This window comes from Tinamus guttatus, unplaced genomic scaffold, assembly GCF_059628265.1.
Source record: "Tinamus guttatus ecotype Peru unplaced genomic scaffold, ASM5962826v1 Tinamus_guttatus_pri_ptg000150l, whole genome shotgun sequence".
Taxonomy (NCBI): Eukaryota; Metazoa; Chordata; class Aves; order Tinamiformes; family Tinamidae; genus Tinamus; species Tinamus guttatus.
In genome coordinates, this window is record NW_028288684.1 from 10,498,151 (window position 1) to 10,642,329 (window position 144,179).

At 41.9% G+C, this 144,179-nt stretch overlaps 2 protein-coding genes and 1 non-coding gene across 4 annotated transcripts; 1 reads left to right on the forward strand and 2 right to left on the reverse strand.

The window, feature by feature from the left end:
- The first annotated feature begins 22,354 nt into the window (after positions 1–22,354).
- On the forward strand, positions 22,355–57,792 carry RDX (radixin). Of its 2 annotated transcripts, none has more exons than XM_088522256.1 (13): positions 22,355–22,422; positions 30,762–30,845; positions 34,931–35,026; positions 36,940–37,214; positions 38,348–38,431; positions 38,921–39,067; positions 40,535–40,631; positions 41,284–41,447; positions 42,065–42,195; positions 45,603–45,763; positions 46,561–46,653; positions 47,488–47,730; positions 57,563–57,792. In XM_088522256.1, exons 1-13 carry the CDS (start codon positions 22,411–22,413, stop codon positions 57,608–57,610), a joined length of 1,635 nt encoding a protein of 544 aa, XP_088378382.1. In that variant the 5' UTR covers positions 22,355–22,410; the 3' UTR covers positions 57,611–57,792. The 2 variants fall into 2 exon arrangements, with proteins under 2 accessions (XP_088378382.1, XP_010221655.1); XM_010223353.2 differs by lacking the exon at positions 57,563–57,792 and adding an exon at positions 48,684–49,026.
- Positions 57,793–70,095: 12,303 nt separating this feature from the next.
- Positions 70,096–88,211, reverse strand: ZC3H12C (zinc finger CCCH-type containing 12C). The gene is made up of 5 exons (XM_010223356.2): positions 87,328–88,211; positions 76,486–76,625; positions 73,420–73,654; positions 72,532–72,638; positions 70,096–71,739 (listed from the first exon to the last, which is right to left on the reverse strand). Exons 1-5 carry the CDS (start codon positions 88,020–88,022, stop codon positions 70,343–70,345), a joined length of 2,574 nt encoding a protein of 857 aa, XP_010221658.2. The 5' UTR covers positions 88,023–88,211; the 3' UTR covers positions 70,096–70,342.
- A 45,735-nt stretch (positions 88,212–133,946) lies between these two features.
- Positions 133,947–134,018, reverse strand: TRNAE-CUC (transfer RNA glutamic acid (anticodon CUC)). The gene has a single exon. It is a non-coding gene; the product is annotated as a tRNA-Glu (tRNA).
- Between the last annotated feature and the right edge of the window lie 10,161 nt (positions 134,019–144,179).

Genomic DNA, 144,179 nt, shown 5'->3' on the forward strand with positions numbered 1-144,179 from the left:
TCCTTCCTGTGATAAGTTGGGAACTGTGGTATACAGCTTAATGTGGAATTTTTAAAACAAAGCACGGCTTCCCATCATAGAATTATAGGCACATATCCATAGAAAAAATGTTTCCTTTAATAGGAGACTTTAAAGTAAATGCAACTGGACAAGTCAGTGAAAGAGAAATCCACTGCAAACTATTAAATACCAAAGCCCCATGTCTAACTCATGCCTGGAGTCCTAGATCTGCAAGTTCCTGGAAGGTGGGAAGGTATCTGGGAAATGTTTGCTTGCTCCATTTGTACATTTTTTTTTTCCAAACAAAAAAATTAGCTTGAGGGACCTTTGGTTTAACACAAAATGGGCATTTATTTAGTCTAACTCCTTGTTAATTTGCATGCAGATAATAACACCCTGAAGTGGCAGCAGTGGGGCTCTTGCTGGAGGACTTGAGAACTTTGAGGACCAAAACCCCAACATCTAAAAACATCTAATTTGGGCTGGAGGCATCTTTTTCACTGCTATCAGTGTCACAGCTCTCCATCAAGACATTAATTAGAGGCTCTGATAAAACCAGGAAGCCATTTTCAGACTGCAGAAGAGTCACGTTGGTAATGAACGAAAGCCCCATGCTCGTTCACGTTGCCTATTTGTGCCCCCTACTTTTATCTAGATAATGCTGGGATGAATTATCAATAATACATTTTTGTTCTCATTGCAGGTGTCTCTCATAAAACTATATGCATCAAAGAGTATGAAAAATCTCCACGTTAAGCAAGGAGGTTGATTGCCACAGATGCTGCAAGTCTCACCATCCTGTCAATATAGGCAAGCAGTGAGTGCTGTGTGAGGCTCTGTAGGCTGTTCTTCAGTGACCTCTGAAAAATACAGCCTCCCACAGCCCTCTAGGAAGGAATGCATTTATTTTTAATGATAGTCTATTAGTTTGTAATGAGAAGCAGCTCAGTGACAGATGAGAAAGAATTTCATGTAAGATGCCCAGAGAGAGTTCCATGTACAGAGGTAGTTAAGACTTTGGGCTTTTAAGGAGGTTTCTGTGTCCCCAGGAGGCACAGCAAGTTAGGGCATTATTTGGCTCACAGCACTGGAAAGACCACAAATAGTAGTAGTAAAATTTTTCACTTGTTTTTCAAATCCACAAGTAGAAAATGGAGAGATTTCTACTGACTACATAGAAGAAGAGTGGGTATGAGAGGAACTCTTGAGAAACCGAAGTAATAAAATGTATATGTCAAAAATGTTTACTAAAAATAGCGTAAAACAAGTTTTGTTGCTATTGTTCAAAGTCGTAATTTGTATGACTGAAAATAAAGATGCAAATCAGTGTAGAAAGCAACACAAAGATTCTGCTTCCTAGATGTACAGAAGCCCTTTTAAATTAAATATATCCATAGCTATGGGTTAGAATATGCATGTAGAAAGGACAAAGGTTTGATGTTGCCAATATTTATGCATGTGAATGATCTATCTAATATGTTAGAATATAAAAGCAATTACAAAACCAGCCATAGACTTATCAGTAAATACCTGTATATTTGGGACTGGATGTGAGTGCAGCTTATAATACGTTTATCAATTACGTGTTTGCTACAACAATGTAACTGGAATTAGAAACAATGATCTTTCTCTCCCAGACCCTAGGAACATGAATATCATATCTGGAATATGAATAGTAGTGCTGACTTTGGTAACTTTTAAAGTATTTTAATCAAGGCCTTCCTCCTCTGTTTAAAATTAGGCGTTCAGCTGAGAATCTAAAATGTAAAAATAAACGAGAACTTCTCCCTGTGTTTGCAGAGAAACCAGAACGTAACAACACAAAAAGGGAGTAAAGAGATTTCCAAACTACTACTGAAATCTCACCCTTTTAATGCCAGTCCCATGACTTTCTGGGAACGGACTTTTGAAAGGCTGAGTTTGGCTGTTCTGTGCTTGGCTCATTTGGGCCCTGCCCAAGTCCCTTTGGCTCCTGGCAGCACTTCACACAGCTGCGGTGCAGCCTCTGCTCCTTGGTGCTCGCAGGCTGCGCCGCGCGGGGAAGAGCCTTTCAGCGCAGGGAAGGAGTGAAGAGACCCGAGGCGCCGGGCACCGGCCCCGGCGGAGGCTGCTGGGGGCGAGGGAGAGGACAAGTTTCTGTGGGGGTTTAGTACGTCTGACCAGGCACCGTGACGGGTGCTGAAGCTCTTCTCCATTTTAAATTGCACTGGTTTCACCAGCAATAATTTATCTGCTGGAAACTCAGTTGCTTAGAGAGAACTCGTGATATTTCTAGTTCTCCCTCACTTACATGAGGTGCTCTGTTCTGTGATCGTCTCCTGCAGCAGGTCGCATCCGCAGCAGACGTTTTTGTGCCTGTCCAGCAGCCTCAGCACTAAAGCAGCAGTGAAACAGGGCTGCTCCCAGTGTGTTGCACCGGCTTTGCCAGGCAGCCCTGATTTCAGGGGAGAACACTGTGCTGCTCTATACGTAGCACATAGTAGGTTTCCCTGGCACTGCCTATAGGGCTCGTTGCCAAACTCCTGGCACAGCAGTGAAGTTAGGGAGCCCCAGCAGCACCGTTGTGGTTGCAAACAGCTGAGGTTGCGGTCTGGTCTATTACTTTTTTTATACGCTTCTGTTTTTTTGCACAGAGCACTGCTGACAGAATCATGCAACGTTCAATCCTAAAACAGGCCCAATTTGCTGCTTTAAACTGGCCCAGCTGTGGGGAGAGGGACGGCAGCTGCCACGTTGCACAAAGCCAGCGCCTGGCTGGTCGTCGCCCTGCAGGGGCCTTGTACAAGCAAATTCACTTATAGCTCCGGTGTTTATGTCTTGTACAATTAAGCCTGATAGTTCTTTCAGTAACCCCCTTAAAAACAAACGTCTCTTAAAGATTTTTTGTGAAGTGCTGGTCTCTCTGACTTGACTACAAGCTGAGATTTCATCATTGGTGTTTGTTGCAGGTGAAAGAAACCTGAACTATTCAGTTATATGTTGGAGAAGTAAATGCTTTTTCAGAAATTACTGTTTTGGGGGACAAAAGGGGCAATTCCTGAGCCAGCGCTATCACAGCCATCTCAGACCAGCATGTCTAAAAGGGGGTTTTGCCATTTGTTACCTGAGACATCCAGTTAATTAGATGGAATTTATTTTAGTTATGTTTCCTTTCATTAGGAATATATATTTTCACTAGGCATATTTTATTAGAAATTTTTATTATGAATGCATATTTAGTTGTTTGTTGGTTTGTTTCCATGCTATGTTAGTAGCTTGGAGAATGTTTTTGAAAAAAAAGTGGCTGTGTGCTTGTTTGCACTTTTTTTCAAAAGAGTAATCCCACCGCATGTAAAATCAAGATGTTATCACATAACAACTGAAGCAAAACGGTCACATTTTTACGTCTGTATTATTACAAAAACAATCAAACATTACCAGAGCAAAAATACATTCCAGCAAGAGAGGACAGAATGCCTCGCTTTCCTTTTAGTGGATTTTATTCTGACGGCAGCAAAGCAGAAGTTGGCGGCTGTGACCCACCTCGTTGAGCACAGAGCGCTGCCCGTGTCCGCCTCTGCCTGTCCCTCATGCAAATGTGGCCTCCTCGGCCACGTCCGGCAGCTGCAGAGCTGCTGGGGCAGCCCCGGGGCTGCCTCCTCCGCGTGCCCGGAGCAGGGACCTGCTCTGGAGCTCGGCCTGAGGTGGCCAAGCAGGTCTCTGTGTGCATGGAGCATCCGTCCAAAGGCCACTGAGATCCACACGCCTGCAGAGCACACATGACACCCAAATTATCCACCAACCCTCTCCACAGTATCCGTGTTTCAAGTGCATCTTCTCCCTAAAAGCAGAAATTTCTGGAGGAAATCCTGTGTTCTCAGTCTTTTGCTAGAGCTTTGACCTCTTGCGCAGAGAAATATAATAGTCCCATCTTAACTTAGGGTAAAAAATACTTTTTGCTTGATTTGATGAATTGTTTGCCCTTCTCATCCATTTTATCCCACAGATTTGTTGGTGTCTTTGTCCTCTGTAAAGGAAGAAGCAGAAAAATGCCAGTTCAGTGGTTTAGATTTCACAGAATCTGGAATAACAGACTGACTGTAGGGCCAGTTCTGCAAACCAAAATGCCAAGAGCAGTTCTTTGAGTAGCTGACTCAGAAGTTCAGGTCTGCTCGTGAGACTCATAGGTCTTGTGACGCTTTCACCTCACTCCTGTTTAGATACAAATCAGGAGATCCAGGACTGGTGAAGAAAGATATTAACAATTAAAAATCTCTGCCAGAGGTCTTGTAATGACATCTGCTTATGCTAAGATCTTGAAGAAGGTCTGAACCTTTTTATATAAAGTTGTTCTGAAGGCTCTTGTCTTGATGAAGGAATTTCAGCAGCCGTTCTCAGCTCTGCAGCTGCTCTAGTGGCAGAAGTTCTAGCAGAGACTGAAGTAGAGAGATTGTACCACCTAAAACCCTCCCTGAACAGAAATAAAAAAAAGAAAAGAAAAAAAGAGAAAAAAAGTTAGTTTATGTCCATGTGGCAAAATGGAGAGCTGAATACTGAATGGGTGTGCACTCAATGCAGGAAATAGTGTGGCTCCTGGTATTTTTTGTCCCCATATCTAGATTAAAAGCAGCGTGCGAGCTTTGGACATGTCTTTTTTTTTCTTGTAAAAACATCTTAAAAATACAGCCTTCCTTGCTGCATTTTACAGTCTCTATTCTATGTGCAGCACAGACAAGCTCTGTCATTACAAGCAAAATACTACTCATGAAAAAGACACTAAAGCAAAAATGTGTTTGTAGTAGTAGACTAGACTGCTTTGAGCAGTAAGCAAGCTACTTTAAAAACTGAATTCTGTTCTTCTCTAAGCAGCTGAATAGTAGGACTTTGGCCATCATATTTTATGTATGTGGGAGGATGAATACTACAAACAGCCTTTGTAAGTACAGACATCCACAAAGAATGGTAGCACTTTTGTGGATCTTAACAGTTACTCATTACATTAGTTAATTAGAAGTGTTAATAACTAAGCAGAGCCATAGTCGTAGATCTAAACCAACATTTTCAAGGTCTGTTTCATTTCAAAACCAGGTTTTCTGAGCCCTAACAGCTGTGAAAAAAAAAAAACCCTCATTGAAAACTTGAATCTTCTCTCTGCATAAATTTGCCCAAAGTCTAAGCTGTCTTGAAGAACTGCCTTTTTACAGAAACAAAGGATTTTCTGAACAGTTGTTTAACTTGTATTTCTTACATTCCCCTAAAGTGAACTACAAGACTTGCTCTTTCAGGAGGAGAGGGAGTTTGGAGCAATTATGTGCTCTTCACTAGTCTATTTGAAACTTTGCTTTACAGAATTAAACCTTAGAGATTATTTTCCATTTTTCCACAAGGCATATAGAGTTTGATCACAGACATGCTCTCTCTGTGGGCTAAACCTACTTATATTTCTAAAAAAAGGTTGAACTCACTGGCATGTGTAACTTGCTGTGCTGCATCACATTCGTTTAGCCCAGTTGCGTATTCCAAACTGTTGTCAAATCCCAGTGCTTCTCAGAAGATGCAGAAACAAAATAAATGCCAAAATATTTTAGACGGAATTGGGGTGATGGAGAATTCTTCCTGTTTTCTAACTTATTACAACAATAAGTTCTACAACAGTAGTTTCAAGCTATTTTTTCCTCCCAGTACCTCTCAAATAAATAGCAGGACTATCCAGAAATACAGTAAGTTCAGTACAAAATAATGTATTCCTTTTCTGAATCTTACTATGTGTTTTGGCTTCAGTGGCATCCCGGAGCAGTGAGTTTCACACTGTATTTTGTTGTTTGCTTAAAAGACAGCTCTCACTTTTGAATATACTGCTTACCTCATGTTGTATACAGTCTGCCTCCTCTTGTACTACAAGACTAAGGGAGTTCAAAGCTCCCAAACCACATTCTCTGTTTTTTAATCTTGCAAGAGTTTCGCTCGATCTTGACCCGGAATTTCTGAAGTAGTAAAGTACCCCCAAAACTTGGTGATTTCAAAATCAAATCAAATCAAAATCAAACTGAGTGATTTCAAAGTGTCACAATGCCATTTTTTTGAGCTAGTTGCCCCCAGTTACTTACTGCTCTTTTCTGCTAACAGTCCTGCTGGCTGTTCTTTTTGTTAGTCACTTGTTAAGTGGTTTTGTGCTTTCATTGAGAGCATCACAATGTATAAAAATACAAATAATCCTTATTGCCAAGAGAAGAATTTTTACAGAGCTTTATATTCTCTTTCTAGGATCTTGGCTCCCCTGGGCTTAAATGATGGGTTTAGCTTAGGGTGACCACTAGCTTCAAGCACATTTATGTCTTATTTGTTTGCCCAGGCTTTTCACACATTACTGTGATTTCATCGTTGCTCCAACTTTACGACATCCTTTTTCTTAGTGGTTTCTTTCTTGTGGTGAGTGTGAAATATAACAGCCTAAGTTACTAAAAGGATGTTTTTCAAGCCTGCTCATTTCTGTTCATCTCCTTCTGTTCACCTCCTGTCCTCCTAACCCGATGGAAACAGAAAACTTCCCCCTTCTTGACTTTCCATCCCCCTGCTGGGCTCAGGAGAGGGCTACTTTTTTTCTGCTAAGCCTGACTTGCCTGTTTGAATCTCTTCCTATTTATTCCAAGTCTTAGGCAAACATTTCCCATTCATTCCAGTTCTTAGGCAAACATTTCCTATCCAATGAGATGCCTTTTTTTCATGCTCTGTCATGCTCACTGTCTCCACATGCCTCCTGCCTCTGCAGTATTTCAGACTGCAATGATCAGTTACCGACTATTTCAGCTGCAGTTGTGTGATTTGTACACATACAACTATCAAACATTTTGTGGTTTGAAGCCACATATTGTACTGCCTGTGGACAGCACAGCCTTTTTTTTTTTTGAAATAGTATTTTTAACATATAATGGGCAAGATGTAATTCATTTTTCCTTTCTTTAGCTTGTGTAAACCTCATTTGCTGTTGTGCTCCATGTACATCAACACTAAGGAAGTTCCCCAAATATTTGCAGAATGATAGTTGAAATGAAGTGTGTGAGATTCAGCTGAACTTATGAAGAAAACTATATTTACATAATAGGAAATGATAATACAGAAGCAAGAAAGAGCAGCCCTTCAAGCTGCCAAACCTCTACCTCCATGCAAAGCCTCAGTAGTCCTGGTTGGTTCCATGCAGAAGTGATGATCAGCAGGGTAACCTCCTCATTGGTCTTTTCAGTCGGAGCAAGTAGGAAGGGAAGAAACATAAAAAAAAAAAAGTGCTTGTTAAAAAGAAACACAGAATGACTAAATCAAAGGTCTTAGCAGGATTAGCGCTTCATCTCTTCTTGAACTGTTGAACGTCTGAGCTATAGCACACACGTGCAGCAAAGGCAGATGTTCCAACTTCCCCAATATTCATCAGCTCAAGAACATAAGAAAAAAATAACATTCAGATAGAAAAAAAACCAACCAAGCCTGATGATTTCTGTTTAGTCCCTGCATAGCATTTATTGTCAAATATCTGACTTTATATTATCTACAGATGCTGCTAAAAGAACAGTAATTTAGGTTATAGAAAAAAAAAGCTCATTCTTTAACACGGTAAAGGGCTTAGATTGGACTTCTGCCTTCATAGCAGACCTCAGATTTATAAATATTTTTAGCTTAGCTTTTGTCATCAGACTAGCTTCTGTGAGTCTGCCTGATAATTTTTAGCCTATTAGCCAACTTCAGCCAAGTGCAACAAGATTAGGAGCTTTGGCAAAAAATAATATCCTACGGTTTCACATATATAGCCAGCCAGAAAGAAGAAAAGGACCAGTGAGGTGCCCCTAGCTGTGAGGCAGGGCTGTGCAGCCACAGGACAGAGCTACAGCTGCACCAGCTCTGTTGGGTGAGTTGGTTTCTGAGGATACTCCATTTCATAGAATCATAGAATCCTTAAGGTTGGAAGGGACCTCTAAAGATCATCTAGTTCAACCCTCTTGCACACGCAGGGTGACCTAGAGCATGTGGCACAGGATTGTGTCTAAGCGGGTTTGGAAGATCTCCAGAGAAGGAGATTCTTTTTCCTTAAGTTCCTGTGGAACTTTTGGTGTTTCAGTTTGTGGCTGTTTCCTCTAGTCCTATAGGTGGCCACCACTGAAAAGAGGCTGCCCCATCCTCCTCACTGCCTCCATTGAGGTACTCATAGACACTGATTAGATCCCCTCTCAGCCTTCTCTTCTCCAGGCTGAACAGGCCCAGCTCCCTCAGCCTCTCCTCATAGGGCAGATGTTCCAGGCCCCTGATCATCCTTGTGGCCCTGCGCTGGACTCTCTCCAGCAGCTCCACATCCCTCTTGTACTGTGGAGCCCAGAACTGGACACAATACTCTAGATGCGGCCTCACCAGGGCTGAGTAGAGGGGCAGGATCACCTCCCTCGACCTGCTGGAGACGCCCTTCTTAACGCAGGATCCCATTGGCCTTCTTGGCCACGAGGGCACACTGCTGCCTCATGGTCAACTTGTTGTCCACCATGACACCCAGGTCCTTCTCTGCAGAGCTGCTCTCCAGAAGGTCGGTCCCCAGCCTGTACTGGTGTCTGGGGTTATTCCTCCCCAGGTGCAGGACCTTGCACTTGGCCTTGTTGAATTGCATGAGGTTTTTCACTGCCCGGTTGTCCAGTCTGTCCAGGTCCCTCTGGATGGCAGCGCAGCCCTCTGGGGTATCAGCTACTCCTCCCAGTTTTGTATCATCAGCAAACTTGCTGAGGGAGCACTCCGTGCCTTCATCCAGGTCATTGATGAATAAATTGAACAGGACTGGACCAAGGACTGACCCCGGGGGGACACCGCTAGCTACAGGCCTCCAACTAGACTCTGCACCGCTGATCACCACTCTCTGAGCTCTGCCACCCAGCCAGTTGTTAATCCACCTCAGCATCCACTCATCAAACCACCATCTAATTGCATCAGGCAATTCTAATCAGACCATCTAATTTCATGGAGACACTTGCAATTCCAATGTCAGCAGCATGTGAATTGCCACGTCTGCCCTGTGCCAGCTCGTCACCTCTGAACTTCATTAATGACATGTAGTAGGAAGTCATTTACAACTAAATAAAATTAATTTCCTAATTCAGCTTAATCATATTTAATTGTTTTGGTTCTCTTGCAGTATCCTAAGCCACCTTGTTCCTCAACTCTCAGCATTCCTCAGGGATGGTCAAAGGCTGAATTTTAAAAATTGTAAGGCAAATAAATACCTCTAAACCTTTCAGACCGTCTTTGCACATGGTAAAATTAAAAAGGAGCAGTTAAAAAAATATACTTTAGATATCAGCAAACCAAAGTTTTCACAATTAGCCTGACATTCTTGCCTTCCTTGCTGTGTTTCTCTCTGCTGAACTTTAACCAGCAGTGATCTGTTCTGGTAACATTACATTGCATCATACTAACTGGTGCATAAGCACATGCTCTCTTAAGGTTAAATTATCTTCTAGACTCAAAATTGGATTCTTTGTAGGTCTGGCAGTGGTAAAGCCTTAAGACTAATCTAGCTTCTGCAAAAAAAGTGTCTTGGTTTCTTCCTTTCCATTTTTGTGAGAAAAGAAATCCATCGGGATATTCCCTTCTGCAGTAGAGCTGCAACTAGTTTTAATGTCAGTCTTTTGCTCGTAGCAGCTGAGCCTCTTTGTTCTTAAATTCTTTCAGAAGCCGGGTGTCTTGCTGACCCACTGCTTTTTACTATGTACTAGCAGATTAACTCTGAAGTCTGTCATTAACTTCAATGGAGGCATAAAATTTACAATAACAGATGAATTGGATTAAATCTCTGCTTCCTTATATAAAGTTCATGCTCAGACATTTATTTCAGCAAAGCTTCATGATTAAGGATCATGGTTTAGCTGAGAACCGCTTGGACAAAACTTGACAAAAATGCCTTTTTCTAATAGAATGTTTTCTTAATTAAAGTGAAATGGTGAGATTGCGGTGGAGTATTCCCGGTAGAGTTCAAAGGGACAGTTCCTTCGGTTCTGTGGGCATTTTTCCCTTTGGGGAATGCTACTGGCATGCTAGCAAATTGTACAGTCTAGCTCAACTTTTCACTCTTTTTATTTAATATGTGTAAACATTCCAGGTGCCAGTTTTAAAGAGAGGAGCCTTAGCCACTCTACCTGAAAGTGTTGGGGTGGGAAGACACATGGTGTGTTTGATGTTCTGGCACTCCGATTCTGGTAGAACACGGAGATGACACGATATTGTAAGAATATATTTTGGCTGAAAAGATGCAACACTCCTGTCACAATCCCACTTACTTCTGCTTGTTAATAAGGAAGCAATTATTGGAATAAAATTAGGAGGAGTCTGGACCTAAAAATACTTCAGTGAAATGTTTCACTGACTGATTGCCAATAAAAATCCTGTATGTTTTAGTATGATTTTATTCACAAACTTCTATGGCTATATCTCAGAACAGTTTATTCTAATACACGGACCTGAAGAGAAAACCATTTGCTTTGGCAAGAGTTGTATATATTTTTCAATCTTTGAAATACTTGCCATCAATATTTTGTAAGTATATATTTTTTCAGCCATAGAATTAGTTTCATCAAAAAAGTAATCAGTAATTTTCATATTGATTTTCACTTTTTCTCCTATTTTATTTCATTATAAAATTTTCTAGAAATGAATTCACTTTAATTTTCAGTGCCATGGAGGTGACCTAGCTGCAGCCATACTATAGTTAAACTGCCCCTGGAACAGCAACAATGCTGTCACTATGGAACAATTTGCACTTGTCACAATAATTATAACTATGAATGAGATAAAACTCTGAAGTGGCCAGAAGCAGGAACTGCAGCTAAGTGTCAGCTGTTAAATGACAGCAACCTCCATAGCAGCTAAGGCATGTCTGGGTGAGAGGACACGAGAGCAGCGACATGAGCACATCTGGACACAGGAAATCAGGCAGCTGCCCCAACCCTAATTTGTTAATGTGCCTTTTGTGCAATTATCAACAGCTATAAAAACAAAGCATAAAATGCTAACGACAGAGGAAATAATGGATGGAATGTAAAGATTCGGTGATCCGTAATTTGTGTGTAGAAATTAAATTATTAGTAAATTATTACCACGGAGATGTAGTATTGAGATTTGTTTACAGTAAGATCCAGATTTGGCACTTTATTAAATAAACACTCCTCAACTAATTTTCCTGCTTCCAGTCTTGAGCAGAAAATGTATCCAAATTTGACCCTAAGACAGAGTGACACAACTCTGGAACAGCTCTTGTAGCAGCAGAAGCTAAATACCTAGAAGAATAAAGTCATGCCACTGGAAGACAGCAGTCATATGGGAGAGAACGATCGGTGGCAAAACCTTAGATATACCCCATGTCTCCGACTTCTACCCCTTCCACCTGGTCCAAGCCAGTATAATGTTTCTGCTTCTGGTAGGGACAAGGAAACCACAATTTTCCTTAATTCTGACTTCAAACATGGCTTCACTTGACCATAAAACAAAACTTTGCTGCAAGAAGCCTTGATGATTTTCAGCTTTGAAGATGGCTGCTGGCCAGACATGTTTCGACTCACTAACCCTCTTTAGCTACGTAAAACCAAAGTAAAACTGCCTGACACCCGGCCAGCTGCCAACACTGCTGTTTAGTAGTAGATTATTCAGACTGCTGTTTTTCAGACTTTCTGATCACATTTTGAGCTTCCCATTTATCCTTTCCTCTTTAAATTTCTTCCTCAAGAGCAGGGAGAATCCTTTTCCCTGCAGCTTTTTGCAGGTCGAGGCTGTTGTCCCTGGTTGCCCTGCTCATGCAGGGGGATATCCTGAGGAAACCTCAGACTGGACTGCTAACTTTCTGGGATCCGAGGCAAACGGAATGAAGGTTTGTGAAAGTGCTCTTAGTTGAACTGTAGAACATCAAAGAGCTTCACACATCTATGATATTTCAAAAAGAAAAAGAATCATCCTTCCCAGAGTTGTAACACATTTTGCCTTTTTGAACTTGCCCAGGGCTGAGACCAGTAACTGGAACTTGGAATGGTTGCTGTTGCTACCAGAATCCTGATATTTTAACTGAAATCTGGTGTTTTATTGATGCCTGAAAATACTTTTTGGAAATACATTCAGAAATATGTTTAAAATTAAACCAATTTAACAACCAACATAAAAACCAACTTTACTTAAAACATGTATTGTAATTTCAGGAAATACTTGAAATATTTACTGATTGGATTCATGTAATGACCACAAGATTCTTTCGTTTCCATTTGTTTCTAGCAGAGTCTTTTAAAGACAATCTAACATCCTTGTTGGAAACAGAAATAAGATTAATGTCCATTAAGGTAACATATTTTATGATTATTTTTCAAATACCAACAAGAGAATAAACAAATCAAGTTTATACCATGCAATTACTAATAGCCTAAAGTTATTCTGCAATAACTTTAGATGATATAAGAGCTGCTTCTGCAAGTTAACAAATGTATAAAGTATATTAATAAATGGGCATGTGTATATTGAGTCACATGCATAAATATTCCCAGGAAGAGTGGCAACGTTCTAGGCTTGCAAAGACTAAGTCCATGTGTAACTTTCATGTTAGTGGCAGAGTATGGACAGGACTACACTTCCACCTTGGCAGACGGCATAAATCTCAACTAAATTACAGGATGAAGGAGTGCTACAATTTAACAAATCAAAAAAAAAAGGGGGGGGGAGTGAAAGGAAGAATTGCCCCAAGTGATTTTTTTTCCATTTTTTCAGTTCTGCTTTCCAAAATGCCTTTCTATTAAATGCCCCTGGGATTGCACTTGAATATATTTAGCTTTAATAAAAGCAGACTATAACACACAACTACTTCTTCACTTAGCAATGCTTTATGTCTTTGATAAAAAAAAGCGATGCATTGGCCTTAAGTGTTTGCTATTAGACATGATTCTAGGGTTCATTTCGCAAATAAGGTAAAGAAGGTTCTAAATCTGTTTTTTTAATGAAGACCTGTATTTTGGCATTCCTAATGGTGGACAAACATTTATATCTTTCAATTACAGCATTCTTATCATTGGTTTTATAACCTACCTCTTAAAGAATGGTGCAATTCAAGATGATATGCATACCTGAAAGCTTTCTTTATCAGCTGTAGTTCCTTCTGTAGTTTCAGTTTCATGGCTAATCTCTGACTGCACCTTTGTTTTTATTGCCCGTTTTATCAGACAAACTGCAATCTTGCACCTTGTTAAGGAAGCAAAGTGAGAAGAAAAACATATTATACTGTTGACAAAGTAGATAAGACTATTATTTACCTTCACTTTTTTTATGAGGAATAGTATTCTTCATGTAACAGGGTAAGAGATAAAGCATATCCTGAGATGACTGGACTTAACAAATGAGAAGGAACTTTCTTCCACTTGCTGCCAATACTTGTAAAGAAACCTAGGGCAACAATCCTGTACCAGAGCTTGTTTGCAGCTATTTTAGAAGCAAGTCTCTAATTCAGTCAACTAAGGTAAAATCTGTGCTCTGCAATGAATCATAGACAGGGGGTTGTCGAATTCGAAGTTCTTCCCTTCACATCTTAATGGGTCTCGTTATCTTTGGAAACATGTTTCTTCATTCCCCTTCGTTCTTGCTTAGCCCACAGGGAAAAGTCTGCAGAAGGGGAAGGATATTTTTCATGCTGGTGGTGGCAGCTCAGTGAAACTGTATCCTCAGAAGCTGTAGGATGCTTTAGAAGTTTAATGTACTACAAAATATTCTGCTTTAAACAGGGATGATCTCAAAGGTAAGCAATGACAGCAGAGACATGGAAAAATTAACCACTTGTTAACTCATTCACTGCAACAAAATGGCATAAACAAAGCTGTAAAGGAAATTCTAGCCTGCAGAAGGAAAGTGAATGTACCTTAACAGACTGAGAGGTTCATGTTCTGTGGTAATAACTGTCAGAAAAATAGCCATTTGAAATATGCAATAAAATGCATAAAATCAGCACAGATTAAACTCATTAGATGCCTCTAGAAGAAACAATTCAACTCAGATTATATAGTTTGATTGATTTCGGTCATAGATTGCCTTATGCAATGCATCTAGTTAATGGGAATATTCTATTTTGTTCAGACAACTTTTTAAAAGATTTAATCTCTGAGACTCCCCTATTCCCTAGGAGTTTATCTTCCTCACGCTTTGCCTGGCAGCGTTTCTTGTCTTCCCCCCTCTCTCCACCCCCGATTCCTCCTAAAACCCTGACTCTTTTGGAAGCAGCTTCAATTGGAAATTTCCTCTCGCTTCTCCCCCAAGACCTCTCCTTCTTTATCGTGCGGCGGGAAGCAAGGGGTATTGATAAAGGGGGCTGGGGCTGCCCCGGCCTCCTCCTTTAGGGCAATCCAACGGAATCTGTATGTGTAAATACGCGTATCTGTACATGTAAACACGCACACGAGAGGCACCCCCGACCGCGCCGCCATCCCGCGCCCCGCCCCGCCACCGAGCCCGCGCTCCGGGCAGCGGCTTCGCATCGCCCCTCTGCGCATGCGCCGCCCCTCTGCGCATGCGCCGGGCGGGCGCCGAGCCGCCTCCGCCGCGGAGGGGGGGCGAAGCCGAACGGCGGCCGCGGCCGCCATATTGCGGAGCTGTCAGCGCCTGTCGCGTTCCGCGCCTCGTCCCGCCAGCAGCAGCGGCGGCCCCGCAGCGCCGCCCGGCCCGGCCCGGCGCGGCTCGGCCCGCTGCGAGGGGCAGCTGCGCGGCGCCGGGGCGGGGGGACCGCCCTGGCCGTCGCGGAGCGCCCCGCGGCCAGCCCGCCCACCCCGGCGTCCCGGCCCCCTGCCCGCGCGGCGCCGCCGAGCGCCCAGCCCGTGGCGGAGCCGCAGGTGAGGGCGGCGCGGCGGAGGCGGGAGGGAGCGGGGCCGCGGCGCGGGGGTCTGCGCCCCCCGCGTCCCCTGGCGGGCGGCCCGCGGGTTCGGGCAGCGGGGGCGGCCCGCGGGGGGCGGCGGGGCTGGGCCCGAGCGCGGCCGTCGCGTTGTTGCCGCGCGCGGGAGCGCGTGGCGGCTGCCGAGGGGGCCCTCCCGGGCGCGCTGCGGAGCCTCGGCTGCTGCCCCGGGGTCTCCGCGAACGGGCAGCGCCGGGGCGGGCGGCCTCAGCGGCCCTGGTGCCGTTTTTGCGCGTGTCCCGTGGGCTTCTCTGCTAGTCACAGCGCTCGCGGGCAGCCTGGGCTCCGCGAGCTTCGTGGGCTCGTTTGTTCCTCGTAGTTTCTTGTTTTCAGCACATAAAAACGTCCGTCGGGACTCTGTGCCAATACAACCGATTATATCAGTTATAAAGTTCTCTGGAGTGTCTCTTCCAGGCTGTGTAATGTCCTAGAGGGGCACTGCACGTTCCCCGTTCTGGCACGTACTTTGTGAAGAAGCACTTGCTTCGCTAAGTTACAGGAGTGGCAGTTCAGAGTTTTACCTCTTTTCTGAGTGGGTTGTGTCAGGCCTCAGCCGGGTCTTTATACCTTCTTGCATCTAGTATCTCTAGTAGAGATACTTGTTGTCCTGCTTCTCACAAGCATTTGGGGGACACACCAGCTCCTTCCATATCTCAAAGGCCATGGAAGTGTCACTGCTGCCATCGGCTCTGGTGCAGAGCGTCGGTTCAGGGCTGCTGAGCAGTGTGTGTTAGAAGGGCAGGCTCTGATATACAGCCGTGTTAAATTGCTGTGATGAGCTGATTGTGTCCCTCGTAAGGATGAGGGAACACTAGAAGAAGTTTATTAGATTATAAGGCTTTATGGATTTATTGCTTTTAGTGTGAGAAGCCGTGAGAAAAATAAACTCTAAGGCAGCGTAGTATTCTCAGATAAGCAAATGGCAGTAGCAGGACAATGACATGTTTTCAAGTTCAGTGCCATAGTGACACAGCTCATCTGTCGGGTTGGGAGACTGGAGAGCAAAAGTTGAACTTTCTAAAAGACAAACATGGGAATGGGAGTGACCTCTCAGGAGCTGTCCAGAGAACTATCCTTGAGTGCCATCCATGAGGACCTTTGTGCTATAAGTGGCCGTAGCAGGGCACAGGGACTTTGTAGTCAGTGGCTGCTTCTGATCTGCAATAGAGAAAATTGCAGAGCTTGGGAGTATTTAGAGCTGCCGATAAAGCTGGTTCATGAGAAATTAGGCAGCGACATAAAGAGAGTAAGATTATGGGTCCACTGGCAAGATGTGGGGTTAATGGGATAAGAAATCTAGCTGTTATGACAACAAAAGGCATTTTCTGGTAAATAATGCCGAAAATAACTTGCTTGCTTTATCTGAATATCTATATAGATATTTTTCTCTTCAACCATCTTCATTTGTTACTCATAGTTGAAGCAAGAGAGGGGAGTTGGAGGCCTCCCTCCTTTGTATAGGATGTGTTAAATACATCAAAGCTGTAATACCACTTTGTATTGCATTAGAAGTGTGTGGGAATACAGGAAAGGGAGGATTTTCAAGTCTGCAAATGTAAACAAAGTTTTATACAAACTTCTGAAGAAAGTCCCGATTGTTGAAAGATACTGCTGTATTAAAACAGCACTGACTGTATCCTGCATGCCTTGTGAGCTTACTCTGAAGTAAATGACCTGGATAGACCTTTGTAAACTGTTTCAACACTGAAAGGCTGCATCCTCAAGGTAACTTTACCAGGAGACTAATTCTTAATCATGCTTCAAATTCAGAAGCTTTCTTCCTTTAATCTTTAGACATTTATTAAAGTGTGCGAAGTGAAAGCTTCAAGTCATGTAATAAAAGAAAAAAATATCTCGTTGGCCCCAAAAGAAGCTTAATAATCTTCACACCAGAACATTTTGATTAAGGAGCTGTAACTAATGTATTTGGAGACTAATATGAGTGGCAAGTTCATTCATACTTTTCCTTTATTTTAAGAATTTATCTCTTAAGACTTAACCAAAATCCTGGATATATCCCATTTCAGAATTAGGCATTAATTTTATGACATAACCAGATTATTCATAAAAAAAAATCCAACTGTTATTTAGAGGAAAATTTTGTTTTGATTGAAATGGAATACTTGCATCAGGTATCTTAATTTCCATTTTTACTTGTATAGCAAATGCACATGGAAAGATTGGACATTTTGCCACTGTATAACAGTTCAAAATCCTACAACTGTTTCAAATTGTACAATTGTAGGTATTTTTAAAGCTAAACTTTGAAGTTAAAATGAAAAGATCAACTAAATCTAATAAAAATAAATTTAATATTAAAATTTAGCTAGTTAAAAACAGATATTCTATATAATTATCACATGAATATTCTTTGGCTAGTCTGTACTGGCTTTCATTTAACTACCGTGCAGCAGATGCCAAGTTTTCATTTGTACTTCTGAAGGCTTGAGGACTCCAGATTAGACTTGGCGCTTCATACTCTTTGGCAAATATTTAGCTACTGAAATACATCTAATGCATTATAATTGTATTGGATATGCTGTAATTATTTTCAGGCAATCCCTTCTCAAACACTTTTTGGTGGAGAGTTGGGGAAGTGGTAGCTTTGAGAAGATAAAGTTATAGAACTGAAAGAAGATGGGTATGTAAAAGTCTATATAAGAGATCCAGTGCCGGTCATCTCACCGGTTATTATTGGTTTATTATAGAACATTTTTCCCTCTTTTCAATGAGATAGATTGGTTTAGTTTCTCCCATGAGTTGTGTTTGTCTTGGGCATTTGTGCAGACCTTCCCTTGTCTGCCTGAGAGATAGATGCAGACCTGAAGGTTGTAGCACGTGAACTTCTCCACTGGACTTGAAAAAATGTGTTGTTAGGAGCTGATAAGGGCAGTGGAAAAGGTGATTGCCCTGCAGGTGCTCAAAGGCTGCTTTGGAGTTGAGACATTTTTGCACAAAGCTGAGATCTGTTATTCGGGTACTGTGAACCTGCAAGTTTCCTGTTGCCATCTCCCCAAAACCTAAAACTCTTAGGTATTGCAGAAATTGGAATGGCTTATAATCTGAGAGGAGGAGGGGAAGTATATTTTTTTTAGATAACTTGCTATAAATAAGTGGATGAGAGGGTTACACTGCCATACCCAAAGCCCTGTCATTCCCACCATGTGTGTGGAGGGAAAGAGATGATGAGCTTCCTTTTTATAGAGCTTAGTAGTTGCCCTGTTGAGGAGATGGCTTCTTGAGGAGCTCTAAGCTGTCCATGGGGATCCTGCTTTGAGGCCAGGCAGCCGTCCTGCTCAGGCCTTCTATCCCTGATCCCTGACTTGTCTGACTTCAGGCCCGTGTCTGTGTATGAGTGTTTCTTTTGAAAACAGCTGCTCTTATAAATTATTTCACAGAATTTTGTCATCGAGCATATTATGTGCCATCATTTCACAAAGAAAAGCTTTCTTTGTCATCTTTCAACAATTGATTTATTTGTTGGCTTCTATGGCATAACTAGAAACACTGATGGTAATGATTTCAAAACCTCTCTGACTTGTAGTGAAATCAATTAAATCATAATTCTGCATTGTAAGAGAATTTTTGTAGTTCTGACTGACTTTTTTGTTTGCATGTCACGTGGAGCCAGGTCACGTTTTGGCTGTTTGGCTCAGAGCCTGAACCACTAATATACCCTGAAAAGGTCCGAGCACTGGAGTGATGTAGCCCTAGGAACTCTGTTAAATCCTGACTTGGATGAGGCACCTTTAGGAGCAGAAATGCCAAAGCGATGAGGCTTCCTGTACAATAAGTCACAAGCTGTTTTCAGAAGCGGGAAGTGATACCAGGATAGTTCCTGAACATGGCTGGCTACTTTTTTCTTCATTTGCAGTGTAATTTGACATTGGTGTTAAGATAAAAACAAGTATATGTAATTGTTTCAGACTCTGACATTTGAAATGCTTGCATCCACTAAATATAAATACACTGGAAATGCATAAGAGGCAGGGATGAACTCCCACTCCAGTAATAATAGTGGAGATGCACAGTGTTTTGCCTGGCGGTCATCTTTGTTTCTTTTGGCCAAATATTTTCCTGGTATTTGTTTTATTTGAATGTTATCTGGTGCCAATAATTGAGAGATAGGTGTTGTTTTTCTATTCAGTGCTTATTTTATTTCCAATTTTGCATAGGCTTGAGTTCTGCAAAGTTCTTAATTTTGTATGGATTATAATATGTGGTTGCAGTGTTCTTATGTGAATATCCTGCTCTGAAATTGCATAACACTGACTGTGAAAACATGGAGATGCAGACAGTTGTGCTATGCCTAGGCTGTTATTTCCATCTATTTTTTGTAAGTTCTACATTGGTTTCTGAATTAATTTTTAGTTTGATTCTTCTCATCCAGCACAAGGTCTTTATGGTCTTAGAGAAATGATTTGCAGCATAGATTTATGAAACTTCTTATTTTTTTAAGAGATGAAGTGACTGTTGTTTTTTTAATTAACTTTTATTGAAAGATATTGCAGCAAACATTTCAAAAAAAAAAAAAAACTGAGCTATAATGTGATTGACAGACTTATGTTTGTTTGCTGTTACAATTAGCCATATTTCTAAGAACTATGGCTCTGGCAATGATGTTATTTATTTGTATTGGGTTTTGCGCAACAAGATTCTTATTTTAGCTAGTGCTTTGTCATATAAATGATAAATATACATTTGGCAAACTCGGTTAAATTATGTGTCTACTGGCTATGATTTGATTACATTTGATGACAGTGTAGTCACATTTCTGATTAAAAAATACTGCCTTGAAATTTTAAAATACATTTTCAAATAAATAATCTAGGATTGGTTGGTTGTAGCCTGGCAGAATATTTGGGTAAAACCAGAAGCAAAATTCAGGACACATTTGTGGAAGGTTCTACAATTATAAAATGTAGGAGGGCCCGACAGTTGTCTTGGAAATTGATAGATGTGCTCCGCTTTGGAAAGGCTTCAGAGAGCAAGTCACTGCTAACATGGATCTCTTCTTTGCTGCTCTGTGTCTCCGGGAGACCCGACTTAACTACTATTAGGAGTCGTAACTTTCTTTTTTGTCTCTCTGTTTTGCATAGTTCACACTGAATTTTCCTCCATGGTATTATATTTGCATGTGATTATAATGGAATATATATATTAAGCAAATTGATCTATGTGTCAATTACTTGTGATCATTATAATAAATTGAGGAAACTTAAAGTTGGAACAGTAGCATGAAAAGATACTGCTTCACTGTCACTGCAACTTCTCTATAAATCTTTTTGCTCCTGTTTTGAAGAATGATTTTTAGACTTACTAAAGTTTTCAGAGAATTTCCAGTGAGAAATACTCACTTTGCCATTGAAAAGAAGGATTTACTTGAACTACCTCTTCCTTTCTGTGTGCCTGTACTGTTGTTATATTTGTATGGAAAATGGTTGTGCTACTTATTCCTTTCACGCTGTCGAGTTAGCACGCTTATAAAATGGTGGATGAGAATCTAATTTAACTTTTGCATTGTTAATTAACTCGAGCCCTAACTAGGGCTCCATCTAGGGCTTCCATCTGCCTTTAGTTTTACTAGCAGTGAGACTCTACTGGCAAAAAGGTGAACACAGGGATTGCTACAGATCAGAATTCTACTTACTGATGGCAAAAATTAGAGCCAAGGTGGTTTTGCTTTCTATTGGTCTCTAGAAATTTTCTGAGGAGTGCATTAGAGAAAGCAGGGAGAAGAGCAAGGCAGCTCTTCTGTAAAGTGAAAATACACTGTTAAATTCTATCAAAAGATCCAGAAGAACTTACATAAAAAACTACCTCTTATCTTTTTTCTCTTGAAACATTTCTTGGTGAATTTGTAATATTTTGAAAATAAGTTGCAGAAAAGCATAGAATTTTGTATTTTTCAATAATATATTGAACTATGCCTTAGAATAGCATCCTTGCTGATGCTTTCCAATGCTTGAGAATGTCTTCTGTATCTAAAAACTGTTTCAAAACTTAATTGTCGTTATGTTAATTTTTGAATATACGTTGAGGATATCGTGTTACATTTTTCGTCTGTTTTTCTTAAATAAGATTTGTTCTGTATCTATATCACAACACTAGATCTTTCCTTATGTAGTTTTTAGTCTTTTTTTTTAACCCACCAGTAACATTGATATTTTAAAATTCCTTTTTCATCCATAGCCTATTTTCTCCAGTGTCTATTTTCAAATGTAGCTCTGCAGGTCACTGACAAGACCAAAAAAAAAAAAAAACTATGCACTGTGAATGGCTGTGCAGGTCTTCCTGATATTTAGTATATTTTTATTGCCCAGAACTAAAGAGAAAATAACTTCTTCGAACACATATAACTGTGTACTTGAATCTTTAAGAATGAAAAATCACGTACTTATACATAAGTTTGAGTTTTTATAAATTACTCCAATATTGCTTTTATTTCTTAAACTTTTTCCTTCAGCATTTCTGAAAACCTTCTATCCAAAATGGCTATGGAATTACAATGTTGGAATCTCAAACTATGTTGACTTTTTCTCTTTTTTTTTCCTAGTGTAACTTTTTCTGGTCAGTATTATTTTTGCAGATAATGCCACTTTTGGTACTCTTTGCAAACTAGCAAAAGGTCCAAGTCATAAAAATCATTACTTTAAAAATGGCCAAGAAAGTGAATAGCTGCATTTTTCTTTCTCAGGCTGTATTGCACAGAGAAAGGATGCTGTCTGCCAACAAAACTGCAAACAGAGGTTTTTATACCTTGAAAATAATTATTTTGAGCTTGCAGAATAGAATAGTAAACATTTCTGTTACCAGGCAGCTAAAGGTTGTAGCCTTTTGTTTAAAAAGAAGGGGGGAGGGGGACAAATAGTTCTATTTATTAAGCAAAGCAAATTTTCTTTCTTTTTTTTTTTTTTTTTTTTTACTCTAATGGTGTACTTGGATTTTTCTTCCCTTCAGAGAAAAAAAATAGTACATTGTACATTCTTTAAGTTAACTGGATGCTTTAATAGGCATGAAATACAATTTAGATTTTAAAGATCATGTTACTCCTTCATTTTCATGATACTTAAATTTGGAGTGGAATTGACAGATTAAACTGCAGTTTTGTATTTCCTTATACAAATTTGCCAAATTTTCTCAAGTAACGTAACAGTGAAAGTTTTTAAAGGAATGTGTAGCATTTGGGGGACTTGTCTCTATTCTAACATTACTATAATAGTATTCTAATAAAACGAGAGGGAACAGAACTTTCTAGATATCTGTAGCTTCTGGTACTGAATTACTTTGTTGCTTTATATTGATGTTATCTACTCAGGGGTATTTTGTACATGTAGAACACTTGCTTATCTGCTTTGGAATTTGTACTTTATGCTGTCATGTACATGAACTCTGTTGTGAATAATTTTAAAACAACCCTTTTATATTTCTTTTTAACAGAAGGGGACAAACAGTTTGTAGAAGGCTTTATTTAACAAGAGATTGTAAAGAAAACGACAAAAATGCCGAAACCAGTAAGTAGCTATTTTCTTACCTAGAATTTAACAGGCTTTTTACCCTTTGGAGGTGATTGGCTCTAATGTTTTTTGACTCTCCCATTAGTAGATTTCATGAGACCTGCTCAAATGCATGTATCTGGAGCTCAAGGCGTTTAGTACCATGCGTGAAGAAAAGGTCAAGAAATACTGGCACAGCAGGGAGTTGTGTGCAGTGCAGGTAGGGGTGGCCGGTACTCACCATAATGCTCACCGTTTGGCTGTCAGGAAGAGTGGCTTTTCAAGAATTGTTGATTTTGAGATGAGATGATATACAGTGGTTAATGGGGACATACTTTGAGCCTGACTCAACGTCTGGTAGAGTCAATGGAAGGATTTGCTGTAGGATTTGGCAGGGAAAGGCAGCATACATGTAATGAGTACATACAGGGCTAATTTAGGTGGTAGTTTAACCATGTTAAAAGATATAATCTAGAGGGCAGGAAGGAAACAAGCATTTTTGTCATCTCCCATTCGCTTCTAGTCTGAGATAAGGGTTAATGTGTTTTCTATCTGACTTCTGTTTCAATATTTGTTTTATAATTTCTTTAAGGAAGTTATTATTCTGCCACTTGATTTTTCTGCCATTGGTGTAAAACAAAGAACTCGATTTCATTTACCACATGTTCAGTGAATTTTTGGTAGTTTTTTCCTCTTAAATGCCATGAATGAAGGATTTGAAAGGGGGGAACTTAGTTGAAGATGATTTTTACAGAGTTGATGTGATTTATGGAGTAGCTGTCAAGGTTTTGTTGTTTACTGATTTTGCAGCTCAGTAACATATTGCCCTCTTCCTAATCATAAACGTGTATGTGTACACATAGCTTGTATAGTGTGGGCTTGCAAACATATAAGATTTTTGTTATTAATCAAAAATTACCTATGTAAATAGGCAGTATTCCATGCCTATATTTGGAAATGGTACAGCTTGATGAATAACATCCCAGGACTATCCCAGGACGAAGTTCTGTTCTGAGTTTTCATCTCGTGGCTGACACTGACCATGTCACTTTTTCTGTGATTTTATTTTTTCTCCTCCTGAATGGGGTCAATATGCTTGCATTTTATGAAACTCAAAATAGTTTCACATCCTGCCCACTTCCTAAAGAAAGTTGGACTTTTTAAGTGTAGAAAAATGGATTAGCACCATACTATTTTCTGACCTTTGACTCCTGGCCATGTTAATTGGGTGATGCCCTTAATAGAGTTTCTCAACAGGAAAAATGTATTTTAAAAATAAGGAAAGTTACTAGGAGGCTGTGTGGTTCTGAGAGCCCCCAAATCATCCCCTCATATACAGACTAATGAAAGCATAAAAGGAATCACTAGAAGAAGAGGGAGCCTTAGGCTGCCCCTTTTTAGCCTATGGAGTCAGAAGCTCAAAACTTTAGGCAGGCAGCATTCCCTCTGCTTTAGGCACCCAAGAGAGCTACAGCAAATGTAGCTCTGGAATGACTCAGAAGAGAAGCAGTCTGCTCAGAACTGAGATTGCAGAAAGTGGTGGGGGGCACAATCTACTTTAGGAATGGAAATTAGCTACCAGATCTCAGGAAAGAAGCTGGACTCATGCCAAGTGTTTCATTTATGAGAGGCTTTATATAAGAGCTTTTGTATTTTGTGTTTTTCTTCCTGGTGACCAAGCGACATGGGAGATTGAAGGAGGGAAAAAAACAGGTGAAAGGAACTATTAAGAAATTGATTTTTTTTTTTCCCTCGAAAATATCTTATATGCATTCTGCCCCCTCCCCCCATAAACTCCAAGTTGTTGTACTTACTTGTAATCATTCATTTGTAAATGAAGTAGTAGCATACATGCCAAATGATTCATTGACCATACCTATGAGCTGCTGAACTCAGAAATCAGCTTTTGCTCTGATTGCTTCTTAAATGGTAGACTTTTTTGAAGCTTTTTGTGTATTTTCATGACAGTAAGAGCCTAGTCATTGGTTTTGTTTAGTGCATTTGGAACTGTTCTTTGGGCCTTGCTCTTCTGCTAGGGTTTGATAGCATGGGCCAGAGAAGGGCTCTTGCTGCACGTACTCATTTCAGCTCTTGCTAATTGTCTTCAAAGACAACCTGTAACAGCCAAAGGTACTTCTTGTCCAGAAACTGCTTGCATTTTAACTCTTTTTTTTTTTTTTTAATCTGTGCAGTAAAATAGTCTATGTTCTCCAGAGGTATTTTTAGAGGTCTTTTAACCTAAAAACAAAGGTTTTTTTCCTCCAAATGTCGTAAAAATTATCCTGCTGATTTTTGAAAAATTGGCTACTCTTAAAGTATTTGCACCTGAGCAATGTAACAGTAAATAATCTCTCCACGGTTTAGAATAAAGATGTATTTTGATATGAATAACAGATAATGAAGTCATAGATTGGTTTAAATTGACACTGAATCACGGGAAAATCACTAGAATAGATATATTTTTCACTGTTTTCACTTCGAAGCTGAGTGAATGGAGACTGTTAAAGGGCCTTATCTTTACTTTCAAATTCAGTAGGGTATTTTACATTTTCCAGAAGTTAAGTTGTCTCCTGAAATAAGGGTCGTGACACTAGAAGTGATACTTTGAGTGATAGTAAAAGTTCGCTGTTCTTACATGTTTGGATTTTTGTCTGCTACAAGCTACTAGGTTACACAGCTTGAGTGAAAAGCTTGTTTTGGAAAGAGGCAAAGTGACTTAAATATTGTCTTGAGACCTTAGTGTAATAAAAAAAAATCAGAAAAAAAGAAATCTCTTTTTTGAGGCATCACTTAATTTGCTTCAATAGAAAATAACGTTTTGTCTTTATTGAGAATAAAGCGACTTTCCATCTCTCCTGCCTTTTAAAACAAAACATCAAAATAGTTCAAGTCTTTACTGGTCTCATTCCTACCTGGCAGTATAAGATTAAGTATCATTTAGCTTCTGTTGTGATCTATCTTTTTTTATAGTGCTCAGTATTTAATTAGGTCTTTATTGCTGTAGACAAAGCTGAAGCTACTAATTAGGTGGTATTTTTAAGTGTTTAGTTCTGTGCTCACTGAAGAACAGCCTTTTTGGTGAATCTTATTTTTTTTTCCTAAATGATACAAAATGTTTCTCAGATGTATGCTGTTCTCTCAGATCATCACCAAAAATAGAAGTATGGAGGCTAAAATTAGGTACCATTAGTTACATAACTGTTAATCATTTCATAGGCTAAGAAGATTACATTTAATTGAGTGAAATATTGGTTGCATTTAGAAGGTGTAAAAGGAGTTAAAATTATCAACTATTTTTGCTGGTAGTTTTGAGTGTTTTCCTATCATACTCAAAGGCATGAAAGAGAAACCATTCAGGTAGTAGCAGACCTAAATGTCCAAGTGACTGAAATTTACAAAAAGTTCTTAATTCTTCAGCATATTTTAGGATGTTTTTTGTCCAGAAGAAGTAATTGTAGAACAATATGTACATTAAAAATATTATTTATAAAATTAACTCTGTAAAGTAGTGAAAGGGCACTATAAACTTACTGAAATGCTCTTATTTTACAGGAAATTCTTTCAGAAACATAGTGCAATATTTGAATTACAGTTTGACTATGATTTTTTTTCTACAGTATAAATGGAAATCTGATAACTGCTTTGAGAACTATTTTCCTTTGACTTGACTGCTGGCAAAATGCACATGCTGTTACTCTGTAGCCTTCAATACCTAATGCTGTTTAATTCTTACTGTTTCCTTATCTTGTTCTTTTTTCTTTGTTGCATCTCTTCACATACGTGCATCAAGGTTGGTGCATGTTTGTGCACTGTGTAGAGCCGTGAGAGCAATATGCTGCTATTCCTTAATACAAATAAGTTAATATATAAGTATAATATAGGCAGTGGGCAGCTAAACTATTGGGAACGAGCTCTTGAAAGGAACTTTTTTGCTATATGTAATTTTATTATAAATTGGAATAAGGCTAGTTCCTATGCCTTTACAAGTGATTAATACTGTGTTTATTGAAACAAAGCAAAGCTACTGAAATCTTTTTTTTTCAGGTTAAATCCTTTATTTTGTATTTTATTTTTTCTCCTACATATTGGTAATGATGCAGTTTGGGGCTTCGTAATGAAAACTGAAGTGCTACAAGTAATCTCTGCAGCCTATGACTAAGCTACAGTAACTGTTCCTCTTTAATAGGATGAAGTTATTTAATACTAGACAATTAAGCTAAACAGTATTTTTGTGCATATTCTAAAGAACATGTCCAACATTGAGGAGAGACCCAAAAGTTAATGTGATGAATGTGTAATGTCCCATTAAATTGTGCAAGATTGAAGCTAGGTACTACAAGGAAGTGCAGACATATTTTTAAAGTCCTTAAAGCACTGAAAATATACAACAAAAATAACTGCCATATAAATGTATCGATTTAATATGTGCATATGGAAATTGCTGTTTCAGATCTGCTTGTTCAGCTGCTCTGCCTTATTCTTTGTTGATTTTGATAAATTGTTATAGATATAATGCTTTGATTGCTTTTTATAAATATTCATATTAAGTATTTTAGGATATGAGGGGTTTGTCTCAGCTCACATGATTGGCCTCTGTCATCAAAACGTTGGTTGCTTCCTTCACAACGAATAATCAAAATATATGCATATATACACACCCCTTGACTTTACGGTGCCTTAAGTGTTTGGAAGCAAGTTTAATAAAACAAAGATAAACTGAAACCACTGCTTCTAATGCTAAGAGGCAAAATATAGTTATTAGACAAGGGTTGTAATGCATGACAGAGGGAAAAAGTTTCTTGTCCCTGGTCACTTGTCTAGCAGTAGAGTTGCTGTTAACGATAGATCAGTTAAACTGAACTAATCAGTTACTTTAAAACTATGAGCTACCTGGATTTCCTGTTCTAACGGAGAGCTTTGCTATATGGTTTTCATAAATCTCCAGCAGAACTTGTGCTATATTGACCTTCATGGTATACTTTATACATTCTTATGGTGTCCTTGTTTATAAAATTGACTCTTCGAAGTAGCCAGCCAAAGAAAATATATAGTGCTAAGAATTATCTTTCTTTCAGAACATAGAATTTCTTGAAATTCTGTAGAATAACTCGTTGACTCCCACTTTCATTTTTCTTCATCACAGCCTTATAATGTAGTCTGTGGTATTCTAAATGATTTGTTCATATAATTTAACATATGATGACACAGAAGCAGTTGTCATGGTATTTTTGTGAATCCTCTGGCGAAGTCGACATTGCTCAGTTTCTAAACCCAAAACCTTTCTCAGTATTTCCCAGCTATGACCACCATGTCACACTAAACCGATCATGAATCCAATAAATTATTAGATTGCAGAATCAAAAATATCCTTTGGGAATGGTCAGTTTTTAACTTTTAAAAAAGAATATTTGCTCAAACATGCTTGCGAATTTGTAGAACCCTTTAGAGAGTTGAATTGAGAAAGCATCTGCTCTGGGAGCAAAGTTACATCTAAATATACCCAATGAATGTACCAAACAAGCTGCAGCAGTTCCCCAGGTCTGTCTTAATGTTTTGTGGTGATCTCTGAAGACAGAGGACAAGTAAAATTGAAAAGTTGCCATAAAATGAGTCTTGTGGTATGAGTGATGGTAGCCTTCCAGTATTTGCTAGAGGAAATTATAGGGGAGATCGTTTGTGTTGCAGTATTTATGTGATAAAATTAGTACGGAGCAAGTAGGTCCAGGTTAGTATCTTTGTAATTTCTGGTTTGGATGATTCTCCCTTAGGGCTCTGTTAGGAGGCTGGTTCCATGTAGCTGGAAGCAGTAGATGACACCAGTTTCCATCCAGCGCCCACATGGGACATCCTTCTCTTCCTGCACTTCCTCAGTTCTGTGCCTTGTTTACTCAGTGGGAGCCTCTCGTGTGACTGTTTTCTAGACAAGTCTGTACATTCCCCATTACTTTCCTTAAAACGCATTGTTAGCTTTATCCTGCTAAATAAAACGTAACTGAGAACATAGATTTGAGTGCTGTGTGAGCCAGATTTGGGCTGGATAAGTAACCCTTCTGGGTTCGGTCCCAGGTTCTGTCAAAAGTAACTTTATTTTCCATGCCCAAAAATAACTGCAGCTTTGTAGCAAGAAGCTATAGAGCTGTGGAAGCTCAGTATTTGTATGCTACAATTTAAATGCGTCTGAATATCCTGAGGAGGTGAACGATACACTTTAATCAAGAGCAGTATTACCTGTTTGAGTCTTTCAGAGGTATCATAAAGGGTAGCATGTTATCCCTTTTATTTGAGACTTTCTTAATAGAACTGACTAGTAATCACCCTGTTACTAACATTTACATCACGCGGCATTTACATTTGCAGAAGTTCAGAGACCAAGATGTAGTGGGGTGCTTGGAAGTGACCGTGCGCCCTCAGTGTGTGTTGGTACCTGTCCCAGCTGCAGGTGTTAGAGCCTTCTGCCTGTGTCTGTAGCAGCTTCCAACCTATACAATTGGTGGTTAGTTTTGCCTCCATATCACATCTGTTATTATTCGGTTGAGTATTTTAGTTAGCCCATTTTTAGAAGATGATATTTGAAATTAGATTTTTCTTTTTTTTTCTTTTTTTCTTTTTTGCTGAAGTTTTAAGAAGTCTGCTGCTAGTTTAACTTCCTTTGCTTTGCAGTGCTCCTGTGGCACTTGCTGCCTTTTTAGCAATGCTGCTGTTACATAACAGTGCTTTGACATTTAGTAAAGTTACATTATAGCCTTATTTCTCTTTATTTTAGCTGTTGTAAAACTGTTTTACTTTTTGGAGTTGCATACTGAACTGCTTAAAAATTTTTTAATTAAAGGACAACTGCTCTGTGAACCAGTTCAGTGAGGTAGACTTAAAATTTTAAATGAGATATTTTCTCCTTTGGACGTGAGGGAGGTGAATCTAGAGAAAACAGCTCTTCTCTCCACATATCCCTTAATTTTTTTTGGTAATAAAAGTTCACTATCTTTTCCTCCAAAGCCTTCAACTCTTGTTCTTTATCAGTGTTTGCACACACATTAGCACACAAGTTTGTTCAACCTTGCTATCATCGTTGTTTGCAGGTCTATAACCTAGAGGTTCTCCAACTCCTGCTACTCTTGTCTCTTATATCCAGCCCATGCCCAAAGTTATTTACCTTGACACTAAAGACAGGAGTGAACAAGTTTTAAGTGTTAGACAGGGACAAACGTCCATCTACTTTTCTCTTTCACACCTTTGAGCTGTGTTTTGTCTTACTGAACCTTTTCCATGCTTGCTTTTCAAAGGATTTCACCAAACAGAAAAGTTAAGGAGTAGTTATTAGAAAACGCCTTTATGGAGAAGCAGGTGAAGTGGTAGAAGTACTTCCAGTGCAAGGCCTAATTTACTCCTGTTCCATATTTTATGGTACACAGAGAACTAGCAATATATTTGTGTGTGCCTTAAATTTGGTGAAATGTCATGTTTCTGACTTTTCATTTGTAGCAAAGTAAAATTGATGTTAACCTTTTATACTCTAAAGATAAATAAAACATGGCAATAGGAATGCAGGACCATTCTGTGTTTAATACTTGGCTCTCATCACAGTTTTCACTTCTATGTAGACCAGTTGAAGTGATTTTTGGAGATACCACCTGGTGAATCTGACCACTTGTTTTGAGGCAAATGGAAACTGTGGCTATTGAGAATCATCTAGAAAACGATTTTTTATTTCACAAGAGTGGGCAAGTCCATTAAATGACAGTGATTTGATTTTGCAGGGGGTGGAGAGAGAGGAAAGGTGCATATAGTTTAAGTGGTATTATTCTGTAGTCTCTCCAGTGGTGAAAATCTGCTGTTATTCTGTCCTGAAGCCTGTAAGCTCTATTCCATTTCCTTCAAAAGAGCTGGGCCTCCAAATCTTGGAAATGCCAGGACAGCAGGCTGCGTGTGGTGGTGGTGTTTGTTTTTATTATTGCCAAATACAAATACCTTGAAATGACAATGCATGTGGCTTCAACCTTCCTTTTACACAAGTTTGGGAGGCAAAACCTACTACAATGAATATAGTGAATGCTTTGCTACAGTGAATGCTTTGATGAATCTTAGTGGCCACGTTAGTCATTTCATTAAATCAGTTCTAGTCTTTTTTCGTGGATTGACTTTCAAAAACAATGTTAAAAAAGAGAAGAGTTTTTGTTGTTGTTTGCGTGGTTTTTTATTACTTTTTTAGATTCACATTTTTCTGTTTGTTGTCTTCTGTATGTGTAAAGACCATCACAATTGTTGAAGTTGCCTCTTGCATGCCCTTTCTTACAAAGATAATCACAGTGTAGGAAACAATTACACTGTCACAATATGATCTAAATGTTTATTTTCTGCAGATCAATGTGAGAGTTACCACAATGGATGCAGAGTTGGAATTTGCCATCCAGCCCAATACAACAGGCAAGCAGCTCTTTGATCAGGTAACTTGGGTGTTCAATATGTTATATTTACGCATATGTACACACATAGGCATAGTTTGATAAAGTTTTGGGTTTTGTCTAGGTTTTCATTGTTTCCATTACATTATGTGAGTTATGTAGTCCTTTTGTTTGACCTTCATTATCAATTCTAATGGAGTGTCTTAAAAATAATGATAGCTTTAAAAAGATGCACAGTGAGGTCTCAGTTGAATCGTGTGGAACTGCTATGAAAGTAATGTTTTTTTTTTTTTTTTTAAAAAGTCTCTAATCACAATGTACTTAAAACTGCAACAAAACTGTGAGAAGTGCATGTGTAAGAAATTCCTGTCACCTTCAGTATTGTCAAATAACAAATGTGAGGAAGAAAATTCAATGAAGAGAGTTGTTATCTTTTGTCCAAGAATAGAAGCCACAGATACTTCCATTCCTAAATATCTGAAAAGTAATGTCCTTAGATTTTAATGTGCTTAGGGATTGCAGACCTGTCAGAGCTACATTTTCTCACTTGGCTGTGCTTTCATCTTAATTCACTTAAATGGGTCGAATAAGTAATTTCTTCTAAAGGTTGTTTTCCTATCAATTTCATGTAATTGTAGAAATCAGAATCTTGAAATAACTTTCTTTGATCCGGGTTATATAGTGTTCTAGAAATATAAAGAGCGAAGACTTGTCGTTGTGCCATTTCTTTTATCCCTCTAGTAACTAGTAAATACTTGATACAAGGTCCGTAATGCATGTATTCAGTTGTAAATATGGAAGTATTCCAAATTACTACTTTAAAATTGTTTAACTATATAATGAACAATTTTTTTTGTTGAACTGTCATTTCTATCCTCTCCACTGTAGACACTGTAGATGCTCAAAGTAGGTAATGTTGAATATTTAAAGAAGATGACACACTTAATGGGTCATTTAAGTGCCTTTAGTACTGAAAAAGGCGTTTAAATCAACTGAAAAATCTCTTTCTTGGGGGGGGTAACCCTGAGCTTTTTATTTTAGTTCTTATTTTTGTTTGTTTTTCTTTTTTTGAAATGAATGTTTGGTTTGTACCCCTTCCCACCTCCATCAGTAGCAGTGTATCCTCAGTCTCTCCACAAGAGTAGAGGCTGTTGCTTCTAGGCGGATGCACAGTGCTGCCTTGATCCTTCATGGCTACTGAGTCTCCTTGAAGAAAAGGCCACAGGCAACTGTCAAGTGTAGAAATGTGAACAACTTGCTTTTTGTCTCACCAGCAGCACCATCGGGTCAAAAGCGTGCTACTGTGTGGCACCAGAGCCTCGAGCTGCTCCTTCTGTCCTGCCAACCTTTGCTATCTTTAGCCATGCAGTGTTGGGTGGGGTGACATTCTGCTCTGTAATGTCTTGTGCCCAAGTAATCGATTTCATCCAAACTGGAGCTTTCACAAATGGAGAATAAAGATAGTTTTGAATTCTTTTTCTCTCCATGTTTCATGCTTTCATCACCTGTGTTTCTCAATTCACTATGTGGCTCTTGCAAGCATCCTCTTGAGAAAAGAGGAAAAAAAAAATTATAAGGTCGGACAAAATCAGCCAGCATAGTCGTGCGTGAGGGGAGAAGCATTTTCTGCCTAACCTTTTCTCTGTGTGTGAGTTCCATAGAGTAACACTAAGAGCTGAACTGTATTGCCTAAGTGGCATGAAATTTTTGGACAAAAGTTACTCTATTTCCCTACAGTAAGAACCCAGTAGCAAAGTTATTCACTGGGTTTGTTTTCAGGGTTGGTGCAGAGATGGTGGATATGTCAGCAGCCTTGTTAGTTATTGCTTACGGAAAATAACCTATCCATTATTTCAGCTGTTACGTAGCATTTCTCTACAGTTTTGTGAACAGTTCTTCCTTTTCCCAGTCAATAGTTGCTTCCAGCTTTTAACTGATGTTTTCTGAAGTTGTTTTTTTCCTGTTCAGAGTGTTTTCTTATCCTTTCCATCTGCTAGCAGTCAAGACATGCTTCTCATGTCTGTGGCTTTTTCTCTTCTCCTGTGAAACTCGGTGAAGTTCTTGTTTATTGCACAAAATCAGTTTTTTTATTTATTTTTTTTCTAAGTCCTACTATTTTAGTTATTTAACCTACTTATCATTAGTCTCCTTGATCCATTCTGTTGTAGATTAGAATGTACAAGTGGGGATCTGTGCCCTTTTAGTTAACCAGTTTCTCATCTTTAACAGTCCCCAGGAGGGAAAGAATCCTGGGATTCACAGTTTGGTGATGGTGTTGGGAGATTGTTTTCCTTGCAAGGTCTTAGCAGTGAGCATCTGAACTGCTGGTTTAGTGCAGTTCGTGTTCAGCAAAGATGTGAGGGTTGTCTCCTTGATATCAAGTTACACCTTATGGGCAGGGTAGTTGAGCATCTGCATTTCTAACCAGCTTGAGCTGCAGCTTGGAGCCTTGGTTAAGTACCAGGGCTTGTCTGGTACAACCACACAGTGAAGAAGAGGAAGCATTCTTGGAATCAGCTACTGAAGCCCTAAATAAGGGGACAGGAGGAGAAAGGGGTGTTTCTCTTTGGTTGTTGAGACATAATACATGTCTCGTAAGTAAGTTTGCAGAGCTTTAACTGTGACATTTGCTAATTTTCAAAATCTTAATTTTGCAATCCGATAGTACTACTTTAAAGTGGAGGAGGATCTATGTGTAAATTCTATTTACTTCACATGCATCTGAATAACCAGCTTGCCAGCATGGTTCAACCTGAGCCCGTACGTAAGTACTACCATACTGGATCTTTCAGAGCCAAAACTTACAATTATCCTTGTTGGACTTTTCTGATAAATTGTTTATTCAATCCACTTTAACTATGCAAAAGTCTGCACATAGTTCTACAATTTCATTGTATTCTGTGTAGTAAAAGTGCTTCTTTGTTTTGAACTTGCTGTCTAATGATTTTACTTGATTCTCTTAATACTTTCATTATGACAAATAATGAATAATCACTCTCTATTTTCCTTGAATATGACATGCAGGTTTTATAGATCTGTATCATGGTTTTCCCTCTTCATTTCTGTCCGTAGCATTAGCTCTGTTTTTCTCAATGAAGGAGATGTTCCTTGTTGCTGATCAATCTTTTCAGTATTTTTCAGTTGCCTCCAGTAATGCAGCATCCTTCTGAGGGGATATGGGCAGTCTGTGTGTAGTATTAGAGATCTGGGAATACCATTGATTTATACAGCAATACAGCAGCATTGTTAGATTTTCTTATACTGCAAGATCTCGCTTGTTAACATTAAGGTTTTGTTTTGTTTTTATTTCTTGAAGTACAGATTTTTTTCAGTAAACTTAATCATTATTGAAGCTCATCCTCCTTGTTATTGTTCATTCAGATATCTTTTCTAAAAGTAAATTTTCTGAAAGACAGAAAATTTTGTCATGCCATTTTTAATTTTTTTAAAGTATTTATAGAAGTCCCTTATAAAAGTTCCATAGTGGTTGAACGTGCAGTAACTGCTCTGCTGCTCTGAGAAGCTGGAAGCGTGTTCCTATTTCTCCTGTTTTCTTTAACTCTTTAATTGGTTTACCCATAAAAAGGCTCTCCCTTTATTTGAGGATTTTCGTTTATTTATTTTTGTAAAAACCTAACCAGTTATTCTGTAGGAAATCCGTATCCAATTTATCAACTGGATCATCCTTATCCCTTTTATCACTGACTCTTAGAAGAAGCCTCAAATACTTGAAGGAGGTGATTCTTCCTCGTTACATCTACAAGTCCACAAATTTTATCCATTGTTACAGCTGTGCTGGCTGTATTTAAAGTGGACTCACTTGTCTGTATGTGTTCAGGCAGTTCCCAGAGCTGATCTTAAAGATCAGCATCATGTTTCTTATCTTGTGCTCCCCAGGTGCTGAGTTGGACTTCTGCAGTAAGTCGCACAATGCGATGGAAAATTTGGCAACCTTGTGTTTGAATTTATTTGGAACTTTTAAGTGAATACTCTTCTGGACCTGGTGTTTTATTATTATTTTATAGTTTATGTTTCAAAATATTCTTGTTTCAGATGGTTTCTAAAGGTTAACTATCATAAAAGATTGTTATAGTGATCATAGGTAACTGTGGATTGTTTATTTTTAGGTGGTGAAAACTGTTGGTCTTCGTGAGGTCTGGTTTTTTGGGCTGCAGTATGTGGACAGCAAAGGCTATTCAACTTGGCTAAAGCTTAATAAAAAGGTAATGATTCCGTACATTTAGAAAAGTATACGATCTAAAAATATAAAGGCTTTAATGTTGTATGTGAGAGATGTCTGATTTCAGATTCACCTGAAAAGTTGCTTCTTACTGTTGTATTTCAAATGGCAGAATAGTCTTCAGCTTGATTAGCTGGAAAGGAGCACAGTCCTACTGCAAAGATGCATCAACGTTGAATTGGGCCGAGAAAGAGGTTTTCTGCATTACCAGTAGTGTGCTAATGTGTACATTAGAAAAACTTCATTCATATGGGCCTGTTTTCATATAGTAAAATGGAATGGAACAAGAGAGTTTCAGAAGAAGGAAAAGAGTATTAGGCATGTTCCTAAACCTCTGCTACCTGTAACCATGTATTTTTGAACAAGCCATCCATAAATAGGCTTCTAACCCTTTGTATAGGTGGCATCTAATAGATAGCTTGTAGGACTTCTGAATGCAGCTTTGGGTGCATCATTTTTTAAAAAATATACATTTATATATAAATATAATTGTAATTATACAATTTTATATATATATATATATATATATATATATATACACTGCTCTATAGAGCCTTTAACAAATAATTTAAGTTGCGTGTAGGGGACCAGCAAGTGTATGCCAATTTCCTTAATTTCTTAATATCCAAAGTTCTGGACATCAAAAAAAAGTCATTTCTTTATTTAGAAAAAGGTTATAAGGTAACAATGTGTGTGTGTTTTCTTTTTCGTTTTGTTTTTTGACCAAAAAAGTGACATAAACTTGTGTAGCTTGTAAGTTATTATTTTAACATTTGTATCAAATACAGATAGGATTGATTACAAATCATAGAATGGATACAGAAAATACAGCTTTATTATGGCAAGAATAAAAATCATTATTCAAAAAAAACTTTAACCATTTCACTTGTGAAGTTAAAGTGAAATATGGAATATATAAACCAGAAGCAGGTGGCCAGTAAGGGAAGTGTGCCAATATTTATTAATGTTCACACTGGAAGTGTTGAATATAGTAATGATACTGCCCTTGGTACCTAATTAAGTGTTTGCATGATATTTGTAATTTTTTGATACTTCTTGCCTGTCAAGCAGACAGATGCATGACTTCACCCCTTGAGGTTCTAGAGAGACTGCTCATACATAAAAAATCAAAACTGTATACAAAAGTGCTTGTGGAATTGGAAGCCTGAGAGTGTTTTTTAAAATTTATTCTGAATGTACTTTCTGCCAATAATTGTTATTTGATGTTAACAAAGAGTTTAATTTTTGAATGTTTCTACTTCCAGGAATAATCAGAGCAGAAAGTTGAGTCGAATTAAGTAAGCTTTTGTTGAAAGTCTGAGCAGAAAACTTCTTAAAACTTGCAAAATGAACACATTATATCTTAGTAAATTTACATAGAAGTCTTGTTTGTAATACTTATCCGTTATAGAAAAATGCTTGCTGGAACTAAATTAATTTTTTTTTTTTTTTTTTAAAGAAGAACAAAGCAGTATTTAGTGCAATAGTTCAAAGACTTTAAAAAGAATCCAACTTCCCAGCTGTGTTAAAGAAATAGTTCTTGTTAAAGAAACCTTTTTAAAGCCTTTTTTTTTTAACTTCCTGTAATTCATCCGCAAGTATAGCTTTCCTATTTTTTCACCAGATTTTATTGTGATAAATACAAATTCACACAAGCCTACAGAGAAACATAAATGGATCTTTGAGTAGTATTGCAAAATTATCTGATTTATCCAAATTGGTGGTGCACTTGGTTCAGTGCCATGTGAATCATGTGTTGGTTTCAAAGGGGGTTTGTCAGGGAGCTTTGCATTTCAGGGCACAGGGGCTGGAGAAATTATTACTCTTAAACTAACTGTATTTTACACACTATTTAGTGCTCCTTTTAATTTTTATTTCTACATTGCTCTCCCTCAGGTAACCCAGCAAGATGTGAGGAAAGAAAACCCTTTGCAGTTTAAGTTCAGGGCCAAGTTTTTTCCAGAAGATGTATCGGAAGAATTAATTCAGGAAATAACTCAGAGACTTTTCTTCCTGCAAGTTAAAGAAGCTATTCTAAATGATGAAATATATTGTCCACCAGAAACTGCAGTTCTTCTGGCTTCCTATGCTGTCCAGTCCAAGTATGGAGATTACAATAAGGAGATCCATAAGCTGGGCTACCTGGCCAACGACAGGCTTCTGCCTCAGCGGTGAGTGAGGTTGCTCCTGATTTTGCATTGTCTGCTATGTATAACTGGATTGCAGCACACTTCTTGTAATTAAGTAGTAGGTGCCAATGTGCATTTACTGGTGGTCTTCTCAAAGGTGTGTATGTTTTGCAATACAAAAATGCAGAAAATAATCTGGTACTTCTGCAGGTTTTCCTCTGCTGAAATAAAATCAAAATCTCCTGAGTCAGACTAAGTTGCCTTAATATCCGCTCTTTTTCTTCAATTCTTGATATATTCTTACAGTTCGGTAAATGATAAATCCGTGAAATTCATAATTTTATTGCAGATAAATTTTGTAGCAGAAGATACTAGACTGAATGGAAAATCCTTCTTTCTCTGAGTTGAGAGAGGAAGGAAAGGGATCTGAGCCAATTTCTTCAATATCATTTCCTTTCATGGTCTTTTCTTTGATTAGTTGCCCTTTAGTTGCCCCTTAAAATTGTTTCTCTAGGAATGCTAGAATACGCTAGAAAAAAGTGAAATGCCTTTTCCCATGTATTTTCTGTTTTAAGCATAATAAAATTATATTATGCATTTGACTCCTAACTGCTGTAATATATTGACAGTTCTGAGTAGGTTAAAACATATGTCCATCATTGCAGCCCAATGTAAGTAAGTTCCATCCATTTTTCTTAAATTACTTTAATTACTGATTTTAGAAATCAAAGGGTAGGGAGCATAGTCTGTTACCTTGTCCTAATGTGTTATATTTTCTTACAAATTACAACAAATGAAAAATCAAAAGTGTCTGTAAATACAAAGATTAATTTCCAGCATTTTCAAGCATTATATTTTTATGACTCTACTGAAAGTTGACATGTGGCGTGACATGGATTTTACTATAGTGAGGATATAAAATACCAAGAAAAAAAGAAATGGCTTCAGACTGTTCTGAAGTGTGTATTTGTTGAAATTGAAAGGTGTGGGAGGTTGTGGTGGTGATTTTTTTTTTTTAAACGCACTGTCTGCATTAAAAAGTGAGCAGCAATTTATAGGAAGGCACATTTCAACTTCTACTAAAGCAAGCTATGCCATGGACCAAGCTTGCTCTTATATCTTCAGGAGTTTAAATTTTTTTGTCAGTTTTGAATAGTAACTTTTTCTGTTAACAGTGTTTTAGAACAGCACAAACTGACAAAAGAACAGTGGGAAGAAAGAATACAGAACTGGCATGAAGAACACAGAGGGATGTTAAGGTAATTGTGCAGAAAACATTTCATGATCTGTAAGATTTTTAGGTTTTGGAGTTCTTTAGCTTAGTGTGAGTTTTGGGAGTAGGGGTTATTTTTGATTGGAAAAAGTTTTTATCTTTTATTCAGATTGGGATAGACAGTTGTCCATCTTCTGTGAAAGTAGAAGTGAGGGTTGATGAGATTGCAGTTCAGTTAGTGGCTCCTTATGTCATTGTTAAGCAAGCTTCTCATCTGCTTTTTTTTTTCCTGTATTTGCCTACATACCTCTAAAATATATTTAATATTTCCGTAGCTCCCAGGGTAGAGCTGTAATGTAGTGATTGAATTGAACTTGTGTATTAATGTAATGAGCTATATAAGTATTTGAATCAATGTACACAGAATTTCTTAGAAGAGAGGTTGCATTCCTAACTAGAATGCCACTTGTTTTTTCTGTGGTTGCCTTACTCATACAATTCACTTTTGACTAATTATGCTATTTTCTTTCATCAGGGAAGATTCTATGATGGAATACCTTAAGATTGCACAAGATTTGGAGATGTATGGAGTCAACTATTTTGAAATAAAGAATAAAAAAGGAACTGAATTGTGGCTAGGAGTTGATGCTTTGGGTCTGAATATTTATGAGCATGATGATAAGTAAGTGGCTAATGTTTCTGTTGGTGCTCTGCCCTAGGAGATCCTATTCTAGATTCGTGCATAACCTACCTTATTGTGTGTTTCTATAACATTTATCAAAAAAGTTTTCAAAGACCTTCTCATCTAAAAGATAGAAAAATGATCGAAGTTAATTGCTAGAATATGTGAATAGTAAACATTAAATAGGATGCTAAGTAGGGCAGTGGGAGAGCAGTTCTGTATGAATTCAAATTTGCATTGCTAAATATGGATGCTTGATAGTTAAACCATTTCTTATGTGGTTTCTTTTAGTACTTTTCACTCCTTCAAGACCTCCTATTCAATCAGGATGAGAAGGTGGTTGTGAATTGGGCAACATTTCATTAAGTCTCTCCTTTTTTTCTTTTCTTTTTTTTTTCTTTTTTTGGAGCAGAAATTAGAATTATAGCTGTTAGAGCACGAAAAAACTTTGGTAACAAAAAAAAAAAAAAAAAACGTTTTAGACATGAAAGAAAAGCAATGATTCATATATCCTGGGAGAGAGATCAAAGAATCTCTTCTGCTCGAATAGTGATAAAGCTGAAAAGTACAAAATTTGAAGAATCATAAAAACACAAGAACACTCACTGTTTGTTCCTTTACAGACAGCTCTGTTAATAGTATTTGATGTTAACAGCACCTTCACAGTGATTTGGAGTTGAGCAAAAGTCAAACACCAGACAGCTGCAGTTAACTAAACTGAAGTTTCGTGCTCTCTACTGATGTTTATATTTCCTAACAAAATTCTGTAAGCCTTAATTGCCATTAGATGGCAATATGACTCCTGAAAGATGGAGGAAATTTTCAGAGAATCACACTGGAAGAACTACTGATTTTGGTATTGTTGCTTTCCTGATATTTGGCAATCAATATTTAAACTGTTTTGCTAACACTCTTGTATTAAGATAATACAAATAGGAAAAAAAATGCTAGGCCTGTGGCGAAAAAAAGGATGCTTTTAGACACAGCAGTGTAACTCTTTCTGATCTCAGTTTATTCAGCCTAAAATGAAAAGGGGATGAAATTCCACTTGAAGGAGTGGAGGGATAAGTATTTTACAGTTAAGCCATGCTACAGTGTTACTGAAGACTAATGTAATTTGGGTGTATTCTCAAATTATATGCTCATCATATTCGCTAAATTTAAAATAAGTTACTTAAAAAGAATCAGTACGTGGCTGCAATGTTTATCATATACTTAATGAGTAGGTGAACTGCAGATGGTAATTTCGAAATGTCTTTTGTTGCAGTGCCACTTGTATGAAGCTTATTCATTTACTGGGTCTGTAATGATGTGTAAAAATTCCTGCTAAAGTATGTTTGAACTATTACCATGTTTGTTAAATGTAATTTTAAAGTGCAGTAGTAAAAATTAGTAGTCTTATATGTTATTGGGCTTGAATAAAATACCCATATTTCTGCTTCTAATGAGAACTTTTTCTCTTTGAAGGTTGACGCCCAAGATTGGTTTTCCTTGGAGTGAAATAAGAAACATCTCTTTTAATGACAAAAAATTTGTCATTAAGCCAATTGACAAAAAAGCCCCTGTAAGTAGGCTGTAAAATAGTATATCTCTGTGTATAAAAAGTCTGAACATGAAGGGACCTGCTCGTGCACTATGGCACAAGTAAATAGTTCATGCCACTAATTTTTCATATGGGTAGAATAGCCTTTTTTCAAAAGGAAATATTTTTGTTCAGGTGTGTTCAACTTTTCCTTTCTCATTCTGGTTGATACTCTATAAAGTTTTCTCCCCCCCCCCCCTTTTTTTTTTTTTAAACTACCGTAAAAAGGCATCTAATTTCATGATGAATTGAAAAGCTGTGGTGTAATATGTTAAAACTTTTTTTCCACTTTTTTTTTTGCTCATACTGCAGCAACGTCTTTCAAGAGACTTTCTGGGGTGAAACGCTGAGTTAGCTTTTGTATTGAAATAGTCTTGCTTTTCTGAAGTTTATGTAAATTACTCTGTGTAGAATTGCTAACTTCTACCTAGGGAATTCAGATGTGATTTTACATTTGTCTTGCATGTTCTTTCCAATAACTGAATTTATGGATTTGTGGTATTGGATTGGTCAGAAGAAGGTTAAAATACTTGTAAGATTAAATTTAACAAATGCAAGCATGCAATTATGCTTTGAGTATTATCACAACTGGTTTATTTTGGGTTAATGGATAATCTGCAATTTTATTTGCTAGGATTTTGTTTTTTATGCACCCCGTCTGAGAATTAATAAGCGAATTTTGGCACTGTGCATGGGAAATCATGAATTGTACATGAGGAGGAGAAAACCTGATACAATTGAAGTGCAACAGATGAAGGCCCAGGCTAGAGAGGAGAAACATCAGAAACAATTGGAAAGGTAAATAAACTTTTCATAAAATGGGCAAAAATATTACACCCTTTGGGAAAATGAAATCCTAGTATATTAGACATTCTAGCATTTGAGAAGATAAATCTGCTTTTCTCTGTAATGTGTAAGCAGGTTTCAGGCTGATGTGGCTGAACTGTCTTAATAGAAAGCTGCAGCTTTTTTTAAGCTTCGACAATGCTAATGATATCTATACAGTCGTTTCTCATAAAGGTGTTTTTGTTAATTCTTAGTTCTGTGTTGTCTGATTCCTAAGGACTTGTACAGTCTATCTTTAGAACAAGTTCAGTGAAGATTAACATAACTTATCTTTTGTATATTTAAAGTTCCTTTTTCTAACCTAGATAAAATGTCAGCCCTATCTGAATCGCAACTGTAATTGTGCATTTGACCTGGTTAAACTATAACTAAGGCTGCTTGTCATCCCATTCATATTTTTGTACAGTATTTTGAAATATAGAAACTTGGTTCTTTAGTTTGCAGTGTTAACTAAACTGAAACATTTAGTTTACTCGTTTAGTAGTGAAACTAATAAATGCAAATCAGAATCATAAGAGAGCAAAATTTAATCCATTCAAGGCCTAAAACCTTTTTATTAATATTCTTAGGGCACAATTAGAAAATGAGAAGAAAAAAAGGGAGTTAGCAGAAAAGGAAAAGGAAAGAATAGAGCGTGAAAAGGAAGAATTAGTGGAACGCTTGAGACAGATAGAAGAACAAACAATGAAAGCTCAGAAAGGTGAGTTCTCGCTGGTCCTGGTGGTGCTGTATGTGGCGGCAATGGTTTGTTTGCTTGACTGTTACAGTGTCACAATCCTCTCTTGTTTTTGAGGGAGGAGGAAGGGGGAGTGTGTGGGTGTTTTTTTTAATAGCAAGAAAAAATGTATTTATGTCTTAAGTTGTATTTTATTAATAATAAATGCTGTGTGTATTTTAAAAAGTTCTAATATGGCAAGGGCTTTCATTTGCTTTAATAAAGTAAAAGTTGAGTCTTTAACTCAATATTATGCAGTGCTTGAAGTGCTGAAATCATGGGGTTGGAGAAAAAGATTCCAAGTATTTCTTTTGAGATTTAGCTTTTCTGTTGAAAGTTCCTTGTTCCACTCCTTCCCTTTGCTTTGCTTGGTCAAATTTGGCCATGGGCTTCTGTGTACTCCCTAAACACATCCTTATTTTTATATTGGATCACCTTGTTGAGTCTGCATTGCTACACTCATGTCCACGTGTGGCGTTTTGTTATTTTTGTGGTTTTTTTTTTTCCTCTTGAGTGTTAGTTCACGTTCTTGAAAGATCAGTTCCTGTATTCTGTTTATAATTATTGTCTTCAGATATGATAAAGAAAAGCATTGACTATGTTAGTGCTGATAAATGACATATACCTGGGACAGATCTCTGGTTCTACCTCCACGCTTTCAAAATCTTGCTATCCATAACTGATTCAGTGGAGCCAGCCAGAAGACTCCCAAACCTTGGAGTTCTGTAAGGGACAACTGTGTGACCCTGGCCAAAGACCTCATACTCCTAAAGGTCTAGTGGGGCAGATGGGGAGCTCCAGTGCTCCGAGGAGTTTGTCCTGGTGCTGTTTCACACGATGCCAGAGAAGGAGCCATCGGGAGCACTGAGCAGTTCTTGGGACTGTCCCGTTTCTGCATTTCCCTGCCCAGGTCAGGCTGAGTGTTGGGAAGGCTCTGCTTCCCCAGCCCTGGCCCAGGGAAGCTGAAACACAGGTGCCTTTTCTGGAAGCAACACTGAATCACCATGAATCACTGAATCATGGCTTTAACTTGAACTTGGGCAATACTTTGTCAGATAGTGGAAAAGAGACTTTAACACGCACTTCTCTGCAACTTCCAACCCTTGCTTGAAATCTTGGTATGTTAGAGATTCTCTGAGAAAAGATTAAAGCATTTTCCTTCTGTGGGTTAGTGTGTTTTGGGTTTCTTATATCTGGTGAATGGGTTTCCTGTTTTGAAATAACTTACTTCTTTGGGCCAAACAAATTTGTCTGAATAAATGAATGCAGACCCCTCTGTGGGGAGGAAGGCAGGCAGCTCAAGCCCTTTTGTGGAAGTGTTTAAGTAACTAAACATGCAGAGATGTTGAGGAACTTAAATTATCACCATCTCCAAAGCTCCTTGACCTTGAGGGTGGTGTTCCAAATGAAGCATTTCTACAAATTAGGGAATAGGATGATGTTGAAGCATTTCTACAAATTAGGGAATAGGATGCTGTTAACTATGCCATAGAAATTAATTTTGGAGACATGAACAGAAATTATATTTTAGTTTAGTGTTATTAAGTGTCTGTGTGTGTTTTTTTTTAATGGCAACACAACTAGTAGCTGTGCTTTGCTCTTTTTTTGACCTTGTTCCGAGTATATCTATATTTCACCAAGTGTTTTTTTCTAAAGGTAAATGACTTCAATGAAGGTCCTGCTTAAGACTGCCTCTTGGAAGTTAACATCAAAGTAGTCTAAGAAATTTGTTCTAAAGGAAAGCAAAATACGAAGGCATCAAGGAAATTAACAAAATGGAAAGAAAACAGATGTTCATCTCATTTTTTTTTAGTAGACATCTCAATATGAGTGATAAGCAGTATTCGCTTTATTGCCCGAGACAGCGCACATTTATACAGTTACAGTTTGAGCATGCCAACATGTCAGTCGGTGATTGGTTGCTAACGGTATTTGATTGTTTATTAGAAAGATAACTTCAGTCTGGCCAGCCCAGATTACGGTCGATAAGCAAGCAGCTTCTTCATTCTTCCTGCCTTATCCCCTCAAAGTTGTTTACGAAACTCGCCAAGGACAGAGTGTCCTTGCCTTACCAGCACGTCCTCAGCACTTCTCTCCTGAGGCCTAATCTCCCAGAAGCCCCTGCTTGCTCAGTTGCAGGCCTGAACCAAAGTCAGTGGATCCATACTCATGTCCATGCTCTCGTAGCCAATTCCCAACAGTAGCTCTTATGTCAAAAATTAGACTATATAATTGATAATATATGAATGATACGTTCCCATGTTGTAGTCTTCTATTGTTCACATATAAATCATTTTTTTTATTTATGCTATCTGTGCTTTGCAGATGACAAAAAAAATGTGTTCTCCATCTTTGAGAAGGTTTTTTTTCTATGTTTAAATAGAATTTTAAATACTTAGATATTTTACTTGTAGAAATGCAGTACTGGTAAAATTAAGTTCTCATACCTGTAATGATGGGCCCCTGCTTTCTTCCTTCAAATTTGGATTACCAAAAATAATGCAAGTAAACGGGAGAACTTGAGAATCTTTACCTCGTCTAACACTTTAAAATACAGTGAATAAATTGATTTTTAATTGTGTTGCTCATTTACATAGTCAGAGAACAAGGCCAAGCCTGATCCATAGGGCGCTCTGCTTCTCATGTGTGCCCCTACACTTCGCTTCCACAGGTGTCGTTGTGTTTTGCCCAGTCAAATCTTACCTTACTAGTGGATTATTGTCTTTGTTTTGTTTTCCTATTTTAATTTGACTTCTGTGCTGTGGATTGCAGTATTTTGCTAGGCAGACCAGCTAGACAACTCTTATCCCTCTCTTTATCTCAAGTTATCCTCCTTATTGCTCTTTAAACAGCTGCTTTCTGCTGAAAGTTTCTGAACTTTGCAGTGGGTCTCGGCTCGTTTTGCTGGGGACACTTCTGAAGAATAGGTTGCCTTTCGCACCCCCTTTATACCATATTGAAGTGCCTTTTGGCAGACACTTTAGTACAGTGTAGGAGTTTTTGACTTCTTAACCAAGAGAGAGCATGACTGACTTCTTAGAAGATTTTATATGCCCTGAGAGGGTGTATATGCATGTGTATATACGTATACATATTTTTTGTTGTAGTGATTGTTTCCTGAAATACTAGGCCATCAGTCACCCTCCAGGTGAGATGAGGAATATCTGAAGTATGTCTTAGAGGAGGAGGAAAGAAAAATGTCATGGAGGGCTGTAGCTTCAGGCCACATGCTCAGCAGCCCTTTTTGACTTCAGTCAGGCTAACCTGAGCTAGCCTTGTGCATCTTGGTCAGTTTTCTAGGTCGCATTACTTTGAGCATGTCATAGATGTAATTTCTGTGTTATATAGGACTTGAGCAGTGATATCTTGTTTGCAATTTTTCCTTTGGGCAGAGCTAGAAGAGCAGACTAGAAGAGCTCTGGAACTGGATCAAGAAAGAAAGAGAGCAAAGGAGGAAGCAGAGCGCCTGGAAAGGGAGCGTCGAGCAGCTGAGGAAGCTAAAGCTGCTCTAGCCAAGCAGGCAGCTGATCAAATGAAGAACCAGGAGCAACTAGTAGGAAGCTTTAACCTTGTTTTGAAACAAAATGAAAAATAGAGTTGAAATACCGCTTTTGGGGTATGGTTACATTTGTTTTGGTAGATGAAAAGTGATGGCTCATCTGTTAAAGATGGTTGTGGTGCTTTATTAGAAAACATTGCATTTTCCACTACAAAAAACCTACAAAAACAACAAAGCCCACCTGATGTGTAAGAAACAATGATGGAGACATTTCAGGCTGACCTCATCTGTTAAGTTCTTCTGGTGAGGTCAAAGTTTGTCCAGTCAAGAATGAGAGGCTTCCTTCTGCAGTCCACTGGGAAGCCTCTTTTCTACTGAAGCAATTCCGTTCGGAAGCTTGAAGGTGCATTTGGAGCAGGAGGGATTTGGTGACTGTTACAGTGATTTTTTTTTTTTCCCATTCCCCTCCAAGTTCCTACACATTTAGTGTTTTTTTGCATTCTGTGCTAAGCCAATTTTAACTCAAGATTTGCACCTGCTGAGAGTGGCACCATAACTGTCCAGGAGAGAATTTCTTGACTACAGAACAGCTTTTGGTCTTCTGCAACCTCAGTGTGACATCCTGAAGGCAGGATGCGGTCTTACAGTACTGAGCTTGTGGTCCAGAATCATCAGCATATTGGTGGAGTTGTTAGTGCTGTGTTAAACTGAAACAGATCCAAGTGTTGATGAGCAGAAATGATAGATAGCTGACACTTTCAAACTCAGATCACAGCAAAGGGTTTGGCGCTCTTCTACTGCAGAGCCAAAATGGCAACAAATTAATCTTTTTACCTCATCTTCTGTTTCAGGCAGCAGAACTTGCTGAATTCACTGCCAAGATTGCACTTCTAGAGGAGGCCAAGAAAAAGAAAGAAGAGGAAGCCTCAGAATGGCAGCACAAAGTAATGAGCTCATGTTGTATGAAGTCCAAACTCAAAGAAGTTAAGGGAATTCCAATACCATTGGAATTCCATGAGTATGAATCTTACTCCCTTAGACTTCAGGGAAACCTTTCTTAGATATTTTCATCCCACAGTCTTCTGATACCATATTTCTATGTAATTTGTTTCTAAATAATAAATTGATGTAAAGGGGAAAAAATTCTCATCACAAAGGTACGGTCAGATCTAAAATGGCTCTGCGTGTAGAGTGATGAAATAGATTGGAGCTTTGTGCTGGAAAATAAACACCTCGGGGGATACGATAAAGATGCATAAACTCGTGAGTGTTAGTGAAGAGATAACCAGGAATTAGGGGCATCAAATAAAACTAGACATGATTGCTAAAAGCAGTATGACATTTCTTTACGGAAACTGTAGTTAACTGTATGAATAGCAATTCTTCCCATGGATACAAGAAACGATCGAAGAAATTCAAATAAAAAGTTCTGGTTAGATGTTAAACCAAAAAATATTACCTTTGGTTCAGAAAGTACCTGATTCTTAAATCTCTGGAAGATGGAGAAGTTGCAAACAATCACCCATTCCTGTATTTCGTTGTCATTCTTGGCTACTGCTGGAAACAGCTGCTCTAGGTGGAGAGCTGGTAGATCTGTTCTTATGCTCATAGGCATTTTGCTGTGTATTTCTGTCCAACAATTCTCAGCCTCTAATCTAATTCTGCTTTATTTATAGCCTTTTATAGTTTCCTTGCATCTAAAACATCTCAAATACTCCCTTCAAATTCTCTGTCTGTGCACCAACTCTAAGATGCTGAATGTTGTTTATTGCGTTTAGGCTTTTGCAGCACAGGAGGACTTGGAAAAGACCAAAGAAGAACTGAAATCAGTCATGTCTGCTCCTCCTCCACCTCCTCCTCCGCCAGTTATTCCTCCAACAGAGAATGAACATGATGAACATGATGAGAACAACGCTGAGGCCAGTGCAGAACTGTCTTCTGATGGTGTCATGAACCACAGGAGTGAGGAAGAACGGGTAACGGAAACGCAGAAAAACGAACGTGTTAAGAAACAGCTACAGGTAATGAAGACTTACAGTTTTATCAACATAGTTGAGACTTTAGTTTTTCTTTTATTATTTGTCAAAAATCTCAGTAAAATTGTAGTATATCAAGGCAACAGCTTTCTTATCGCTTACTAGATGTGCTACTAATTTACCAACTGATATATTTCATGCTGTGCAAGGAGCAAACCAAATTAGAAACATAAATTATACTTTATAGATTAAAAAGTATTAATATGTTGTCACATTGGTCAATAAACATTTCTGGTAATTCCATAATGCCCAGGATCCTGAAAGTTAAAACAAAATGCCCTCCTTTTTAAATAGCGAACTGTCTTTTATAGTATAAACAGATGATTGTTTAATAGGATTTGGGTTTGTTTGTAGTTATTTGCAGACTTCGCAAAAATATAAAGATACCCGTTTAGGGTGAATCTTACTTCCAGGAAACAGATTATGTCCCCCAAGAGCCTTACCACTCAGTGTGACAATCTAGCTGTTAGTGGTAGCCTTTTCTGTGATCCTGTGTTGGGAAAGAAATGAAAGGAATGGAATGTCACTTTTTTGTCAGCACTATTGTGGTGGTGAGTGTGCACGTGCAAGGTGTGCATCTCTTCTGCACTGCCAGTTGCTGAGCAGAAGCAGAGAGGAGTGTGATGTGTTCTTAGGCAGGCAGAGGCTGCCGTTCTGCTCTGTCCTGCTGCCCTTGGCACGAGGGCACGGGGCCTTTCTCATACCTTGGTGTCAGCACTTCCAAAAGGAAATTCTGCAGCCTCGTCCCTCCCCTCTGCGGTCGCTGTGGGAGACCTCATAGCTGTAGCACAGGCAGCTCGTTTGGGTTGCTGAACAGCACAAAAAGCTTTTCATATGGTGGCATCCCTATCCAAGCTGCAGGACAGAAGTTATCAGAAATTCCAGATTCACAGAAAGAGTAGTCAAAACACTTAAAATACAAATATTTTATTCAACAGGCATTAAGTTCTGAGTTGGCTCAAGCCAGAGATGAAACCAAGAAAACACAAAATGATGTCCTTCATGCTGAGAATGTTAAAGCAGGCCGTGATAAGTACAAGACTCTTCGACAAATCCGACAAGGCAATACAAAACAACGTATTGATGAGTTTGAAGCAATGTGAGAGCTGTTATTTTGCATATATGTTCCTCGTAAAGCTGAACCACCAACAGAGAAAAAAGCAGGCCTTTTGGCTGGATGGATTGCACCCCTCTTTGCCAAAGCACTTAATACCCATTTGACTGCGATGCTTGAAAGCAAAATTTGGGGAAGCCTTTCAGCAACAAGGCAGTCTGTCATCCCTGGCTTCCTGGGGGGGGAGGGTGAGGAGAATGATGGCAATTTTTTTTCCCTCTTATTATGTTTTCATTTTCATTGTTTCTTTTTTTTTTTTTTTTTTTCTTTTGACAACTGGTGTGAAGTATATAATGACTGACAAGTGTATGTGTTACTGAACCATTAAGACATAGAGTAATGAAGCTGAACCTAATGAATAGGTACTACTGTGGTATGATGAAGTTTGAATTTACATTGTACAATGTAGCCACACGATTAAGAATTTGCTATTACTGACTCTTAGTGTTTGTGTGTATTTTGTTTGCCTCTCGCCCGTGAAATTCCTTGGTGTTTCATGTCCCGTCATCATTGATGGTTTTCTTTGCCTGCCTGTTCACAAAGGTCCGGATGGCAGGCGGTGCTTCCAGGCGGTGCCGGCGCCTTGGAACGCTCCCTGCGGGCAGCGCGGCTGCCGGCGGCTTTGGGAATATTGCTCTCCATAGCTCATTATTTTTAGATGCACAAAATGTTCAAAAGCAGCAAAGAAATGCGGAGCTCTGTATGCTGTTTGCTTGCAATTGTTGTGTTTGCAGCGGGGAAACCTGGACCTTTCTGGCAAGGGAGCATATGAAAACATCAGTCCCAGGGAGGGGACAGTATCCTACCTCACTTCTATATACATGATGACCGGTCCTTCAAACACCATGAAAAAGCTGTTTAAATTGATGATCGCTGCACAGTGATCCCACAAAGCTCTAGGGGTCCTTCCTCCTCGTGGATTTAGAGCGCTGAATACCGTTGAACTGCCTTTTGGTTGGGTTTGAATTGTGAGAGCACCTTGTGTGTGTTAAAGCTGTCCCCAGTGCCCTGTCTGCTGGGAGGAGGTGGAAGGGGGAAGCGGGAGCTTGTCCAGGGCTTCCAGCTACCAAATGGAAGTTCACATGAGTGGAGGGAAAAGTATTGTGTAGGATTTGTAGCTTCAGCTCACAGGGAAGCAAAGGTCCTAATCTCATGTCAGATCATTGCTATTAAGTACTTCCCGTCTTGAAAACAAGACTTTTTTTTTTGTTTTCTGTTTGTTTGTGGGGGTTTTTGTTTTGTTTTTGTTTTTTCAGGACCCAGCTTAGAAATTGAATTTTGGGAAATAACGTTGCAGTTAATATGAACTGCGATTATTCCTTCCTACCAGTACCCTGGTAAATATCTGTAAGGGAAGAGCCCTGCTTTCTCTGAGGATGGTTCAGCTCTCTTCTGTTTGATATTATGCACTCATAAATTTACACTTATCTATTAAAATTTGCCATTTTATTAAGCATTTTTTTCATGCACAACAGGTTTAAATTTCTTATGAACAGTCCAACTTTCTTTCCTTTTTTTTTTTTTTTTTTTTTTTTTTGTTCTCCCGGAGTTAGCGGTTGGCTATGTGGGGTGACATCATGAAAATAAAATAAAGATACATTAATATATTTTTGGTTTGTGGGGCTATACATACCTGGTTACCCTTGCACGCTGATGTGCAGGTGGGTGCACACGCTTCCCCATGCTGCCTGCTGGGGGCTGCTGCTTCCCCTTGAAGATGTTGCAAGAACATTTTGTTGCACAGGCCTCAACCCAAAGCATGAGGAAATTCCTGAGGTATTGGAACAGCTGGTCAGAGCCGGGGAAATCCTGGCCTTCCAGGGAGCTGTAGTTTTTCCTGGAAAGTGTGCAGTCCCACTGATGCATCAGTTTCAGTGCTGGGGGGAAATACCAGTGAGGTTTGCTGTTCATAAATCTACCGTATATAGAGTAGGACTAAGTGGATTAGATCCATTTATAAAGCTGTGTGATTTTTTTTTTTTTTCCTAAACAACCAGGAACAACCATTTGTAATATGGATTTCCACAGTGAACAAAGTGGTAATAGCTGCTGTCACCAGCAGTTGGGAACAGTTACTGGTGCAGAAATACTAAGAATACATTTAATGATTACTTGGTGAAGTAATTTTCCACATGCTTTTTTCCTTTAGCATCATGTTTTGTTGTTGTACAATTAAGCTACAATTGCATCTACTATTTTGGATAACATTCATTGGTTAACAATAAAGAGATACAGTTAATTTGTCTGAGGTCCATTGTTGTTATTTAATGCACTTTTTTCCCTAGCAGATCTGCTCAATGCATTGCAATAGCCTTTTTTTTTTTTTTCCAGAGCTATGAACCACTCTTGATCATCAGTCTTTGTTTCATGCTGTGGTCAAAATGAAATAAATTAAGGGAAAAAAATATTATATCCCTTGAGAATAATACTTAAGAAATTACCACATACAGTTGGGAGGAAGCACTGGTGATTGCCAATTCAAAACAGGATATGAATCATCCGAGCAAATTGGCTCTCCTGAGAACAGGGTAATTTGGCCACATAAGAGCTGCAGGGGTAATGAAAGAACTTTCAATCACTGCCTACACATTGCACGGCCTCAGGATAAGTGAAATTCAATTCAACAGCTCACGGGCTTAGCTTAAACATTGAGAGACCTTGGCATTTGTTTAACTTGCTGACATTACACATTATAGTGGACAATGTTCTCATTTTATATAATAGGTGGGGAAAAAAAGCTTCTTATCTAGTGCACTCAAAGGTGGCAGGAACAGTCCCATATAAATATGTGTACAAATTGATGCCAAGCAGCTTCACATACATCAGCTCTGCTCTCGCTCCACGTGCCATTCTGTCTTGTGTTTTTTTGGCCTTGCATGCGGGTGCATGCACACAAACCCCTTCCTGCGTTACTGCACAAGGCAGCATTGCCCAGGATGAGTTGGAACACGTGCACTTGGTGTTCCCAGGGTGCAAGCTGAGTTTTCCTCCTTCCTCTGGGAGCTGAGGTGTTGGCTTCCAGGGTCTCGTTCCTCAGCGAGGTTGCGTGTGAGGTGCAGAACATGGGGCTTGACGGCGGCAGTGAGTCCTTGGCAGGGGCCCCTTTACCTGTGCTGAGGGCAGGGAGGAAAGCGCAGAAAATAGCGCCAGGCTTTGCAGGCCAGGCTGAGGTAATCGCTTAGACTGCCCCGGTGCGAGGGAGGAGATTCCCTGTTCTGAAACAGTCCTCTCTGTGCAGCAAAACCTGCCTTTTCTCTGGCTTGTGTCTTGTTTAAGTACATGTTTCTTGCACACTCTTGCTTTGCTTATCAAAAGTGGAATAAAACTGATACCAGACTGTGGCTGAAATACCTGCCTGTTTAAATCCAAGCAGCTTGGAAAGTGTTATTGTGCTTTGCCCTTTTTTCTTGGATGTGTTATCTAGGGCTGCTGCTCGCATTACGTGTTTGTGCATTTCTGAGGAAAAATGAGGTTTTCTCTTAATGAAATACTTTTTTCTGTGGAAGTTGAAAATATCTCAAGTATATTTTCTTTTTAATAAAGGCGGGTGGGATGTTAAAATAATAAAACTTCCTTTTGGAAAAACACTTGTGCAGGCATTTTCCCCAAACACCTCTGAGGCAGCAGGTTCCTTCCAGGAGCAGAGGGTTTTTGCTGAAGGCGGTGGCCTCGGTGCAATGAGGCAGTTGAGCTCTGCACGAAGAGCCGCTCTGCAGAGAGTTGCCCTGTGAGCTTTCTTGCAAAGGTCCCGATCGGTGTTGGAAGTCATCCCGTACCCCCGCTCCGTGGGGATTAACCTCAACCACGGGATAAGATTCCCTCACAAACACAACTGTCAGTGGCTCAGCATAGAGCCTGGGCTGATTTCCAGCCCTTCAGAGCATCTTCTGCCTCCACTGCTTAGAGAGGGCGAGTGTCCCCATTCTGCCCATCCCTCATTCCGCCCATTCGCTCGCTCACGCTGAGGACCCTGCATGCACGAGTCCGTGCAGCAGCCATAGGTTCAGTACGTGATGGCTCCTTCCCGGGAGGGAGCTGGACTTCTCTCGTGCCTGCCTGAGCCCAGGGCTCCTGCCTGGGGCCGCCTGGCTCTTGTTGTGGCTGCTGGAGTCCATCCATCCCTTGTGGGCTCTGCTGTTTCAGAGCTGAGTTGATAATTTGCTCCTTTACAGCGAAGTTGGAGAAACTGCCCCTGCCTTTCTTGGCTTCTTATCCCTTCCCCGAGCAGAGATGCCTGAAGTAGTAGCACATGTAGACACTTCATTTAATGTGGATGAAGGTGACACACCACACACGTCCCCAGCCCCCAAGCCGTCGCATTCAAAGTGCCCATGTAGCTGCTGGCGTAAGGAAAGACAAAGCAAAGGGGACTGGAGCGTTTGGAATTGCCGGGTTCCTCTAGATGCTTTTGTTGGTTTTCCTAGGTCATCTGCCAGGTTGCTCCTGCTCAGTGGTGGGTTTAGGTCCCAGGAGGAATGAGGGGAAATGGCAATGTGCCTCGAAAGAGGAGGCCTGGTTGGTGTGGCTGTTCCTAAGGAGCATGTAAGAGAGTTAGTGTCCTTCCACACTGGGTGAATGGACCAGGTGCAAAGAGATCACGTTCAGAGGTAGGAAGATGCGTTGTGGATTTTTTTTCAATCTCAGCACAGGCTCCGTGTCCACGGCTGCAGAATCCTGCAGGATCTCGTACCGAGTCTGCTACCGTTGCCTGGGGCCTCGCCTTTCACACCTGCCATTAACACCTGATTTCTTCTTCACTCTGATATTCAGCTTCCTAATCTGTAATGTTTGTGTCTTTCTGCTAAACTGAGCTTCCAGTAGCATGTGAACGCTTGGCTACTACGTTAGAAGTTTTCTTGAAAGACATCGTCTTGATCAGTTGGAATAGTCTAGCTTTGCTTGTCTTTAAATAGTGCTTCTGATTAATGAATGATCGCCATGAATATGGTAATTGCATCGTATTCCCAGAAAAAGGTTCATTTGCATCTGAGCTGAAAACTCTTCTGTGAAGCACTTCAGTCTTCAACAAAATAAGTTCAGACTTGGGGGGCTGACATCCAGGACCCACCGGGCGGCCGATCCAGCCTCTTGGTTATCGCTGATACAGATTCGATTATACGTGAGTGAGCAGGCTCGGTGTTTAGGGGTTTGGAGAAGGGGCAGCAAGCTTGTTCATGTTAAAAAATATTTACCTAAAAACAATATTAAAGAGTCTTTCATTCTTTAAATCAAGAATCCACACCTCTGCTTCCTCTTCTTTATAGTTTTTCTTCAATCCAGAATTACTGGATCTTCTCTCTCTTTCTTTCCTGTGCATTCGGGATCTCACGTTGTTGTTTTCAACAAAGCAGACTAACTCAGATTGAAATTTAGGACTATTACTGCTCCTTCTTGGAGCAATCTGGGTTAATTCTGGCTCCGTGTGACCATGCATGGTCCCCTGGTCTGTGACACCACACAGAAGAGGCTGCCTGGGTTGGTTAGAAATTGCTGGTGTCCTGGAGATGAGACAACAAGCTGCTAAGGCCTGCAGGGAGCTGGGGAAGACGTGAGCCACAGGGATCTACCCCGAGCTTCAGCCTGGCCCTGGTCGTGCGTACGAGGGAGCACGTGGAGAGCAGAATCCCCCAATTCACCCTCCTGCGTGGCCGGCTGTGCCGGACAAGGACCGTGGAGAGGGTGGATGGTGGGAGCGGGCAGCCCTGCCTGGCACCCCGGGGCTCTGCAGCTCAGCACAGCCCGCTGCAGCGATGCCCAAAGGAGAGGATGCGGCAGGGCTGGGGTTTTCCCCGGGTGTTCAAGCTTAGGCTCCTGCCTGGCTCTGAACCTCTCCTACAGGTCACTCTGGCAGAACCCTAAGCCCTCTGTGGCTTTTGTGCTGCTGTCTTTAGGGAGTTACCCTGCCGTCCCTCAGCTCATCCCGACCTTGAAAAGCAGTAATGAGTCTGAGGGGGAAAATTCTCTCTGGGTGTCGGGTGACCCTTCCAGACCGCTGACTCCAGCTCTTGGAGCCAGCCCCACTTCCCTCCTACCTCTCCCAGCGATGGCTTTTTCCTTGCTAGGGTCTCATGCCCTTTACTACTGATCTATAATTTCGATTTAGAGCATCAGTACATACAAGTGAATACTTTTTTTTTGTAGTATGAAGATGCAAATGAAGACAAGGAAGGTGCTGCACAAGCACTACCTTAAGAACAACTAGAGGAAAAGAGAAGGTTTAAGCCTTAAGACTCAGCTAAAGAATGCAGTTGAGTTTGTTAGCTAAAGCAAAATGCCTGGATATAGCAGGGTAGACCTTGTTTTCTCAAACTACACTTAGGATAGCAAAGTGCTTTATTAAAATTCACCAATCTTTTTCTTTCTTTCTTTTTTTTTCTTTCTTTTTTTTTATCTGTCACTTGCTGGATTATTTAAAGAGCATTGGAGAACATAATACCACCTTTTTCTCTTTATTTATTCATACTTCCTTTCATTAGTTCTATTGTGGCTTATTCCATCAATTTAAGGAAAAAAATGTTCTTTTCCTCCTGAAGGGCTTTGTAAAGTTGTATTTGCCAATGGCTAATTTGCCAAAACTGATTTTACAGTGTGGAGCCTAATGGATGAAAGGGAAGTATTTTCTAAGGGGCATGTACTGTAACTTGCTTTGCATTTACCTGAGCTTGTTTTTACATATAGTTGTATTCATATATATATATATGAACTTTTATATATATATATGTTTGTATCTGTATATATACAGGCACATAGTATGGTCAAAGCACACATTTCTAGTAGAATGTGTGACATCAAGTCTTGTAAGGAGTGCATTAAGATGAGATGCACAAAAAGTTGCTACTTACTTTTTTGTATAAATTTTGGCCTTGAACAGGTTTACTGTTAAGTAGCAATTGAGCTTTTTAAAGCTATTCCTAACTGTGCAAAAGTCATATTTTAAAAACAAAAAAAACATTGCAGCATGCAGAGTGTATGTGGCTCAGTTCTATCCCTGATATCCTTGATATCAAAATGGATATGTCTATTCTGGTGTTGTATTTTTATCCTCCTGCAAAAGCCGGTTGTTTCTGGGCGCGTGTTGCAGCCAGGAGGCGTCTGCTGGTTTCGGTGGAGGGTCTCGCTTGGCTGGACGGGAAGGGCCAGAAACCTCCTCCCCTCCCTGCCAGGAATTCCTCTAAGGAATGTGTGAAACCAGCTCTGTGTTTTTAGCATTTCTAAGTCTTAATCACCCATTTCTGGCTTGATTCTGGGAACAGAGTTCATCTCTGGTCAGAATTTTATTTTGTCAATGTTTTTTTCCCAGCCAAAATTGTGCTGAGTCCTTCATTTAGAATTCATGTGAATTAATGCATGAAATGTTGTGTCATTTGGAGTAAAAGCATCACTGTTGACTTTTATTTCCTTATGCTCTAGCCCTGGAAGTTCCTACTGATTTTTCATGCCAAAAAAAATTATCTGATTGGGAAACCAAATCTTGTATAAACTTTGATGCAACATTCCTACGTGCTGTAACCTATGGCTGCACTAGTAAATCCAAAAAAAAGTGCTATGGGGGATTTCATATGTTTAAACAATAACTTGTGGCCCATGTTTGTTGCATGGTGTGAAGACAAAATGGTCTCATTCCTGGTTCTTTTTAAATAAAAATTGAATCTCTTAGTATTTACTGATGAACCTTCTCTTAATAACTATCAGATGAGAGGTTAGCATTCTAATCAGTATTTTAAATTCAGATTCCTATTGTTTGCATATTCGATACATGAGATATTTCGGAAAATCAATGTTGAAAAGAAGAACAGTTTAAAAGAAATTTCAACAAAGAATTTCCACAAAAATCAAAATTGAAAATATGTATTTTTTTCAATTAAATGCATCTTCCCTCTGAAAACACAACAGAAAACAACAAATTTTGACTCATTGTAAAGATTTCCATCACAGAACTTCAAACTTTTGGAGAGAAGTAAGTTTGAGAGAGATTCTGGTACATTAAGTGTCCTCAAGAGCCCTAAATATTTTCTCCAAAGGGCTCCTGCGGGCCGTGAACTGGGAAACCCCAAGCAAAGTGCTCGGACAGCAAACAGGACCTGTGCTAGGCTAGAAGGAAGAGCCGTCCGAAGCCGTCCCGGCTGTGGTTGAACGTTCTCCCAGCCTGCGCGCTGCTCGCTGTGTTTGTGCACAGAGCGCCCCGTTTCAGCCACCTTGGCAAGCGCTTTGAACCCGTCCTTCCCTACGCCGCACGCGGCGGCGCTTTGGGCAATTCACATTAGCAAACGGGTCCTTTAAAACTCTTTCCTAAGTAGGTTCTAGGTACTTCACAGTGCTAAAATCTGCCATCAAAACCCTAATGGTATGTGGAAAAAATAATGTGACTTGGGCGTCGAAGGGCTGCTGCACAGATTGGGACCTGGCTTTCCAGCATGCCTGAAACGCAGGGGGACGCAGGGTCTCACTCGCTGCACAACCCTTGGCTCCAAGAATCACTTATTTTTTTAAATCACTCTTCTGACACTATCTCACTCTGATAACATTTTAGAAACATTTTCTGTTCCATCAGAAAGTAAGTTCAGGAGTTTGGTACCTCAAACTAGCTACGTGGAGTTAATGCTGGCTCTTTGTATGGCTCTTTGCTTCACAGTTCTAATGATGATGTTTGTGTAGTATCTTTTTTGCTAAATCTGCTTGGTTTTTCTGTGTCTTTTTGTGCAGGTTACAAAAATACGATCTCTTGCAGCCCTTAGGATAGAAACACGGTAAAGATCAGCAGAAGACCTGGGGTCTGCCAAGGCCTGCTCTTGTGCTTCTGTCGCTCGGGACAGTTTACAGCGCTTTAAATTAGGCGCCTCTTGGTCCATCAAGAGCTTTCTGGACTCAAGTGCTGTTAGAAAATTCCTTTTCATTAATGTTCAGTTCTCTCGTGGTCTCTCTAAAGCTTTTCTTTGTTGTCTTTTCCCAGAAGAAAATTAACTTTTAGAACTGTTTAAGCTGTTGTTTGCCCCCCGAGACCAGGAATTCCTGGTTTTCGTTTAAAGCGTGTGATGCGATGTATTAGTGTGAACAGGGACGTGATCCTCCAAAATGTTTGGGGATCTTTGAGGCTCTGGGGATCTTTGAGGCTTTGACCAAAGCTGCTGTTGTATAAGAAGCCAGTCTGGGCTATATCCAGTCTGGGTTAGAAGAAATAAGGACACTTACTTTCCAAGTTTTATTGGTTTTATATACAATTTCTAATAGCCTTGATGATATATGAATGATATCAGATAGTTTTTCTATGTAAAAGCACCGATTTAATATGTCTGTATATATATTTGCAGTGTAAGAAGCCATTGCCTCTTGGCTTTTTGTATGCTATTAGGATGTGCATCCTGTGTATACAGAACTGTGCCAAGCACAAAAGCCTGAATAAATCGGTTTTAACGTTAATCCAGAGAATCACTGTTCATTTGACGAGCCAGCATTTCCCATCGTTAGACTGCACCATTTTCCTTCATTTCTCGGAGTGTTGTAATTCCCGCGGTGGTACCAAACCCAGGCTCATGAGCTGCTCACCCAGCGCCGCGCTGGGGATTGTGTTTCCCTTAGGAAAAGCTGCTCTTTCCCTGCGCCCGCAGGGGTTTTGGGGATGCTCATCGCAGCATCCCTGCTCTCTCCAGGCTTATTTGTTTCTTCAGCGCCTGGAGCCTGACGCAGCCTTCGCTAAGGAGCTGTTTACTTCAGGTTTCAACCTGTGAAGGGTAATGGGGCACTTTCACGCAAGAGCATCTTCAGCGCAGCTGCCAAGTGTAACCAGGGATGTTATTTGCTGTGATGTTGCCCACGGCGGTTCTGACTCTGCTCTCAGCACAGGAGCTCTGCGGTGCTCGGGCTGCGGGGCGGCAGCGGAGGCAGCTGGAGCGTGTTTGGTTTTGCAAAGCCCCATGGCTGAAAAATAAAGATTTTTTCCATGGAGGCCATAGCAGAGGTTGGTCGGTCCCCAGATCTCAGCTTTGCTCCCAGTCTTGGGGTGGATCGGGGAGTTTCTCTGCACTTGGAGCCGCTCTGAGGCCGCCAGGATGAGGACGGGGACCAGGGACCAGCTCAGAGATGAGGCAGCTGCTCCTGATTCCCCTGCATTTCAGCACGCTGCTGACTCACTGCTTCATGGCACTACACGGGGAGGATAATAGCATAAACCTACGCATTTTTTTCCCTGTTTCCCTGATTATGTGACTGAAGTTCCAGCGCTGTTTTGCTTTCTGTGCTTGCTGCGTGCTGGTGAATTACTGAACGATGCCTTCGTGTGCTCCTCTCCGCCCTCCAGAGCCAGGCAGCAGTGATGATATCCCACCAAATTAGTCTTAAATGTCAAAAGAAGAGGGTGGAGTGAACAAGACAGTGTCATTAAGAGCCCGATCCATGTTTGGAGCGTGGTAACAATCCAATTTCCTTGCACCATGTGGCTCGCTAATACTTTCCATTTTTACCAGGCTGACATTTTCCTCTCTCCAAAGCAGCTCTGAAACTGTAGCTGATGCCAACCAAGCCTGCCCTGTAGACAGAAAGTTTGAGCGTTAATTGAATCATGTCATCAGTGCTAGGAGCCAAGGGGCGCTCATTTCCTTCCATTGAAGCAACCGCTTGGCCTTGGTCTCTGCTGAGACACAATGACCATGACAAGCCAAGCGCAGAGACGTGGTCATGGTTAACACAAGGCTCTCTGGGCAGGCTCTCCCGCTGCCATTTTTTTTGCCAGCCCTCACAGTGTCGGCTCTTCCTGGTCAAGAACCAGACGGCTGAACGTGGCGCCGGCAGCAGCCTATTGCCCTTGCGCAGCAGGAGCTTCTACGGCTTGGTCAGGGCAGCAGGATCTCCTGATCCTCCAGGGATCGCCTCTTCCCTGTGTTCAGTCCCAAACTGGAAGGGCTGTGCTGCCATTCAGGGGGAACCTAGACAGGATGGAAAGTTGGGCAGAGAAGAACCTTATGAGGTTCAACAAGGACGAGTGCAGGATCCTGCAAATGGGGAGGAATAACCCCAGGCACCAGGACAGATTAGGGGTTGACCTGCTGGAAAGCAGCTCCGCAGACTGGGATTTGGGAGTCCTGGCCGACAACAAGTTAACCATGAGGCAGCAATGTGCCCTTACAGCCAAGAAGGCCAATGGGATCCTGACTGCATCAGGAGGAGCGTTGCCAGCAGGTTGAGGGAGGGGATCCTGCCCCTCTACTCAGCTCTGGTGAGGCCGCACCTGGAGTACTGGGTGCAGTTCTGGGCTCCCCAGGACAAGAGGGACGTGGAGCTTCTAGAGAGGGTACAGTGTAGGGCCACAAAGATGATGAAGGGACTGGAGCATCTATCGTATGAGGAAAGACTAAGCGAGATGGAGCTGATTAGCCTGGAGGAGACAAGACTGAGAGGAGATGTGATCAACATGTTCAAGTACCTGAGGGGAGAATGTAGGGAGGATGGGGCCAGGCTCTTCTTTGTGGTGGCCGGTGACAGAATGAGGGATAACGGGTGCAAGTCAAAACACAGGAAGTTCCATCTCCATGTGAGGAAGAACTTCTTTCCTGTGAGGGTGACAGAGCCCTGGAACAGGCTGTCCAGAGAGGTTGTGGAGTCTCCTCTGAAGAAAGACCTTCAAAACCTGCCTGGATGTCACTTTGTGTCACCCTCTCTAGGTGTCCCTGCTGGAGCAGGGGGCTTGGACTAGATGATCTTTAGAGGTCCCTTCCAACCTCAACCATTCTGTGAGTCTGTGCTGCTATTTTGTGAAAAGCGTATTTTTTACTCTGTGAAAAACACATTTTCAGAACATGTAAAGAAACAGTGTGCTCTGACCTGCAAAGATCACCTGGCCCCAGAAGCCAAGAGCCAACCTGGTCACCAACGTGGTGACACCACCACCCTCCTCTAGGGATGAGGCAAAGACAGCAGTGAGAGAAGGAAGGTAGAATGGGCCCTGCCAGTGGGAAAACATGCAGGAAGAGCTACTCCGAAACCTGGCAAATGGCTGGGGCTCATTGCAGCTGGAGGTACCTCTGCCCATCCTCCAGATCTGACCGTGGCCAAGCCCTCGCAGCTTGGATGTCATGGTCAATCTGTGGACACATGGGTGATGGCACCTGTCCGAGCAGCAGGAGGACTTGCAATGGTTTTCAAAGACAGTGGGAGCAGAGTTAGGAGCCAGGAAAACACACACCATAAATCTGACAGGGGCTGCTTTGGCTCAGTTCTCCTGCAGATTGGTTCTACTTTTGAAGTTAGCAAAATACCGATTAGACCAGGGTTTGTGTGCCTAAAAGCTTGGTACGGGCTGAAGAAAAGGAACCGTCGCCCAGCGCTTTGGCCCCGGGCCCGTGTCGCTGTCCCGAGCCTGGAGCAGGTTCACCCGTTCAGGTGCCTCCCCGCGAGGCAGCAGGTCGGTGGATACACAGCGGCTCTGGCGGCGGTGACTGCACCTCGGGATTGCTGTAACGTGACCCTGGGGCCGCAGGGACCTGCCGGCCGGTGCTTATCTGGCTCTAGCGTCTCATCCTGAGTGCTCCTCTTGCTTGTGCTTCACCTGGCTCATGTAAATTAATAGTGGCATTTAATTTCCTTCCTCGCTACCTGCTGCTCCTGACAAGTTCATACAGGGGAAGAAAAAAAAAAACTTCCATGGAGGTTACTGACTCCGGGCCAGCTGAGCTCCCAGTAAGCCCCACATCGCAGTTGCTTGGCTGCTTGGAAAAATGTGTCCTTGGGTGCTCACACTTATTTTCCTTGCAGCCTCGTTGGCCCCATAAGCAATGGGCACTCCCTGCTCTGGAGCTGAACTGCAGTCCTGCCCTCAGCGGCTCCAGAAATCCTGGGATCTGGAGCCATTTGGAGCCTTATTGAGCTCATAGGCTGCCTCAGCTTGAGGCTTCCCCCAAGTTCTCCTTGGAGAAGCCTCTAGTATTTGCACAGAATCCTGGGTTTTGGGCACAAAACGCTCCAGCGTAGCACCCTGGCACATGGGCAGCAGCTCCCTCCTTGATGGTGTTGCCCAACCTCGCAGAGGTGGCTCTTCCTTTGGGACGAGGCCATGGGACAAAGCGTGAGCGGGGACACTTGATGAGTGGAGGGAATTTCAATCATTTGCAGTAAGCTGCTATTTCTAACCCACTGGGTCTCCTAGGAGTGGTTGCTGAACGCTGGCCTCTCTCACTGCTGCAGTGCTGAAAGCTGGATGATGGTGGCACTGAAGGAGAGGCCCTGGCATGCCCAATTCCCATGTAACTGTGAAGAGAGTCTCCTTGGGATACTTGTGCCAGTGCCCAAGAGCCTCCCTTGCAGTCTCTGCAGTGACACAGTTGCTCTGGTCCCCTAGTTGGGTTTCAGCTTTGGGGTGAGTGGCAGTCCCATCATCTCCAGCACTTGTATCAATCATCAAAGCTGCCTTGAGGTCTGTCCGGCTCAAACACTCTCCTTCTAGAGCCACTGCCAAATAAATGTGTCTCAATGACACTGTCTCACCCCGGCTGTCCAAGCCCACCTTGGCTCATGCGGACGAGCAGAGACCTGCCTGGACCCTGGAAAGCCACCCATTTTCTCCGGACACCAGCGAAGGACTTGGAGCTGCGGGGGGGGCTGCGACCACCTTCCAAGCAGCCTCCAGCAGCAGCTCAACCAGCAAGTCTAGCCTGGGACTTGTCTACCCTGTCGCACGCAGTGAAATCTGGCAGCACCTGAGAACGAACCCGCGCGTCTTGTGATGTGCCAGGTTACACCCCATGGCTTCACAGCCCTTACCCCGGGCGAACCAGTTATATCACCTCAGGAAACGAGGCAAGGGCCTGATTCTGGCAGGGGCTGTCAGCTCTCATGGGGGCGCCATGCTGGAGCCACATTGGTGGACAGAAATGGTGGAAAGTCGCTTGCTTCTTTGAGAGATGATGTTTAAAACAATGGGTTAAGACCATCTGCAGCTCCTTCTACTGCAGTTCCCTCAGTGCCTGTAAAATGGGCTGGGTGGATCTTTGCTGTGTCCTAAATACAAGCTTACAGCCATAAGCATCACAGAATCACAGAATCCTTAAGGTGAGAGGGCACCTCTAGAGATCATCTAGTCCAACCCCCCTGCTCCAGCAGGGACACCTAGAGCACGGGGCACAGGGTGGGATCCAGGTGGGTTTGGAAGATCTCCAGAGAAGGAGACTCCACAACCTCTCTGGGCAGCCTGTTCCAGGGCTCTGTCACCCTCACAGGAAAGATTTTTTTCCTTAAGTTCCTGTGCAACTTTTGGTGCTTTGGTTTGTGGCCGTGAAGCAGCAGCCCTGGATGGTGGCCAGCTTCAGTAACTGAGCACCTCTATAAGCCCGTGCCAGCGGGTGCAGACTGCACTTTCGGGGAGGCTGGTGGCCCATGGGAGAGGAGAGCTGTAGTACTTGTGCACCAGCCCCCATAGCACCATCCTGCTAGATGGGCACCATGGACAACAGCCACGGAGCAAGATAAGAACTACACAGCAGGGAGTCAAATGGGGACGTGAGCAACGCAGCAGGGGAGGCTGCAAATACCTCGGGAAAATCGTTTCAGTGGGATGAGTACCCGCGTAAGAGAGAAAAGCTGGAAGCTGCTGCTCTGAGCTCACTCTGCGCTTAACCTGCGAGGCAGGTAGCCCCGAGGATGTGCTCGTCTCCCACCCCTGCTGCTTCCTCTGAAACGCGTGATCAGGGCACTTCTCCCTCCTTATTTAAGCAAAGCCCTCAGTGAGCACTGGTCTCTTGGCAAAAGGACCCATCGTCCTGGCTGTAAGTTGAACAGTGTAGGACAGGGCCCTGGAGAAGTTTTAGACAACTCACTCTGGAAGCAATTGGCACCTCTGAGACCATGAAGTGGGTCTTTTAGTTACTTGTGCTTTGAGTCCGGAGTCTCTGCTCCAGAAAATATGAAAATTTCATTTTCTTACCAACAAACAGAAGAACATGATACTATTTTCAAAAAGTGCAAGGGCAAGTGTCTAGACGATGCCACCATCTCATCTACTGAAAATAAAAGATGCCTCGGTCTATCTGGGAGACACAGGGCCAGTGCTTTGGGGAAAAAACTTTCAGCAGCTGGCTAAATAAATGAAAACAAGCAGCAAACCTGTGTCATAACCTGATCCCTTCCCACTGGAGACACAAGCATTCCACCCCGAGGCAGCTGTTTCAATATCCCCGCTTTGCTCAAGCTACAAACCTTAATTTAGTGAAAAGTAACTATGTCAATTCAAATAGTGAAAAAAATTTAGGAAAAAACCAGCACATTGCTGCAATCAGTACAAAGCCTCGGTTTTTAGCAGGGACTGGCAGGAACAGCAGATCCCCTCTTGCTGAGGGGCAGCCCTGCCAGCGACGGCACGAGTGGCTCCCCGGCTGCCCTGTCGGCTCTGAAAGGAAGGCAACCGCAGAGCCCAGCCGCAGATCAGAAAGGCTAAAGGCAAGGAAAAGAATAGCCCCAATAGTTAAAGATTTCTTGTATGTGCGAAGCTGCAGCATGGAGAAGATGCCCTGCAGAAGCAGTGTGAGGCCCGGTCTGCCTCACGCCCGTCCCACGGCAGCGCTGCTGTTCCTGCTTGGGGATGAACCGTGATCCCTCGCGAGCAGCAGCAGCCTCCCGGCAGGCCGGCTCTGCTCGGGCGGGATTCCCATCCCAGTGGGACAGGGGCAGCACTAAGACGCTGCGTGAAGGCGGCTGGCAAGCAGGACACCCACCACGGCCCTTCCCTCCTCTCCAGAACAATCTCAGCTTTAAACGCTGGAATCTCCTCTGTGGATTTTCCCTAATTCTTGCTGGGGACACCCCAGCTCTTCCCCCTGCACAATCCGGGCGCCGGGATGTTGTCAGGCACACAGAGCTACAGCCAGAGAGCTACAGCCGGACATGAGGTCTGGAAATGATCCTGCCTTAATTTAGTGCCAAATCCCCCCGTTAGGAATGGGCTGACAGTCCTAGAAGCGCCAGGTCCCGGTGCTGCCGGTGCCACCCGCTCAGTGAGCTCGGACAGCAGGCACGAGCACCAAGGGGGCTACAGAACCACGGCTGTGCCGCTCCCAAGGGCTTCTTTTATGAAACAAAACCAGGCCATCAATGAGGAAAATGAATCTTTATTTTTTCTTCTCTAAAAGCAGAATCCATGTACATTTTTTTTTAAATATAGTTTAAGAGGTGTTTTTTAGATGTGAATAGTCACATCACAGAAATACACAGAACAACCAGGGAAGGGATGAAGAGCATGTTTGACATTGGCTTTATCAAGTACTCCAAACATGATTTTTAACTACTGGTTTTGCTAGAGTGGACTTGAGGATAGTATTAAAATCTCACCTCCTAAATACAAGCTACAAAGGCAGTGAAAGGAAAACGAACTATTAAACACTATTATTGCTGCTGAATCTGCATTTTGAGTTCCTGGTGTGATGTTCTGCACTATGTTAGCAAAACACCTTTTATTTATCAGTTAAGAACAACATTCAGAAAAGTTAAAAAAAAACCCAAAAAACAGTCTAACCTAACTTGTTGAATTCATCTTCATCCAACACACGCACAAAAAAACACTGTCTCGGAAAAGATGGAGGGTTTTGTCTCACACGGATTTTCTCACAAAGGTAGATTTTCAGGGCCCTGATTCCCCAACACTTGCACACAGGGCTGCTTTGATTCACGTTTTCTGTCACTCCACTAAAATCAGGCCAATAATTTGTGCTGGAGTCCGATGTGTGCACAAGCACCCGAGCGAGCGGGCCCTCAGGTGGCTACTAAGGAGAGGAACCAGAAGTCTCAAGACCAATGTCCAAGATCCTCATGGGGAAAAGAGGCTCTTGGTCATCTAAGCTTGAGAGGTGAAAGTGTGGGCAGAGCCAGAGCGACCAACAGTTCAAACAAAAACCATGAGAACCCTCCATGAATTGCAAGTGGGAGCTGGAGAAGGATTTAAAGCAAACTCACAGCTATGAGCAACATGCTGTATTTGATAGGGCCTTCAGAATAGCTACCAAATATTTCACACATACCCGTGTATGACCTTGCAACGCGCTGCAAGGCAAACCCAACATACAGCAGTATCATTCACACGTGTACAGACGTTTTATGTGTGATTAGGTGCTCAGAGCACCAGCCCCTGATGACCTCTTCAGGGGTCTGTGAAATGTAGGAAATCACTCGAGAACAGCAGAACACGAGGCCTGAACGTACCCTGTGCTATCTAGCCAAAGGGAAGGTGGAACAACCATTTGACACCAGATGATTCCAGGATTTGTTACATGTTTAATCTAAACAATGTGCACATATATTTTTATTTAATTCAAACAATTTTTATACTACATGGTAGCTTCCGAACTTCTCTATAATTTACAAAGTATATAAAATGCATGATTTGACAGTTATAAAACCTTAGCCCTTTTATTTTTTTAAAAAAGGAACAAAACAAGGCCATAGGGTTTTGCTTTGTTTTAAGCTTTAATCTATTGTTTTCTCATATCGATGGTTTTCATTCCTATACACTAAATAAAAAACATAAATGGCACTCCACCACGCCCTAACGATGCAAGGAATAAATTAGCAAGAGTCACACTGTAAATCAAAATAAATAACTTCTAAATTACATTTATTACACACGGTCTCTCTCATTGCACAGTGCGTTCTATTTCAGTAGCAACGCGGGGCCGGCTCTCGCTCCCGCCGCTCTGGGTGACACGAAGGCTCCGTGTCTCGCTCCGGGAATCCCTCCTCGCCAAGGGCGCCTTGGCCAACCCTGCGGCTGCTGGAACCGCTCCGTGTCGTAGCCTCCGGCCGCGGCCGGGCACCGTGGGCTCTCCCTGCAAGGCAGCTACTCCGCCGTCTGCCCGGCACCGCTTTGGGGTAAAACCCCCCGCTTTCCGTTCCCAGTGAGGTACTCTGGTTTGCACTGACAGCTCTGATATTTTGCACAGGTTTTCGCTGCTTTCACAGCAGGAGAATGTCGACAACTCGACAGCAGCGCCCGGACGCGGGGGCTGCAGAGACCCCCTCGAGGGCTCCTCCCTGGGAGCACGACACGAATATAGCAGATTTTTGGCTCTTCCAAAACCTGTTTTGCAGTGGAGGGAGGTCTGAGTTACAAACAAAACAGGATACCTGAAAACACAGGCTCTTACCTTAGGCTATTAGCAGTAGTAGGCAAGTGGGCTTATGGTGTGTGTGTGTGTGTGTGTGTATACATATAAATATATATAAAAGTCAACGTAGTGATTAACACTGTCACAGCTTTGCTCTAAAATAAGAGCCAAGTTCAGTTCTGGGTAATTCTGTTCAAAAGAACGGAGTGATCAGGGGAAAACGGCTGCCTGGGCACATTTAGCTTATTAAAAACAACTATTCGTAGGACATAATTAAAAAGTGTAAATCTTGGCAACACCCCGTTCTACAAAACGCGTGGGCAGAAGGCTATTACAAATGTGCATTCCAAATACTGTATATCTACATACCATTACTCCCGTAGCTAATAACAGCTTAGGATTGTATTTAAAAACACGGAGTTTCTGGCAAGTATCAAAACAATTCTCAAGACAGGGGAAAGCGCTGCCCTCTTTTCAGTCATGGGGCAGGCCTGTCGTTAAAGTACTTTATTCTGAACTGAAACTCTAAGCGCTCGATTGGAGCGAAGGCAAGACCACCGAATTACCTTTTACTGGCCAGGAAAACGCAGTGCTACAGCTTTGTTATTTGCATGAATGCAATTAAAAAAAGCAAATTAACCTTCGACCAGCGTCCTCGCTTTCACATTCACTAGGGTGCCCTTGCAGGCTGTTAGGCAGAGGCCTCATCTCTCCATCCGGGTTCGCCAACATCTGCTCTCACTCACGACGACAACGAAGGAAAACATCAAGGCCCAGATTCTGCCCCCGGCAAATCCGCTTTACCCAACGTCACATATTTTAAGGGGAACTAACACGTCATTGCACAACACTTCAGACCTCCAGGTAGCTCCTGTTCTCACACTTTTAAAGCGTTTTCAGTGCCGGGCACGAAGCCGGGGACGGCGGCGGCTCCGCGACCGCCCCGGCCGCGCGGGACCCGCGCGGCCGGGGCGGTCGCGGAGCCGCCGCCGTCCCCGGCTTCCACGGGCCATAGGGAGAAGCACGAAACGCCCCGGCACGTGCAGGGGTTTCTGCTCGCGCTCAGAGGCATCCAACTTTGGGCAGAAGTAAATCCAAACGCAAAACACAACGGCGCTATCAAAACCAGCTGCATCTACAGCACGGTGCAGTACTTCAGTGTAGTTCCGGCGAAACGGGCTTGGCGAGGCCCACGCACCCCGCCAAGCCTCAGTGCTGCGTCAGTGTCTACATTAAAACACGCGCTACACGAGCGAGCGCCCGCGCGCGCCTGCTGAACACGGTTCAGATTCGTGCGTGTGTCTATAAGCACAACGCTCTTCAGGAGCATTTACTGAATACCCACGCCCTGCGACACACGGTGTCGCGCAAGCAGGGAAAACGCCTTCCTATTCAAAGGTGCTTGGACATAATTTTCAGGCAGCATTTTACCTTTATTTTAGTGAGCTTATACTACAAGGATTTGAGAAGGAAGAAGATGCCAATAGCTTCTTTTTCTTTTTAGCGTGTAAAATTGAGACAGACACCTAAATAAATAACTATTTTAAATCGCCTAGTTCTTATTCTATGTCTATAGACATGTCATATAGATATGAAATCTATAATTTTTAAATAAGGGATAAAATGTTGCCCAAAAGACTAATTATAGTTATACATTTGTGTTTCCACTAGATCTACAAATCAAAATAGTTCTCAGTTTAAAAGATACAATTTGTATCAACAGTAAAAGGTACTTTCTGGTTCTTCAGGGCCTTACTTTATATTCCAGCAAGTGTACCAAAATTATCAGCAGTAACATTGTAAACGAGTGATTTTTAACACTGAACAACATTACAATGCATGGAAACCTAAAACTGTAGGCAACTGACTATGTCACATAAATACATCTGTCATCAATTGCAAAATCTATTTCTATCATATAAAAAACGCTTACGAGGTGCTAGTAAAACCCATGACTTAAAACCAGAAATATCCCTTACTAGTACTAAAACAGACTGTTTGGTCTGTTTCTAAAACTACACTAATTGTTGCAAGAATCAGGCCTACACGATAGCACAGGCCAAAAACTATTTTCAAGAACATATACAGTATTTTATGTCTCCCTTAATTCCCTTCCTCCCTCATCCCCAACCAAAACAGAAAGAAAAAAAAAAGTTTTAAGTTATTACTTTCAGCTACAATATCATTACCATAGTGCAGTTAATAAATGTTGCATATCCTCAACACACACAACCTTTTCAGGCCAGCCTTGATAAATAGCAAGAAAATCGAACACTATCTTAAATACAAAACTTGCATTGAGATAATTAAATTATTTAAAAACAGGTAAATATTTTATGAAAAGCGTTTTTTATCCAGTATACTTGTGCAGCAATACAAAGGAAAAGACATAAAACAGCTAAATGGAAACCTAAGAATTCAGGCCCATTTCTACTGACCAGGAATACACACAGCTGGATAACAACATATGGGAGCTGGAACAGGGTGACCTGCTTTTAGGCAGTTCGGAGCATCTGCAATTTCTACCAGGCTCAAAGGGAGCTGCAAATCTCAGCACCTTTGAAGATCAGGCGATAAGGCTCTCACCTTATCCATAAATTAGTAAAAAATATTTTTTTTCCTCTGATTGCATCTGATATTACTAATCAACTGCATAACAAAACCTGTAACTATTCAAACAAAACGAGCAATGAAAAGTGCCATACTATAAATTACTAATATATTGTTACCCATTTCACCATTAACTGGTAACTTAATTTGTTTAAAAAATAAAGTCAGTGCTGTAGTAAATCTTTGTTTTCTATAAATAGATTATTATAGCACAAAAAAAGTCCACCAAACAAACAAACAGACAAACAAACAAACAAACATATTTATGCTCTTGTAAAAAGTTCAAAAACTTGGCTTGAAAATCATCTGCCAGAAGTAGCAAAATCCTTTTTCTGCAGGTCGTTTTAATGCCACGCAGCCCAAGGACAAACATCCGGCAAGTTAAAAAATAAAATCCCAACGACATGTATTAAGGATACAGAAAGTGCTGCATATAAACCCCTGATGCACCAAAGATTATAATCGGAGACCACAGATTTATATATGTATGTGTGTGTATACATGTATTTATACATACATATACATATATATATATATATATATATAAATTTAAACTGGAATATTATCCAGCCATGAAGGTAGCTGTTTAAAAAACTTCCAACTAGACCATAAAACTCATGGGTTACTTCCAATGCATGGGGCTCCACATACAGACTCCACGGTAGAGTATTTCACATAAATGGATTACTATATAACCTCCTTGCTGAGAAGGAGATCCCAAATGCTATTGTAGCAAACCTCCCTCAGCACTGAGCTGAACTGAAGACTCCCGGACACCGCAAAGATGCATCATCTTTCAGTACCCGAGCTGGGATTTCTCCACCAGGATGGCCGCAGCCAGCTGCTGGGCGTCCGTCACGTGCGGGTTCTTCTTCATGACCACTCGCACCAGGTCCGGGGGGAAGATGTTGCACAGGTTGATGTAAACCTTCTCCCTGGTGTCCGGGTGCCGCGGCGGGTCGGGAGGGACGGCGCAGTAGGGCACGCGCCAGGGCTGCTCCTGCTGCTCGGGCAGGCTCTGGAAGGCAAACTGCTCGTAGCAGGGCTGCGTGGGGTTGCTGGGCAGCGAGTACGTCTGCCGGTAGCCGTACGCGTCCACGCCGTAATTTGGCCTCTCCCAACTCCCGAGTCCGTCCTGGCCGGAATAAGGCTTTCTGTGTCGCAGCGGAGAATTGTCATACAAACGTGAATCTGACACGCTGTCTACTCTGGTGGCCACCAGGGCTCTGCCCAGGTGCAGGGCCTTGGAGTGTGCCGCGCTCGGCGGCGCAGAGTAGTCGTTGGGACAGCTAGAGCGAGCACCGACTGCGGGATGCTGCAGATGCACAGCCATGTACGGGAGGGGAGGCTTGTGGTGATGCTTTGGTTCATCGTGACTGTAACTCTGCACTCGCGTTAGAGGCTCGTGGTAGCTCTGTAGGAAGGGCTGAGAGTTAAGGCGGCCGTGGGGGTGCATGTGCTGGCACTTCAAGTTCTCCTCCAGCTGTGGGTCAGGGGAGCTCACGTAAGAGCGGTCGCTGTAGCCCACGTAGGAATCGCTGCTACCACAGCTCACGCTCCCTTCGCTACTGCAGTCAGAAGCCACAGAGCTAATCCTGTAATCTGTGTCCAAGGAGAAGCGCCTTTCAGGGCTGCGTGGACCAGATATACTTAGATTGGAATATGCATTCAGCATGGAGTAATACCCTACGTCCACAGGAGACTCACATTTTGGGTACTGGTCATAAGGCATTGGTGTTCCGTGATTTTTGGTTGCCATCATCACTGTAGGATACTGTCCCTGTGCTCTTTGATCCTGAGGTGGGAAGTGCACTCCGGCTGGAAGGCTGTTGACTAAAGGCGCAGTACTTTGGGGTTTTGCAGCAGAGGAACTTGGTAGACTAACTAAAGAAGGTACAGACCTGGTTTCCAATTTGTTTTTGGTGGGAAGCTTTTCCTCTAAGTCTTGATAGACTTGAGTCCTTATACTCGGATCCGATTGCCTCTTTGGAGCAGCACGCTTCAGCTCAGAAGTGCTATCACTCTTAGTGCTACAGGGGACACTATTGCTTTTTACCAGTCCTCCGTCACTTGTCGTTTTGGCAGCTGTGCTTCTAGACATGGCACGAAGTTCATCAGCTACAGACCGCTGAGGCTGATTCCCTCTTTCTGGATGATAGTATTTGCATTTGTGCCCATAGGTACATTTCTTCCCTATCAAGACAAAATAAATAAATAAATAAATAAAATCATTACACAGTGGAAATGGCCTTCATTTAAAGTTTTACTGGTGATTTGAAAGGTCCTGCAAGTGTTTTCACATGTCAGAGCGTGAGATCTAAGATTTGTTTTCTTGTACTATGGTAAAAAGAGGTGGTAATGTGCTGTAGCTAGTGCTCTAAGCAGATAAATCACTGCTTTCATCTGAGCATGATGCTGTACAGCAACATATTTGCTGTATTGTGCCAAGGAGGCCACAAAACCACGGAACGGTTGAGGTTGGGAAATAGGGAAGCTTAATGCAAAAGTCCCACAGAGTTGTAAGACGAGCAGATATTCAGCTCAGTCAGGATGGTGGGGTGCCCATGGGATGTTTAGAAACTAAACTTCAGGCTAACTAATCCATCTTCTGGAAGAAAACTTAGATGTCGTATGGCCTAGGCACATTAGAGAAGGGCTTTCTGGACTCTGCAGAATTTAGGTGCTGTTTTCTTATCTCCTCCTACCAGTCATTAACAAACGTTCTTCCTTCAGTTCATCTGGCAGGTAAAAACATGCTCCTTAACTAGCATATGAAAATAATCATTTCAGTTTCCACCAACACCAGTACTCAGCATTTTCAATGTTCAGAAGCTAAGACTATGATGTAAAACCTCTTTTTAAAAGTGCTTATTTTTGGCAGTGTTAAGCAAAGCAGGAACCCCAACAGTACAGAAAAATGAGGAGCTAAATAAAATTGTCCCCAGCCTCTATAGTCAAGGAAAATGAGGAGTTAAACAAAATTACCATATGGACATGGCTGCTTCTTATGTTCTGGTACAATAGGCTTCTTTCTAAGAAAATTGTCCAGACTTGGGCCGTGGCGGCCAAGAGGATCATCAGGAGGCATAAATCTATTAAAAAAGAGACAAAAAGGTGTTATGGAAGAAAAAGGCCTTCTCACAATCCTTATGCAAAGACCAGAACCTCTTGACTGAGCCCCCACACCACGAACTCATATACTAACATTTTAAAACCTAAAACCTAAACCAGTGGTGGAGAAGCAACAAGGGATCAACTTCTTAAACTGCCACAGCTAGATGTTCAAAAATACGCTACTTGGTTGGATTAAAGGCTCTTTGATCAGCATTTAGGCACTCCTGTACAAGGACCTAATCGACAGAGTTTTGAGTCGCTCGCACTAAATAAGCCACTGGTAGGAACTGCTGCTGGTATTTATCTTGGGTGTATGGAAGCACCAAACACGGATCTGAGCAGATGGTTTGAGCAGAGGCCTCCTGAGGGTCCTTCCAATCTGACCTGCTCTGCGATTCTGTGTTTTGGGAGGAGACCCTCAAACATACCAGCTTAGTGCATCCAGAGAAGAGCAATCCTAGACCTTAGCACACATCAAATATTCCATGCACTTTGACATATACCAAAGGAGGAAGAAATTCTAGAATAAAAAAATATATAAGGAGATCATGGAAAATCTCTGGCAAAAAAAAAAAAACAGACTTCAAATGCTTTTAATCAGAAATATATGATTGACTTTTTATTTTCTTAACATGTAAACCTTTTACTTTGTTAACATGTAGCTAATGATTTGGGTAGAAGCTAACAAACTACTACCAGTCTTCAAATCATCCTTTTCTCAGTTATTTCAGCTGCATGTATAAAGAAAGAATGACTTACTTGTCATTAACAAATGAATACATCAGCAAACGCTCATCTATGAACTTCTTCCATTCTGGCTTTTCATTAGCGAGATCCCTGTAGTTGTCATTAGAAACAATGATGCCATCCGACTCGAAAGCCAACTTCACTATAAATCGGTCATCGTAGCACACCACCCTTCTCCCCTGCACTCGACGGGATGGTGTGAACACAAGGATCTTCTCCTTTTCTAATTTCCGCAAGATTTCTTGGTCTACAAGAAATAAGAATCAGAAATTAAAAAAAAAATGTTTCTTTGATCTCCAAATACATTAAATTTGAAGAAGAAAACCCAAGCATTTAGGACTAAATGCACATGAAGTTTTAGTCCAGCAGAAAGCACTGGATGGATGCATGGTATCATGAAGGTAACAGTCAGCAGTCAACTGCCAATACTGCCCAGAAATAAAAGAACCTGACTCAAAAAACAACAACTCCCCTCCCTGCGAGCCCATAACCCCTCCATACCATTTCTAGGAAAACTCAAGAGGACCTTGTTCACTTTGCTGTGGTTAAAGGAAAGACTACTTGTCCGAAATGCCCACGAAAACCTCCTCTGGTTAAGGAATAAAAAATAATAAAAAATCCATTTAATCTTGTCAGGACATTCAGGGAGTAGAAGAGCTTTCTCCACCAGAGAAAGCTTTCTCCAACCCCTCCTACAGCCAAGAGTTTCCTGTAGCTGAGCTCCATGCTAAAGATTGGCCTCCTACACCTCCTTGTGCTATCCATGAAGCAGCAGCTTCTGGAATAGCTCCAGGTGCTCGCGTTAATGTGGCTGCCTCATAAAAGTCCCTCCTCATCACGAGGGAGTTGCCATTAGTGCACACAAGGACTAGAAAACCTGTATCTTGTTATAACACTCCAGCTCTTCATAAACTTTAACGGTCTCTGATGTCATCTTGTAACCAAAAAATTACAGAAAGAAACAGCAAACAGCTCTTTTGGTGATACTAGTAGCTCAGAATGTATTTTTCCTTGAAGAACATAAAATCTTATGGAGAAAAATCCACTAAATGAAACAGATTTCTCTCTAATTCTGCTAAATAAGTGTATTTAACGTTTTGCATGATTCCTTCTTGTTCTACACTGCCCTTCAATCACCAAGGTAGCAGCAGTTTCACCTTCTCTCTGTGCAATGTGGAGCTCCCAGGGCACTGGGGACGTGGAGCCCTCACTACTAGGAAGGCCATTTGGAACCAAGGTACTGGGGGAGCCCAGCACTCCAAGGCCTGGGCATACCTAAAGCAAGATCTAAAGCTGAAGAGTATTTTTGTGTTTCCAAATACAACTCCTGGCTTTTAATAATGGTTTACATCTCAAGTAACTCAACTGTTTTGTAGCACAAGAAACTTGACAGGGAACATCTTCCATCTAGGAAAAAAAAGACTCCAATGGGAAGAAATACTGCATTAATGTTACATGTGAGCAATATATTTGATATACACATTATCTGTTTTCTAGAAAAAAACAAAAGATCGGAAATCCAGTCATTTTGTATCAATTCCGCCCTCCCTCTTGTGGTGGTAGGTTTGATAGAAGGTGATAATTTTCCCCAGTAAGAACAAAATATCTGCCAAGGTTGAATGAATGGCAGGTAACAATAAAAAAGATGCGGCTGTTCTTTAGATGAAGAGGATTTCCACAAATATTCAGTTCAGAATTAGTCATTTTAGATTTACATTAGTCATTTCAAACTTTTTCAAAATGCCAAATGTCCATATACCTCAGGTGTGTGTCTTTGGAAACGCCCTGTCCACACAACCGATCTCTACAGGGGACACAAGAGCTAAACTTGGCTTTGACCCTCTTCCCAAGTCCATGAGGACACGCAGCAAAATCATTTTTCATTGCTGGAGAGCTTGTCAATGATCAACGAGAATTTTAAAAGTCTCTGATCTCATTCCTGGTCTTGTAGCCCAGTTCACAGCTCTAGCTGATATTACAGGTCAATTCTAAATAGTCAAATCTTTACCACTTGGCTTTGCTACTACTATTTTCTCATACTTCAAACACTAGCACCAGTGAAACAAGTCAGCAAGACCACCTCTTATGGGCTGATTCTTCCTTCTTGGGTTACAGTTTTATTTACTGCCTTTGCAATAATATTTAGTAAAGGTTTATCAGGGTACTCATACCTTCACAGAAAGGCTCTACACTGCCTGTTATGAGGCACCAACATGGCTTTCCAAGTATTTTCTTGCATTAAAAACATACGTTCTAGTAGCAGTCAAGCAAATGAAATGCAGTATTGTAAAGGTCTATGGAAATGTAGGTGAAAGTGAAAACATGTTTCCGTTTTCTTTTAGAAGTTGGAGCTAATATTCTTTTTATAACCTTTTATTCACCTTAACTAAAGGCAGACATGTCTTCAAAATGAAAAAAAAAAGAAAAAAAAATCCCCAAACCTACTAAATTCCATTTTCCTTTACAACAGAATTCTTCTCTGCTTAAACTTTAGGGCAGGAAGGAGAAAGACCTTCCAGCCTTCATAAAAATAAATACATAAATAAATTTGATAAAGAAATAAATACCTCTACCTATATTTTTTCCCAGATAAACAAATTTAAAATAAAATTTTCCAAAGCTTTTTCACTTGTTGAAAGACCTGATCAAAAGGGGAACTTCTCCCTTTCTGTGAGGATAAACCCATTAACTCCGAGTGCAAGGCACAGTGATTCACTGCAGATTCACAGACCAGTCTGGGAGGATCTATTCACCACAAGAAAGATCAGTCCAGTTAATCAAAACCTGAAACCTCTTCCTCCCAATACCCTATGGGTATAACAGCTTTTAAAAACAGCAATTACAATCTTCAAGAAATAAGCAATAATATTCAGGGAACCTTATGAGGCAGGCAGCAAAGGCGGCTCTGGGGAGGGCACCGTTTTGTCCTTTTCCTTCCCAAGGACTGCAGTGAGGGCAATGCATCAGAGACCCTTTTTATTATAAAGATTTTGATTTTGGGGGATTTCTTTATTTCAGCAGCATTGCTCATGCAGCACAAGGAGCAAAACAAACCAGTGAAAGCAAAACTGAGCTTACCTGTGATGAGAGCATCAGGTCTCGACTGCTCTTTCCTCCACGCCGGCACAAACACTGTAACGTCCTTGTGGCCTCTTTCCAAAAACCAGTCTACTGCCAGTTTTATTCCTCGACAAGAGAACACTTCTTTGTTCCCATGGCTGAAACACACATTGAAATTCCTAATTACACGGCCTTGGCTTTGTATGAGTAAGTGGAATTAGGCATAACACAAATCTGCCCATCCGAACCTTGCCCAAACGTGGCCACCCCCTGCAGTATGTGGAGGTCAATGAGAGAGGAATCGAGAAGGGGCCCTGGATATTCCCAAGTCCACAACATGCTTACCTGGATACTATATATAAGGCAAATATGAGCAGAGAGAGTTAATAGTTCTCAATGTATCATGTATAACAGGCAGCCGGGAAACTTGATGAGGAAAACAGTACGCTGGAAATACTGATGTGAAAGAGGGCAATTTTTTTAGGAAATGTTGGTGGATACGCTGGGTGCCTGGGGGTGAAGGCAGTAGAGGGAAAGAGAGTGGAGCTTTAGCAGAGCAAAGCTTCCAGCTCCCACTCAAGCAGAGCAGGAAAGAGCTGGGAGCGAGTGCGAGCCAGAAGGGGGGCAGGTACTCGGCAAGACACATCTGACAAAGCGGGGGGACGATCCAAAATGAGCCAGACCAAGCCAAGCTTTTGCAAAGGTGCAGAGACAGAAGTTCAGCAGAATATGACCGGACACAAGCAAAACACAAGATGCACGTCTGTTGTGAAGCAGCTGCCTGAGGCGAGACAAGAGAGGCAATTATTTTATTTTCCAAAGGCAGATGAGTCCTCAGTTGACATTTTCATCTGATTCTGGGTGCCACATATTACAAAAGAGACAGAGAACCTAGAAGGAACCCCAAAGAAAGCAAACCAAGGTCTGTGGGCAGCTCTCTGGAGCCGGAAAGGCGCATGGGCACGATAGGGACCTGGTACTTTGCACCTGGCTTGCGTGTCCCCTGTAGCCCACGTGCTGCAGAACCTGCTCTCCAGAAAGGGGCCAGACCCTTTTTGGCTTAAGTGGTGATTTGTAAAAGGGTTGTCCTTTTACAAAGGGGATGAGAATTACTAATGCCAATCTAAAAGTTCTTCCTACTTACATGCTTCTAGGTAAATAAAACCGGTAAAAAGTTATTTTTAAACTTTTATTTTTTCCCAGTAGGATCACTGTAAAGTACCTATTACTTCCAGCTTTCTAAAATTCAGCATTGCCTATACATTCCTGATACCTTTCAGTGTAATGCTGAAATGAGTGAAGTGCCAAAATAAGTGAGAAAAAAAAGTAATCACAATGCAGAAGGCTACAAAGAATATGACATACACGTATGTGATTTCAATGCGTAACTATACTACGTCCTCTTCGAAAGATGCCGGAGATGGGTCCTGGGGACATAATCACACACTAAAATGTTGCAATTGTTACACACTGCAATAATCAAAGTTTGCAGATTATATTAGGAAGTTTGTCAGGAGCAAAAGATGCAAGTATCTTAATATCTTACTTAGCTCTGAGTATAGCCCTCTGCAATAATAGTAATTAATAGAGGGGAGAATGTAAAAAGCATGGGGCGAAACTCTTCTTGGTGGTGGCCAGTGACAGGACAAGGGGGAATGGGTACAAGTCAAAACACAGGAAGTTCCATCTCCATGTGAGGAAGAACTTCTTTGCTGTGAAGGTGACAGAGCCCTGGAACAGGCTGCCCAGAGAGGCTGTGGAGTCTCCTTCTCTGGAGATCTTCCAAACCCGCCTGGATGCCACCCTGTGCCACGTGCTCTAGGTGATCCTGCTGGAGCAGGGACACCCACGTTGGACTAAGCGATCTCCAGGGGTCCCTTTCAACCTCAACCCTCCTGAGATTCTGTAATTACTGTTCTGTACAGTAATATGCAATAAGCTATTACAGCGCACTAACACCATAGTAATAATAAAACACAGCAGCACTTTTTTTCTAGGTTACTCGGGTTGGTTTGGCTGGCAGAGCAGTAACTTTGTGCGTTTCCCGGTTTCCCAGGAGCAGGAAGGCAGCCGAGGCGCGAGCAGACACCCGAGAGGCGCCCGCACACACGGGAAGGAAGGGCCACGAGCCCCGGCCGCCCCAGCGAGGAGGGGCCCGGAGCGGCCGGCTCTGCTGCGGCTGCTCTGGAGCAGCTCCAGGCTTTCACGTGCGTACAACCACTTTCCACTCCTTACAGGGAACAGGGCTTTTGCTACACTGCGTTTTAGAAATACGTTTCCTCCTAAGAAGGCATTTCTGGAAATCCCGGCCTCACAGAACACGTGGAAATTCCTTCCCATTGCTCTCCATCGGGTCGAAATTCCAGGCATATTTTTAAAGCCAGAGGGAAGACCAGGCAATTCAGCTGCCTGGTTTCTCCTGAGCCTAATACAGACCATTAAAATCTTCTCATCTAGAGCATACATAATGTCTATATGGGTGTGTGTATAACAGAAATAGGAAATATATGACAATGCTAACTTTTATGCACTGCTGAGCAAGGAGATTTAGAGTTCACACAAATCTTCATATTTTTTCCAGACACAGGCCTAAGTTTGGATCTGAATTTCCAAAGAAATTTAAATGGGCATTGATAAAGTCTGTGATGAAGATGTGATTAAAATTTGCCCATTTCTTCTGTATTGCTGCTCTGCAGACTTGAAGCAGAAAGACTGCAAAAAAAGAGAATCATCAGCATCACATGATAAAAAGAATGAAATCAAGCTTCTTCCTCTTGCTTTTTTTTTTTCTTCTGATTAGTTGGAAAAAAAGAGAATAAATGCTTGATTTCTTTGTCTAGAAGGATATTTTTAAACATCTCTTCCCAGATAATAGAAGTATATGAAAGAGGAGAGTGTTCAAGGTGACAGCAGCAACAAAAGTTGAGACCTTTGGTTGAGACAAGGGACTATTCTGCTTTGGTCCCTTTGCTTGACTATATTTAATCTACCATCATGAGTGGAAAAGTAGATCAAGAATACTCCTTAAGAAATATCTAGTTCATACCATGCATGAATGTTTTTTCTTGCTTCTTTTTTTTAAACAACCATTTTTATACTTGGCCCATTGATAGCTCTGGTTTTATTTTTACACAAGAAGAAGTAGCACAACACTGAACCCCTCCTCAGCAAAATCAATGAAATGTTTTCTAGGCTAGTACAGTTAGAAGAAATGTGATAAAATATCTGATAAGAACATTCTCATTTTCTCTGTACCTTCCTAGATAGACCTCAGACCAGGTTTTCAAGAGACTAAGTTTCTGCAAAGAGGGGTAGTGTGCTTCCAAAATGCCAGCTATTTACAATGGGTGTAGCTGGAGTTACCAAATTTTGAAAACTAAAGAATTCCTATACACCTATTTATAATGGCAAGAGACAGCAGAGGCAAGGTCTAAAACACAGTCTGTTGCAATGCACACGCAGGGCTTTATCCAGTGGAAATCTGTTACACATCTAGACACCTCGCAGGTGAACGTGTATGGATTAAAACTAAGAACAGGAGCAAAATAGGTATCGGTCCAGCGATAAAGAAGCGCCAAACTATTTTCTTCCATCCTGTCACAGAAGGAAAACAGTGTTTGGTTGCTAATAAAGAAATAAATAATTTCCATCTTGGATCAGATTAGTGACTCATTAGTCTGGCAGTGTTTTTTTTCTTGTTTTTCCCCTAATCTCATCTTTCTTTTTTTTTTTTCTTTTTTTTTTTTTTTTTAATAGGATGCACTAATTTCCTAGCCACAGTAATAATTTGTGCCGAAGTATCTCAGTAACCCAGACCTTCTATCAGTCTTGTATTTGTTCCTTATATACCTGTTTTGGTGGAAACGTGAAGTGATCCACATGAACGTTACTTGGTGAGAAATATCCCCACCTATTGACCTCTCAACACAAGCCAGGAGCCCGGCCAGAGCAGCAAGGACCCGCTGCCTCGGCCTGCGGGTGCCCCTGCGCGACGCGGCCCTGGGCCCTGCTCAGCTCCGCAGCGCAGCTGGACAAGCGGCTGAAGCGGCTAAACTGTCACGAGGCATTGGCAGAGGAATGGTTAAACAGAGAGGATATCTGGCACGGGTGAGACAAATCAAATCCCTTTTTGGTTGACACTGCACGGAGAAACCTACAGCTGTGGTAAAACTTCTGGGCACGGTGGCTTTTGGAGACCCTTTCACTGCCACCAAACGAGGTGACTCAGGGCCTGCCCGTGGGCTCAGGCTCAGGGCCCAGCGGGGATGCCCAGGGTTGGTTTAGGCACCTTTGGGTGTCTCACACGTCCCCCAGCTGCTATTCCTGCGTGGCACAGGGGTCTTCCCTGGGAAACTGCAAGCTTGGGACGCATGGAAAGCATCCAGCTGCCAAGGAAGGCCATCAGCACAGGCAGAAATTCTTTTCTGAAGTGGGAGCACATTTAGCTAAAAACAGTAACCCAAGCCAACACCTTCCTCTTCCAAACAGTAAGTACAAAGGCAGTGGTTATTTCAGCTTGCCTCTTCTTGGTGCAACAAAGCACCACCCGGCACAATTCATTTTTTTTTTTTTAAAGAAAACAGTAAAGCTCACTACCTGCATTGCCTTTGGAACCCTAAGGGTGAGGTTTTCAGTAAAATCTAATTATTCAAAACAAAATTCATGGACTTTAAGCTGCAAGCTCAGGCCGCAGGTTATCTATATGCAAGCTTGGATGCCTCTATTATCCTGAAGGTGGTTATCAAAAAAAAAAAACTAGAACATCTCCTTATTTCCTTATTAGTGTTGTCTCCATGCTGTTCTCATGGGAAGCACAGCAATAAGGTTCAGAACTTATTTTTTGTTTAGAAATAGATTTTCAGCAAGAAATTTCTCAACAGCAGTGCATTTATGTGAAATCTGAAATTTATTTTTTTCCCCATTAGTGAAGAAAGTTTAAAGACATGCACGGTAGCCATTAAAAACTACGAAGGACAGAAGCACAGAAATACAATATATTTTCCAGTTATCTTTGCAACTGTTCTGTTCCTTATTCCTCGCTTCTTGGTGACAAAAGCCTGTTTGTGATTCCACAACCATCTCATAACTAATTTTAGGCAATTTTCAAAGTTCCAACATTGCCTTTGGAAAGGGCAAGCAAAGGAAAAGGAATGCATCAACTGTGCAGCTTCTCTCTTCACAAGGAACCTTCTCTCTAAACCTCAGGAATAGAGAAGCCTTGAAACAAAGGGGCAGGAAAGAGGCTCAAAAAACTTGCCTTGCTACTTCCATCTTAGAAAAAAAACAAAGCAAAACATAGAAAGTAGGTGTTTCTTCCCTTATAATTTGTTATACTTAGAGAAAAATATTTATTTTTGACTTCCTCCTCTCTACTCCAGATTGCTGAGGGTCAGCTGAGGAATGTCAGGATCTATGAAGAGCAGGTCCAAGGCTGCACTTAAGAGGAAAGTGGCGGAGTAGTGATGATCTGATATTGCCGCACGGGCAGAATGTGCTTCTTTTGCCTACCTCAGTTACAGAAAGGGAAAATCTAGAGCAGCTTGGACTGCAGCAAGAGGGACACAGAACTACTGCCGACCGAAACGTGTTCGTTAACCCGGTGGAGTATCTGCTGCCTAGTTTGCACTGAACAAGGTGTTGACTGCATTTTTTAAGTGTTAATGGACAAATGCCTCTCTCGCTCATATTGACTAAAGATCTAAACTAATCTTTTAAGTTACCGAAATACAAAAATACTTATATTATACAGCAGGATTAGAACTGCACAGTTGTCTAGAACACCAACCTGCACCACTGCTCAAGCAGGGTTCAGCTGAATCCCACATTCCTGCCATCTAGTCCCACTTCCTTCTCAGTTGCAGGTAAATGCACAGCAAGGGAGTTACATAAAATGAGTTGAACAGAAAATTATGTTTATATGTGTAAAAAACAATCTCACCTCTAAGAATATTCAGACAAAAGATTTGGGGTGTTAGGCTTAAATACAATCAATATTCCTGTTCTGAGAGAAGATTAGGTCAACAATATGAAAATTAGAGCAATGAAAAAAAAAACAGGAACAGACTCAAGCACCCAACATGGGTGCTTCATCCAACTATGGCAATTCTCCAGTTCCAGGGCCACCAAAACTAACTTTCTGAAAGAAGTTTGTTTTGTTCTTTCACACTTTAATCAGTTTAAGTATTTAGCCAATACTGGAGTTTTAAAACTTGAAATACACAAGATGTGTTTGATTAGCAGCTCTCAGTGTAAGTAAGGGACCACTAACAAGCAATGGCAGCTCAAAGTATAACACAGGTTTTCCAACCTCTCTGGAGCAATCAAGATTATCATTACTATTATTTTTGTTACAGCTTGCCAAAGGAGATTTCTAGACCAGGATTAGTCACCAGGCAGCACATAGGCTCCATGCAGCTGGCCAAAACAAGCTATTCTAGCCCAAGCTGCACTGTAGCTCCCCTTTAGCCTCCAGGGACTCACAAGTCTACCCACTGTCACCTGACTGGAGGCAAGCAGTCACACAAAGGTGACATCCAGGCACCTCATCAGACAAATCCTTCCCTCCCTGTGTCAGGACTAGCTGTCCTCCCAGGCACGAAGATGGCTTGGTTCATCTGCAAGTCTAATCACAAACCATCCTTTTCAAATTAATTTTTTCCTGGATTGGGAAGCTGAATCAACTGCTTATTTTGCAATCAGTTAGTCAGCAGACGAGATGCAGATGGGGCAGTACCCATGACAGCCAGGGAGCGCGGAGGCTGAGCGCAAGGCTGTAACACTCTGCTAGTCTTCAGATGGTTTCGGAAACCATGTTCTTGCTCAGTGGACATACACTTAGGTCATGGAAAATACCTTGGGAAAGGAAATTAAGGAACAAACTCTGCCAATTTGCAGGTGTCAGATATTTACAATGGCACCCTGGACACTTAGATACAGACATCTCATCAAAATTATACAGAAATTCACCTGCAGTTCAGACATTCTACACTGAACACCGTTCCTTTCACCTGGAAAAGCTGAGCTCCTCTCTTTTAAAGTGTGCATTTACTATTACGTAATTTCCTAAGGAGGAAAGGACGGATCCTGCAGGTCAACAACAAGGGTCCAGTTCTTAGAGCCGTGGGACGCTCTAAGGGATCAAGGACTGCTAGGAGGGGACAGAATCTTCTTGACCAAGTGGAGCAAAAACATCTTTATCTACAGACTACAGACTTTTAGTAAAGACACAGCAAAAGTGTCTTTACTAAAAGGCTCATTCTGGAGAGAAGAGCTATGAAGTGGGAATGACAGGGGTAGGAGCTGATGGCCCAAACAAGCAAGGAAGTAGTCGACCAGGATGGTAAGCAAAGATCAGTACCATGTGGAGAGAAGACACATCTTAATGAGCCAACACAGGCTGAAGGTGACCCTTCAAGCCACCTCAAGGAACTGGTGTCTCCAGGTAGTTGCAGGCCTTTATCTCACTGGGATGCAGTAGGATACCTCACATTCCAGCATGGACTGCTGCAGTGGAGGGATACAGACCTTTAGGAAGGCCAGACCAGGAAGGCACGGAGGGGCGAGCTGCCTTCATGCGACACAGCAGTGGGAATGCACAGCACTGCCCAGGGACAGGCGACGAGTCAGCCTGGAGGTCAGGATCAGAGGCACATCAACATGGGCAGCGTTATGGTGGGTGTTTGCTCCACCTGATCGGGAAGAAGTGAGGTCTTCTTCAGACAAATGGAAGAAATCTCCCATTCCCAGATCTTGGTCCTCACAGTGGATTTTATCCACTCCAGGATATGCTGCAGGGGTAACACAGCAGGGTTTGAGCAATTAAGGAAGCTTTTGGAGTTCACTGATGACAATTTCCTGACACAGGTGATCAGGGAGCTGATGAGGAAAGGTGCTTTTCTGGATATTTACAGAGAAAGAAGAACTGGTTGGGGATGTGAAGGCTGGAGGCAGTCTTGGCTGCAGTGACCATGAGTGAATGGATTCTGCGAGGAGCAAGCAATGCAAGCAGGATCACAACCCTGGAATTTGGGACAGGAAACTTTCACCAGCTCAGGGATCTGTTTGGAAGAATGCCCCAGGACAGAGTGCTGGACAGAAGGCTGGTTCAGGCAAGCTGGTTGACTTTCAAGAGGACCTCTTCCAAGCTCAGAACTGGTCCATGCCAATGCACAGGGAGTCAATAAGGAGTGGCAGGAGGCTGGCTAGGTGAACTTGGGAAGGAACTGCCCAGAGTTCCTGACTAAACTAAAACATAAAAACAACGTGAACATGAGGTGGAAGCAGGAGCAGGTGACCCAGGAGGAGCACAGAGAGGTGCAGTCCAAGTATGCAAGTTCAGTGCTAGAAAAATCAAAACTCTCTTGGAGTTCAATGAGGGGAGGGAGATGAAGTGCACCAAAAAGGGCTTCTTCAGGTACATAAGCTACAGAAGAAAGACTAGAGAAAACATGGCCTGCTGCTAAATGGGGCAGGGCACCTGGTCTCAAAGGACACAGAAGAAGTCAAGGTACTTGGTGCCTTCTTTGCCTCGGGCTTTAAATGTTGGGTTTGCCTTAGGAATTCCGGGCATCTGAGACCCATGGGAAGTTTGAAACACGAAACACTTCTCCTTGGTGAAAAAGAACCACATCAGGGAACAAATAAACTAACTGGATATCTACAAGTCTGTGTGCCCGGAGGGGGTGCACCTACAAATGCTGAAGGAGCAGGCTGTCACTGCAAAGTCACCCGCAGCAAGTGTCTCATTCTACTCTCATTACTGTAAAAGAGAAATAAGGATTTACTGGATCAAGTTCAGTGAAAAGCCACAAAGACGATTAAGGGACGGGAACATCTGTCACATGAGGAGAGGCTGAGAGCTGGGGCTGCTTGTGCTGGAAAAGAGAAGGCTTGAGGAATCTAATCGATGTGTAGGAACATCTGATGGGAGGATGTAAAAAAGATAGAGCTGTCAAATACTGGCCTAAGTTGACTGCAGAGTCTCTGTCCTTGAGATATTCAAATCCTGAGCGGACAAGGCCCTGAGGAACCTGCTTTAGCTGACCCTGTTCTGAGCAGGGGGGAGTTGGACTAGATGATCTACAGAGCTCCCCTCCAGCCTCAATATTTTGTCATTAAAAGCTGTTGGAGACCAACTGCAGACCTGTTGATTTGATTCTTGGACACAGAATATTAAATCAATTAACAGAATATTTTTAAGGTCCTGTAGAATACAGCACGCATTCTCATTTGGTTTATTAAATAATTAAACTTAATAAGGAAGAATAATAATTAAGTATAATAACAATTAAGGAAATAATTAAGCATAGGAAGATGCATATCCTACATATTTATCATGCTAATAACGGAGTGAGCATTAAGGAAAGATGGATAATCCTGCACTGCTTCTGGAATAGGTTTGGTGCAGCTCACAGGGAAAGTCACCCCTAAGTCCACCACTTAAGGCCACCTCTCAGGTGCGAGTTGAGCTAACAAGTAACGCCCCGTGCAGCGTTGCTGAGCGGCCGAGAGCCATCACAGAATGAGGAAACCAGCCAGAAATGACAGACTAAGAGACAGTAAAATTATGATGGTAAAATTTAAATCAGCAGCTCTGTTTCAGGAAACCAGAACCTTCTGAACATTTACAGAAGTGATTCAAGCTTATGTGAAATGCTCTTCTAACCCTTTTTAAAGGTCTCTAGATGGCTTTTAGGTTGAATAGTCAAAATAATGTTTACTCAGCTGGAATGTACTTCCTTTACAACTCAAGTTGGACAGAAAGATTAGCATATGTCAAGCAGAAAGAATTCACAAAAATGCTGCATTTTGAAAAAAAAGAAAATATCCACCATTTATGGGCTAACCAGTTAAAAAACTAACCTTGTTGCCATAAATAAGATTTAATATAAATCTCATTTTCAAAAGTCTACTTTAATAGAAACAGATGTGATTAGGAGAAAAAAAAAACCCACAAGCCTTTAGCGCTGAAACATCTTGCACCAGCTTTTATTACTAAGCTAATAAAAACCATGTCAAGTCATTAGGAGACTAAGAGAGACCTTTTAAGCTGTGACAGTAATAATAAAATAATCCTTATGAGTCATCCAATTAGTTACCAATCAATTTGTCATTCATATTAGCCATAAAGGCACTTCTCAAGATCGCTTTACCATTTCCTTCCTTCTATCTTTAACCGTTGAAGAAGCGAGAGCTTGCCCAGGCACCCAAACTTCTTGTTGAACATCTAGACCACTGCTCAGAATGGGTGAAGGCTGGAGGTACCTTGTGTTACCTTGGCATGGGGGCATGAAAGTGGATGTCTATATGTACACTGGTCTCAGGAATTAATGACAGTAAAATCTAACTCAATCTGACAAACAAATTTTATAACCAGGTTTATAACAGAATATACAGTATATAACAGGCTTCTGTTTATAACAGAACAACCTACTAAGAAGTATTTCTTAATTTATAGGCTTAAGCAATCTTACACCTACTTTCCCCTACTCCCTGCAAAGGGATACAACTGCTCTTAGCAATATTGCCTGCTAAAGGCTTCTTAGGCATAAGAAGAGTGAGTACTAGACAGGCAGTGGGAAGGAGAGCTCTGATAGCTGCCAACACAGGGTGACTGACATAATTAGGGTGACTGACATAATTAACCTATGGTTGCTTTAGCAGTGAGTACAAATCACCACACTCTTCCTGGCCTCCAGCCCGACTGCAAAGATTTGCATACAGTCTGGCTGAGGAATAGCTTGCAGCATATAGCAGCTTGCACACAGTTTTATGTAATTATACAGAACACCAGTGCTCGAATTGGACAAGGTAAATCTGCTTCCATTTAAATATCTTAGCAAAAGTTTCAGGGTCACATACCTCATTGCCACATTGCTGCCATCAATAACTATTGGCCTCAGGTTGTCACCATCCTCTGCCACATCCTCCTGCAGTGGAGACTCTGACCTCTGAGACTCTATGGAAGACGCTTCACGCATTACACTAGTGTTAGCATTACTTACAGTCTGGTCAGCCTCAGTTTTATTTCCAAGTTTGACAAGTTCTCCCAAAATATCGTTTATTAAAGCATCAGTACCAAGTTTATTTAGTACAAGTTGAACCTGTTCTTCAGAGTAACCCAGCTTAAGTGCAAACTCCAGTTTGGTTTGATATTCTTTCACCACATCAGGGGGCTTTTTGACTTCCTTAGGTACTATCTGAGCCTCTTCTATCCTCAAGTCTTGCAAAATTTCATTTCGTTTTAATATATGAGGCTCTAAGCAAGGAGATCGGCACAGCTGTCGGTGAGTCTTAGGCAGTAAGTGTGATTCTGATGCAGTATTATTCAGTCTCTCCGACTCATTATCAGAATTTGTGCTTTCTTCGGAGTCACAGCTGGAGCTTCCAGATGTTTCTACAGATGCCTCCTTGTCCGTATCTTCCTTCCTAGAATTAACCTTATCCATCGTTGGCTTCTCCACCACTGACCAAGGTGCAATTGCATTTATTTGTGTGCCAGTGCTCCCCACATAAAGATGGCCTAGATCATGCCCCAGATGATCCTTCAAGCCCATGAAGCTGCTGCATGTACTTGACTCCACTTTGCCGTTTTTCTTGTATTCCTGAATATAAAGTGTTCCGTATTCCTAAAGAGAGAATAAAAATGGTGTAGCTGATTATGCATCTTACTTGAGTTTTTCTTGCTCTTTCCTCAACTAACTCAAAATTTTCCTCATTTCCAAGGAAAAGGGCTGTCTGCCTAGTGTATGGATTTGTTCTCTCTGAGGAGAGAGATATGTTTTTGTGCCTTTTTTTCTTTTTTTTAAAGACATGGAAAACTTTCTTTGGGGAAAAAGTTTTTCATAGAAACATATACAGCTAAGCTGAGGAACAATTAACTATTTTTTCTAAGTGTATTAAGTGTTCTTACTTAAACATTTTCAGAAATAAAATGGGTTAATAAAAGAATTAAAAAAGATAAAAGAATATAAAACTAAACACTAAAAATTTATTTACTGTTACTCAGTAACAGTAAACAGTGTTACTGTTACCTTGTCCAGACTTAAAGTAACTGAAATATTCCATTCAACTTATGATAATACTGTAGCAATCAAAAAACCCCAGACACCCTAAAAACTAATGCAGCCACAAAATAAAAGTACGACAAAGGCTTTTTAAAGAAAATAGCTCAAGTTTTCTGCTGAATAGAAACTGATATAACAGTAGATTATCTGTCTTGTTAGGTAAACAGTGACATAATACAGAAAACAAATTAGAGACAGGAAAAAAAAAAAAAAAACAGCTGATGGCCCTTAAAATGCCTTATCAATTTAACTGAATGAATTCAAGCCATTTCTTGATTCCCTTATAAAGATATAGTTGAGACAGACTACCAACTCTCAGAGTGCAGCATCACTAACACACACTAGATTTCGAGCCTAGAACTAATATATGTCCAGTACAGCCAATGGAATTCTTTCAGTGAGTTCAACAAGCCATTGATCAAGTCACAAAGCAATAAAACTAAACTAAGCTACTGCACTAGATTTGTGTCAGCCTTTTGCTAGGTCAAACTATAAATTGAAAGAAGTCATCTAGGAAAAAGGTAAGAAAAGTTGCAATTTTGGGGACCTCAGTAGTTTTGTTGCACGGATTTGGCATAATGGCAGCTGTAGAGAAGATCACTACCTATTTTGTCACAAAATTTACCTCCACAGTCTATGCAACTTATTACATCTTTTCCTTATTCTTTTAGGTGGCCAAACTCTTGACTGCTTCAATTAAAAAAAATTAATTATTTCTCACAGATGAAAATGGACCATATCAACCAATTGTACTGCAAAGAAAAACTACATTAAGGGAAGACTACAAAACACAGAACTTTCTCAGCCTTTGTTTTACAAGGCAAAAGATATAAGTAAGAAATATATGCAAAGAGCTTTGCTTAAATGTGACAAATACCGTACAGATAAGCTTAATAAAGGTGGTTACATATATATTTATATATAAAAAAAGACCATGTCAAACAGAATTTCTTGTTCTACACAATAGTTATAGATGTGTTCAATCAAGAGCCAAGATCTTTCTCTGTCAGTGAGGACATTAACTCACCCTCACAAGTCAGCACCCTTAAGAGTGCCCATGTGTTGGTAAAATACAGTCTACTTTCCTCTGCCTGGGATAAAAGACTGGCAGAGCGTCCTTGGAGAAATTAATCCAGGCTTGTGATTTAGTACAACACTGGAGGTTAAGGCATCACCAGGGCGCCAGAGAACATTGGCAAATTAAGGTGTTGCACTACATAACTTTACCATTTTTAGTTTGCAGTTCAGTTATCAGCTTTTTTAACTCTCCGGCCCCTTAATTCAGCTGAGGCTGCTAGGAAATAAACATGCAGAGCTCAGAGGGTGGTGATCAGCGGTGCCGAGTCTAGTTGGAGGCCTGTAGCTAGCGGTGTCCCCCAGGGGTCAGTCCTTGGTCCAGTCCTGTTCAATTTATTCATCAATGACCTGGATGAAGGCACAGAGTGGTCCCTCTGCAAGCTTGCTGATGATACCAAACTGGGAGGAGTAGCTGATACCCCAGAGGGCTGCGCTGCCATCCAGAGGGACCTGGACAGACTGGACAACTGGGTGGTGAAAAACTTCATGAAATTCAACAAGGCCAAGTGCAAGGTCCTGCACCTGGGGAGGAATAACCCCAGACACCAGTACAGGCTGGGGACCGACCTTCTGGAGAGCAGCTCTGCAGAGAGGGACCTGGGTGTCATGGTGGACGACAAGGTGACCATGAGGCAGCAGTGTGCCCTCGTGGCCAAGAAGGCCAATGGGATCCTGGGGTGCATTAAGAAGAGCGTCTCCAGCAGGTCGAGGGAGGTGATCCTGCCCCTCTACTCAGCCCTGGTGAGGCCACATCTGGAGTATTGTGTCCAGTTCTGGGCTCCACAGTACAAGAGGGATGTGGAGCTGCTGGAGAGAGTCCAGCGCAGGGCTACAAGGATGATCAGGGGCCTGGAACATCTGCCCTGTGAGGAGAGGCTGAGGGAGCTGGGCCTGTTCAGCCTGGAGAAGAGAAGGCTGAGAGGGGATCTAATCAGTGTCTATAAGTACCTCAAGGGAGGCAGTGAGGAGGATGGTGCTGGTCTCTTTTCACTGGTGGCCACCTATGGGACTAGAGGAAATGGCCACAAACTGAAGCACCAAAAGTTCCACAGGAACTTAAGGAAAAATGTCTTAACAGTGCGGGTGACAGAGCACTGGAACAGGCTGCCCAGAGAGGTTGTGGAGTCTCCTTCTCTGGAGATCTTCAAAACTTGCTTGGATGTCACCTTGTGCCCCGTGCTCTAGTGACCCTGCGTGTGCAGGGGGGTTGGACTAGATGATCTCTAGAGGTCCCTTCCAACCTTAAGCATTCTAGGATTCTATGCTACTTTAAAGTTTTTGTTAGATCTGATCTTGCTAGAAGAGAGCAAGGCTATATGTAAGTGTCTCAAGTAGCACATTAAGGAACATTACTTTCTGTTAACATGAAGCCTGAGGATTTTAAGGACTCCAGATTACATACAGTGAGATTTTTGGAAGCGAGCCTTTTCTCAGGGTGATTTATTAACTAGTGTAATACACTTGATGGAGCGGTGCTACTAAAAAATCCCAACAATACCCCAGTCAAAGGATACAGTTAGAAAACCAACACTGTGGCCTTCACAGAGGTCACACACACACACACACACACACACACACACAGACACACACAGAGAGGGGGAAAAAAAAAAAAAAAAAAAAAAAAAAAGGGAGGGGGAATGGCAAACAAGAAAACCCCATCGGCTGCAAGGCTGCCTAGCAACAGGCCGCAGTTGCCAAGCTGCGCTCCTCTCCCTCCCCACCATGAATACTAGCGCAGGGAGAGAGGAGAATAACTCGGCCGGAACAAAAGCCCGGGGAAAAGACCAGGCCTGAAGTGCGTCTGGGTCCCCCCCAGCGACCGCTGCAGCTGCCAGCGGCGTCGCGGGCCCCGCAGCCCGAGTACCGCGGCGCAGAGCGCGCCGAGGGAATGGGACGCGGCCTAGGCCCAGCTATGGCCAGGAGCCTCTTTAGCAGCCAACTAAGAGTAGAGGAAGAGGTTTTTTGTGCTTTTGTTTTTCGAGGGGCGACCCTTTGGGTTTTTTTTGGAAAAGAGGGGATGAGTTTGGACATTAGTAACATAGAACAAACAAATCTTTAAGTGCATAGATCAGAAGGAGGTTTTCTTTTAGTGTTCATTAAAACAATGGCTTAAGTCAATGACAGTGACTTAAGCCATTCTCCATCTGGTTCCTTATTGAAGTTTTGTAAATGCTTTACAACAACTAGTCATAATATCCTCCTTTGTAATTACAAAGAAAAAAGTACATACACAAAGATAAGACATTAAGTGAAACACTTCAGATGATCTATACATCAGCTACACATTGAAAAGGCCATAAGCAACATACTTGTCCACTGTGGGGAATGTATAGGTAGTGAATGTTGCTTTAAGTCTCTGGTCAGCCTCCAGCCTGCTCCACTACCACTGCTTCCTTTGCCTGAGAAAGTCTATTTTTCCAGAAACTTGAAGAAGACAGTAATAAGAACAGCAACTTTAAAATCAGTCAGTGATAGCATATAATCACCATACTATTGCTTTAAAAGGGTAATTAAAAGCAATGTGCCCACCGCAAACCCTAAACTAAAGATTTCTGAAGTAGGTTTGCATAAACAGTGCCCCATTCCCGGAATTTGGCCTACACCCTGCATGCAAACTGTATTTATTTTCAGGCAAGTTTTTACAACATCTGTGAACTTTGCACACCACATTTGTGGTCAGCAACATCTCTTAGAAATGCTAGACTTTGGAGATCCCCACATATCCTTTACGAGATTCATTAACTAGAACCATGAAAATCAGATGTCGCTGCTGAACTTTGCTGGAGTGGATCACGTTATCCTGAGCTGGTCAGTGAAGAGTGATTTGCAAGCTAGCCTGTCTGAATGGGTTTGTATTCCAAATAAATACTAGTGCACCTCTACATGAGACAAGGAAGAATGGAAAAGGTCACATTTATTCACAAGGTAACATCAAATATGAAGAACTCCTTACATTTTTCACCTACAAGGAACTCGTTATGCACATACAGTTTTAAGTATGCTTCCTGATACAATGCCACACATATAAGACAAATAGCTGCTACAAGTTCTGACTCAAATAAGAGGCAGAAAAAAAAAGTCAAAAAATGATTGCCAAGAAAAATCTGCAGCTTTTTGGCTACACTCAGATGAGTAAAATTTTCTTATTTATGAAAAAATTAATAAAGCAGGTAAGTCCCAATTCTCACAACCCTATGATATTATCAACTCCTAAGAAGTTAAACTATAACCTCGGACTAGATTCACTTTCAGAGGTCGAAAATAGTATTGACTCAAAAACACTTATGAACTATAAATGTAACACTCTGCATGAACAGTGCCACTGCACTGCAAAATCGTATTCTTTTTCCATTTCTTAATTCACCCTCATTTTCCACTAACCATTAGCAGTAATCAGTCATTAATTCACTTTGCACAAAACTTTTCTAATTCTAAAAAGAATGCAGACAAATAGGTCATCTTTTAATGTATATTCTGCATATTTGCCACTTCTTATTGAACTTAAGAATAGTTGTTTAATGCAAACTCAGTACATGAAGGAAAATAAAACAAGGAGTAAAAGAGAGCACCTTATTGCAAAATGTAACAGCAATTGTGTAATCTCAAAAGAGCTTCAAAGTTTCTGAAGATTCGTTCTACAGTGAGATAGTTCATCTTGTTTTCACACAGGAAGATTTATTTTAGTCTTCTAAACAGTAAATGGGAAATATTTAGATCACAGCTTGTTGAAAGGTGTAATTACTTGTCACAAAAAAAGTGCATAGCTGATCAGAAAGAAAAAAAATGAATATATTAGTTATCCGAATGGTAAAGATACTGCAACAATGCAAATAAAATAATGAATATGTAATATATACCTACTGCTGTAGTTTTCATGTATTTAATTACCATTGTATTTCAGCCAGTGCTGTTGTCTGCATCATTCTAGATAACAAAGGAAGGATGTCCCATTGAACAGATTGGTTAATGCTCTGGGGCAACAGATGTCTACTGGAACTGCAGGAGACCAGCAACTGGTGGCCTGCCCATCTTCTGAAAACTTTCAATAGACTCATGCATATGTTCGCACAATAGGGCATGTGGTAGAAATGCAAACCTCTTTTTAACCCTTTTATATGCCCTCTTTCCCTCCCTACTGATACATGAAGTGTTTTTTTTTTTTTTTTTTTTGACTCTTCTACAGGATCCTTAGAAAAACAGACTCATGGAGTATTCTTCAGCCTAACATCTGAATTCAAAACATAAAACAGATTAGAAACCTTATAAAAATAACCTGGCTACATTTGACACATTTAAGAACAGCACAAACCCTCTGGCTGCAAAATGTTACCACCTGAGAGTAACTTAATGCTGCATCATTCACTGTAGTAACTTCATATATCCCACAATGGAGCCCTTCCTATTTTAACAAATATAAGAAATTCCACCCTTCGCATCATACAATGGAAAAGATTAAAAGAGAAAACAACTGCTTTTTCCTCACTCTCATTAAGGTAACAGTATATTTGGGGAAAGGGTAAACACCCATAACTTAAAGTTGAAACCTCTCCTTCCCCAGGGGGCTAAGGAAAACTTTGTTCTGTTGGCATATACTGCCTACCATTTTCAAATTCTTGGAAATATAGCACTTCTGATGCTGTTAAAAGTTCCTTAATAGAATGTGCTGTGCTAAACGATGCACTCATTCAACCCTTAGTCTTCAAACACAACTGCTTCTCTTCCCGCCTTCCTCACAGCACACACAACGTGCACAAATCTAGGCTGCCTGCTCTGTTGTCGAATGCAAGCTCCGAGCATCACACGGGCGAAACGTCCCATTTCTGCAGCGAGAGACCCGCGTACTTACGTTCGCTGGAGAACACACAGACATTGGCTTCTCGTGGCTCTTCCAGAAGCAACTCCTAAAGGCGGCTGCGGGCTTGAGGCGAGCGAGCGGAACAATGAGCGCAGGAACAGATGGAGCGGCGACGTCTTTGCTTAACCCAGCGCCGCGCGGCCGCGGAGCCAATCGCGGCGCGCGCCGCGCACAATTAGTTGGCCGGGCAGATGCGAGGCAACCTCCCCAGCCTGCATCAGGTTTGGAGGTTTCTAAGATAAGCGAGTTGATGTCATGCGCGGGGTCTGCCCCGGGCAGCATGTGTATTAACGAGGGGTGTGCGGCAACAATAGGCCTTACAAAAGAGACTAGCAGGCAGCTGCTGTACGAGAGCCAGAGTCATTAGGGAGCAGGCTGCCAACAAGAAACACCTGGCTTGGGCAGACTTCGGCTTCTCCTCATTGTTTCTAATTCACAAAACAAAGAAAGGAATTATTTTTAAGTAGTAAAGTTGTAAGTTTCTATTAAAAAAGAAAAAAAAAACCCTCCCTGCCCAAGCCCCAGTCCTAAAGTATATAATCTCTTCTATAATGGAAGCTGCGAGTTCTTTGTATGGGAAAACACCGAAAAGAAAAAAAAAATCTAGCAGTAACTATTTGCATTTTCCTATTCTTGTTAGTAAAATTAATCATATCAGTACAATGCACAAGGAAATATGAAAGGAGCCCCTTCCAAACACTGAAATGTATTCAGAAACTGCCTCCTGAATTTCCTGACACTTTAGTGCACCAGTCAATAAAAGGAGTAAGCTTGCATTTGTATGCAACCATAGCAGAGTAATAATATTTCAGTTCCAATGGCAAGTGAAGCTGATTACACTGAAAACACACCGTGTTAATTCATAGAATAATGGATATTTTTAACCAATGGCATTGAAACATTAGGGCACTTGACAGAGAGGAGCTACGAGCCATCCTTTTGTTCTGGAGTCACTCATATTTGTTTGCAACAGAATTTATTTCCTTTTTATTTCACAGATCCTCTCTAGATGCCAAGGCCTTTCTGCTTCTTTGCGATGAAGAAAGATTTGAACAAAACCCAGGAGCTACAATAGATCCTGCCTTTTACTGCCATTATTTTTACTGAAGTAAGCTGCAAGAAAACCCAAGCACGAGTGTCGCTTCCTCCCTCCCTCCAAAATTTCCAGCACCACAAGTCCTGCAATTCACACATTTAGTGATAAAAGAATATGTTTGCCTGCTGAAAGTGTGGACGTTCACATAAAAAGTCCTGGTAACTTTAGCGAAGACAGCTCGGGGCAGATAAGTACGCAGCTCTGAGGAGATTCTCCAACTGCACATTTTCATTTGAATGACTGTGGCAAAAGTGTTTGCTGAACTTCAGCCTTATTACATGACTAAGAGCAATACTGAAATCCACTGCAGTAGTCGTCCTCCTCTGCCTGGGTGGAGGGGCTGTCTACTGGGAAGCTCTGAGGATGACATCAATAGGATTGTTAGAACTGTATGAGTAATCTCCCAAGCTTATGGGGATATTAAGTTATTCAGGATAGTAGATGCAATAACATACCAGCACTGATGCTTTTATCATGTACACAGCTACTAAGCCACAAATTAAAAGCTCCAACTACCGTTTCTCAGCACCGTCCATTAAGCACTAAGGACAGCTAGCTACTAACTCTACTTTTTTGGAGTTTTTCAAGACAGAGGCAGAAGGAGACTCCTAATTTCTGCCACTGTGAACACAAAGACCGAGAGAAAGCTACCCACAAGCTCAGTGGGAAGCCTGATCTCCAGCACTGGATTAAGCTTTTTTGCAAACAGCGAATAAAAGCAGTGATCTGAAAAAGCTAATCAGTCCCTGCTGTGGTATTTAGACTACCTTAGTTGCCAGTGTTTGATAATGTTAAGCATATTAAAACTTCTGTAGACAAAATAAGAAGCCAGTCTAGCTTACCTGTGTCCTGGAACTGCCCTTAAATGCAGCAGGATCCATTGGCCAATCATTAGTTTAATATCTCTCAGAAGAGAGCCAAGCACTCCTGTTGGCATACCAGAAACTCCTGTTGCTTTGGCAGAGGATACTTAAGATGCCACTTATGTGCATCTGTAGCAAACTGAGAACCTACTGGCACAGAAATGGTGTACTTAGGGCTCTACATGCACAACTAAGACTGGCTTAAAAGTCTATATTAAAAATAAAGTTATAAGAGGCTTACTTGGGAAGACATGCCCCTCTGATGCCATCTACAATAATAATAAAAATCCCACAAAATAACTTTCTATACTCCAAGTGCATGGAGTTTTCTGGGAACCAAGTCTAAACTTCAGTTGCTGATTAATCTTCACGCTACTGCTATACTGCAGCACAACGAAACTGAAACTTGGTAGCCCAAAGACTTAAATTACATCATTTACACAGAATATTCCAACAAGTTGTAATTGCATGGGACTAAGAAAACATTTTCTAACTTGACTTTTTGCATGGTATCTGTCACCTAAAGCAGCTGACTATTCTTGAAGACTTTTTTTTTCCCTTCAAATCTGCCCTAAAAGAAATTGTAATGTCCAAGGCTTATAAAACGTCAGATCATTCTATTAAATCACGCTTGCGATGACAAAAAAAGCATGAGACAAAAAAAGCATTCATATGAAGGTTTTAACCAGTACACTGGATTTCCTACTGGGAATGATGAGGCCAACAAAGAAACCCCAGTAAGAAACAAAGCAAATCTCTTGTCACATCTGTGACAGGCTACAATAGCATCACTAGAAAGTGCACAGCGCTTAAGCACAAAGAAGGCCCTACTCCTTTTGCTAAAACCTCCAAATCCAGTAACCCGACTAGTTTAGCAATTACCATATTTTAAACACAAAAATGTTAAGTTGTATCCAGTCGCTGAAAAATGGCATATGCAGCAGCCCTTCAAATTTGTGGTCTTTCAAGATGAGTAAGCAATGAACACCTCTATTTTTATCTTTTTGTGTGGCTTGAAGACTGGACATCGCGTGTACTTTGTGTGTACCACTTACTTCAGCAGTAGGTTGACAAAGTCATGAACTGCTCAGAAATGCCGAGACCCTTGAAGTTATTCGGGACTCCATTGGGGACAGCAAGGTGAGGGGGGACACGCTGGGACGCTGCGGAGGGACCCCCACCGGGCTGAACCTCTCAGCAGAAGGGGTGGGAAGTGGGGAGTCCCCTGGCCACTGTGCCCAGTTTGGTATGAAAAGCACGAAGGACAGGATCAGAGAGAGCAAAGGAGGGAGAGCTGGAGCAGCTGGCAAATTCAGGCAGCACCGGCTGAAGATATTAGGGAAGTGCTGCTATATGGGATGCTGCCGCTTCCAGCCAGCTCTTGTTATTTCAGACACACTGAAAACAAAGGCTTACTTAAAAAGAAATGATTTTACACAGGCCCACAGACCAGTCGTTCTGTAATTCTAGTGGGATCATTGCAGCAATTAGAAAGAGGACTTATCCCATTAAAATATTTCATTATCTTTTATTGTAAAACTTTAGGCTAAATCTCCAGTAATAATAAAAGATGCATGAGCAAGAAAATACTGCACAAGTTAAAAATTAATCAATTTCCACTGCATTTATGAAATAAAGGCAAAGCTTTTAAAGACAAGCTTTGCCTACAATCTACCACTGTGTTACTGCAAAACAGCCTATGTTACTGCTGAATTTTGGAATTGCAGGTGACCTGCTTGGATCTTCCAAGTTAAGAAGTGGCAGAATAACACAAGCTGGTGAAGAGGAGTTTCTATCTTAAGTGATGAAAACTATCCTGGGTATAACACCTGAGAGCACAACTTACCATTCCTCAAAACTACACAAACTTCTCTCTAGGCTGCACAGATACAGAGTTACAAAAGAGACCCCAAACTCTACAGCCGCACAGAGGAATGAATGACACGATCAGTAAAACGTCCCAGGAATTCAGGAATGAAAAAAAACAACTCATTATGATAAAGACGAGTGATGCTGTTCTGGAGGCAAAGAAAAATACCTAGCCCTTTTCAAAATTTCAATTAAATAGTATCAACTGTATTTTCAAGAATGGTAATGTTTGTCTGTAGAAAAATATACAGAAACACCTCATATCTCACTTTCAGAGAAAAGGCCCAGCTGCCTGTAGCTATCCTTAACATTCAATAAAGCAGACATGTATTTCCCAACAGTCACTCATCTTAAAGGAGGATTAGGAGATCTGTAAACTCTAGTAAAATATATATATTATAAATCAATAGTATTGCCCTCAAGCAAGTCTTGCACGAACTGTTGCAGCCCTCAACATGCAATCTTCCAACATGGGGTGTAAAGATAGGAGAAACATCAGTTGCTGACTGTGGGTGCGAGTAGGTCCAACCTTCCCTCACCTGTGGGTAGAGCAAGGCCACAAACATCTGAGCTGGGAGTTTGCCTACATAAGGAACCATAAAAACCAAGTGTCCCAAAAGCATAAGGCAACATTCTGCAGCAGCAATAAGCAGAGAGATTGTCTTTCAGGTTCACAGTAAGAGGTAACTCCTGAAATGAAATGTATTCTCTGGAGAAAAAAAAAAAAAAAAAAAGACTTTCATTTAGAATATGAATAGATTTGATAGTGTGACAAAAAGAACCACCATGTTTAACTGAAAGGATTTCAAGCCCACTCGAGCCATGGGCAAGCATAAGAAACCATCCTGCAACTCTGACTTCGGGCCTGATGTCCCAGTATTTCCTGCCTAAAATGAAAGGAATAGAGAGATAAGTATAATAGTTTTTAGCCATCTTTAAGACTACATGCTAATCCAATACCTTGCATTTATTTCTGCCCTTTTAGTGTACGCAGAAGCCTAAAACTCCTTAATTTATTGAAACTACACTCAGATTAAATGTTATAATTAGAATAAGAAATATATGAAGAGAAATATATTATATATAAAGATATAGGGATAGATATAATGATATATTATATATAAATATATATAAAACAATACTGGTTTTCAAATTCCAGTTTACAGACATTGAAGGGAAAACCCTGTTTTTACACAGTTTGCAAAAGAAAGTGAAGTCAACCTTCTGTCAATTTGCATCTCCACTAGGCCTTCTATCTCTATTGAAATTTTTGCAGCAATTTGCAAGCCAGAAAATGCTGAAAATCCCTGTCAAGCACTAATCCAGCTGGCTGTCGAGCAACTCTTCTCATCAACATTAGGACAGCACAGAACACGCTACAGGTTTCTTGAACCGAACACAGAATGGTGCTTATTTTAAAATGAATGCCCTAGGGCACTCTGCTTAAATTCTTTCTTAATTTTATTATTTATGAATTGAAGCAAGACACACTGAGATACAAATCGTTCTAGAAAAGAAGAAAAGTTTCCAGCAATGCATGTAAGATTTGATCTCTTCCCACTTTCAGAATGAGTCACGCTGTCTGGATGCTTTCTGAACACGAAATTTTGAATCGTGTAATTAACTTTTCTTGTGGCAATACCGGGCGGCCAGACAATACCTACAACTACACAAAGTGCACACTGTCATGCTTAGCAAAGTACGTTTATTCAAGTCTGTTCTGTCAGAACAAAATCCTCTAACAAAACTAACATGGTTATGTGGAAAAGTATTCTCTTCATTTAAATACAAATTTAAGAGACTTAGCGAGTCAACCTCACAGCTGTTATCTGCGCCACAGACTATTATCAAGAGTTTGAAAGGACCTTCAGAAAACAGGCCCCTTAAATTGTCTGCTAACATGGCCAGGTTGTGTTTCAGGTCATGCTGCTGGCAGCAGCGTTCCTTAATCTCTGGGTTTCTGGACCGCGTTCAAGGCGTTGGTTGGACGCTGTGTAGCCCTAAATGGCTTCATGGGGCTACGCTTGTTTGAGAGACAATTCCCCAGCCTGGACCGCACTGCTGCAGTTGTCGTCTTGGACCGGAGCCTTCTCCGAGCGCGCTGCCAGCACTGGGTTTTCTACAGGACTTTCAACCTTGCAATTTACTCCCTCTAGGCTGAAATAGCCAGGGAATGATGGTTTTTTTTTTTTTTCTTTTTTTTTTAAGCCAGATTTAGAAAGGTAAGAATCCAGAAAGGCAGAGATGTCAGGATGCTTTGTCAAGATACCCTCCGTATGTGATTCTCCTTTCTGGGAAAGCTTTTAATAGATCCGACAAGTATTAACAATAGCCAGAGTTACTGTGGCTGCAAACCCAAGTTGAGAAATAAAGGGAGAGAAAACAGCTACACAGTGGAAGCCTATTTGACTACTTGCCACTGTGGATTTTCTTCAGACCTAGTGTAACCCAGAACTCAGGAGAGACCACCAGGAAGTCTGAGAATGAAACTAGATATATCAGTCTTTGAAATCCTAATATTTTATCCTTTAACAAAGTAGCCTTTCCACTTTTATTTAATAGCATAATATACAAAAAAAGAAGACAAAACATCTGTCAGTGATTTTACATAATCTTTGCAGGTCTTCAGTTAGAGTCATCTCATTCTAAGTTCAGAATTTTGCAACTTTAAAAATAATACATAAATGTTGCAAAATGAATTTCCTTAGGTCTAGCCTCCACCCTATGAATCTTTTTGCAAGTTCGTAAGCAGACCAGACTCTAGTCCTGTGACTACCTGCACAGATTCTTTCATTAAGGATAATATTTTGAGCCTTTTTTTTGGCTCGCAGTTCACACATTTTGCTTTTCAAAGCTCTCCCTTGTCATGAAGTTAGATCCTACGATAATGACAGATGGAAACGTGAAAATTTCATTCAGAACTGGTGATGCTATTAACATTTAGAATGAAATAACCAAGTCAGAGGGATGAGCTCAGCTCTGTACAGAGCCTGCTGGAGGCAGTTTTCGTAGCGGTCTCACTGAAAGCAGTTTTCATCCCAGCCTTCCCACAGATGAAGACAGCCAAACTGCAGATGGATGAACAATCCAAACTGCCTATGGAAGGACGCTGAGCAAAGGAAGCCAGGCCAGTCTCAGGATGATGAGACCTGCTCCTCTACTGATGAGGCTGATCCAGGGTTTCTCCTACGAGAGACGAGCACCTCAGAGGGTAACTGATGATTAACATCCTACCACTGTAACGTGTGGCAGGGGGTTCTCAGCCACAAAGAAAAACAGCCAAGGCCACTTTTGGGTAAGCAGAGCCTTGTCAACCTGAGCTTCATAAAGGAACAGTTAGACCAGCGTGCATCAGTACCATTAATACAGAATTTAAAATAAGAGAGAATTTTTTAAAATTATTTTGCAGTTCCACGTGAACTACAGACTGCAAGCACAGTCTCATGAAACTTGGAAGTGCCAGCCTTACAAAACTAACCAGACAGACGTTTGTCGCTAAATACTGAATAAAACCTTATGGAGAGGCTGCGCATGGAACTGGCATAATTAAACTTAAAGCCAAAATGCAATTATTTTCAGTCTTGAAAAGACTGGCTGGATTTGCCTGTAATTCCACAATGCAAAATCTCTGTGAGGAACTGTAGTCTAATTGCTCATAATTCATCAGACAGGGGTATAAGGGACAGTTCATTCAGAGAATAAAGCAGAAAGCTCACAAAAACAGTCCAAACCTTGAATGAGTCTCGGTAATAAAGTCAAACTCCAGCTAACGGGTACCACTTAAATGTGGTCATGAGTCTTTTGCTTGAGCATGATGAAAGTCCTACCCATGTGCGCAGGGTACCAGGTGTTATTTCCCTTCCCCCTGCCCCAACTTCTAAAATAAAAGTTAAAAACAGGCAAATGAGCAAGTGACTGAAGAAACAACAGCTGAGGCGGGAAGCTCAGATTTTAATCTTTCAGAGTAAGCATCGGCTGAAGCTAAGCAGCAACTTCAAGCAGCCCGACTGCAATCCAACGGTGACAGTTCCAGAAACAGTAACAAGTCCAATTTACAGCTCAGCAAGAGTGGCAAAAACCCAACTGGCAGCTCAGCAAGAATGGCAGCAACAAGCCCAGAAGCAGCTGCTATAGAGACTTCTAACCCAGGTGCAATGCCCTGGGCATTTGCAAATCATAGCCAGAACAAACCATTTCCATGGGTGTATCTGGCAATACAAAGCGCACGTATTGGGATTATTGCAGAAGAAGGAATCATCTCAGATTTTCAAATCAGGTGAATATTTTAAAGTTGAAAGGCTCTAGGTGATATTGCTGCAACCTTTGAGGGTTCAGACCCACCGCTTAGACAAAGTGCAGATCTGGTGCTTTATGGGGGAAACTTTTGTTCCCGAGGATGAGGCAATTCCTCAATGCTGGGCACTGGAAAGAGCAGGTAACTCAAGGCTCAAACCTACCAGAGCTGGGACACCAACTATAATCACTACTCTGAGATCAGGATTTATTGCTATTAGCTCCTTATGTTAACAGTTTGCAGAACAAAAGGAAACTCTAGAAGCAGCCTCTTCTGAAGGAATTGTAATCCAGACCTTTTCTAGCCAAGCTCATCTGAAACACCAAACTGTATTAGTCCTAAAATAAACGACCTAAGTCGCAGCAGAAGAGAGATTTTCCACTCATCACAAAATTTGAAAGCTTTATGATCAGTCAGATTGTATTTTACTTTGAAAGCCAATTCATTAATCCCTCAACTTAATGCTTTACTTATTACAGCACATAAGGGAGGATGGTCCAATAACGGGTTCTTTAGGAATTACTACAACCATCTTTGTCAATTGCTAAAGCACTCAGAGATTTAAGACCCTCTCCAGCCTCCAAGCTTTACATCCTCGCAGCAAGCAGATCGCTTTTCGGGTACTTGCAATAGCCTGTGTCGCATTTACTGCTCAGCAGCACTACACCTCCAGCTTCACTAACTTCTCCGGTCTTGGCACTACTCTGCAACTTTCAACCACCTCTTAAGACATTCCTTTCATACCAAAAGAAATTACTCTATTTTTTTTCCATTGGGAGGATCATTAACACCAAATGAAGCCTCCTGCATTCCCAACCACTAAGGGTCTTGCATTGTCTGTCCCTTGGGACCCCCACCCCAACTCTTCTCTTGTAACTTCAACTTTTGATTAAAATCTGTCCTCCCAAACATGGCTTTATTTCCTTGCTATCCACGCTCAAAATAACTATCCTTTGAGAAAGAGCACATTTTACACCATTCACACAGTTTTACAGAAGCTTTATGCAAGGGGCACGTTCACCTAAAAGAGATCAGATCCAAATCAATTGGTTCCAAAATAGAGGTATTGGGAGCTGCATTTCCTGAGTACATGTAGGCTTTCTACTTCATAAGAACAGACTGACCCTGGGAACGATCTAACAAGATATATAAACAGACATCTTCCCTCCCAGGGAGGAAGATGACGTCTGTAAAACTTTCAAGTGTGACAGGGGTATCATAAATAGAGCAAGAACAGCTCTATTCTTGCCAAAACAGCAAAGCAGCCAAGACAGGTACAGTGTGGAGTTTGCCTGGAGAGAGGAAAAATGAAAAAGAAACCCTGAGATTTCACAGGGTGAGCTTCTCTGTTGCCCTTTGGTAAACTCTGAAAGGTCTTGTTTGATCTTTACCAGTCAGGACAACAAGCCTGAAAACTAAAGAATTCTTTAAAAACACTCTTATTCTATAGCGATGATTCAAGAAGAAACGAAGCTTTAGTTCACCAAAAATGTAAAATCAATCTCTAATGGGGGCATACAGTATCCTTGCAGAACAGGAAACTAAAAGGATGGAGTGTCAAGTCTAATTTCATATTTTTGAGTTTTTGGTAGCGCAAACTCAACCTTTTTACACACACACACAAAGTAGAATTTAGGCAGAAGTCTTCATTCTTGCAATACATAAAAGAAGCAAGTTGTTTATGTAAGCAGAAGACCCCAAGGTTATAAAAACCTCCATCCGTTTCTGCTCATCATTAAAAGGACATTTTTTTAACAAAGCCTGAAGATGTTACACAACAACATGCAAAGATGCAGAGCTTTACAGTGAGAAACATTTTTTCCCCCCTCTAACTCTGGAGGGCTGCGTATTCCACAGGACACCCAGAGGCAAAAACCTGGGGAGGAGGAAAAGCCTCATGGTTCTACCAGGAAGGCAATTCTGAGCAGATTACAATTGATTTTCCATTTGCCTGCTGACTGGAAATGAATATACGTTGAGACCATGAGGTCTGAAAAATGACTCCACTTCTTGTTACACCATCTTACTACTTTTGTTATATACTTTTTTATTATATACGGCTTTTAACACATGGTTTAGTATTTTAAAAAGGTATTAACACTGCCAATTCTGTCATGCATAAAAATACAAGCTTGTTCAGTCAATGAATTTATTGCTTCAAGCATATGGCAGAAGTAACACATTTACTTTAAATACTTAGCATGCGTGAAGACAGGATTTTCAAGCCAACCATAGAGTAGAGATACAATGCAAAACTACAAAATAACTTCAGTCAAAGGACAAACATTTCATTCTCTTCACAGAAGCAACTTATTTTGTATAGCACCTGTTTCTTATGAAAACCCAGATATAGTTTCCAGGACCACAAAATTTTTAAATAAGTAACTGTCTTAATCACTAATAAGGCACTTGGCTAAGTGCCATGGCAACAAACGGTACGGAAATGAGTGAACAAAGAAATATCTCTTCAATAGCTTAAAAAATTCTATCCACTACTTCCTAGATATCCAAGGGACACCACATCACAGAATAGCAAAGGAAGCAGAATAATATTTACAGAAGGGGAAAAAGATGATAATTACATTTTAAGCCGCAATTTTGTCACGTGTTTTCCAACTTTCCTTTTAATTCCTGTAACACTCCCGTTCTTCCTGTGGTCACTCTCCTACAAGTACCTTGCATTTCAGCTTTTAAGAATATGTAAAATACAGACCATGAAAGGTTTAAAGTTACAGGTTTAAAATAACGAAATTCAGACCAGCATCTTCGACCAAAAAAAGTATCCACTCAAAAAACCTACAAGTTTGAAGCATTCAAGAGCAAAAATATTTTTCCTAAATACTACTTTAAGCCTTACATTACGGATCTCATGCAGACAACATATTACAAATCATAAATCTCTATTCAGTAAGAAATCAAACTAAATCACACATACCAAGCATGGAGTTATGTATTTTGTCAAGAAGAGGCAATCGCTGAGAACTGATCTGACCTAAACAAGTTCTTCATTTCAGTTCAATCTGACTTTCAGTTGTCATGTTTCAAACCACAGGATATTTTCAGCTTCACAAAGGATGCAAAAGATCTCACAGAAAAACAGTAAGGCTTTCGACCTATCCCAGTAAACTTCAACAGCAAATAGTTTCACCAAACCTGCACCGAATCTTCAAAATCCACCAAATCCTTTCGAGACCCATTAACTGCTAGCCTAGCTTCCATCAAAGAAATAAGCAGCTCTGGAATACCACTCGGCTTCTGACAGGCTGGTACAATCCAGGAAAGCAAGCGGAGAAATCACTCCAAAGGGCTGCTGCTCAGCTCAACCGTCTGCATAAAATGCAGAGCCTACACAGAGGAGTCAAGTCTGGATAATCCCTGCACGCTGCACCAGCCTATGCATTTTGTTTTTAACTGTATACCTTAAATAACCTCTAATTCTTGCATTTACATTACAACAGTTTAAATCTTTTTGATTTGCAAATGTATAACTTACCGTTACTGAATCTGTGCACCAAGATCCCAAATAATAACTGCTTTGCCACAATGAATTCAAATGCTAAATGACAAACAAGAGTCCATGGGCACTCTGGGTGCACAGAACACAATTGAAAACTTTTGCTCAGAAATTTTAATACATCTAACTTACCATATTGAGACAACAAAGCAAAATTACAAGACCACTGAGTGACTGCTGCCCTACAGAAGTCTACTGTAACAGTCATGTTTGTGGCAAAACCATAAATTAGGCAAGGTCTATGGTGAGGAAAATATCAAAAAAGAAAAAAAGATGCCACCACCAGCAAAACAGAAACTACTTCCATTAAGAAAAACAGCAAAGTGGCATGCCAGAGTTTTTCTGATTTCTCAAAACTGATTGGTCTAATTAGCCAAAAAAGGGGAGGGAGAGTTCAAAGCAAAAAATAAGAAAACACTTCCTCCATAAAAACCTTTTATGAAGTAGTGGAATCACTGTGTCAACAAACTAACATAGCAGTAAACCTATTTTATGCTGAGTTAACAAAATTCTGGCACACTGTCATTTAAAAGAGGATTTGCTTCATTCACCACATTCTGCCTCGCTGAACGGGAATCTCACCATGGAGCAGCACCAGAGAGAAAGAGCAGCTCACAGGGATTTAGCCAGGGCTGTCCCGGAAAACCAACCTGCTCCGCGCGAGGGACTGTGATCCGAGCGAATGCTGAGCGGCCAAGGAAGTGCCCAGCCATTAAAAAACCCGCAGACAGTCGGATGTGTTTATTTCCTTTTGAGATCCTATTCCTTTTAGAGTTTTCTATTGACACTTTGAAAGAGACACGCCTAAGTATACATACAGATGGTATATGCATACATAACGCTTGGTATTTGCGTAGCTCCCATCCCTCAGCCCCCAGCCACGAGTTACATCCCCACGAACAGGGTGGACAGGACGTTCTTACACCGCAGGCTCCTGCCAGCCAGGTGGCTTCTCCTCCGGAGGGCACCTCGGGGCAGCCACCTCGCAGCAGGGTGACGGGCCCTGCCAAAGGGGCCACCGGGAGGGCCTCTGCGCCAGAGTTTCCTCCCCTGGGGCACCACAAACTCCGCCGGCGCAGCGGTACCTGCCCGACATTACTCACACCAGTCTGCAGGACCCAGGCCAAGGCACACAGGTGAATGAAAAACATTTAAAAAAATAAACGAGGAGAAGAGGTAAACCACAGCTTGCAGGCTCCGGCTGTGTCAGCTTTGCTCTCGGGGGCTCTGTCTGTCGCCGGTCGCTCTTTTAGCGGGTGCCGCGGGCGCTCCTGGCTGCCGCGTGCGCGCGGCGAGCGGGCACGGCTGCCACCGAACTGCCTTGAAAGGGGGGAAAACGTAAAGAAGAGCGAGCCGGCAAGCGAGGAAGGGCGGCACGAGTCCCTGAGACTCCCAAATTCCTTCCTGCACGCTCAGCACAGCAAGCCAAACCCCCAGGAGCCCGGGGAGCCGCGACCCGGCGGCAGCAGCCGCCGCCGGGAACCTCCCGGGGCGCCGCCGCCAGGCCCGGCGGGAGGGCCGCGGGCCCCGGCCGGCCCGCGGCGAAGGCGCCGTCTCCTACCTGCCCTCGGCGGCTTCTCCGCTCCGCTTCGCCGGCCGGGCGGCCTCGCCGGGCGAGCTCGGGAGGCAGGGCCGGCCCCGCCGCGCCGTGTTTACACACACGCCGGCCCGGGCAATGGGCGGCGGGGCAGCCCGGACACTCCCCCCGCCGCCATGGCCGCCCCGCGCCCGGCCTCCTCCTCCTCCTCCCGCCCTCCTTCCCTGTGCGCCCGGCCCCGCCACCCACTTGCAGCCGCGCGGGTCCCTCCGCGTCGCTGCGGCTGCCGGCGGGGGGGCCCGGCCCGCGGGCGGCACCTGCCGCTCGCCCGGGGGCGGCCGCGGGAGCGAGCGCGGCCGGCGCGGCCTCCTCCTCCTCCTCTTCCTCCTCCCGGCGGCGGCGGCGGCGGCCATGTCGCGGGTCCCCGCCCGGCACGGCGCGGCCATCACGGGGCGGCGCGGCGGCCACGCGGGGCTGCCCCGGCCCCGGCTCTTCCCCGGAGGACGGGCTCAGGCGGCTGCAGCCATAGCGGTCCGGCCTGGGCTGAGCAGCCGAGAGGTTGAGCTTGTGCCCGGTGTTTTAACGGCCAGGCAAAATCTCGAGGTGCCCAAAGATGTTGGCTCTTTGAACATACTGTGCTCCATTGCCCCATCTTCGCACCTAAAGCTGCGAGGATGGGAGGAGAGGTCACAGAGCTGCTCCTAGAGGTCCCAGCTTGGGATTCCCACCCTGGCGCTGACAGTGGCTCCCGCCTGGCCACCCCCTTCACTGGCCTGTCTTGCCTCCCTCCCTTTCTCTTACATATTTCAACAGACTGAGAGCTGTCAAGCTGGGTGCTGGCACCTCGATGGCACGGGTTTGTGCATTCAACTCGCTCCACCCAAAGTTTGCCAAAATTCCCCATGTGCTTCATCCCCAGTTGCCTTTGGCATGAGCATGGAGGGTTCAGCTCAGGGTGTGGGAGCTGCTTTCTCCTCTGGTGCAGTTCAGTTAACTGCGCAAGAGGAATTTGAGGCATCACTAGTGAGAAGAAAAGAAAAAGAAAAGAAGAAGAAAAAAAGCTTCTTTGCTTAGTCACAAACATGCTGATGCTGGTTCAGAAATGCGAGAGCGGGAGCGGTGTCCAAGTGCAACAATGGATATTAATTTAAAGGAGGAAATCAGTGAACACAGAGCTAAAGAATTAAACAGGCACTTGCAGTGCTACTTTAGTGCTTATAATGAAGTCTTTGCCTTTGATTGAGGAGTGCATGAGTCAGTTAAAAGCACCGCAGTACTGGAGAAAATGATTGTCAATTGTCAGAGGAAGAGCACATAGTAATACAGAATGGAGTTGAGCTCAAACTACTTCAAGACACAAGAGTTCCACATTAACTTTTTTTTTTTCCTTGGTAAACTATGGTTCCAGTGAATTTTTTCTGAAGGATATTTTTGATCTTAACTCCTGTTTCAGGAGAGACCCTGAGACTACATTCTGTAAACCTGCAGTACATTTGCACTTTAAAACCTGCTGATTCTAAGCATGAGGTAATTCAGTAACTGCTCAGATAGGAGGTTTACTCGAGATGAAGTAAGCTGGTTGATGTCATGGGACTGGGAAGACACGGATGCCCATTTCCTCTCTATTAGCTTCAGAAACGAATTGTTTCCTAATTAAGATATAAGTGGGGGAATTTCAGTCTACAATTTTTCTATCACCCCTCACAAAACCCAAAAATGGGGCTAGTACCTGGGAGGGACCTTCGAGGGAGTTAAAGCACTGTCTCACTAGGACAAGCAGGGCAGGGGATTCATCACCCTGTGGGACTCAGAGCTTCCCACACCTCTATTCTCCCTCTTAATTTTGTTCCCCACTGAATGCTCACAGTCTTTCTCACATCACACTTCTTCAGATTTTGCTGAAACTCAGGGTTTCAGCAGCTTTCTTGGGACTTCCGCATTTTGTACAATGTTTTCCTGGTCAGCAAATAGAGAAATAATTTATTATTAATAGAAGATAAAGAGCCTGGAGTGCCATGAGCACTCACAAATGAGAACAAGGAAAATAGGATCAGCTGCCTCTTTCTGAAATCTGCAGTCTGCTTTATTTCCAGCATCTGTGTTTGTACAATTGCAACATAACAATGGAGAATAACATGTTCACGAATGACACATTTTTTTTTTCTAAAACCCTCCACTTGCACATTTTAGCTCCACTTTCCCTACTGTGACTTCTTTTCTGAAATTAGAAATCTCTGTTAAGTAAGACTTGCTATAGCAACTTTGCATCATGTTTTTGTTTGTTTTTAAATACATTTGTATTTACAAGATTTCTGTACCTTCGCAGTTATGTTGTGCATTTGGCCATTTCTGCTCTCCCCTTTATCTGGTTTCTCTGGCTTGTTTATTATTGCCTCTTATTCTTGCAGTTGTCCAACAAGGCAGCCTGTTTGGCCAAGTAACCTGCTTGGAAGTGTCTTGGTCCAAGCTGCTCTTCAGACGTCACATATGCCATGGCAGATAATTTCAGCAGAATGTCATGCTGATAAATGTCTGTTGCTTTTATCTTCCTAAATAACTGCTGCTTTACATTAAGGTCCTTAACATTAAGTCTACTTCCTGCTGGCCTTCTGCCTCAAGCACCTTTTGCACTTTCAAGTAACTTGAAGTAACTTTTGCAAGTAGGCCCTCATCCTGTTCCTTTTTTTTCCCTCAAAACAAACTTACTGTCCCTACTGCATATCCTACAACAATGTAGCTAAACTAGTTCTTTCTTCAGCCTCTATCAGGCATTATTTTTCATTCACAGCTCCACATTTCTTCAAGTTACTTTTCTGTTTCTCAAAATCTTGTGCTGCTTCCGCTATTACTTACGTAGAAAAGCCTATATACCTTATACCTGCCAGGCTGCTATGATGATGTACATTTTGTTAATTGACGTTACCACAGCAACAACCTAGCCATACAAAAATATAATGTTACATTTATGATATTGTACCTTGTTATTCTCACAAAAAGCTACAGAAATGTAGTCTGGATACAGCTACTCTGAGACTGGTGCCCAGATAGTAGACATCCATGCTTGCAGAGTAGATACAAAAGACTCATGTCAAAATTGGCGTACCAAATGGGATCCTCTAGGAATCCAATCTACTTCAGTTCTGGGAGGAATTGAAACCTGATTGGAGGAGGGGACTAGAATCTTGAAAAATTGCAAAACTGATCTAGAAAACACGAAGTGGGAGATGAAAACCAAACTGCTAAATTTAAGTAGGTTAAAAAAAAAGCCAAAAGCTGCTTAATAGAAGAAGAGGAACAACTGGTGAGAAAGAAATCTTTCAGAGGAGAATCTGGAGTCTCCAGCAAGTCACAAGCTGAACACGAGTCAGCAACATGATGCAGTTGCAGAAACAGTAAACATCCCAGCAGGATGTTCGTACGGGAAGCGATCTGTTGGCTCTGTGCAACACTGGTAGGACATGAGCTGAAGAGCCAGTTCTGTGCACTGCAGTTCAAGAAGGATGAGAACCAACGGGAACTGGGAATGAGAGTGGGGGGACTTACTCAGGCTGAAGAAGAGAAGGCAGAAGGAGGACAAGCACTTGAAAGGCCATTGCAGAGAGAAAGGCAATAGTCTATCATGGTGGGTAGAGTAAGGTGTAATGGACCTAAATTGCATCAAGAAGGAAAAGCTTTTTTAATGTAACATTAGTGAGGCACTGCTGTATATTACACTGAGCATAGTAGTGTTTCCATTACTGGAGGTCTTTAAGGATGTACTGAACAAATAGTAAGTACTATTGATCTGACATAGGAATAGAAGGATGGAGTAGGTGACTAATCAAGGTCCATTCCACACCTTTCTTCTGTGATTATCTATAATCCAAAGCTCCTGATAGTCATCATTCCTTTATGCAGTCCCATTTTACGTTCCGTTTTTTCTTTTAAAGTAGGATCGCCAGTCATTCCTATGCCCTTTGGAGGACACAAAACATTTTGTCTTATTTTTCTCTGAGTACTCAAAGCCCTTTGCAATTTCCTAGCTTGCATGCAGGTTGGTGAGTTGTACTGCAGTGACCTGATCGGTAACTCTGATAATTTCATGCAAGTCAAACATGCAATAAAAATTATTTAGGTGACTGTTGTCAGTCAACACATTCCATATTAAACCCTACATAATGTTAATACAAACATAATATTCTGCAGATATCACCTAGGTAAAATTACTCATTTCATAAAATATTATTTGTATTTCAGACCAACTGGAACTTTACTATTTTACTTATTTTCTAGGCATGCTTTACTGCTGCAAAGCCTTATGTAATTTAAAAAATAGTTTAATGTGCATGTACACATTACAATTCCACATAAATAGTTTGTAACAAGAACAACTGGCATTTGTTTTTTGTTAGATCTGAGAAGGGGACAGTATGTCTGATATCTTTACTACTTTCCCAACCACATTAACTAGTATAATTAAAAATAATCTTTATTTCTATTAACTTTTGCTATTATAGCCTTAAATCAGTATGACTATGAAAATAAGCCCGTGCACATTTTGGGCATCCTAGAATTAAAGAAGCTATTTTAGTAATTGCCAGTGCTGAATAAATGACCAGCAGAGCTGGTAAGGAAAATGTCTACTGTTCTAGCCTAACAATTTCCCCTCTTAAGAACAACTTTGTCAAATTGTATTGTTGTGTTATCCTTTTAAGGAATGAAGATTTTCTTCTGTTACTGATCCCCTTTTACAGATTAATAGTGTTGCCCATTCTAGTATCTAATCATCTATCATCTAATAGTATTCCTCATTTCATTTACTGACACCTGTGCTGATGAACATACTCATAAGTGATGTAGAAAAGGAGGTGGGAAATTAAGTGGCAAAATTCATAATAATATTAGTTTTTGGAGGACATAAAAACAAAAATCCACAATGAATAACTATCATGGGGCTTCACCTGAGCGAAAGGACCTCATAGTTGTAATGAAGACGTCAGCTGAGTGTTCAGCAGTGCCTGAAAGGCAGAAGTAGGTACTGAAACAAGAACAGAAAACAGAAAGCAGCCTTATGCCACTGTTCAAGTTGATGGTGCTCCTGTGTTCCAAATACTGCCAGCAGTTCTTGCCTCTGCATCTCAGGAAAGATACAGAACAAAAAAAGATTAAACTAGATGGTAAAGGTATGGAACAGCTTCTCTTTGAAGTGTGATTGAGTAGACAGACTCTTCAGCCTTCAGAAGAGGACACAGCCAGGAGATGGTATGAGAGATTTTTAGGCCATGGATGGTGTGAAAATAGAGCACAATTACTCACCGTCTCTCATAATACAGGAATTGGGGGGTTATCTCATGAAATCACTAGATGTTAGATTCCGGAAAAGCAAAAGAAGAAATTTCTTGAAAGTTGCAGAGTATTCAAAAAGTAAGTCAATAACTTAATGGAATAGAAGTCCATTTGGAGCTGTTAAATGGAAAGGTGCAGAGATTTTTGTTTCCAGAAGACCCTAAGACAGCCCCAAGCCCTAATTTCCAACCCTGCTGGGGCCTTTGTGTATTTGCTTACTTCTTATGTTCTACACAGAACATCTTCAGCTGCCCATTGCCAGAGATGGACCCTGGGCTACATGGACCTTTGATGTTTGTCTCTGTATAAACATTTTATTGTTTATAAGCCTAATTAGTGAGGAAGCTCTGAAACCCTTTGACTTGCTTTGGGTTGTGCTTATGCAGCCTTATAGCATTGCGGGAGATGGATAGCCTGGGAAGTGATCAAAAGAATAAAGCAGGAGGCAGAAATCTGCCTTTTGACAAGTCAGAGCATTCCTGTTAGTAAAAAAAAAAAAAAAGTACTGACTGCTTCATGTATCTGTGAACTTAGACAACATGGGCAGATGCCGCCTCTGTTACCACCTTCCCCATGTTCTTGAAAGAGAAAATCACCCCCGTGCAGCACTCTGAGGCCACAAAATGGGTCAGTAATGCTGGGGGTAGTCAAGAAATCCCCTCGCTGTGCCTGTTGGCAAGTGCATCAAGCAAATGCAAACCTGCTTCCTGCAGCTGGGAGACTTCACTGGGGGGATCCCTGAAGTGGGTCAGAGCGGGTCATGCTCTCTGCTCTCAGAAATTCCAAAGCATCAGCAAAAAGGAGAATTATTCACTGTCAGCATGTGCAGAGACATGATTGAAAACTAGCATGGGAATCTTCTTCCCAGCAGAGAACAAGAAAGCAAGAATCTGACATTTGGAAAAGGGGCTGACTGATAGGAATATTAAACAGGCTTTCACTTATCGGGATGCCTGTATGTTGGCTTCTGGGGCCAAAAAAGGACAAAAGTCACCACAAGCAGCAGCTCATTGGAAACTGAGACACTGTATAATGAGAGGAAGAAGATTAGTGATGAGGGCTTCTTTGTACCCACTTTACACTGGGTAGGGAGCTAGGAGAAAGTGAACACACCAGGGTTAGCACAAAAAAAAGTAAAAAGATTTTTTCCCTGTTTCTTCACCTGCTTTAGGAAGGTCTGTATTATTCCAAGTATTCATCCATGGCTATGGACTGTGCTACTGTTAAACGAGTGAAGGAGAGAAGACTCTGGGAGAGTCAAATGTACTTACTTACCCATTTACTTACTTTTGGGTTGTCTTATTTTGAAGCGATAAAGAGTCAAATAAGAATAGGTGCTAGATTGTTCACATTTTGACTTCAAAGCCATAAAATACTAAGCAATTTCAGATGCTTAAGATGTACACAATTTGTATTATATAAAATAACTTGTGTTATCGTCCTTATCTGCAGTTTTTGATTTCTTGATTACGAAAAAAAATCACATTTTGTTATTTCCTTTAGTTTATGTTAGAGTATTTTAAATGCAAATAATGAAAATTAAATAGGGATTGGGTAGTAATTTTCAGATTATCAAAAGTTTACCTTAGACCATTTTATTTTTCTCACAGGACTTTCACAGTCGAAATTTGTATATCTATATGAACTCTACCTATGCTGCAGGACTTAGCATCTCAAGTCCAGGAGGATGGTACAGCCATATCCAGATTCTATGGGAATAACTATATCCTTTGGTTGTCAGGAGATAGATACACAAGTTCGCAGACCAGAAGAGAGACTATTTGAACAGATCCTCTAGCGTGTTTAGCTATGATATTAATATTGTGGGGCGTATTGCAAGCATGGCTTTACTGGGATAAACTTCATCTCAAAGCAGGGGAAAAAAAGACCCTGTCACAAGTCTAAATGTTTTCTGAGCCCCGTTAAGCAAACCCATCTTTGTCCGGATTGGGGAAGAGCACCGGCTGCTCTAACTCAGTTTTGTGGGTAGCTTTTGGGCCTCGCTGTTCATCAGCACAGCGTAGCCGCAGGGCAGCACTGCTCCAGCAAAAGTCACCTGTGGGGCAGCAGCAGCCTCTGGCTTTCTGGCTGTGTGCCGCTGTCTAGCGATTTTTATTCGACCAAATAGTGCAAAATGGGGATGGAAAATGCCTGATTTAGTTGGGCACCATCTTTCAAGAGAGATCTTTATAAGTTTTAATAAAATCTTAAAAGGATATCCTAAATTAGAAACTTGTTGTCTTTAAAAAAGTTACATTAAAGTGTTCCAATGAGAGAGAGCTTTGAGAGATTTGGCTATCGGTAAATCTGACATCTGGTATAACATTGACAGAGCACTACAGAGCAGCGGATTCCCTCTGTCCTTCTGCAGCCAGGACAGCTCCTCCCAGTCATAGCCCGTTGCTTCAGCTACAGTGCTTTTTTATTATAACTTTATTACTCAGTGCTATAGATAGCTGGTGCTTTTGTAAGGTGAAGTGATACTATTTTGCTTCCTCCATTTCAATAAAGTCTGCTCTTATTGACACAAAAAAGAATCAGAACTTACACTTTTTTTCCAGAGGGGGTTATTTCCATATATATTTCTATTTTGTGGTGCATGAGAAGTGAGCACAACAGAAGCTACCACAAAAGAACAAAGTGTCTTTAGACTGCAATGAGTATTCATTTGTTTCAGGAACTGTGCAATTTGGCCAAAAGCTACTAACTCCATGATGCCACCAATTTTTTTTTTTAGTGGTTTTGCCCATCATTGATGAGATATTACTATCTTCTCTCCTAATAGTTGCTATTACTCGTTTAATCTCATCGCCTGGATAAGAATCTGTTTTGTTTAAATAGATTTTTTGCACTTTTTTATTTTGAAAAAAAATCCTGAAAACAAACATTAAACTATCTCAGTATTTATTTATTTATTATTATATTTGAGATAGCAGTACCAAGATATTTGGGACTGGGTTGGCAAGTTCTCAGGCCCTCCTTTGAAGTTATTTCCATGCGTTTCCTTTTCATTCCACTTTCTGAGCCAACAGCACAGTTTCTAGTGCCGGTATTTCAGGAGACAATAACGGCTTCTCCAGCTGCCTTCTCATCTATTCTAATCTTAGAGGTCCCTGGGGCTTCTTCTCCATCCTTACATGCCCCAGAAGTAGAATCATAGGAATCACAGAAAATAGGAGAAAAAAAAAGACATGATTTAGTCCATCTGTGCACTTCTGAGTACATCCCCACCAAGCTGCATCTGAAGGATGCATGTTACCTTGTCTTGGGAGCACCTGGTGGTGGAGACTGCCCATGGTCTCTAGGCAAAATGCTCCAGGACTTGCTGGTCTTTACTGTTGGAATCATTTCCCTGGGAAGTTTCTCTCAAACATTCAGCATGAGATTAATGTTATTTCTGTAGGCATATATCGGTAAGTACTCTAGGTTTCCAAGTCTCCAGTGTAAGAAGTGGAGATTTGGAGTGTGATTTGGTTGCCTATGGATAGGTGTACACTGTCCCCTGAGATGGACAGACTCGCCCTCGAGTCTAATCTAAAGCCATTTCCATCTGTCTCAGAAAAGTTTTTGGGGAGAGGTATGGAGAACAATTTATTTCAGTCATCTTCCTTGTGGCATCTTTTAACAGATTTGATATCTATTATAATGTCACCTGTCATTGTCTATAGACTATAGAGGTCCACCTATTTCCTTAAAGGCTGAGTATTCTCAAGTCAACCTTTTTGTTCCTCTTTTGACTCCTTCCAATCTGTTTGCATATTTCTCATAATAAGGAACTTGAAACATAGCATAGTGGAAGAGAGACTGAATGGCATCAAATATACACTGTGGGAACCCAGCATGTCTTTTAGTGGGTGGGGGATTTAATCAGAGGAAAAGATTTCTTGTATTGCATCACCACTGAAACAAAAGCAGTGCATGCAGCTGCACAGTACTCCTTTCAGACCATACATACTATAAAACGTATCCACTTGGGGCTTTTTGTTCATTTTTTAAAACTTTGTTTTTTAGCACTTTTCAGCACTGGATATCAAGGAGCCACAGTGATGGGTAGGAAGGTGTCAAAATTAGCAAGCATCACTTCAGAAAAAGTGGGCTGGTTGTTTCTTGGTGATAAATGTCTGCAATGCTTTAAAAAAGGTGCTCATGAAAATAACATGTCAAGGATACTCTTAAGAAACTTTAATGTCTTGGTTGCTGGCTTCAGGAGGTACTGCCTTCATCCTTTCTGCTGTGGAGTGAATTTCCATGCTCGTGTGTTGAGAAGGAATCTTGGAAAGATTTTTGCATGTATCTAAAAAGCAAAGTATTCTAAAAATATACTTCGTTGTAACTCAGTGTTCAAAAATACTACTCTTTGTGGGCCTATTTTTAAAAACAGCTTAAATGATTTATAATAGCTCCTTTAAAAAAGCATTACTATCATGTATCTTATGATGGTGGATAATTGTTTCTCAATCTTTCAGTTGCTCATGTGTCAATCTGTAAGCAACTCAGAATTGTTTGGTGGAAATAACAGAACAAACTTCTAGTGGACTGAGCAGTCTGAGGTCAAAGATGATGCGAATAAAATGGCTGGACTAATTTTAGGACTGTGGGAGAATGGTGATCTAAATTAATGTCAGCAAAGGTTGTGTGTGGTAGATCCATGCCTCTTTGATCATTCCTTGATTTTATTAGCAATGAACTACTAATCGTGACTGTAAAGCATGTGTAACCTGAGACTCTGGATTTCACATGAATATCATCTGGTTTAGAAATATCAGAATCACAGCATGGATGAGGTTGGAAGGGACCACTGGAGATCATCTAGTCCAAACCCCCTGCTCCAGCAGGGTCACCTAGAGCACGTGGCACAGGGTGGCATCCAAGTGGGTTTGGAAGATCTCCAGAGAAGGAGACTCCACAGCCTCTCTGGGCAGCCTGTTCCAGGGCTCTGTGACCCTCACAGGAAAGAAGTTCTTCCTCACATGGAGATGGAACTTCCTGTGTTTCAACTTGTACCCATTACCCCTTGTCCTGTCACTGGCCACCACCAAGAAGAGTTTGGCCCCAATCTCCCTACATTCTCCCCTCAGGTACTTGTACATGTTGATCAGATCTCCTCTCAGTCTTCTCTTCTCCAGGCTAAACAGGCCCAGCTTGCTTAGTCTTTCCTCAAAGGCTGAACGATAGAAACCTAACGAAATTCACTGTGTGCCTAGTCGTCGTCCCTTGTTCATCTAGAAACATGTTTAGGTACTGTTGCTTCACAGTTCTGGGTTCACAGTCCTGAGACGAGTGACAGGACATTCAATTCTGTGTGGAGAGTGTGTTGAATTGGACTTTTTAGTCCGAACTGCTCTTGCACCTCAGAATCCCTCTGAGGGAGGCATGGAGGAGGTGTTTCGCTCAGTTGCATTGATGTAGAGCCTGGATCTTAATTCCTGCCTGAGATGTGATTCAGAATATGGATTGAAGCCTTTTGTGTTCATATTGCTCTTAATTTTTAGATCTCTCCTGCAGCATTCTGTAATTATTGTTACTGTTATTCGATAAAGTTTTAAAATGAAGCCATTGGCAAAACCCTGTCTGTCTGCTGCGATGTACTTGCTGCTTGCGCATTTCTCTGGGGCTCAGGTGTGAGTTTCATCATGTAAAGCTTTACTTCTTCAGGACTTGCTGACAGAAAGGAAAACCTCCTTCCCCCACTTACACAATCACAGAATCACAGGAGAGTTGAGGTTGGAAGGGACCTCTAGAGATCATCTAGCCCAACCCCCCTGCTCCAGCAGGGACACCTAGAGCACGTGGCACAGGGTGGCATCCAGGCGGGTTTGGACGATCTCCAGAGAAGGAGACTCCACAACCTCTGTGGGCAGCCTGTCACCCTCACAGGAAAGTAGTTCTTCCTCACATGGAGATGGAAGCTTTTATCAGCTTAATAACATCAGACCAAGGGTTTGCTGTTCTACCTGTTAAACAAAGAGAGAATGAAAAGGCGATTGCTGGTCCTTCCATAGCTCCTAACTTGGGGCAGAGCAGACAGATGCCACCCCCAGAGGTGTGTGATCTGGACAGCCATTGGTTCTGGAGAAATGAAAAATTTCAAGTTTTCAAATAGAAAATTCTATTTCTTTCATTTGAAAGAGACTTTTCTACTGAAAATGTATGCTGAAAACCCCAAATACTCACAACTGAATAGAAATCCCTTTTTAAACCCAAGTAATTTAATCTTTTTTCTTTTTTTAATTGACATGAAGACTTCCTATCCTGATTTGGGTTGAATAATTTTTTTCAATTCTTGAATATTTTCCCCAGGAGGGAAAATATTGCCTCTGTGCTCCTACTCTAGAGGACAGTAAGATTAGGAAAAGCTTTTTGGCTCTTGTGGCACCACCACACTACACAAGGCTGCAAATGCTGAATTGTATCACATATTTCTTATAAACATCAAGGAATTTCACTGTCTGTCTCTCCGATTTTGAATCCTCCCCAGTAGTACTTCTTTAATATCAATTGCTAAGTGTGTCACAAGTGCTGTCCAAATTCAGAGTTAACTATATTGCATGTTATATTGACTTAAAGGAGAGTTTCTCTCCCTAGTACTGTGCCAGTGTCCTGAGCAAACAGAAGCAATGACTCACTGCTTAGCATTGGAGAGTTAGGATGTGGAAAAGGCTCTAAGTCTGTTTTTTTTTTTTTTTCTTTTGTTTGGAATGTCAAGTTAATTTAGTTACCGCTATTGCTTTTATTTAATGTTTATTTTACTTGTAGTTGGTGAATTTGCTTGAGCATTTTAGGCTTTTGAACGTACAATGGAGTGACACTAAGCAGAGCTGATTCTACGTTATTAGAAGATTTGTTACTGCTTAGGCACACTGCTGGGTGCATTTTACCATCTATTTAAAAGCAACAGCGTGAAAAGATTAACACGTTAAAGAGGCATAATGATTTCTGATTTGATTTTTTAGTATGTCCTATTGCAACATTAGCTGACTTGATTACTATATAAGAGTGAACGTGCAATTTGCAAAATTACATATGTAAAACATTATGAAAGAGTAGCATTTTAGGCAGAGGGTAAAAGCCCAGAAATGCTCTCCCAACCAGAGCGTATGTGCCTCATGCTACACTTACCCTAAAAGGAGCTGATTAATCATTTAGAAGTCTTAAGGTCTCCAAAAAGTCTTCCTGCATTCCACTGTCTGTGGAACATACTCACTAGAATACCTTATGATCACTGGTTTAAGTAAAAATAACACTGTTTTTTTTTATTACAATCCAGAGTGAATTTAGTTGAGGTCTGTAAGAATGTACAAAATCCAGGATGAAAAGCTCCTTCTCTGTCAGCAGTAGCATGTGGGTTTTCAGTAAACGACATTTGGTGCTTCTTCAGCTTCCACAGATGAAAGGTAAGAAGAATTTGCATTTGTACATAAACACGCAGCGCATGGGGGAGGCCAGGCTGCCTCACTGCTGGCAGCAACTATTCAGATGAAAAGGAGCTCTTGTTAAAAGTGCTATTCCGGGAAGTGCTTGGTGCGTGAGTGCTCAGTGCTGGCTGCTCCAGCACCCCGGGAGCAATACACCTTAGATAACACCGTGACAGGGTCTAACAGGCGCATCCTCAGCGTCAAAGGGCTGTAGAGTTCAATGAATTGCCCTTTCAATTAATTCAATGAATTGCTAGAGACATGGAGGTACTGCTGTGTGCCAGAAACATCCATACTGTGTCCTAGAGAAAAAAAATAGGTTAGTAATGAAATAACACTAATACAGCTATTAACTCAGCAGGAAGTAAGGAAGTAGGGGAAACACTCGGGATTGTGTGTCTGTTTGGGTGAAATAGCACTCGTGTTTCTGCTTTTAAATTATTGGCTGACATGGGAGAAAACCTCTGTTGCAAAATCCTCACTATCCACTCTAGAAGATGAGGCCAACTGTGACCTGCTGGAGTCTGCTGGCTGGAGAGAGCTTGCCAAAGTCTGCTGGGTAATGTATACAAGGAGATAGGTCTCAGGGAGCTTTCTTACCTTAATCCTTTACCCTATTTTGGTATGTAAATGGGAGCAAAATCTCTTAACTCTGACTGCAGTTTCTGTTGCCAACTGAATGATTTGGGATGGATTTTTTTTACTAGAGGCAAATCTCTCAGTGTTTTCTAAGAAGATGAATGGAGGCCACTCTCTTCCCAGGATAGATGGAAAGAGAGTGAATTCCATGTCCCAAGCCTGCACGATGCTTCCGGCCCTTCGTTGCGGATGTCAGGAATTGTCCATTGGCAACATGATGCAGTTTTGATGGTCACTCAGGTCCATTTCTGGTATTTGCCTCTGGTAAGTGTGTATGGGATGTGTCAGTGTTGTGGTGTTCAGGTATTCTGACTTAGATTTGCATTTGCTTATATAAATGTCAGATAGTTTCTCTCTGCTAGGCATTTTGGTTGGTGAAGAACCAAACTGTTAACTGACTGAAAGGAGGAAAGGTTCTCCACCATGGAAACGTCAAATCTTCAAGATTAGAGATAACAATTTGTTAGAAACAGATGTGTATTCCTGCAACAATCTAACATTCTAAAGGAAACTGAGTCCTGAAAAGAAATCATAAAGCTACCATCTTTGCCTTCTCTAGATCTTACTCAAAAGATAATTACTTATTCTCATATGCTGTTGCTGTCTTCCATTGCCACTGCTTGCCATTAGGCAACTGCTTCATTATCAGTGTGGCCATGAACTTAATCTTTCCTTTTTCTGCAGGAGGCACAGCTACCCAAAGATTAGAGCCTTGCAGCTTCGGCTTGCTGTATTTTTCTTGTTTGCAAGCATCTTGCCAAAATATTAGCGTAATATGTAGCAGGACTGGCTCTAGGCATATTGCTGCAAGAAGAAAACCTCCTATATGCTTCTCCATATGATATCATGTGTCACTGAAGGCTATGGTTGCAGAGTGATGATATTCAGGCAATGAAAGCACAAAGTTAAATTCATGTCTTATTATCTGAACGGAGCTTGCAGCAAGCCTGAGTAAAACTTGCTGCTCTTGCCTCATTTTCTGTTAACACTTTTTCAGGATCATCTGCTGGTATTACAGTCTGTGTATTTGCATCACTTATTAAGTATGATTAATCTGCTATTTTTACTCAGGGTGCTATCTTCTATATTAGGAAAATGGTAGATGTCATTAGATGTCGCAACAACTCTCCTCAAATCAGTGCTTATTTTGAGGATTAGATTAAATTTAATTGAAATTAGGTTACACCCTCTTTATATTTGAAAGTAGATGAATATTTCCTTCTTGAATGTGATTTATTTTTTTGCCTCGGTGAAAGTTCTATGTCCTAAGAAGGCTAAAGTTTAAACAACTGCAGCCTTCAGGTCATTTGCCTCTGATCCATGTAGGTATAAATTTGTAAAATCCCCTGTTTAGCTCGCTCTAACCAGATTGAGAATATGACTAAAGCTAGTGTATCGTCTGAGCTCCCTTAAAAGTATAACTGCTAAGTTCCACTAGCAGTTTAAACATGACAGCATGGTACTACAGGGGCTGTAAAGCCTGACACTGTAACTTGGGGAAGCTCTAATAATTTAGCGTGTTTCCCTGCTGTCCTGTTGTACACCAAGGACATTCAGTGTCACCCTGATGTTCCAGCTCCCTCCCCTTCCCTCTGCTGGGTACCTGTACTCTGTGCTCTGCAGGCTCTTAGAGGGCATTATCTTCATGATCACCGCTAATTTTAGGGTATTTTTTGCTGTTGCTTTTTCAGCTACTCCAAGATCACTGCTAGTACTGTGAGTACTATGAACATTGCCTGTTTTGGTAAAAATGAAAAGATTGCAAATTTGCCGAACATGGTTTCATCAGAAAAGATTTTGGTAGAGACTTATTTTTTTCCTTTTTGCGCTGCTTGGTGATTTTGTGCCAGGCTTTTTGAAAGGCTGATCTGTTTTTCTGTCCAGGGAAAGCTTTCAGTGATGGTATCAGCATTTAAAAAGAAACATGACTGATCACAGAGGTTATGCACTAGTGGTTATGGGAAGAGCCCTGTTCGCTTCAAATGCAACTGCTAATGGGTTTTGCAGTAAACTAAAATGAAGTTATTACATGTCTGTCTTGTATTTACAGTAACCTGCAAATCAACAAGGTCAGGTTTCTGCTAATACCTGCACTCATTAACGAGAAATGTTGCTCACCTCTCATGTCCCCGGATATGTCCATTCTAGTAAACTGAACACGCTGAGGGCCTGAGCACAGTCCCACCATCCTGCCTGTTCACCCTGGGGTCCTAGCACATCTCTTGCATAGTTGTGGCCTCCTTCAGACAGTGCCCACACAAAGCCTGGGCTTAGCAGCTCTGTGAGACAGGCGCTGTAGGCAGTTTTGAAGAGGCCGCTCTGTGCAAGTGGGTGGAGATTCAAGCAGCGCTGTGCATATTGGACAGATGGTCAATAAGAGTCCATAGCCTGTTTTATTTACATGGATAGATGAAGTATAATGGATGGCTACCAGGCCTGTGTAAGCACTATTGATCAAGTTACAGCTTTATATTTAATGAATCAATGCCATTTCTTTTCCTACTTTAAGGTTCTTGCATGTTCAGCAGAGATGACACTCAAGTGGAGACATAAATGCATATAAGCCTGCCTCCCCTAAGCAAATGATACAAGAAAAAAGAAAAGGTTGCCATCAAAGGCACGCCCACAAAGCTGGACTGGAAGCACCCAAGGCACTACCCCCTTGCTGCCCAGAAGGATGCCCCTTGTCCTGCAGGCACGGGCACAACTGTAGAGTGTGGCTGGAGCTCATATGGCTGAATTACTATAACTCATTAGACCTTAATCAACTTAAAAACAACACTTGATTGTGCAAAGTGACAATGTGCTTTGTGATTGTATTCTGCTCTGTATTGTCTCCCCTTCAGTCACTGCCTGATTTAAGGACAACATCTTAATTTTGAAGCCTTCTGTGGCATTGGCCTGTCTTACTGCTGGGTCAGTGTACGATGGACGCTGTCATCAACTGGAGAACTTGGTGGATGTGTGAGGCTGAGCACTGTCATGGCAGCAGAAAGAATCACTAAAGAATGAGCCATCATCACACCAACGAAATGTCCCTGCCAGTGCACCAACCTACTTCACCTCCATGTTGTAGACTTGTCCCCCCCATGTTGGGGACAAGTCACTTAGTCTGTGGCCTGATTCCAGAGGTAGCTGCATCTCTGAAGGACCCTGGAGAAACAGCCAGTATTTCCTCTTCTGGCCTTTCTCTCCAGCCCAGTGCAGGGCAAAGGCAGCACAAGAGGCCTGAGAGGAGATTTTAAGTCCAAATACAATATGACTCAACTTGTGTCAGAGCAGCACTTTTACACACAAGCAGCTGAGTGAGTATCAAGCTAATTGCAGACTCAGAGGTATGGAAAGCCCTTCCCAGACGAGGTTTTAGGTAAGAATCACAATTTCCAAAGTACCTGTGTAGCTTGCTCCATTGGACACCCCACCTATCTGCTATATTAAACAGACCAGGGATTACTTCCTCTTCAATAGAAAGTAGTGGCAAGTGTTAGCATCCTGTCCAAGGCAGAGGGCCAAAGTGAAGAATTCCTTTCCAAATGAAAGGTCAGATGTGGCAGTAAAGACTTGCAGGAGCAACAGGAGCAGCTAGCAAGATGTGCTGCCCATCCCTCATATTTGGGAGCCAACAGCAGGGACTTTGGGCGCAACCAAGTGGGGAGACCCCACTTTCAAACATTCGTGTGAGTTCAGAGGGAGGAGGGAAAAGAGGAAAAAAAGGTAGTGAAATCTATTTCAGCAGGTGCAGAGCAGCAGGGATGAGGATGAGGAAACAACAACTAGATTTGCAGTCTTGTGCTAAGTCAAGGAAAGTCAAGGAACTGTTAAGGAGCATAAAGGTGGTTGTAATATTTCCTCCTTTCTGCCTCCCTAGGAGGGTACCTGTGGCAAGCACTCACTTTTAAAACTGACCCAACTTGGTTTAATTTCTTTTTTTTTTTTTTACCTTAGGGTAATTAAGAGGAACAGAAGAATATACCTTTTTTTTCATCATATTTCTTATATCATTCTATCATTTGTCCTTTCTTTAAGATGTTCAGCTAAAAGGATTGTGAAAAAAAATGAGAAGAATTTAATAATGTTTTTCCCCTTGAGTAATACAGTTTTTCCAGTTGCTGACCTCCTCTTTTGGCAAGTCAGTTCCAATAGCAGAGCTAAGTTCTACTTTCATTTACCGCTTCTGAAAGCTCTTGTGGTCTTTATTTGTGCCAATATCCCAATCTAATTTCTAGAAACAATAGGCAAAAGAGGGGAAGATGAGTAGGAACTTACATGTCCTCAAATCATGGACTCAGAGGTAAAAAGTTACCAAAAACCTTAACTAATGCTTTTTTTTTTTTCCCAGACCCTCTTCTGAGCCAGAACAATTGACATCTCTAATGATCTCCTGAATACAGCCCCAAAAAAGTCTTCACCCACATTCCTCATTATGGGAATCAGAGCAATGGAACAATTCACGCTTTTCTTTGGTGTCTTGTTCAATCAGCCTTAAATATCGCTAGCTTTGTGGTAGCAGCTCTTCTCTGGGACACAATTCTTCATCCTCCGTGCACCAATTCAGTACTCCTGGTCATCCAGTCTTGCTGGGAATCCAGTGTTCTCTTTTCCTTCTTCAAAGCCCTCTCGGGCGAAGAACAACTTGCTCCTTAGTGCTACAGGTTCTGGTAGTAGTTTTTATGGATGGGGAAAATATGCTCTTTATTTCTTGAGGTACCTTTCATGACCTTTATCCTTTCTCATTAGCTAAGAATCTGTTGTAATTGTGACTTTTTTTCCCCTTGGTGGATTGTTTCCATGTAATTGCTGAGAAATCAAAATTGAAACATTCACTGCGTACTTTTGCTGCAGAGAACTCACACTGAAGCACGGTGAAAAATTTAGTGTCATTTTGCACAAAATGTACTGAACAATATCTTATCATTCATTGAGTGGCAATCTGCAAAGAACTGACTGCTCGGAAGCGATTGCAAAATGACAATTTAACGGTCGATGTTCTCTGTTTACTGACAAACCTAGATACTATCAATTTCTAATCCACACAGTGATGTATGTTGCCATATATTTACTTCACATAGTCTTTTCAGATGAGAGATTGGCATGGGCCATGCTGATTTTGGTTTGTCTAAAAATATGTCTATGAAAACAGCCTCAGCAGTGACTTCAGTAGAGGGCAAACGGATGTGGACAGGCTTTAGCTAGTTGTCCTGGCTATAGGTAGCAGTCTTGCCAGGGTACTTGTCCTGCATGACCTGTTTGCACTAGTTCCCAGCCTGCTGATTGAAGCTGGCAACTTTTGGAGGTAAATTATCATTAAGAGTCGATTTAAGATTAGAAACCTAGATTTACCTAAATGCTGGATCTTAAGAACACTTAGTTAAATGGGCCTCTCAGAAGATAAGTAGTACTCAAGCCATTTACCATTAGCCTGACAGTGACTCTAGTTACGTTTTTGGTGAAATAAAACAGGGAAACACTGGCTAAGCAGGAAAAGCTGAGGACTCAAAGTACAAGAAAGTCTTAATTACTGTACAGAAATCCTGTCCCCCCTCGTTTGGGCAGTGTCCCTTAAATAAAAGCAAAAGTTCATTGCCCCATGCAAAGCTTCCTCATTCCGTTGGTATGCAAGGCCACAGGATGTATGGCAGTAATGAGATAGGATATGAAGGTTAAAAAAATCTCAATAATTTACTATTATCTGTCTGACAGCCCTAATAACAGTAATTTAACAAATGATTCAATATTTTTACAGGAGGCAGTAAAAGGTCAGTTCTTTACTGTTGAGAGAATGAGATTGGTATCCCAGATGTTGAGTGTACACTGCATGTACTACATGCAGTATCTGTAAGATAAAATCTGTTTAACTCTGAAATTCTGAGTCAGATTCTGACTCAGTAACAGTGTAGAGGCCTGACCTAGTGTCCTTTAAAAGCAAGAAAAAGACCCCCATGAAGTTCCATGTACCTGATCCAGTCACCAGTTTGAAATATGAAGAGGAGGCAGTGCCTTAGGGCTTGTTCAGTAGATGAATGAAGACTTTTGTAGCTATCAAAATGATATAATCCACTTGCAGAAGATTTATATGCATATGCAAAAGAAGAGAAAACTATTACTTATAGGACAGTGTCAAAGGTGGAACACATTAACAGAGATTATGGCTGCATTTTTTTTAAATTCAAATGGTAGTTTCAAATGGTAGTTTCTGATTTCTCTCAGCTCGGTTTCATCATTTCCTTCAGAGTGGTCTGTGCAGACGGAATATCGGTCAGAATGAAATGAAGACTCCTGAAAAAGTTAGTTCCTATAGCTGGTCCCATAATTCACGACACATTTCAGACAGTAAAAAATGCAACAAAGGGAAAACAGAGATGAAAAGATGAGAAGCAGGGGAAGAAATGATGCCAAGGTAGTGACCCTGAAGATCATTAAGTCTCAGGAAATACATCCATTGATTTCTATGGCCTTTGGGTTGGACCTGTAGAAGCCAATTATGAGCACCACTGGGCACTGGGATGAGTTTGTCTCTGCAGTTAATTCATTGCATGTAGTGGAACTACAGCAAGAATGAAGTCAGTGGAGCCAACAAATGCTGACACAAATTCTCTATTTTATACTCAATCTCTTGTCTGTTCCCTTCTCCTCCTATTTCCTTGTTCCTTCTCTGCCCCCTGATTTTGCAGCCTGTGGACTAAGAGGCAGATGCCTTTCAGGTGAGACTGGGACAGGGGTTGTGAAGGTTGATCCGATTAATGCTCTGTAGGAAAGGAAGGCAGGTCAGGGGAGGACAGATAGTACCAGGGAAAGTTTACCTCTGAGGCCCCTGTGTGTGACACACTGCAGGCACTGTAAATCTGTCCTGTTATTCCTGCACTGGTGAGAAGAGTGGGAAGGAGAATTTCTCCAGGCCTTTTTGATAAGTCCTGGAGAAACTGTCCTGACTATTTTCTATTCTCCTCTAGAGACCCAGAAAAGTGACCTATTTTATTAACAGTGAAATGAGATGATTGAAATAGTCCTTGTTATTTTGTGTTCCAATGCAGGAGAACATGTAAGCGCATACTAAAGCTCCTGCAAATCAACAGGAATTAAACAAATGCTTAAGATGTAAATACATGTTTGATTTTGCCCTGAATAAAAATGCTTTCCTGAACTGGGTCATTATTTACCAAAGCAAAATCACAAAGGAGAATTAAAACTCCTAAGAGGCTAACAGATCTAGCTAGTGTGTTTCTTCAGAGGAAGCTTTGAGCTCTTTCACCGATGGTCATACCAACCCTATCAACTGGATATAGAGAAGATGTAATAGTTGTAATTGTTCAGGGCAGGATTCAGCTTGAGAAACATAAAAAGGCCTCACAATAGGCCTCTCGTGACCCCACAATGGATGAACGCACAATGGACGACCTCACAAAGGGCCTCTCGTGACCTCACAATGGACAACCTGACAAAGGACGACCTCACAATGGGCCTCTTGTGACCTCACAATGGACGACCTCACAATGGAAGACCTCAAAATAAGCCTCTTGTGACCTGACAATGGACGTCCTCACAATGAATGACCTCACAATAGGCCTCTCGTGACCTCGCAATGGACGACCTCACAATGCACGACCTCAAAATAGGCCTCTTGTGACCTGACAATGGACGTCCTCACAATGAATGACCTCACAATAGGCCTCTCGTGACCTCGCAATGGTTGACCGTACAGGAGACAACCTCACAATGGGCCTCTTGTGACCTCACAGTGTAAGACCTCACAGTGGAAGACCTCACAATGGACGACCTCACAATAGGCCTCTCGTTACCTCACAATGGACGACCTCACAATGGGCCTCTTGTGACCTGACAATGGACGTCCTCACAATGGACGACCTCACAATGGGTCTCTCGTGACTGCACAATGGACCACCTCACAGTGGACGACCTCATAGTGGACGATCTTGCAATTGGCTTCTTGTGACCTCACAATGGACGAACCCACAATGGACGACCTCACAATGGGCCTCTCATGACCTCACAATGGACGACCTCACAGTGGACGACAACACAATAGGCCTCTCGTGACCACACAATGGACGACCTCACAATGGGCCACTTGTGACCTCACAATGGATGACTTCACAATGGACGACCTCACAACGGACAACCTCACAATGGGCCTCTTGTGACCTCACAATGGACGACCTCACAATGGGCCTGTCGTGACCTCACAATGGACCACCTCACAATCGATGACCTCACAATGGGCCTCTCGTGACCTAACAATGGACGACCCCAGAATGGACGACCTCACAATGGACGACCTCACAATGGGCCTCTCGTGACCTCACAATGAACGACGCCATAATGGACGACCTCACAATGGACAAACTCGCAATAGGCCTCTTGTGACCTCACAATGGACGACCTCCCAGTGGACGACCTCACAATGGACGAGCTTACAATTAGCCTCTCGTTCCCTCACAATGGATGACCTCACAATGGACGAACTCACAATGGGCCTCTCGTGACCTCACAGTGGACGACCTCACAATAGGCTCTTGTGACCGTGCATTGGAAGACCTCAAAATGGACGACCTTACAATGGGCCTGTCATGACCTCACAATGGACGACCTCACAATGGACAACCTCACAATATGCCGCTTGTGACCTCACAATGGACAACCTCACAATGGACGACCTCACAATGGGCCTCTCGTGACCTCACAATGGATGACCTCACAGTGGACGACCTCACAGTGGATGACCTCACAATGGACGACCTCACAATGGGCCTCTCGTGACCTCACAATGGATGACCTCACAGTGGACGACCTCACAGTGGATGACCTTACAATTGGCCTTTTGTGACCTCACGATGGAGGATGTCACAATGGACGACCTCACAATGGGCCTCTTATGACCTCACAATGGAGAACCTCACATTGGACGACCTTACAATCGGCCTCTCGTCACCTCACAATGGATTACATCACAATGGACGAACTCACAATAGGCCTCCCGTGACCTCACAATGGACGACCTCACAATGGAGGACCTCACAATGGGACTCTCGTGACCTCACAATGGACGACCTCACATTGGACGACCTCACAATAGGCTTCTCATGACCTCACAATGGAAGACCTCACAATGGACGACCTCACAATAGGCCTCTCGTGACCTCACAATGGATGACCTCACAATGGACGACCTCACAATGGACCTCTCTTGACCTCACAGTGGACGACCTCACAGTGGACGACCTCACAATAGGCTCTTGTGACCCCACCATGGACGACCTCACAATGGACGACCTCACAATGGGCCTCTCGTGACCTCACAATGGAAAACCTCACAGTGGACAACCTCACAATAGGCCGCTTGTGACCTCACAATGGACGACCTCACAGTGGACGACCTCACAATGGACGACCTTACAATTGGCCTTTTGTGACCTCACTATGGAGGACCTCACAATGGACGACCTCACAATGGGCCTCTCGTGACCTCACAATGGATGACCTCAAAATGGACGACCTCACAATGGACGACCTCACAATGGGTCTCTCGTGACTGCACAATGGACCACCTCACAGTGGACGACCTCATAGTGGACGATCTTGCAATTGGCCTCTTGTGACCTCACAATGGACGAACCCACAATGGACGACCTCACAAGAGGCCTCTTGTGACCTCACAATGGACGACCGCACAATGGGCCTCTCGTGACCTCACAGTGGACGACCTCACAATGGACGACCGCACAATGGGTCACTTGTGACTTCACAATGGACGACCTCACAATGGACGAACTCACAATGGACGACCTCACAATGGGCCTCTCATGACCTCACAATGGACGACCTCACAGTGGACGACCTCAAAATAGGCCTCTCGTGACCTCACAGTGGACGACCTCACAATGGACGACCTCACAATGGGTCACTTGTGACCTCACAATGGACGACGCCATAACGGACGACCTCACAATGGACGACCTCACAATAGGCCTCTCATGACCCCAGAATGGACGACCCCACAGCTTGTGCTGTAGTGCCGAACCTGCTGCCATGGTTAATGACAGTCCAGCTGATAGGTCTGTGGAGCTGAGAGAGCTGCTCAGCTGGGCAGTCATTAGAGTCCTGCATGTACAGGAGATTGCCTGTGTGGGGGCACCTCATGCTATCACAGATACCTAGGATATCTGCTGGACCTTCAGCATGTGTCTCCCATAGGTCCTGCCTTGTAGCTGCTAGCCCCATGTAGGAGTCTGGGATGTTCTGCAGCATCCCGATTTGCACGAAATCCTTATGTATGTATCAGGCACTGGGTGAACACGTCAGGGCCAACTGAATTATTCTCTGGGCTCTGCTTGCTGGGCTTCCTCAGGGTTTGACATGTTTGTTGCACATTTATACCTAGTGACACTCAAGATGCCTTTGAGTATCTAAAATTTCCATGTGACAAGGAACCTATGTCTTCTATAGCAGCAGCTGGGGATAAGGCATCTCAGGTGACACTGGACACCTATATGAACTTAGTCCTAAATCTCCTCTGACTGAAGTGCTCTGACTAAGTTTTATAGGTACAAATTAAAATATGGGAAGTTCCATCTCCATATGAGGAAGAATTTCTTTCCTGTGAGGGTGACAGAGCCCTGGAACAGGCTGCCCAGAGAGGTTGTGGAGTCTCCTTCTCTGGAGATCTTCCAAACCCGCCTGGATGCCGCCCTGTGCCCCGTGCTCTAGGTGTCCCTGCTTGAGCTGGAGGGTTGGACTAGATGATCTCTAGAGGTCCCTTCCAAACTCATCAATTCTGTGATTCTGTGATTCTGTAAAGTGTGCCCTAGATGCTAAACTCACATGTAGGCCTGTAAGTAGATGCCTAAATTTGGATATATACTCTGGAAGTGCTTACTACCCCTGATTAGCTACCCTAGCCATACCTTGAGCCTAAATGAACCCTGTCCTGACTTCAGAATATATCCTGGCATTTGAGCAGAGGAGGCTAAAATAATAGAATTATGGAGAAGAACTTATATTCTTCAATAAACAAAACTGTCTTCAGGACTGTTGGCAATGCTGGTGAAGAACATTACTTCCTACAGAATAATTACTGAGTACAGTGTAATCATGCTAAGATATTGCAGGCACTAATCTCTAATAACAAAGAATGATAAATTTATTGAGTTCCATTGATTTGTTTGTGATAGTGGTTAAAAGGTAGAAGATATTGAAGCATTGTCCTGATCAGCATGGCTTCACTAATTATATATCTCGTCTATCTAACTATGTTGATTTCAGCTTACATTGTTAACTCTGAAACTGGATTCCTTCTAACAGATAGTTATTTCTAAATCTAGAATTTCCATTACTCAGTTAATTCCATCTGTTATTCACATATGTACTGGCTACAATTGAAAAGTCAATGTTTGCAACATGGTATTATGCGAAGTGCCATTTTTCCCATGCTGAAAGTGGGAGATAAGGTACCTAAAAATGCTGAATGGCAATTTGGCATTGCTGTAGTGGCAAACACCCTTAACATACAGCAGCTGTGCTGGAGATAACGATCTCACAAGCTCACTCCTGTCACTGGGGATATTTTCTGCACACACCCAAAACCCGCCTTGGTTTCTCTGTAGGATCGATATCTGTGAAGCACTGAAATCATGGCAGGCAGATTTCGTGTCATTTAAGTTCAGTCCAAACTAACTAAAATCTAGAATAAGCTTATGAAATAGGCTGCATCAATAGTCTGGACATCTTTGAGAGAGGCAGAGAAAGTTATTTCAAAGAGAGCGCCGCTTTCCTCTTTCCATAGAGAGGGATCTTAGGCTGGATACCTAAGCTTTTTACCTAAGCTAGCTGGATACCTAGCTTTTAGCCAGCTGAATTTATGTGACATGAATGCCTAAAATCCTAATCTGTAGGGCATTTGCACCAGCTTTGAAAGTGCCCTTTTGCGCTTTTGTTAGAAAATTGCTACATCTGCTGTTATTTTAAGCAAAGAGTAATTTTAAGTAAAATTGAGACTTTAGCATTAAGCTTGACATTTACAATCATATTAATGAATTAAAAGACCTGGAGAGAGAGACCGTTTAGAATTGCATTCCTTTCTGTCTGTGCTCTGAGTAACTGATGCTGGTCTGGTTACTAATTTCTGTGCAATATACTCAACCTATTATTCATTTCATCCGGAGCAGAAACCAAGACTGAAAAGTACAACTACCCTTACCAATCATTGCCACTCATTCTCCAGTTGCCTTAATTGTACTTCATTACTGTAGCAGTATCTTAGAATCATTATGGTTGGAAAAGACCTTCAAGATTATGAAGTAAACTCATCTGTGCAGGTGATAAAAACTGGGAGGTGTGGCTGATAAACCAGAGGGCTGTGCTGCCACGCAGAGAGACCTCACGAGGCTGGAGGAATGGGCAGAGAGGAACCTCATGGAGTTCAGAAAGGGAAATTCCAAGATCTGAGCTGGGGGAATAACCTCATGCTGGGAGCTAAGGAACTTGAGAGCAGCTTTGCATAGAAGAATCTGGGGGTCCTGATGGGCAAAAAGTTGAATATGAGCCAGAAAGGTGGCCACAGGGCTAAGGAAGCCAGCAACATTTATCTCTGAGTTATCAGCCACTCTACCTCGTTTTGTGTCATTAGCAATCATCCACGTCACTGATGAATAAATTGAACAGGACTGGAGCTAATACTGCTGCCTGGGGTACCCTGCTAGCTGCAGGCCCCTGGTCACAACACTCTGAGCACTGCCATTCAACCAGTTCTCAGCCCACCTCACTGTCACTGTCATCTAACCCAGGGTTCCCGGGTTTGCCTATGAGGGGGCCACGGGAGACAGTGCCAAAACCCCTCCTGAAGTCAAGGTAGGCAACACAACCTCCCTGCCCTGAAGCATCATTTCCCCTTGGTGACTCCATGCTGGCAACAAAGGTTTCCCTGGCCGGGAATCGAACCCGGGCCGCGGCGGTGAGAGCGCCGAATCCTGACCACTAGACCACCAGGGAGTGATGCTGTTCACTCACAGGCAGCTAATGTGGACTTCACCTCCTGTTGCCACCATCAGCTCTTGGCGAGAAGGCCGTTTTTCTCCTTTGATTACAGGTCAGCCTCTGACAGCTCAGGCTAGGACTCTAGCCAGCTTCGGCTGAGCCCTTATAAGACTCTCCAACAACATTTCCATTTCCTGACTGTTTCCTTATATATGAAGGGATGGTTGATGTGCCCTTTTGGTGAAGAACAGCCTGATAGAGAGAGCAGAGATGATGTTTTTGCAGGAACAGTCAATCCAAAATAGCTACTCCTGGATTTGTAGGAGGCTTTGTGCCAACTGCAAATGAGGTCCTACTGAGGCCACCAGAACCAGTGACCACCTTTTAAATTGTAGACATTACTCCAAAGTGATTAATAAGAATCCAAAATGATTCAACATTTAGATCAGAGTATCACTAAACTGAGATTTAGTGAAAGAGGCGTGAATAATAAGAGACTGAAATAACCTACCGGATTTTGTCTGCTGTTATTTATTCAGAATGCATCACTTACCCAAACTTTAGTTGTGGAATTTGCGCCGTGATATGACAGAAGAGACCACAGAAGCATTTTCCCAGTACTGCAGTGAGTGTGTCTCTTGGAAAGACATGCTGAAATTCATTCATTGACTCACTGAATTACAGTGTTTTAAGAATTAAACTGACAGCTGCTCTGAAATTTAAAGACAGACACCCATTCCCAGTGCAGATAAGAATATGTTCACCATCTTAAAAAAGTACCATTACAATATGTTTTATGATAAGTTTCAGTCCCTTCAGTTTCATGAATTATTAACAAATTTGACAGTGTTGAAAGGATTTGACCCAACTTTGCAAAGCTACCACCCCTCTAAATTGTAGACAAAAATTTCATGTGAAAAATGAAAAAACTTTTTTCTTTTGACCGCAGTGAGTAGGAATATAATTACCTTTCACAGATAATTTTCAGCAATTTTCTATTTGTAGGAATGGTAGCATATTTTTTTTAATCATGAAAGCCAATGCTTTGATGAGAAGATATTTATAGATGTGTCTTTTGTACAGGTTGATTAAGAACCACCTAATTGCTGAAGTCAATGAGAAGACTCCACAGAGTCTGATGTCAAGCTTAGTCTGACATGTACGGGCATGTAAGTGCGAACCTCTTCCTTCTGCAGAAACAGCATGACCCAGGTGTAATAAGCATCCTGCTAGCAGACATACAGCAGAGACAGTCCTGGAGCTTTTCTTGTTATTGAAAACTTTGAATCTGGAGATGAATTTCCCAAGCTCAGGATATCCTGGCATCATCTGGACAGTTTAATGGGTCTGTGTGTCCATTAAGTCGCTTTCATAATGCTCTACAAAAACTGTGCCTCTTCTCTCTTTTCTCCCCTGTCATTTATTTGGTAAAATAATACAATTTGTAGCTTTTTGAAGAAAACTTCTCCCCTATTCCTGATCACAAGAACGCAGTACCTTCAGGATAACTTTCCAGTGTTAAACCCTAGTCTGAAGCTTAGGTGTCATAGGACACCTAAAAATGCTCCCCACTGTTCACCATCTCTTGCTGTTATACAATCTCCCAAGTCTGATGAATGCTTCTAGGGCTTTGTCATATTCTCTTTGTTCGGGAATTGTCTTCTGTGTGATAATTGACATAATGATATGACATAATTGATATAGCTTGACTTTCCTCATACTGCAGATTTAAATCTGTAGGGAATAGAGTACAGTAAATCTGTAGGGAGATGAGGCCTTCCACTTGGGAGAAAAGGCTCAGTTCAGTACAAAGTGCTCTTTTCAGTGAGATAAAGGGAAATAATGAAAATAATTTCCATGAAAAACTAAAGGTTGGAAGCATTAAGAATACTTAATGCTTCATCACCAAGACTTTGAGGGGAGTAACCAAAGAATCTAACTTCTAGGCCAGCAGCCCCGAGTTGCTTGGGGTGAAAATAATTTTATGTTAGAAAGGCATCAAGCTGTCAAAAGAAAAAATCCTGCAGCTCAGCCCTTTCGATCCAGTGTGGATTCTGTATCCTTTTGCATTGGAGATGCACCCTTTGGGAGTACTCCCCTTTATGGATAAGAAGAGGCAAACTAAAATAGAAGATTTGACACACAGGTAACTTGGTTTGCAATGCTTGCTGCTTCAAAGGCAGCACATCTCTTGGCCCCTCGGCAGGATCTCAGAGAGCACCTGCATGGACGGTCTGCATTTGCCTAATACAACCTAAGAGTCTATCTAAAGGCATATGAGATTTGCCGATTTGCCTTCACTGAGCACTACAGGCCATTACATGAGGAGGAAGGAATGCTGGAGGCCAAAAGGAAGTTGTAAGGCGGGAGGAGAAGCAGCAGGACCCCCATGGCAGCCTTTTCTGAAATGCTCCCAGTGCCTTGTAGAAATACTATAGAGAAATACTAAAAATCAATCTCACATTTTGGTTTAGGGAATGAGGAAAAGAGGAAATGATGCAGAATTTTCCCTCATTGGAAACTCAGGTAATTTTAGGAAGAGAAGTGGCTTGGTTAGAAAAGGTGAGTTTCATCTTGACTACAGTGGAAGCAGATGGCATTCAGAACTCAAGATTATAGGAGGGTCAGAATTGAAGAAGCTATATGGGGGATTTTAAACAAAAAATGTGAAAAGGCATCTGGAAAGGCACATCTGCCAGGCTTCAGTCATGAAAAGCTGCATCTTCAGATGAATGATAGGGTGAAAACCAGTAAAACTGCAGAGAAAAAGGGAAGATGACCCTGAAGAGACCAATCCTATTTAAACAGCACACACAATAGGAAAGCACCTTGATCAATGTGTATGTTTTTCCATTCAAATGTTAAAAGTCTAAAAGCTAAAGCTTGGAACAGCGCTTAAATTAGGAAGTTGACATAGCAGACCTATTGGAGACGGAAAGGAAACAAAGATAATCACTGAAATCTGGTAGTATCTAGGTAAAAGTATTACAGAAGACAGAGTGAGCTGCCCAAAGGTAACGGTGGTGCTTTATGTTAAAGAAGCAATGCAGTCAAAATAGATAAATCAGTTAATTGTAATTCATGAAGCAAAATCACTATGGATAGAAATGACAGACATAAATAGCAAAAAATGTAGCATTAAGACTATACTTCAAACCAGGAAGGATAGTGAAAATTTCTGTAACTACTCAAAATTAGTTCCTGTCAGCTAATCAAAATTAGAGAGATGACAAATGCAGAAAACACTATAAGAATGAGCTACATAAGTTACTTTATATAAATTAAGCACCCATGGTGTGATTGCAACATGATACTGGGGAAGTTTTTAGACTGTGTCATAGAGGAGCTAATCAAGAAAATGACTGGTAGAGGACCCTGAGCTGTATACAGGTCGGGTTTTAAATATTGCTGTCACAGACACTATGGTAGCATTCAGTTTAAAAAATAAAAACTACCTAAATATGAAGATACTTGTAAAATAAGACAGAAACAGTCCAAAAGGTAAAGGGTTGATAGGTTGCATAAGAATTGTTGGAAAATATCAGAATAGCAACTTGAAGCAAATGCATGCTCCTGCTCCCTCTCAAAAGAGTCTATAGTAAGACAAACAAAAAAAGTGAACATCAAATTAACATGACTTAAGAGTAGGATAAAGAAAGATATTCTTTTAAAAAATGAATCTCATTAAAAAATAATAAAAAAAAAACAGAAATGGACATTAACTCTGGCATGTGGAATATAAAATCATGGTAAAACAGGCCAAAAAGAAGCACTGACCTAAGGGCATAAAAATGAAGATATGCTTTCTTAAATGCGTATGAAGCAGGAGGTCTACTAGTGTGCCTGTAAATAGACTGTTAAAGAAGCTATGAAAGAATATAGGACTATAACACTAATTCTAGTGCTTATTTCAGTGGAGGAGAGTAGTGGGGTTCTCATACCACAACCTTTCTTTAGTGGGGGGGTGAAGGTTGGAGGGGCTCTCTTAAACCAAAACATCATAAGATCACAGGAAGATGCAGGTTGGGAGGGACCCTAGGGGATCTCTAGATCAAACCCCTGCTCACCGCAGGGCCAACTCTGGGGTCAGACCCCATTGGTCAGGGCTTCAGCTACTGTAAAGTTAATAAAGAAAATTTTACAATGTGTCACTTAAATTAATAGAAGCATATAATAAATTGCTATATAATAAATTGTTATGGATACCCCACTGACTAAAGCTGCCTTAGCAACAGAGAACTAAAGGTGACAAACGTGACTTTATTTTTCATATGGATTCTTGGGGTGGAGTCAGAGGTCTGTGGGCCAGTGTCAGTAAATTGAAGAGAGATACAATACAGAGGAGGATCAGCAGATACATAGGCAACCATGCAGTTGGAAGGGTCAACATATCTGCTGAAAATTCATTGCTTGATATAATTCTGCAGAAGGAAGCACGGGATTAATGATGATCCAGTCCATAAAACGTACTCGGGTTTTAGAAAAGCTTTCAGAAAGATCCATCACTAAAGACTCTCCAAGATAAGTTGCCAAGGATCAAACACTACCTTTTCTTGTGGATTATTATTAAAAGACGAAAAACAAAGGATAGGAATAAAAGTCACAAGAAAATTAAGCCATGGATATGGAATTGTTACAAAGACTTTCAAATCCTCTGAAGGGTTTAGTAAATCTCTTACTGGAGATGAGGAAGTACCAGATATATCTTTTGGAGAAGGTCACAGCTGTGGTGTCATTTAATGGAATTCCCGTCTTGAGTGACATGTGTGACAAGTGAAACCAATGTCTCCTAATTGTATAAAAGAAAAAGAATAGCATAGGCCGGACATCACTGGTTTTCTTTCAGTTTCTTCTCTCTCATTTTTTACAATTTTGACCTCGTTACTTCTCATTTCTATAAAAGTGATGGTGCATTGTGAAGATTAACTTTCCTCTGTCACCTAAAAGCCTTATCCTACTTTACCCCTTTTTTTTTCCAGTGTGCTTTGCTAATTATCTGATTTAAGAGTTCTATTTTGTAAAAACAAAATACAGTTCTGGGCCTAATTTTCAAACTTTTATGGCCTATCCTGCATTTGACTGAAGAATCTGCAATTTATTTTTGTGTTCTGTCTTTGCACAGAGAAGTTTTACCTCTGACAGATGACTTTGAAAATTTTAGCCTGACCTCCCAGAAGACAGAATTTGTTATTCATTAAATAGCACTCTGTAAGATCATAGAATCAAAGAATCGTAGAATTGTAGAATGCTTAAGGTTGGAAGGGACCTCTAGAGATCATCTAGTCCAACCCCCCTGCACACTCAAGGTCACCTAGAGCACGTGGCACAGGACTGCGTCCAAGCGGGTTTGAAGATCTTCAGAGAAGGACACTCCACAGCCTCTCTGGGCAGCCTGTTCCAGCGCTCTGTCACCCTCACTGTTAAAAAATTTTTCCTTAAGTTCCTGTGGAACTTTTGGTGTTTCAGTTTGCGGCCATTACCTCTAGTTCTGTCAGTAGCCACCAGTGAAAAGAGACCAGCACCATCCTCCTCACTGCCTCCCTTCAGGTACTTATAGACACTGATCAGGTCCCCTCTCAGCCTTCTCTTCTCCAGGCTGAACAGGCCCAGCTCCCTCAGCCTCTCCTCATAGGGCAGATGTTCCAGGCCCCTGATCATCCCTGTAGCCCTGCGCTGGACTCTCTCCAGCAGCTCCACATCCCTCTTGTACTGTGGAGCCCAGAACTGGACACAATACTCCAGATGCGGCCTCACTAGGACTGAGTAGAGGGGCAGGATCACCTCCCTTGACCTTCTGGAGACGCTCTTCTTAATGCACCCCAGGATCCCATTGGCCTTCTTGGCCACAAGAGCACACTGCTGCCTCATGGTCAACTTGTCATCCACCATGACACCCAGGTCCCTCTCTGCAGAGCTGCTCTCCAGAAGGTCGGTCCCCAGCCTGTACTGGTGTCTGGGGTTATTCCTCCCCAGGTGCAGGACCTTGCACTTGGCCTTGTTGAATTGCATGAGGTTTCTCACCACCCAGTTGTCCAGTCTGTCCAGGTCCCTCTGGATGGCAGCGCAGCCCTCTGGGGTATCGGCTACTCCTCCCAGTTAGGTATCATCAGCAAACTTGCTGAGGGAGCACTCTGTGCTTCATCCAGGTCATTGATGAATAAATTGAACAGGACTGGACCAAGGACTGACCCCTGGGGGACACCGCTAGCTACAGGCCTCCAACTAGACTCTGCACCGCTGATCACCACCCTCTGAGCTCTGCCATCCAGCCAGTTGTTAATCCACCTCAGCATCCACTCATCTATCCCACACTTCCGGAGCTTGCCCAGGAGCATGTTGTGAGGGATGGTGTCAAAAGCCTTGGTGAAGTCGAGATAAATAGATAAATACCTTGTTGAAAGTCAGGGTAGATTTTCCTTTTTAATTTGGTGAAGTTCCTAATTTTAAGAACCCAGACAAAAATTTTTATAGTATGGATGATCTTACAACCAAAATAGTTGTTCTTTGAAACCTTCCTTGCTTATATTATAGCCGTGCTGAATGTCCTCAATCAAATTTAGGACCTCATGAAACCAAGTATGAATGTATTGTGAAGAGTGGAAAGGGGAACCTGTCGCCTCCTTAGTTCTGTGGAAATGGGGGACAGCGGGAGCTTCACAGCATCAGTACATAGATTTGGCATGGAAAGAGCTGTTTCTGTTTGTGACATGCTGACTGCTTGTACTATTTCCTGTGAATCATAGGATCACAGGATAATTCAGGTTGTAAGGGACCTAGGGCAGTCTCCAACTTTGAAGTAAGACCAGGTTGTTCAGGCCTTCGGCCATCAGATCGTGAAAGCTTCCAGAGATGAAGTGTCAGTTCCTGCCCCAAACACTGCAGTTTCCCCCAATTCAAGAGACAAAAAGCAGAAGAGGAGCAAAGCCCTAGGAGGCAAAATGGGGAGCTGCTGCCAGGGCTAGAAGCCACAACCTGCTCTGTCATACTCAAACCTCATTCTGAACTTGGCCAACTCTTCTATAACACCAATTTCATGCAGTTTCCAACTTCTCCACAAGCAACAGAGCTTTGCAACCCTTCACTATATGCAGCCTCTCTTAAGGGTGATTTTGATCCTGAAGGCAAGCAACCATGAGACAGCTAAGACAGTTTAAAAGCTTTGGTGCCAAGACTGCTTAAGTGTGTTTAGCTTGTGTCCATACTGGGAACAGCTGAGTACATTAAAGTGGACATGGTTCTGCATTAATGCGGCAGCATGGCTCTGCCAGGTGCCGTGGCTTACATCTCTTTCCATGGGATGGCATAGCAGCACCCCAGGGGAGGCAAATTAGGCTCTCCTTGCTTTGAATTCTGCATCTGCTTCCATCAGTGCTGGACCCTTGGTGTGGCTGAGCGGCCTCAAGCCCCCAGACCACCTTGCTCACCCTGCATTGGGCTGTGGATCTTCAGGAAGACGGGGTTGATAGGGAGAGCCAACCTGCATTCCATGGAGAAGAAAAGACCCTTAAATCTTTGTATATTTCAACTCTATGGTTTTTCATAATTTGCTTATCTTTAGCAGAGCACTTTAAGTGACTAAGAACTATCAGAAAATACCTATGACAGATACAACCTCAAAGGCTTGTACTTGTTTAATTGGTTGTTAACTCCTCCTAAACTATATGATTTTAATGAGAATATAAACGTTGTCTCCTCTAGCAAGCTAATGAAAAATTCAGCTGTAGTATTTAGTAGGTATTTAACACTGAAAATGGCTAATATAAGCATGTTGAAAAAAAATTCACATAATTAAAGCTGTGTCACTCACTCAAACAATAACATCTTTCAGCAATGAACTGCAAGGATTTGAGGTGAGACCATAGATCATTTAAAATAATGAGCCTTGCAGAACCTGTGCTGTTTTCAGTATATTTGGGCTGTAATTGCACTGTGTTGCTGTCACCTTAAGCTAATGCATTAGTTGTGTGTCCTGAGCCCACTTGTCTTTTCCTGCAGTTGCACTTACTAAGGAGTCCATTTGTTGCCTGGATAGGGAAGGTGAGAGAATCTGTAGGGATTTCAAACTAAGAAAATAGTGTAAGGACAACTTACCTTTGCCTAAATCTAGTTGAGCTGAAGTCAAATGGGTGGTTGTTTAAATTCATACATGGTGCTTATGTTGTATTTAGTAACTCTGTTTAGAAATCACTTGGGCTAAATCAATGCATCCCCTGATGCGATGTAATGAGGTCTCTCCTCAGATCAGTTATGTGGGTATAAAGAAACTGTACAAAAATAGTCAACATGGCATAAAACTGTCTGTAAACAAGCCTTAAGGCATTGCAGATGAAGATGGCCTGCCCAGGGATTTGCACCAGTTTAATTAATTGTTAACTGAGTTTTATTAAATTACATAAATGTGTGATTTTGGGCAGAGCCTTGAGCCCCAGTCTCTCATTTGGACTGGCTGGCAGTGAGCTCCTCATGGTCATCCCCAGCCTATTTGAGGTGACACAATTTGCAGGAGATGGAGCTGAGGTGACCTCCTGTTTCATAGGACCTCCTATTTACACCTCAGCTCAATGGCAACACCAACACTCATGATGGGTATGACCCAAGCTCACTTTAAATTACATCACCTAAGGCTGAATAATAGTAATAGTTTTCTTCCTTCTAGGCCTAGAGACCTGTGGGCCCACCCCTCTACCTGCTAAAGTAACTGCTCGAGTTGTTTTGTCCCTGTTATTATTGCCACACTTGCTTGCAGCAAGAAGCCCATGGAGTCAGACTTAACACAGACCAAAAGAGACATGAAGTAAGCTCTGGTGTGAGGAAAACCCCCCAGTCTAACCCACTGTGGCTGTGGAGTCCAGCTGCTCTTTGGGCGGCCCTGTCTTGTGTCCTGCACTACTCCTGGTGCTGTCTCCACTGTGCTTACTATGTGCCTTTGGGAGTCACTTGCTGGACCTGATGGGGAAGGAGATAACTATGCTTTCCTAATGGCCGTGAGCAGTGACAGTGCTGTGCCATATGAGGAGGCAAGGGCCCAAAGATTTCCTAAAAAGCCAGCAGATGTTTGCTCCAGGAATACTTAAGGTGAGTAGTAACTGAATTTCCTAAGGAAGACTGCAGGGTCAGCTTGTTAGTACACATAACGTGCGGAAGAAAATCTTAGTTAACTTTATATATTAGCTGGATGGAGGGCACGAAGCATAGATATATGGGGGGAGAAGAAAGGAGTTAAAAACACCAAGATGAAGACTACATCCCTTGCTGTATATAGCATTGCACAGCAGTGGTGCCATCTGCTCTCAAACCAGCTCACCTGAAATCCTCCCAAAGCGATAAAAAAAGAAAAAAAAATGCATTCCCCCTTGCCTTCTAATATAAGCATGAAGTGGAATGATTTTGCATATTTATACTCTTCTTAGTCTCCAGTCACCTGCTGAATATTTATTACTCTCTCTCATCTCTCACATCTTTCTGTCTGTTCATAAAAGCTCAGTGCCAGTGATCTGAGCATTTGCTTTAAGCTGAAGCCAATAGTTACTGATGGAAAGTGCTTATTCCATGCAAGTGCTTATTCCATCTTCCACAGAAAAGGGGATTAACAGCCAACTATTTTTAAGGGACTCTAAGCTGTGATAATGGTTCTCTGCCTTAATTACCTGCCTGGGAGTAATTACCCGCCTGGTTGCTGCTGTTTAGATAATCCAGTGCCCAGGTGCAGATCTATCCTTACTTTGCAACAAGGGAAGAGCTCGTGTAGTGTCAAGCAGTATCTCCTAGGCAGAGGTCTCTCAGGGTCTGTACGACGTTAGTAAGTGATCTGCAAAATCACTGCAAGTTAAAAATGAGCACCTTACACATGCACTTGTGGATAAGAAGAAAAGAAGCAAAATGAGTAAGAAAGTGGAAGCAAGTGTAAGCTTCCCCTGGAAGCATCAGGTGGCCACATCAGAAAAATAGACTTATGTTCACTCCTTTGCTTGTCCCTCACAGTTTCCTCAACATGCATCATTAAATTCTTCCTGCTCACATCTGCAGGATTGTCACTGCAGATGAAGAAACTTGTGCAGTGGAGCATGTACTTAGCACTGTGGCCAAGCTGGACACTCACGCTGAGTTTCCTTGCATTTCCTGGAAGACACCTACTTACCAGGGTCATCATGGCCTGAGGACCACAGCTTGGTCTCA

Excerpts from the sequence above, each read along its gene's own strand:
- RDX (XM_010223353.2), top strand. Across the intron at positions 37,215-38,347 it reads GACAGGCTTCTGCCTCAGCG|TGTTTTAGAACAGCACAAAC; the intron begins GTGAGTGAGGTT and ends TTCTGTTAACAG. Across the intron at positions 47,731-48,683 it reads GTGTTAAGAAACAGCTACAG|GCATTAAGTTCTGAGTTGGC; the intron begins GTAATGAAGACT and ends TTTATTCAACAG.
- ZC3H12C (XM_010223356.2), bottom strand. The coding sequence starts at position 88,022 with ATGGGCTTGAAGGATCATCTGGGGCATGATCTAGGCCATCTTTATGTG. Across the intron at positions 76,626-87,327 it reads GGCAGCAATGTGGCAATGAG|CCATGGGAACAAAGAAGTGT; the intron begins GTATGTGACCCT and ends TGTGTGTTTCAG. Across the intron at positions 72,639-73,419 it reads TATTCATTTGTTAATGACAA|ATTTATGCCTCCTGATGATC; the intron begins GTAAGTCATTCT and ends CTTTTTTAATAG.